This window comes from Lacerta agilis, chromosome 9 (assembly GCF_009819535.1).
Source record: "Lacerta agilis isolate rLacAgi1 chromosome 9, rLacAgi1.pri, whole genome shotgun sequence".
Classification (NCBI taxonomy): domain Eukaryota; kingdom Metazoa; phylum Chordata; class Lepidosauria; order Squamata; family Lacertidae; genus Lacerta; species Lacerta agilis.
The window spans coordinates 38,570,521-38,714,699 of NC_046320.1; the positions used below are offsets into that span (position 1 = coordinate 38,570,521).

General features: G+C 40.9%; 1 protein-coding gene and 1 long non-coding RNA gene across 7 annotated transcripts; one reads left to right on the plus strand and one right to left on the minus strand.

Moving 5' to 3' along the window:
• Positions 1 to 20,679: 20,679 nt before the first annotated feature.
• On the plus strand, positions 20,680 to 32,966 carry LOC117052683. 2 transcript variants are annotated; one of them, XR_004427308.1, is made up of 3 exons: positions 20,680 to 20,892; positions 24,307 to 24,423; positions 30,906 to 32,966. It is a non-coding gene; the product is annotated as an uncharacterized LOC117052683 (long non-coding RNA). The 2 variants fall into 2 exon arrangements; XR_004427309.1 differs by lacking the exons at positions 20,680 to 20,892; positions 24,307 to 24,423 and adding an exon at positions 28,456 to 28,549.
• On the minus strand, positions 31,497 to 106,046 carry HHIP (hedgehog interacting protein). 5 transcript variants are annotated; one of them, XM_033159719.1, is made up of 14 exons: positions 105,685 to 106,046; positions 94,006 to 94,198; positions 82,147 to 82,303; positions 80,334 to 80,535; positions 56,464 to 56,615; positions 54,743 to 54,916; positions 54,032 to 54,175; positions 52,772 to 52,893; positions 51,577 to 51,700; positions 50,222 to 50,352; positions 48,562 to 48,643; positions 35,764 to 35,912; positions 33,512 to 33,640; positions 31,497 to 31,870 (listed from the first exon to the last, which is right to left on the minus strand). In XM_033159719.1, the coding sequence occupies exons 1-14, from the start codon at positions 105,955 to 105,957 to the stop codon at positions 31,746 to 31,748; spliced, it is 2,157 nt and encodes a 718-aa protein (XP_033015610.1). In that variant the 5' UTR covers positions 105,958 to 106,046; the 3' UTR covers positions 31,497 to 31,745. The 5 variants fall into 5 exon arrangements, with proteins under 5 accessions (XP_033015610.1, XP_033015611.1, XP_033015615.1 ...); XM_033159720.1 differs by having other exon boundaries at positions 31,631 to 31,870; positions 33,516 to 33,640; XM_033159724.1 differs by lacking the exon at positions 31,497 to 31,870 and adding an exon at positions 31,943 to 32,488 and having other exon boundaries at positions 33,516 to 33,640; positions 105,685 to 106,045.
• Positions 106,047 to 144,179: the final 38,133 nt, after the last annotated feature.

The window sequence follows — 144,179 nt, forward strand, 5'->3', positions numbered from 1 at the left end:
ATACACATCTCTCTAAGGCAGGGCTGGGGAACCTTTGGTCCTTCAGATGTTCTTGGGTTATAACACCCATCCGTTCCTGCTAGTGTGACTAAAAAGGTGAAGAACTTTGGAAGTTTGGGTCCAACACCATCTGTAGGGCCAAGGGTTTCCCATCCCTTCAGTAAGGTAACTATGACAAGGGTGTGTGTGTTGCTTAAATTTTGCTAGAGTCATTTCGATCTACATAAAACTTTAAATTACAAACCAGTGTTGTGTTCCTTGTACAGTTGTGTTATTGGAAGTTGTGAAGCAAGCTTCAGTATCCTGAACATTTAAAATTATAGTTACTGCCATCTTTCCTTTCTGCCACAGGAGTCCAGCCCATAAAATAAAGCATTTTCAGACAAATGTTGCATTGTTGGAAGAGCTCAAATGGCCATGAAACTCCACTTTACCACAAAGCAGGAGTCTTCATACAACAATTGTGCAACCCTGCCTAGATATTTTGTGCAGTTGATGTTAGGCACTATTTTTCCTGGCTGAGGTTAAAGACACCACATACAGCTCCAGAGGACTATGAAGTCCTAATTCTAGGAATTATCAGTGTATGCTAAGTGAGTATAACTTACTTTTGGATACTACATTGACTTACTATATTCTTTGACCTATATATTATTATCCCCGAATTTATTAGCAAATAATTAACTTTGGTACGTGTTTGGTATATGCTCTGTTTATATTCCACCAATTGTGGGAAACGGGGGTAGGATTGTGTCTCCTTTTAGCACCATTTTATTAAGTATCCTTTGCATTGGCAGCAAGACCAATTTAAATATTTAGATGTCTGGATTTCCAGACACATACAGTTAATGCTACAGGAGAATCTGGATCTGATTGCCTCATTCAGTTCAGATTTAGGCAGGTGCCAAACCCAGATTCTATTGAGATGAATGTGCTTTGTCATTTGATTGAGGGTATCCTTTGTCTTCTACTCAGTATTCCTTTCTAGTCTGGAATACTAGAGAGGTGATTGTTTTATTTTGTTCTTCAAGACTTTTGGTTTAGGACAGACTTCCCTAAAGTATTGATGAGGATTCTTTCTTCCACATTTTGCCATGTGCCTTGTCTCCTTTCCACAGTTACTTAAGAACACGGGTGAGAAACCTTTTTCTCTGTTGAGGTCTGTCCTCTGTTTTGGGCCACATGCTGGTGCTGGGGAGGCAGAAGGTGATGGGTAGTGCCACCTTCTCCTCCCGCTTTCTCTTTCCCCAGCAAGCTGCCACAGGTAGAGCAGATTGCTCTTGCCAGAGATCTGAACTGATTGTTTTTAGAGGGCTTCTCAGGTTGAAGGCCACTCTGAGACCACCCCTACTTTGGAACATGTATGTGAACACTAGGTCCTATTATGTATCTAATCAGTGGACATCTCATCTCAGGTTTCCACCTTAGAAAATCGCATGCCATTTGAACTGATTAAAACATCATTTTGACTCTGGCTCAGTGTAACAAAAATGTTTGTGAAGACCTCAAAGGCTTTCTGATTGTGTGGATTCTTTAGGATGAAATAAAGAGTTGGCATATTTGTTTTCCCCATTAAAATATTTATCCATTTCCAGAGGACCAGTCTTAAAAACTCCATAGAGCAGGGATGTTCAAACAAACCAGGATCTCAGAAAATCCAGAGTGCCAGATATTTAAGATTAGGCTTTAATCTGCATTAGGAACCTGTGCTGGTAAATCCTGGACTTCAGTGCTTTGCTCACATTTGGCCAAGGCAGCCCAAATGTATATGAAATGGCCTATTCAGCTATATATTGGTAGCTATGATGCTGGGGTTATTTCTTAATCAGGGTTTTGTACAGCGAACATTGAAATAAGTATGTTTTCATTTAGGGGGCACACAGAGAAGAACTAATGTATCAAATAAGATGAATCTCAAGTATTTGTATTATGCATCTAGAACACAGTCCCTAAAGTTTGAATTAGTTGGCAACATCAGTGACAAGGCAGCTATTTCAAATGGTAACAGGTCCAGATGGAATAATAATGCATGAAATGCTGAATATTAGGCATATTTCGGCAGCTACAGTCCCATGACTCCAGAACATAGCATACTGTGCTTATTTAAAAAACCGTACCTCTAATATAGCAATTAAAAATCCTTTGATTTGCACATCAGTTTGTTTTCAGTTTTTACAATATTGTGCAATATGATGCATCATCACTTGTAAATCCTTTTTTTAAAAGGAAATACTTGAGAGCTATAGATCACGCACTTCTTGGTGAACATGTATAATAGATTTAACAGAAATGCACTTGATCTCTTCACCTCTTCAGAGTAGATTAGGTGTCTTAGTAAATATGGCGTTAGGATCCTCCATTTTACAAAGTTGCTAATACACTAGGTTATTGAGGAAGCCAAGTACCTTCTACCACCCAAGTAGCATATTCATGGGAAAATAAAACAACTTTGGTCTTTTTATGCTGTCACAGTATATGTCCCTATTATTGCTAGCTTCCATTTGGAAATCCTTTCTTAATTCAGGGTGTTCCTCCCTTCACACTGAATGTGACAAAGCCAGAAGACAATAGAAGTTGATGCAGGTCTCTCTAATGTTATTTACATAGTTTTGTTCTTTCTTTACTCTTCCTCTCTTAACCACCACCACCAACACCCCAGCCGCTTTACTCTAAATTTATTGATTATTCATTTTAAAAATTAAAAAGAATGTTTATATTACAGTTAGGGTGGATTTGATTCAAATCAAATTGATTTAAATCACAATTTAAATCACTAGTCAGTAATACTTGATTTCAATCATTTTTTTACAGAAAGCCTCATTCTTGCTGGTATAATCTTAATGTTTACAACCAGATGAAGGTTTCATTTCTGGAATAATAAATTTTCAGAGTATTTTTTACAATCAAAAATTACTGATTTGGTTATACTATTAGAAATACCTAGACAGATAATTATGAAATTATTGTGAGGTTTAATCAGTTAACTGTTTATATTTGGACAACTTTTCTGCTGTACTTTATTGGAAGGAGAAAAATAAATAAACAATCATTTCTTTAATAACAATTTAAACTATTTAACTAAAACAATAACATTATAGCATATGTATCCATGTTTGTTAACTGATGTGGTTAGAGACTTTATTGTTTGGACAATGTCAGGCGAGCCCTGGGAAGAAGGGCCTGGAACCAATGAACTCTTATTAGTTGACTGGCAAGCACTTCAAGGACTTGCCAAGGACTTAAAGATCCCAGTTACTATTTCCACCACCACCGCCACACCTTTGGATTTGTTTCTACATTCAGGTGCCTATTCTGTACAGTTAAGTGTTAGTGCAGTTGTTGGAATCCAGTGGGATTGGGAAGAGGTTGCCAGCCCTGAAGTGCCTTCAGCGCTTGCCTCAAGTCTGAGTTGCACTGACGTGCACAATCATTACACAAAGGTCCCAAGACTTGTGGAGCATTCTGCTCATAAGGTTGTACTTTCATTTTTACTGCTTCACACTTAGCTACTTGTGCAGATCTATTCCACTCCAAACAATCTATTAGTTGAACCTCTTTGGAACTTAGCATTTAAGAGGTAAGGGGTTGATTCTGTGTATATAAATTTGCAAAGGAACAATGGGATTAAGGTTTTTACCTCAACTCTGTATGTTTATTTAATTACAGGTAGGTAGCCGTGTTGGTCTGCCATAGTCAAAACAAAATAAAATAAAAAATTCCTTCCAGTAGCACCTTAGAGACCAACTAAGTTTGTTCTTGGTATGAGCTTTTGTGTGCATGCACACTTCTTCAGATACACTGAAACGGAAGTCACCAGGCCCTTAAATATAGTGAGGGAGGGGTATTACTCAGAAGGGTGGTGGGAATGGGTGATCAGCAGTCGTCAACAGTCATCAACCGGTTTTCCACACCTATCAGCTGATCACCCATTCCCACCACCCTTCTGTTTTGTTTTGTTTTGTTTATTTAATAACATTTTTCCTGTGATTACAATTCAAAAAAGGGATTACAAAATAACTACAAAATTAAAAATAAGCTTGCATTCTATATCAAAAGGAATTAGCCAAAGTGAAAAAAGGAAAAAAATACAAGAATCCATTATCATACCTTTTTGACTATAGATTCAAATATAATAATATAACCATTATTATACACAACTCGCCAGACCCTACTTCAAGATTCTGTAAAACCACAATATGTTTTGATAAACCCCAAATCCATGTTTTAATTAAGACATGGCTGTGAATTTCTTGCAAGTTTATTGTGTTTTTCTTTACGTCTGATACAATGCGTTAACTTGGCCATTGAAGAAAGCTCTCACATTTCCTCACTCTATTAACAATTGGAATCATTGCTGATTTACACTTACTTAGTAGTAGTTTAATAAAAAGAAAGGGGCTTATATCCTTTTAAAAATGCTGTTGTACCTCAGTTTTCCAATTACTTTGCCGTGGTAGGTAAAAGTAAAGGTAAAGGTATCCCTGACCGTTAGGTCCAGTCGCGGATGACTCTGGGGTTGTGTGCTCATCTTGCTCTATAGGCCGAGGGAGCTGGAGTTTGACCGCAGACAGCTTCCGGGTCACATGGCCAGCATGACTAAGCCGCTTCTGGCGAACCAGAGCAGTGCACGGAAATGCCGTTTACCTTCCCGCTGGAGCGGTACCTATTTATCTACTTGCACTTTGACTTGCTTTCGAACTGCTATGTGGGCAGGAGCTGGGACCGAGCAACAGGAGCTCACCCCGTCGCGGGGATTCGAACCGCCAACCTTTTGATCAGCAAGCCCTAGGCTCTGTGGTTTAGACCACAGCGCCACCTGTGTTCCTCTTTGCCATGGTAGGGTTAGCCAAAGGGATTCTACCAGGCCAGGGGAACTGAACAAAACTGCTTCCCCATCCCTGGCCTAACGTCATTAGCACTTTGTAATCGGAGACTCCAGGAACACTGGCATTCGGCTGAGGATATTTTAAGTTCACTCCCATTTCCTCTTCCCTTTCGAAGCTGTTCATTAATTTCAGTTGCATTTTGGATGAAACGGAGTAAGTTCAACCATAAGCAAACAGAACCTCAAATAATGTGCTCTACCCTGGAAGATCTTTCACCTTTAATGCGATTTGTATCGGCAGAGCTTTTTTTGAAGCTCATAAACTTAAGACCAGGCACTTCCCTTAAGATTGCATAATATCTTCATTCTTAACTGTGCTTCTCAAATTACCCTCCCTTTGCACGTCATTTTTGTGTTTTTAAATGGTTATGTGAAAGAATTATATCACCTTTTGATCTAATGACCTCCAAGGCTGTGCTTACAATGCATTCAGATGATTAAACAAACTAGTACTGAGGCCTCTTCTTCTTCAGGCCAGTGGTAGAGACCAGAGTGTCCTTCTCTTCCCTTCTATCATCTCAGGGCAGTTAACAGCTGGAACTTTCTAGTCAGAAAGGAGGGGAAGCGGACTCTGCAGCTGCTCATTCTCTGGCCAATCTTTACACCTTGGTGGGATGATGGAGCAAAATGGCTTTGCAATGGCTTGGATTTATCAACAAAATTAAGCCAGCAGCATCACTGTGTTTTGTTATTTAAAATATTTTTTTTGTTCCTTGTGGGCAAGTCCAGGCACTTAGATTTTAATTGACCGCAATCTAATTTGGCAAGGTTTTTTCTCCCCACCCCACCCCACCCCTTTACCCCTTCAGCCTTAGCAAAATTTAGTCAAACAATCTCTTGACTGTAGTCCTGCATGAAAGCAATCACATTTCTGTACTTTTCCTATGACAAATTTATTTTTCCTATAAGCTTTCATTGGCTGGTGCAGCTGGCATGGGCTTGCTGACAATGAGCCAGGAGATCTTAGCTTAAAGGAAAACTCACAGCTCTCTCAGATACTGGCACAGAGCAGGGTAAACCCATCCCTGGGCATTAGCACTAACACTTGTTGGTATTACTGGCACGGCACCTATTGGTACATACACACCCTTGGGAGTAAGAAAAGGGACATGGATTGTGTAGGGCAGGTTGTTGGTTGGTTACTGGAGCATATGAGCAGGTACTATTTGTTTTTAGGAGATGAAATAATTTGCTTTGTAGATTGAAAGGTATGATTCAACAGAGGGAGGGAGGCACATGTGGATAAATTATAGCCTCATTTTATTAGGTGTTTATATCTGTGTAAAAGTGTATGACTGTTGAACATCTGCAACTTCTGATGCTACTGTCAATAGGACCCCTCCTTCTGAATCATAGGTTGGTCCAATAAAATAAAGTCAGTTAAGCAAGGCTTTAATAACCATCTGCCTTTCACAGTTGTGATATGATGTCTGAAGTAAATTTTAACTTTGACGGTAAGGGTTGGGGCACTTCTTTCTCTTTTTCTTAGCACTTGTGGTAAAATTCACACAATTGCTTAATTTGGTTGAATCAGTGTCCATTGAATATTCATTTGTTGAGTGCATGAAGGCTCAGATGCAGAGATAAAATGAACTGGAATTGACATGACATAGTATGAGAGTTTCATTTTTAATAAGTTGGAAATGGCAAGTTTTCGTGGTTAAGGTTTATTTTAAGGAAGGTGAAATGGGTGGGACTATTTTGTGTGGTCCTGCTCATATTTCTATTGGATAGATACAGGGCACATTCCACCAGAGGAAGACTTTGATTGACTTCCAAGTCTGACAAAATGGGAGTTTAATACATATATGCAGTAATTGTTTATTATTGAAGCCGAAAAACAAGCATAGTATTTAGACTAAAAACTATGAACTTGGCAAACTTGACAGAGCACAAGCTTACAATATAGATTAGTCTGAACATTTGCTCTTTGCACTTTTTTGTGGGGTGGGTGGGTGCAGGGAGAGATAATAACTTTAAAAAATCATACATAAGAAGTTTGGGGGGGGGGCTCACTAGCTACCGTAATTGATAGTGAAATATCAAAATCATGAGGGATCTTCCACCACAAAATTATGAGCATTTGTCATTTGGAAAGCTAAAATTAGGCTCCTGTATAAGTTGAAGGCACTGAAATGTATGAAAATGGGATATATTGAATTGTCTCGTGCATGACAGCCAATGGTCCACTAGAGAACCATAGAGGACAAATGCAATGATTTTGTAACATAATGTTGCACTGGATATATTTTGGCGCTATCCCTGTGGTATTCACTTGTTAAGGAAGTAACAGAGGAGCATTGAAATATGGACAAATTCACTATGTACTGCACCTACAAATATCCACTGAAATAAGAAATTTGCTTTTTTTTAAAGCAAAATATACAAGGGGAAAACCTGGAGTAGCTAGTTTTTCAGGTTAGGGAGGTGAATATGGTGCTTTGAAGCTAAATAAATTGAATTAATATGTGCCTGTTTGAACAAAACACAGGAAATTTTCTCAATCAGCAATTTGGGAAGAACCAATAAAAAACCTATTTACAAATTATTATTAAGGTTGGCCTGAAACTGCTGTTACAGTGCTTGAAGAAAATACCAATGTACAGTTAACAGCAAACTGAGCATGTGATCAAAATCTGACTAAATCCTAAATTTGCAAGGAGGTAAGCCCCCTGGTAAAAAAAGAACTATAAAAGGTGTTCATATTTCAAGCTTTGCTCAAGCAAGAAAGTCTTCTTGAGCTCTGGTGAGTTCCTGGAATCTTTGGTTGTCCTTTGGTCCTGGTTTGTCTTCCAGTCCTAATTCAGTTTGAGGCCCAATTTGGTAACCCCAATTAGGCCCCAATCTAGCCCAGAACAGTCCAGACCCAACTTAGACCCCAACCAACTGGGGCCTTTCACAGTCCTACCATTTAATTCCAGTTTTAAACCCTAATTAAACAGGTAGGTGAGAGGTGTGGTGAAGGAGTATCTCATCTCTATAATCTCTTCTCCCCCGACACACATATTTATTCTGGGTTTTAAACCCGTTGTTGTTGTTGTTCAGTCATTCAGTCGTGTCCGACTCTTCGTGACCCCATGGACCAGAGCACGCCAGGCACCCCTATCCTCCACTGCCTCCTGCAGTTTGGCAAAACTCATGCCAGTTGCTTCGAGAACACTGTCCAACTATCTCACCCTCTGTCGTCCCCTTCTCCTTGTGCCCTCCATCTTTCCCAACATCAGGGTCTTTTACAGGGAGTCTTCTCACGAGGTGGCCAAAGTACTTCAGGATCTGCCCTTCCAGTGAGCACTCAGGGCTGATTTCTTTAAGGATGGATAAGTTTGATCTATCCTATATATATCCTAACCCTATATATTGACTTTTTTGAGGCAATAATAATTATTACCTTCATCATTAACTATACTGAGTGATAACCAATGTTAGTCATATTCAGGACATATCCTTTCAAACAGTAATTGAGTGGATATATCCTGAGTATGACTTGGTTGAATATTACCCACTGTAAGGATAGAAGATTGATGTAGTTAAATGTAGGGCCAAATGTCTATTATCTTCTACTTTTCTTAAGTCATTATAAACTAGTCCCATTGATTTCTCAAGGACAGACCCCTATCAGACTTTTTAAAAAGTGGAGATTTTGAGTGGAGTTATATATCTATATATCTATATATCTATATATCTATATCTATATCTATATCTATATCTATCTATCTATCTATATACATACATACATACACACACACACACACACACACACACACTATTTGATTTGTTTATAAATGAAATTGTTAAAAATGTCATTTATTATTGATACTGTATCGCTTCAGGATGTTTTACAGGAAGTGATTCATAAGCATAGCTGTCAACTTTTCCTTTTATTGCAGGAAATTCCTTTATTCCAGGGCCGTTTCCCATTGCAAAAAAGGGAAAGTTGACAGCTATGGCTGTTTCCCAGTGCAAAAAAGGGAAGGTTGACAGCTCTGTTCATAAGTGGAAATATATAAATAAGTACTGTGGAGTTTGAGTATCAAAGGCTCCAGGTCCTGAGATAATGTACCACTCTTGTTGCCTAAAAATTCATTTGATGCTATGACAGAGCTGCAAAAATCAAGTTCATTCAGAAGTGTTTGATTGGGAAACCATCATGGAAGCCTCCATTTCCATTTCACTTGAATCCTACCAATTAACGACAAGAAAAGTCAGAATATGTATGAATTAAAGCAGTTATCTGAGTTTGTGGTAGTACACTTTGGCCCTCCAGATATTGCTGAACGACGACTTGCCTCATCCTTGGTCATTTGCCATTCTTGCTAGGGTTGATTGGAATTGTAGTTGCAGGGCCGGGTCGTCACAGTCATATTTCTTCAGACAACACATTAGACCTGGCTAATCTTTCCTCTTATAGGTTTATACTGGCGTGCTCCCATTTATTTCAGAGTGTTTTTTTAAATAAACTATACAGTGGTACCTTGGGTTACAAACACTTCGGGTTACAGACTCCGCTAACCCGGAAGTAGTACCTCGGGTTAAGAAATTTACCTCAGGATGAGAACAGAAATCATGCGGCAGCGGCACAGCAGCAGTGGGAGGCTCCATTAGCTAAAGTGGTACCTCAGGTTAAGAACAGTTTCAAGTTAAGAACGGACCTCCAGAACGAATCAAGTTCAAAACCCAGAGGTACCACTTTAATTAAATATATGTGAGCAGTCACATGTTGTATTTTCAAAGCAGCTCAATATTGGTAGTGACTAAATAAGGCTGGCTGGGTTCCACCCCCTCCAATTGTGTTATGTGTTTCGCCAGTGAGTACATTATTTAAATTAAGACAGCTTTGGTGAATACTTTAGTCCTTTTAAGAGTGTGTTGAAGGCACAGGTTATTGGTTGTTGTTGTTTTTTTCAAAATTAAGAATGCCTAGTGAAATTAATATTTTTACTAACCCCTATTTTTATAGCAGGCTCATAAAACTCAGTTGGCATCGCTTAATTTTTTTTTTTTAATTACCTTTTCACAAAGTTAAAAGGCAAAAGTTCACACATTAGTAGACAATACATATTTTATTTAAATATCCATGGATTTGTTATTTTAATATTTGATGTCCAGTTGCCCCATTGAGCTTTTCTCTGATTGCACACAAAGTGCAAAGTGTTCCATGACTGACTTTGCTGTAACATTGGTGAATTTTAAGATTAACAAGTCAGTATACTCTGTTTATGTATTTTGAACACACACATTGTCCCATTGCACAGTTTTATGAACATGGAAGGTTGAGGCTAAGCTTTTCCTTTCCGGTGTTGCATCTCACTAATGCTACTCTTTCACAGGAAAAAATGTGTGATTTTGTTGATAAATATTTGTTAAATGTGTTCATAGGCACTAGATTTTGCTTATGAGATTATTTGCACCTTTTTCATTGCAAAGAAACAGTTCACAGATGAAGAAATTGTACTTTATGGTGGCACGCAGCAATTTTTTCTAAAGGGGAGGCATATTCTCTTCCAGTGTTCTCTACATGGATTATTAGGAAAGCAAGTGCTTTGAAATAATCTAGCACATGTGCATTATTCTTGGATGTTGTTGGATTACAATTCCCATCATCCTGCTACCTACCTACCTACCACTGGTCCTGCTACCTAGGGATGATGGGAGTTGTAGTCCAACAACATTTGGGGACCAAAGGTTGAGAAAGGCTAGTCTAAATGTTAAGGCATAGTACACATGAGTAGCTTAACATACTAAACATGACACTATCATACTATATAAAAATATACATGCAGCATTAAAAGACATTATCCAGCATTACTCACCTTCCATATGTACCAGTTTACATTATATAACAACATAAATGCATTCCAATATAGATTTTTGTCTTTGTGTGTAAGTTTATGTGGTTATTACTTTTTAATGTTTGCCTCCATCACTTCTAGTTTATGCCAGAGGAGACATCAAATGTGCCATATACCCTGTTCCACAGTGTTCAGAAGGGCCCCCAACCCTCTGGAGAGGCACAGGGGGCTGCAAGGGGGAGGAGACTTTTCTTCTGTGAACTTTCTTAAGTGAATGTAACTTAAGATCCAAATAATTGTAGTGCAATATTTGAGGTGAAACTACTCAAACATTGCTGATCACTAATTATATATTTGAGGAATGACTCCCAAATGTGATCCTGTGAAATTTTCAGATCCTTAAATGTGAGAGCCAGCCAAAATGGTGTTTAATTTCCCTTACATAAGTTGGACTGCTTGTGAATGTTCTGTTTAGAGTTATACTTTTAAAGCAGCTGTGAACATTCTTTGACATTTCAGTTAAAGGCCACCTCTATATTTTAACATAGAATATTACAATATCAGTTTGTTTCAATTATAGCCCATGTTTTTTTCTAGTAAATTTAGATATGCTGTAGCTAGTGCTGTGTACAGTCCCCTCCCTATCCAATTCATTCCAACCCAAAACAGCTTTGACCAAGGATAATCCGAACCCAGCTCAAACCCTAGATCCAGTTTACAACCGGGAAAGAAAAACCCTTTGGAAATTCCATTGACTTGCATTAGGAAACCAAAATTTCCATAAATTTCTTTTTTCCATATAGGTGCATCAGATTTGAGTTAGTTACTTAGTCACTCATTAAAACCCTTTAGCCATATTTCCCTTTTATTCTTTCTATCCTCATTAATCTTTTGACCTGGTTGAAGCACAGGTTTGTCTTGTGGCAGTGCCCTGGAAATCTTCCCTTCTGGTACTCCTAGCTGTCACCAGAGACCCACATCCCAAGCTCCTTCTTACTTCCCTCAGCACTGCAGACAGGTTCTCTTGTCTCTTCACTGATTCAGCTATCCCCAGCAAGCCGTTCCAGCTGCCTCTGAAGTCTTCCTCCTCCTTGCCTTCTGGATGATTCCATGAACACCAAGCGTCAACTACTCCACCCCAACTTTCCTCTGCTGGACCAGCACCAAGCCACATAGAGGCTTCTTCTATAGGCCCCTTCTTCTGTAGGCCCCTCTAATCCAACCCCAGCCAACCACGCTGTCTAACTGAAACTTCTAAACCTGCACCCACCAATTGAAATCTACATAGCTTCTGCTCTTCTTTATATCACCAACCCTTCCTCACAGCTCTTAGTCAAGGTCCCTACGACAGTTAAACTAACTTTCACTAGTCCAGACAGAAATCTTTCCACATGAAATGCATTACCATGTACAATACAAATGTCAGAACACATTACACAATACTCATTAAAACTTAATTCAAATAAACAGGATTTCTTCACATATGGTGCTATAATTAATAATTGCAAAATGTAGGAGACAGCTTGTCTGGCTTTTTCAGAGACCGTTCTGGGCGTTGGATCGGCACAAATTGCTGTAAATGTATTCTGGTCCACCTGACTGTAGCAATTTGTAGCTGCCATGACCCAATGCAGATTCAGCCAAATTGATACAAATGGACCCAATTCGGTTTGGGATTCAGACAAATAAAACTGCATAGCTTTAGTTTTAGTTTCGTAATGTCCCTCTGAAGGATAGGTTGGCAGAAACTGATTGTCCTACAATCACTCAGCGAGCTTCATAGCTGAGTGGTGATTCCAACCTAGGTTTCTTTCCTTTGTTGAAACTCAACAACAACACCACAATGCTTCTTTCTAGGGATGCTGCTGTGTGAATTATGGAGGAACCACCTTTCCTAATGACTGATTCAATAAAGAAAAAGCTTGATGATGTGCCAGAGAACTGGGAGTGAACAATTTCAGAGTGCCTGGCCAGGTCACCCTGTTCTAAATGAAAAATTGTGAGTGATTGAAGCCAAGAAAACATCTAAAAAGATTTTACACACACACACACACGGGGGGGGGGGGTCATGGACTGGAAGCTCAGATCTAAACCTTATGTATAACCTGAAGGAAAAGCAAAACACAGTACTTGCCAACCAGCTGTATGGAGACATTTAATTATTATGGTTTTACAGTAGTTCAAAGAAGATGTAAATATGGTACATCACTATGGGCCATATATGACACCTTCTGGAATGGACACAATCTGCACATTACCCTCAGCTGTGCAAAAGTGTTAAGGCTACTGCAACATCCAGATTGAAGTCCATATTAAGAAGCGCACCCAAACTAAAATAATAATAATGTTGGACTTGATGGTACCCCTAACCTAGTCACTAATTTCTGGCAGCAATTCTTTATGGATAAACACAATAAAGAGATCCAATATACATGTCAGATTTCTTTCCATTGATCATAAATACTGTGAAAGTCATTGTTAAAGTGCATGCCATATACTACACAACAGAGGTGAGATGTGGGCTTTCGGCTGAACTTTGTGAAAAGTGAAAATCTGAGCTGGATTCCAGTTTCCACTATTTGGAGTGACACTAGATCCATCTCAGACTGCTCATTTCTTCTTGACAAATTTTTACACCGAAACAAAGAGAAAAAAGTTTGAACACATACATAACCAAACAAGAATCCATATGAATCAATCTGGCTAACCTGATCAAAAAACCCACTCCCATTCTCTCTCTCTCTCTCTCCCTCTCCTCTCACACGTAAAAAAAAAACCACTACAGCCAACCAAAGACAATCAACCACACCCTAGGCCACCCCCAACCTCTCTCACTCCCAAGGAAATATAACAAGCAAATAGTAAGACAACCCATACAAGTGACGCTGACACAAAACCCCACACATACACTAAGAAGAAGAAGAGAAGCATTGCCACCCCACTCTACCCCACTCACCATTCCCCCTCTTTCTCTTTCCCCTTGCAAGCAGCACTAATGTCTCACAACAAATGAAACTGATCTGTAGAAAACACAACTTGAAAAAAGACAATGCATGTATTTTTATAAACTAATTTTTAATAATAATAATAATAATAATAATAATAATAATAATAATAATATAATTTAAAAAATGCACTGCAGAACTTCCAACCACCAGCAGATGTTGGTGTTAGTTTAAATATTTTACAAAGGGTTTCTTAGACTATTACACTAATTCAAGCTTTGGCAGCTGCCAGCATGGTCACATTAAAAAAAAAAAACAGTTATTCAATGAAGGGCTTCTAAAAAGATATGCTACTACTGCCCTCCATTGTATTGTATCTTAAAGCAATTTCAGATAGTACAATCAGCAGCAAGGAAAGAAAACACAATTAACTAGCACTTTTACTCCTCATGTTTTTCCAAAGGTGAACCCAACTTTCAGGGCCAAATGTGATGTGGTATTTCTTTAAAACAGCAGCTCTGTAGGGAGCTAATCTGATTTGTGACTGTAGCATAGAGGGGATGGGGGGGCTTTAACCATTTGCAGTGCTGTGGTCCTGATCCACATTGCACCCCCTGCCCAGCAGAGCTGGCCCAATACATTTTGGCACTTGCGGCGAACTCACAAAATGGCGCTCTCCTGCCAGGGAAAAAAGGGTCTGCGAAGATCTGTGGCAGTAATTATTAATAATAATAATCCTTGAGATGAAGGTGAATCAATTAATAAAACCTTTTGCATGTTGAAATATTTTGATCCACTTGGGGGAGAAATATTCTGGTTGCTCATGTCTCTATTGTACTTCAGCATTTATGTATATCACGGACTTTTGGAAAATCTGTCTTTAAAAAGGTGTATTATTAGCTTTAGTATTCCACTCTCTGCCCTTAGAATGCAAAGAAAGCTCTTCAAAATTTGCTATAATTTCTCAGGTTATTTTTGTACCAGTTTCTCTAGCAGCTAACCAGGTTTGCTCAGTATGCTAACCAAATCCATCCTAGATGAATTCTGCTTCCCTAGAACTATTATTTAACTGGGGCTATGCTGCTGCAGGCATTTTACATTTACATTTTACATTTGCATTTTATGCAATATTCAGAGGTTAAATAATAAGTAAAGGAGTCCAGGGCAGACTGAGAGTGATATAAGTAGTGGCTCATGACAAGCATATATTAATCATTATTATGCATTGTTCTTTAAATGGGAGAAAAACGTTTAAGATTATTTTAGATTTGAAAAGATTGAGAAGGTAAGGGTGCAGGAGAGGCTGCCCGCTTTTATCTCTCTGCATTGCTTTGCAAACCGTAAGCACTCAGAAATAATAAATGATGTTGAGATTTCTATTTCAAATCTGTTTCATCTGCCTCTGGTTGTATTGACGTTTTTCTTCAGTATCTTCCCCCACTCCACCGCTGCAAACACCTGAAGGACGTTCAAGCCCCACACACCCATTTGTTAAAAGCATCGGCCTTAATTTCTTTGACAGAAGCTTTGTGAAATACAGCGTTTCTCCGAAACAGTTGGAAGAAGGCTTTCTCCGCCCCTTGTTTTGTACTTGGTGATAGCAACTGAGCTCGGCAGCCCTGAGCAGCGAGTCCCTCGGGCCCCAGCTCTCACTTGGAGGGAAGTTGACCGCTTTGACCCAATCCACATCTGATTCTCAGGTCTGGGGGTGTGGATTGGTATTAGCTTACAGCTCTGGGATGCCATTGTGTGAGTCAGCCTGCACCTTGCCCTCCCGCTAGTGCTATGAATAATAAACTGCAGGGAGAAGTGGCAAGCCAGTTAATGTGACTCTAGTGCAGGATGTTGCCTTCTCATTGCCGCCTCCTCCTCCTTCAGGATATCCAGAATCTGGTGTGGCTGAAAGCTAGGTACATCTGGAATGGGCTGGAGCAAAGAAGCAGAGTGGTAAATGAACAAAGAGGACCTACCCCTACCCCACCCTGGAGTAAAGAGGCTTAGGTCACCAGAGAGGAGGGCATATTGCTGTGGTGGGAAAGTGGGGCAGGGGAAACAGAATCAAATGTTTGTTTAAGGATTAGGAAGATCGGCCCAGCCCTTCTGCCTTGCCAGCATTTATGTGCAGCACAGTAGAACTTAACTGTAACCTCTCATTATCCTTCCATTATATATCGCATTAGGCTTTGGCAGTGAAGACAACCTAAGCCAGTGGCCTTCCTGATTTGTGGTTTCTACTTGGCTTACCTTACTCAGTTGAAATTTATTTTGTTTTGTTAATGGCCAATGACAGAGCAGGCCTCCAAGCAGAGCTGCTCTGGCTGAGAGTCAATATATAAACATGCTGTATTACTGTGGGTTCTGGAAAACACAGTCAAGCAAATCATTTAAAGCACATATTAGGTCTTGACAAAGGCGATAAGGGACATTTTCCTCTTTTTTATCCAGCCATTATTGCCTAGTAAGGCTTTGGTGTCTAGGGCATCCATGCTTCATGGTGCTGGAGTCCTCTGTCTCTGTGAGGTGGAGGATTAGTCCCCCCAACCCCTCAATATCCCTCCTGCTTTGGAGGTTGTTGATAGCCATATAGGATGATGAGGAAGAAGAGTGACATGCATTGCCCAGCATATTGGTGAGGATGGCAAACTGCATGTCTGCCACCCTCCTGAAGAGAGACAGAGGGTGATCAGCCCATCACTTCTGCTTTGCATGTAGATGGGCCCTTGCAGACTATGGAAAACCAGAGTCAGCCTGGGCTGCAGGAACCCAACAGCCTGTCCAGGACAAAGCACCACACCCACTGCTGTACCTGCACCCAGGAAGGACCACCTCCACTCCCACCAGCTAGCAGCAAGGACCATTATTGATGCTCTCAATTTATGTAAGGTATTTCATAGAATCATCTTATTAGCTTTATACCCTCCAAGGGGTTCAGTGTACATGGTCCCCTTCCATTATATCTTATAAAGTAAGTTATGCTTGGAGTGTCTAGCCCAAGGTCACCACATGAGCATTATAGCTGAGTGAGAATTTGAACCTGCATCTCCCCAGGTCTAGTTCAAACAATTTAACCACTATACCACATTGGCTCTCTAAGCCATTGCCTTGTATTGTTCCCATTGTTTATTGTCTGGATCAAAGCTTGGTTCGTATCCACTTTATTTATTTATTACACTTGCATCATCCTCCCTCTTTAGGCCTTTTCAAAGTCTGGTACTGTTGGTGACATCCTTCCAACCTGATCCTATTTCCACTTGTAGGAAAGGCCCATTGGGCTGCATCCAACAAAGTTATACTCTAGAGTTGGACCCATTGAAATTAATGGACCCAAGACAATTATGCCCCATTTCCCCATTAAAGTTCATATTCCGATTAGCAGCTGAATTTTATGCACAAACTGTTTACATTTATGTTTGGCAATAGACTTTCTGTTTTCCCTGAAAGGTTTCATAAGATGCTTCAGAGGTTTCTGCTGGTGAATGTTACTGTATAGCACAGGAGTGGGGAATATGTAGTCCTCCAGATCTTGCAGAACTACAGTTCCCATCATCTGTAACCATGGACACTATGTTGGCTGGGGTTGGTGGCAGTTGGAATCCAACATCTGGAAGGTCACAGGTTCCCCATCGGGCGGTCTTCAGGAACATGTGATAAGTTATACCTGAAAACTGGTGTGTGTGTGTGTGAGGAAATAATGCAGAGGTTCAGGAAAGGATACAGGGAAAGGGTAACCAACATCTGGAATCTGACTGGAAAGAAGGAAGAACTGAAAATGCAACTGGTAAAGGAAAACAGAATGCAGATTGCAACCAATTAGCAAAGATCAAAAGTTCCCGTGGAAAGATGCTGTGGTTGAAAGCAGCATAAAGTATTACAAAAGACAAACGTAGTTGTTTCTTCTTGGAAAGCTTTATTGGAGCTTCCTCTCACACTGAATATTTAGCTCATCTTGATATTTGGGCTGCAGCAAATCTACTGAAGTCAGAAGCATGGTTTCCAAGTGGCAGGGCAAAATAAATAGCAACTTGCATGGCTCTGCATTCAGAGCTCATATTAACATTTCACATACTTCTTTCCCAACCCACACAGCAAAAGGCTCGTCATTTCATTATTACTATCTTGTGTAATTTGCCACAACGTATCATTGGCTATATATGTTACACTGCATTGGCGCTCATAAATCATGTTATCATCACCTTTTCCGGTCACATGGAACCAATCATAACTGCCACTCTCCATTTCATGCAGAAGGCAAACTTCAAAGCAACCCTGGGACACCTCCAGCACCAGATTTTTCTGTCTCAATGCATGGACTGTAGCCCAACGCCTTCTCTTTTGGAGAAGCCTTGTGCCACCACTGAAAGCCCATCTGAGGAGGAGGCATTGTGAAATAACTGACATCTCCAGAAAGGCTTTGTGTCTGCCTTGCAATAAGTTGCAGGGGTGGGAAGGAGTCACACCAGCTTGGAAATGTAGGACTTTCCTGGCCATTTTACCAGGTTCTTTTCTCTTCCCTTTATTCTTCTCCCTAAGTCTTCCATTGGTCTTGTGGGCCACAACTGTGCAGCGGAAAAATCCTACAGGGAAACTTAAATGCAAACTAGAGCTGCTCGTTGAGTCGAGGTTTTTAGTTGATTAATCAATTTTCAGACAAATTATTCCATAAAACTTAAATAAATGTGTATGTTACCAACACCTCAAAACTGAATAAAAACAAAACACCATCTGGATATTTTCCTTTGCATTTCCTGCCTTAGTAACGGTCCAGAGTAAAACATAGTTTTAAAGACATAAAATATGCCCTTCAACAATTAAAACCTTCCCCTACCAACCTCTCACCTGTTCACTCACATTCTCTAGTGCTACAATGAAGATCTTGTACAATTAAACAATGCCGCTCATTCTTCAAGGCTAACCTTGTCCTCTTTTGGAAAATGGGGGAATAGAGTATCTCCCTGCAGGTGGGTAGCCAAAACTTGTGGTTTTGTCACAGGAGGAGCCATCAATCTAGAAACACCCTTAAATTCTCTAAATCATATGACAGCTGCTTGGATTACAAATGTAGGGATTGCTTTATTTGCTTGGTGTGTGTGTGTGTGTGTGTGTGTGTGTGAGAGAGAGAGAGAGAGAGAGAGAGAGAGAGCGATATTCCACTCATGCAACAGAACTTCCCTTTGCTTTCATCTCCAGACACCCCTATAAACATCGGCTCTGGAGAGTCCCCCAATCCTCTGGAACAGATTTTGAAGGTGTGTGGGGAGAAAGCAGAAGAGGGGAAATTCCATTGCACAAGTAGGTTGCATGAGTTGCATGAGTGGAACAGCTGCACTAGAATACAAAATTCCAAAATACTTTTGGAAGTATTTTCAACCCTGACAAAGTGCAACAACATCCATGTTACAATCTAATAATCACTACCCTCTGGAAACTTGCAGCATTGTATGACCATGAACCACTGGTGAGCCGCTTATTATTATTATTATTATTATTATTATTATTATTATTATTATTATTATTATTATTATTATTATTCCACTCATCTGACGGGGTTGCCCCATCCACTCTGGGCGGCTTCTAACAAATTATAAAAGCACAGTAAAACAGGGAATACTGATGTTCTGTTTGTTCTGCTATATGGTTAATACGACAGAATCACATAATGTCAGTGTTGGATGAAACTAATTTTCTATAATTCTGTTTGCACCATGCACATAACAGGCATGTATCAAGTTCTAAAAAAATAAAATAAAATGATGCAGAGCTGTTTTACTCATCAGTAATACATAAAAATGATCAAGTTGCTTTTGTTGCATCACTGACAAAGCAGCTGTCTACAAGGAGCGGATCTTTGAAGGGAACATCCTGACATTCTTCCTCGCTTCTGTTCTGCCTATTTGAAAAACTTGCTGTGGTTCACCCTTCTTGCTCCTCTTCATGCTCCAAGCGCATGCAGCGCAGCTGTTTCTACAGCTTCATCGCTTCTTAGGTGTTGTTGTTTAGCCGTTTCTCTTGCCTTCCTCAATGCCTCTTTCATTGAGACACAGAGAGATTGTCAGGAAGAGCAATATTGGAAAGCCATTATATGCGGTTTCTGCCAACAACTAGACCAAAAAAAAATGCTATAGTTCATTTGACTTATTCAGATGTTATCTGTATCCCATCCACAATGCTACTTAGCAATGTAGAGAGAGAATAATTACAGGGAGCGGAATTTTAGTTTTTAAAAAATTTAATTTGTTTGATTCTGTGAAGATAAGCCTTGATTCTGGATGGTAGGTTATTGACATTTGAGTTATCGTTATTATTATTATTATTATTAGTAGTAGTAGTAGTAGTAGTGTGTGTGTGTGTGTGTGTGTGTGTATGGTTTTTATGGACAGCATTTGTATTTTAAACTGGACTTTTATTGGGCAACTTGTTTGGCTTATTTGTGTATTGCAGTTTATCTGTGGGAATATCAGCATAAATTTGCAATTACCACATGGACAAAACATTGGATGAATTTAAAGTAGAGTTTAAAAAAGGATGTTGACAAGACTAGTTAAATTAAGCTGGGTGGAGGAGGCAGCTCTGCATGTTCAAATTTCACTTTGACAGGTCATCAGGAGGTGATTTTACATCAGTCTTATGAATGTAACCTCACATAAGTTCATTTGCTGTATGGGAAAAGGGAATCACTGCAGGAGGAGCAGGTGCACAAGGGGCTGATACTACTACTACCTGTGTGACATCCACTCTGCCTTCAGCCTCCCTTGTTGAGCAGGGAGGCCTGAAGGGAGTTTCCAAGTCCATTTGGTTGACTGCACTATCAGGTCCTAGGTGGGAAGAAGGATCATCTACCGGTAGTTCAACCTGCTGCAATGCAGGAATTTGCAGCTGTCCCATACAAGGATCAAACCTGCAACCTTGGTATTATCATGGGGGGAGCATTGGAACAGGCTGGTGCTCATCCCCATGTCTCATACACATGTTGTGATCCCTGTCATAGCTCACTGGTAGAGCACATTGTGATTCAACAGGGTTAGAGTGACATCAGGCATTACTATGTAAGGACAGGAGAAATGCCAACCAGGATCCATGAAATGGTGAATGCCAATCTTCATCAAGATCAGACGATTTTTCCTTGTCAAAAGTAACATGCAGAGTGACCCTCCTTTGTTGTAACTTTCTTGTAACTTGGATTTTACTGAATTAGTGCTTTTCAGTCCAACCCATACCATGTAAATAAGTCAGAAGAAAGTCCTGTTGAATTAAAGGGGGGCAGGGTTACTCTCAGGTAAGTGGAGGTAGGATTGCAGCCTCATCATTCCAATCTATTTTCACTCAAACAATAAAAACAGATGAATTGTTTATTGAGCATCCATCTTGATTTGCTTGCAGAAAAGTTGTAGCCTGCTCTTTCTTATTTGTTTATGTGGAAGTTATACAGCAAGGAGCATTCATTCCGATTTCATTGCAATTTGGATGATGGTTGTACATCTTTCCATGTTGTTGTTCCAGAGCAGTTTAATCCACTTTAATTGTGCAAATCTGAATTGCCATCATGTGATTGAATCCCTCCTGGAAAATACTGACATTCTGAAGGTGACCAACAACAACAAACAGCCAAACAGCAAGAGAGAGGTTAGGCTGAGATAGTGATCTGCCAAAAAGGCACCCAGGGAGCTTTTGTGGTTGTGAAGAACAAAGCCCGGGCTCCCTGCATTCAAATTTTAGCTCATTGAAATAATATTTAGAAGCACAGAGATGTCTGTGCATAAACCAACTTCCTAAAGAGATTTTAAGCATTAAGTATAATGCTGTTGGGTTCAATTCAAAGCCAGATAATGGCTTTGAAATGCAGAATATTCAGCAGTCAGATGCAAAAAGAGCCAACAGATGGAAAAATGAAATGTGCTCTCAATCTACTTGGGAAGTTTGACTTGTCTGTAGATGTAGATGTTGATGAGAGATCTCAGGATTAAGTTACCTTAAAGAAGTGAATGGGTGGTCTTAACAAAAATTAATATTTGAGATAAAAATCAAAGTGGAAGGGTACAGAGAGAGGGATAAATTGTTAACCTCTCTGTTTAGACAGGGATTCAGTTTCAGTAGAAACTCATTTTTTAAAAACATGACAGCTTTGGCTTTCTTAGCAGGGAAATAGTTTGTGGGCAGAGGTATGACAAACTTCCACAGCTGCTCAGAAAATGTTTTTTGGTTCACCTGAGGTTTTGCATTTAACTTGATGTGAAATGGTAAAGGACAGCTGTATGTATGCATGCATGCAAGGGGGAAATTGCTTTAAAAAAAAAAAGCTATTTAAAAAAAAACAACCAGAAGAGTAATAATGCAGTTTAGTTGTGAAACCCATTAAAAGATTTTCCAGAGGGATAGTCATGTTGGTCTGTTGCAGCAAAAAGTGCCAAGACCTTAACGTCCTAAGAAACCTATTATGGCATATGTTTTATGGACTACTGGAATCTCTACTTCATCAGATGTATGAAGTGCAATCTTCAGTTTGAGATCATATAAATTGTAAAAATGGGGAGGTTGGCATTAAATGGCAATGAAATGCATAAAAATACAGTCGGGTGATTCAATTAGATCTTGAACGCATGCAATATAAGCATAGTGGGAGTAATAGATGCTTAACAGAAATAGGACCTGAGTGCAAAAGCAATTCCAAGCAGCTGGTATTCAGAAGCATATTGCCTCCAACAGTGGAGGTAGAGCATAGTTGATTATAAACTGATTGTAATTTTTGTTTCTATGTTGCAGTTGTGCATTAAATGTATGGAAACTTGCAGTCAAACCTAACAATGCTAGTTAGTATATGAAGGGGTTAAGGACCACAGAGTTCTAAATTGCTAGAGGGTCACATCCCCCTCTTCTCCTGACTGTGAACCTTGGATTAAGTAAGTAAAGCATTTTTAATTTACTTCAGTGTGGCCTGTTTCATTGCATGTGAGTAGAAGGGGGCCAGCTGCCTCAAGCAGCTGGAATGGAATTAAAAGAAGGTTTAATAGTCTATTCCTATGCGTCTTGAATCTGCCTAACAATAGTATTTAAACTTCTACCAGGACTCTTTATGTGATAGCTCTGTGTTTTTAGAAACAGGCAACAACCATTTCCCCTTTGTTAGTTAACCCACACATGTGAGTCTGTAGAGGATTAAATATAATTAATATATATTCTTACCAATAGCCATCATAATGCATTAGCCCTCCTTTTTAGAATGATAATGAAAGGCAAAGTCCCAGTTATGATGGGACTGCATCACATCAGAATTCAGGTAGGAGACTGTATTCTAGAGCAGTGTTTTTCAACCACTGTTCCGCGGCACACTAGTGTGCCGCGAGATGTTGCCTGGTGTGCCGTGGGAAAAATTGAAAAATTACTTTATATATAGTCAATATAGGCACAGAGTTAATTTTTTTAATATTTTCTAATGGTGCTGTGCCTCGTGATTTTTTTCATGAAACAAGTGTGCCTTTGCCCAAAAAAGGTTGAAAAACACTGTTCTAGAGCTCATACAGTTACATGAGAGGGTTATATATTATACCTGCCTTGTATGCTTACATTAGTTCTAAGGATGGATTAACATGTTTATTTTACCAATGGTAACATTCCATTGTTTTGTTTGGGGTTTTTTTTTTTTTTTGCACTGGTTCCATTTCGTACATTCCATTGTTTTGTTTTGGGGTTTTTTTTTGCACTGGTTCCATTTCATACAATTTCCCCCCATCATGCTTCACCCATAGTCTGATGTGGCATAGTCCCACATTAACAGCCATGAGCCTTATACCACTTTAAAGACTAAAATTTATTATTTGCATTGACTTTTAAATTCCACGTGTCTTCCAAGAAGCTCAAGGCAGTGCCCAATTTTATTTTGGCACAAGTTTTTATGGACTGGAATCCACTCTAACACTCCTACAATATGATCATCAGTTTATACAGATCAGGCCTAAAACTTCTACACCAATCACTGCTATTTCCATTTTTAAGGCTGAGGAATTGAAATGGAGGAATTTGTCAAGGCAAAACAAAGCAGGCTTAAAGCCAACATCCTGCCAACTGGACCATACTAGCCTAATTGGAACAAAACATTGAAAGGGTTGCAAGATCCTTGGCAAAAGGAGGTATGACATTTCCCTTCTCCTTCCATCCAACTGAATTTTTCTGGAGTGATGTCCAGTTCCCAGTCCCCACCCAGGCAGCATTGCATGAGGTAGCCCCACCACTGGGTGCTGCTTGGAAGTCACTCATAACTACTTCACACCTGGCTATATTTCAAAGATTAATGAGCAGCATCTTGTCAGGTTTAATATATCACCCTGCTTAAGTTTACTTTGACGATGTAATCATAAATTCCCTGACTTGTGGACTACTCCTTCAGGATTTGCATGCAAATTCTAAGGAGAAAGGAGGGAAAATACAGAAAGGATCATAAAATAGAATAAGTGCCAGTTTGGAGAAAAGGAACTGTTATTTTTATTAATTTTCTTTTTTAATGTTGGGGTTTCTCTCCCAAGGATTACATGCAGACTAAACAGAGTTGAAGCCATAAAAATTAAAGACACCAGAAAACATAATAAAAATAAAATCCTTTTTAGGTATGAGGAAAATTTATACCCAATTATACCACCCAAGCAGAGCTGTTAATTAACCTAATGAGAAAATATGTTCCATTTCCATGCTCCAAAAGCATCTGATACTTCTCAAAGCAACATCTATTCATTATGCTGAAGACACATCCCAAAAATGGTACCTAGAAGCAAGTTCTCAGGCAAAACAGAGGACAGAAGAAAATTCCCTGTTAATGGTATGTGTAAAACACTAACAGGTAAAGCTAATCTCTTTGCAGCTATGGAAGCCTCCGTTTCATAGCATAGAACATAGGACTACTGAAGAAGCCTTTTCTGTTTATTTCTATGAAAAGCGATGGTGTAAGGTCAACGTGACTCCTCTGCATTGGACTATGTGCCGTGCCGTGTATGTTGTTGGAGCCCCCAAAGCAAATAGTTGATCTCACCCATACAACATTATTATTGATGCTAATTTGATGCTGGCTTTCAGATATATCTTCCTTGTAAAAAAACAAGGTGCAACATTTGAAATGAATGCGTGGAATATCCATGTATGGCGGTGTGATGAACCTATTAATCAAGAGGAAGAACCCATGGCTAGTGCTCTTGTAAAATTCACCATTGGACATACTGGTTAAGATTAACCAGTGGGACAATGCTTACATTGTGAGTCCTTAAGTTATCACAATGTGACAAGCTTCACATCATTCAAACAATGCCTTAGTCAATGCCTGGGATTGGCACTATGTGACCCTAGGTACTCTGATGCTACAGCAGATGGAAGGAATCTTCACCTTGGATCAATCTGGGAAATGGTAGAATATTGGCCTTGCATAAAGAACGTCCTGGGTACAATCCGCAGTATCTCTATGTAGGGCTGGGAATACACCCAATCCAAAACCCTGCTGCCAGTCCGTGTTGATACTGAGCTAGATAGACCAATGGTCCAGCTAAGTATAAGGCAACCTTTTCATAAAGCAAAGGAAATATGGAAGGAGGCAGGTGAGAGCCACACAAGGGAGAACTTACATCCATCACGTTACATTTTTCTAGATGGGTAGCTGTGTCTACAGCAGGATTAACATCAAAGAGTCTTCATCTTCATGGACCACCGTCAACTTCCTTAGCTGTCGCAGTCAGAGAAGATGCAGCTGCTGCACGGCAGTGATGCTGCCAATCATTTCCCGGAGATGGTGCTCCACTTTTCGTTGGTAGGCTGTGCCTTCAAGCAGGTTCCTCCTAACTTTTGGGTACTCACTCTCCTACCTCGCCTGCTTTAGGTGGCACTATTTAAATTTCCCCCAGGAGTGGGGCAGAGCTGCAGAGCCACCCATCTCTACTGGCATCCCTACAACATACCTGGGTGGTAATGGGGCAGGGTGGGTTGGCAAGGTTGGGGCTGTGCAGGTGAACTAGTGCACCCAAACCAGTGAAGCCTCCTCCTGGCTCATCCATGCAGCTCTAACCTGAACACCATCCTGTCCCATTTCTGTGCCATCCAGGTACATTACAGCAATGCTGGTATAAGAAGGGTTGTTCTTCAGCTCCGTCCTACCAGAGGGGACACTATGGAGGCTGACACAGGTCCTTCATGTTAGGTGCCCTGGAGTATTTAAAACTTGTAGGCACCATTTTTGGGGGGTGGGGTGGGGGAAAGCCCTGACAGCCGAAAGCCTTTGCCACATAACCTCACAAATATCATTCATACAATATACATGGTTCATCAAAGTAAGCAATGTTTTACAGACTTTAATTAGCAAATATATAAATATCAGTTTGAACAGTAAAGTGGAGACATTTAAAGCCAAAGAAACAGGAGAAGTAAGAGCGGCATGTTGATTCCTGAATCTTTAAGTTAGATACCCACCTCCAATTAGATCCCCTAAGTCAGTAGCTGTCATAACAGTACAATTGATGGGGCTAATGTTAGTGTTAGCTTGAGCTGGTGGCATATGCCCAGATATGGTTACAGTCCTCCTGGCCTTCCTTTTTTGCAGTCCTAAATGTATTTGAGCTGCTGGATCCCTGTAAACGTCAATGAAACTTCACTGGCACAAGTGCATTTGTGATCACAGCCAGGATAAGCAATTGGTGTTTTTGAATTGCAAGATGACACAGTTCATAAATAACTCTCAGGGTGGGTCTGACCTCACAGTAATCCACCAGCATTCAAGCAATGCATGAAGTCCCAATGTGCTGAACCAACATTTTCTCTCACTTTTGTAAATTTCAGACTTTATTGAATATAAATGTAACATGTTATACTTCTTTATTTTTTAAAACCCATTTCCTTTACTCTTGATCTCCTCCTGAGTAATGGAGCCATCAAAGCCTTCTGTGACCATTACAAACTGCAGCTGCAGCAATAATACTACGTTCCCTAGCAGGTGTACTCTCCACCCATTAGTTTGTAATATTGTGAGGAGGTGGGGTCCCAAATGCAAATCCTTTGATTCCAAGCTGGTCAGGTGATTCCACCCTTCCTGGCAATTGTTGATGAGCGTCCAGACAGCAAAACACCCGAAACACTACCATGAGACAGATTTTTTTAAAAATAAAAAAATCCTAAATACAATTCTACTGAAAAAGAAAAATATAACCCAGATGTTGTTTTGAGGTGTTGATGGAATGAAAGACTCATTATTCCAAATGGACACCATCCTGAAATCACATCCTGGCACGTCTCTCATTTCAATGAGATTACTTAAAGCCAGTGGCTTGCAGGATGGAGGCCAGCTGAGCATTCCCAGGACTTGAGGTAAAACCCATGTGTAAACTTTCTTCAAAACAAAAATGAAAGGTCAGGTGCATATTAATTACAAGACGTATAAATATGTCAGCAGGTTTTTGTAACTTCTTAATAAATCACCAAAGCAAGCAAAGCCAGCTCATGATGGCAGGACCATATGCTGAGTAATTAGGGCCTGAGCCTTATGGAGTTGTTTTTTACCCCCCTGTGCAACAGGGCCTATCAAATGTAACTTTTTTTTTTTTTTTGGTGCTCCCTCTGATATTATAATAACCAGGCGCAACTGGATGGAGGCAGAGGTGCACCTCTCTCCATCACCATGGTGGAAAAGCTGCAGCTGTTGTGCAGCTGCTATGGGCACAGCCAGGAAAAATAAAACACTGCAACAGAAGGGAAAGGCTTTGTACCAGCTCGAGCTCTTGCCTGCTTAGCTTAGCCTTATCTGTCGTGGGTAGCAGCAATTCAGGGTCACATGTAGAAACCTTCATGTTTGCCTGCTACCTGATCCTTTTAGCTGGAGGAGCCAGGGATTAAAGATGGGACCTTCTGTCTGCAGATCATGTGGTCCACCACTGAGCTACAGCTGAATATAGCAAAAGTTGGTTGCAATGTGCTTTCATTGAGTCAAGCAGCATGTGGGTTAATTACATTAAGGCTGCAATCCTGTACACACTTACCTAAGCGTCAATACCACTGAATTCAATAGGAATTACCTCTGAGTAGACATGCCTAGGCTGCTGCTGCTAAATCCCATTACACTGCTTTTTATTTTCTTGCATTTATATCCCACTTTTCTTCCAACATGGAACCCAAGGTGGTATACATGTTCCCAGGTAGTCTTCCATTTGAGCACTGACCAGGCCCAGATCTGCTTAGTTTGAGACATGGGACTAATAACAGGGCTTCAGTTGCAACCCTAGGCACATTTACTTAATTTCATCCTTCTCCTTCAAGAGTCATCCCCCCAACCAAAAAAATTCTAAATGTATTTTGTGGAGTGGGGAGGGATATAGCAGACATACTTGGAGAGATTAAAAAGTAGATGTTTTATTGTTATATAAGCAAGCAGACAATGTTTGAAAAGTTGAAGGAGAAATACAAATACGTAATATACTAAACTTCATTAACAATATGTAGGCTTTGTTGTGTAGCGTTGAAAACAAAGACTTCATCTATGGCTCCTTTCTTCCTTGTTCAAACACATGTCTCCCATGTTTTAGCTGATAACATTATGATGTCTATATACACTAGTGTGATAAAGATATGCTACATATAGAATGAGGATCTCTATAATCATGTGTGATCTGAAATCAGTGTTAGAGCTGCACTTATTTTAAAATAATGGAAAACTTTTAAATCGTAAAAATGCCACAAAAAGCCATCCCTTACTCCTTGTAAATGCAATCCTGCGAATTATCATGTTACAGGGAAGTTGTGCTGAGCAAGATCTGCAGGCTTGGTACATGAATGGACCTATGAACTCCACTGCTTGTTACTCCAGGGCCATGGGAACAGATATAGGATTACCTTCATTTGTTCAGACATCCTCCTATCTGGACTAGTCACATATCTCTGCATGTATCCTGTTGTATTGGTGCTTTGTTTTTAAAACAGTAAGAGTTACTCTTTGTTCTGCTTGACATATTAAATCATTAGGCTAGGAATGCTAAAGAGCTGAAACCAAGAAAAGCAGAGCCCTGTATTAGGGGGATGAAGAACATAAGAGGAGTCTGCTGGATCAGACCAATGGCCCATCTAGTTCAGCATCCTGTTTCCGCAGTGGCCAACCAGTTGCTTGTGGGAAATTACTAAGCAGGATTTGAGCACAATAGCACTCTCCTCTCCTGTGGTTTCCAGCAACTGGTATTCAGAAGCATTACTGCCTCCAAACATAAGAGAACCTCAACAATGCTGTTTCCTTAACATTCCACACAGATGATATTGTCTTGTGATAAGGAATGATGAGGAAACCCAAATTACTGCATTGTCTAGCTTATCACAAAGGGCAGAACCACTGCTCTCTGTCTGCCGTTATAGTTGAGAGTGGGGCAGGAATGGGTTTTGTTTTGCCCTTGTCTACATGATTTCCTCACTATGCAGTCAGGTACTAAAGGGCATAAGCACCAGAGAGGCGTAGAGTGAGACCCAGATAATTTATCCACCTAGCACAGGACTGGCATATTCAGACTTCAAGCGCGAAGTGTCCTGACATCATCCCATCCAGCATCAGTGTAGGCAGCTGAGCCCTGAAAATCCAGCATGTTGGGAACATAAGAGTTCAGCAGCCCTCTGCAGTTCTGCACACAGTTAATTATTTTGAGCAGTCATAGATAAAGGAAATAAATGGAAATAGAGTTGCCCATGTTTTACTTACCAGTCCTTAATTCTATGCTAATTCCATTGATAGCCTGGGCCTCTCTACATCCATAGATTTCCCTTACCTTTGACTGTACCAACTGATCACTGCACCTTCAGTGGTACAACTTCAGCCCTTAAGGCTGCAACCCTGTCCCCAATTATCTAGGAATATGGAACATGGTGTGGGATATAAATCCCAGACAACATACATAAACTTGTGGGGAGAGCAATAACCTATGCAGATTCAGAGGGCAGGATATGCCCCAAATTTCATACAGTTCCTTTAACATGGACTTTGTTGAGTGCCAGTCTGTGGCTTTTGGCCTAATCGTATGCCCTGGACATGCAACATAATAGTCAGCCGACGGAAGAAAATATACAGGCCTGCTATAACTAATTAGAGAATAGCTTAATGGTGGCACCTTAATATCACAAGAACTGTGACATTTCTGTCAAATATCCAGGCTCTCAAGAGTCATGTAATGACAAACCAGTGGGTCTACACACAAATATTAGCTTGTCACTAATTAATGGTTGCTATAGTTATTTATACATTATTAGTTAAATATTTTTTCATAAGAGCGTTCTTGTTTGCATTGTTCTTTAAAGGTGAGAGATGAAATTATTGAAATTCATTCAACCTCATAAGTAGATATACGCATATGCACTGGCGTATGCAGAGGTTTTTTTGCGCTTGAGAGCACTTTCTACCCCAAAATATCATTGCTGTGGAAACAGAGACAATATTTCAAAATAACCTCATTAGAATTGCAGACCAGGAGAGGCTGATGAAAGAAAAGCTTGAGCACAAGTACAAAAGTCATATGTTCTTCTTTGAGCCTATTAACTGATTTCCCCACCGACCTTAATTTTTACTGGGGGCAAAAGTTTCATTGTAAACTTCATTTTTAGGGTCGCATTGTGAGTTGCCATGGTGTGAGCTTAATTAGCAATGAAATTGTCACAGAAATAATTTACATATTTTTGCATGCCATTACTCAAGGTAATTACTATATTCTATTAAGCCTCTTTTTTAAAGCTTAAAGGGCAGTTTTTAGAAATAAGGCTTAAAGTCATCCACTGACCTCTTCAGTAATTGTGGTGCTTTTCATAAATATGCAGCTTAGTTTTTCAGTGAATTTACTTCCATCAGGGAGTTCTCATGCTATATTATACACTTGTAGGAGACGTTCACAGACACACATTCCTTTCCATATTACTCCAATTCAATATTTTAATTGTGTAGTTTGGGCTGCTTCAATTGCTACTCCAGTTCAATATTATAAAAGACGACTTTGTGTCATTGCCACTTGCACTGCAATTAGTTATTGCAAATTGGCAAGAGGTCTTTTTTTTTTTTTTGTATAATCACTGACAAAATAATGCCATGATTTCAGTTATTATACATCCCTGTGTTTTTTATGAACCAATGTGTGTGGTTGACATATTTACTCCAAGATTTTAACCTTCTATAAGAATGCAGCCTCGGGCCCTTGTTACCAGTTTACCTTCTATTGTTTAAATTGCTTGAAAAACATAGGAACCGAAGATGCTTGTCATAGATAAAGTTTTGCTAGCTATGAAAAAACCCTCTCTTTCTCCCTCACCCAGGTCTGCATGGAAATACCAGCTATTTGAATCATCTAAATGTGAGTGGCTTGTAAATGTTGCAGTAACTTCATTCTTACTCTGGCAAAGCTATGTGAACAGTGTAATGTTTAATAAAACAGCACAATTTGATAGATTTAGACAGCTGCCTCATTCTCTAGAAGTTCACATTTTGTTAATGCCACCCCCATGTTGAATAAGAGAAGATTAGAATGTAAGGTCAATGTACAAAAATGGTTGCCAGGACATTTTTTTTAATTGTAAAACTTTTTGTGATGTGATTCAGTAAAAAGACTATAGGGAGAAAGCAATGGAGACAAAGGGCTGCTATTAACCTACAGATGCAGGCTATTGCAGGGTTCATTGCGAGATTTGTCACACTGCTTAGCCAATGACGTGCTAGCATGACTGGAAGAGACCACCCTTTTCTGGGGTAAGAGGGTAATTTGGTCTCCATGCTCATTTAATCCTGAACCTTCTCTGAATAGAGTGTCAGTTGGGTCTACATTGTGCAAAATTATGCATGCACTTTTTAATGCTGCCCCATTGTTCACTAAGCACTCGACCAAGATTTCTCAACCAATTTCCATTTGTCAGGAGGTCACTTGAAACCCAAGAGGAATCATAGGTGGATGGCAAGTGCAGGCGCTGCTTCCTTCTGCTGTCTCTAAAACAGATGTTTGGACACGAACAGCTTACCTATTGCGTTTTGCTTACAAATTGCAGCAGTACTAAATTTTATGAAGAAATGGCTTGATTTCATTTAGTGACTGAAGAACTCACTCTTATAAATGCGTTCCCTCTCCTACAGATACCATTGTCAAGGAGGCTGGGAATGTTTGGTCAAAGTGTCAGGCTACATTGCTTAAAACATTGCACACTGTTGGTGTAGGAGGAACAGGTGTTTGATGAACTGTGGGACGAAGGGCACCCTTGCTCTTCCCTTCTTTCTGTGTGGGAAGACTTCTCTGCAAAAACAATAGCACAAAGAGAAATTGATATATACCGCAAGTATGAACACACAGACTACAGCACAAGTATTGCAGAAATAAGCATTTTAAATTCTGGGGGTGATCCTATAGTTCCAATATTAATCAATACTTTAACAATTCTGAATACAGCATGTACATCAAATTTATTGATACATTTACAAAGAGGAAACAGCATTATGTTAACTCTCCAAGAAACATTTACATTTTGAACCATATTTGGCAATAATCATATTTTTAATGATTTGTACAAGTGTCCTCTTAACACAGGCAAGACTTTAGCTAAAGTGAGCTCCCATCCAGTGAAGTTCCATTCAATGTGAATTCTGCAATAAATTCATATACCATATAAAAATGGGCCAGTCCTGATATAGTGGAAAGAACTCTATCAACGTTTGCAGCGACTGGTTGATTGGCTGCAGCTGTTCTCCGTCGATTACGAACAAAGGCTGACACAAGGATACCTTTCTACATTATGTCCACAACACATTAAAGAGTGTGTTTGCTCTTTCGCTCCCCGTCATTCCAATTAATTTGGAGAAAAATGTAACTTTAGTATTTGACAGGACATGGCAAAGCTGTTCATCTAGATGATGTCTATATTATAAAAAAATTAAAATAAAATAAAATAATATAAATATGTAACACAAACCCAGTGCCCATTGTTAAATAAGATATTCAGTAAAAAAACAAAAAAACAGACCTTCTACAATGACTGGTTTTAAAATATGCAGATATAATTTAATTATGAAGAACTTGAAACAGTGTGGAAATTAAGCTGCGATAGCCAGATTTTTGCATCTATGCCAGGTAAAGTAGTTAAGTGCATAACATTCTGTTACATTGATAGAAGTGTAGATTACAATCTTACAATGAATTGTCTATATAAGAATGCATTCAGGAGTTCCGAAACATTGTATTATAACGATGGGGTGGATTCACATGGTCATGTTTTTGATACGATAACTGCAATTTTAATGTCATAATTTGGTCATCTGAAGATTCCAGTGGATAATAGCTCTTACTACAATACCCTTTTCCCATCCTGTTCAGAGAACAGCTTTTAATGGAAGGGGGGGGGGATACCAATGTGTTTATTGTTACATGAATTTGATGGCAATTGGTCATTTGAATCCACCTGCCAAATATCTTAACCATGGTTAAAATCAAAATTTAATAATGGCCAACAGTTTCAAAACTCCTTTTCTGATTGCTATACTCAGATAGTTATACACAAAAAATGGTGGGATATCAAATAATTCATAGTGACACCATTGGAAATTATTTGTGGTAACAGTGGCATTTCTGTGTAAACTACTTCACATGAGGAAATATAATTTTGGAATTCCACTAGTTATGCAACCAGATGTTTGTGCGTGAATTGTACGTTTTTGCTTCTCTGAAAAGGTAAAAAGGCAGATCTACAAACCCAGTGGAACCACTGGAGTTTCAAAGCAGGATAAGAGTCTTTTTTTGGGGGGGGGGGTAGAAGAGAAGAGAAGATTTGAAAAACAAATGCCCATTGAAAATGTGGTATCCAAATAAGTCCCAGACACTATACAATGTAGCTGGTTAGATCCAGCAAATAGGATGTCATGTCTATGATCTGATCAAGAATACCTGCCCTTGTCACTCTTCGGATGTTTCTATCCACTTGCTCACATTGAAGACCAAGATATCCTTTTTTACACATGCATTTATTTGGTCGTATGCAGACACCCCCGTGTCGACAGGCTGGTTCACATTTTGCTGTAAGAAAAACACAAAAAAACTCTTATGTAGAGGCTTTCCTGAGAATCAGGAAAAAAATCCGTATGTACAAAATGGGAACTATTTCTCTATCATAATGACAGCAGTATGGATTTATTTAGTTATTTCCAAAAAATGAACCATTTGCTTTTGTCTGTTTCTCAGAATATAAAATAGGCCATGATACATTATGGGATGGGAAAAGAAACTTGGATAAAAATATAACAGAAATATGTAAAAGAATACCTTGCTCATGAAAGTATCTCTCTGATTTAGCAAGTCTACCACATTCTTATCAACTGTTATTCTGCATATGGTCTGCAATTGTCTTTTTCTTTGGTAAAGAAATTCCTTGAGCTGCAAGGAATTCTAATGATCCAGAGCTCCATTTTAAAATCAAGTTGTTGTTGTTGTTGTTGTTGTTAAAATATGGCTGTGAAATGTACAAATTAATCTAAAATTATATGTTTTATTTTGCTCCAACTCATTCAGAGTGAGCATTGGGAGGGTCCACAGAGACTCTTGGACAGGGTAAGTATTACATCAATAGACACTGTTCTAACTCATTAGGATCCCTTCCTGGAGTGCATTGCCCTTAGCTGGCCAGATGGCGGTGGTCAGAATGTCTCCTTTGAATAGAATGACCTTAGGAAGTTCCTTCTGGTCTTCGAACAGTATGGCGAGACAGATGTCCCTCAAGGACTCTATGGCTGCATGCAGGGGCGTCGCTGGGGAGGGGCGGTGGGGGCGGTACGCCCCCAGCGACAGGGTGAGCAGCGGCGGGTGGGGGTGACAAGCGGCGGCCCCTCCCGCCACTCCCACGCGCCGCTGCGCCCTCCGTCACCCCAGGAGCAGCAGCACCCGGATGGGGTGCTGCTGCCGCTTTTTTCGGCGGGGGGGGGTCGACCAGCGAGGGGGGGTGTCACGCTGGTCACCCCCTCATCGCTGGTCACCACCCCCCGCCGAAAAAAACCGCGGGGGGGGGGGGGGCCGGGAAAGGAAGCAGAGCAGGCGCGTTTAAGCGCCGCTCTGCTTCTTTTCCAGGCTTTCCGCCTGCTTTTTTTCAGCGGGGGGGGGCCGACCAGCGGGGGGGGGTCACGCTTGTCACCCCCTCCTCGCTGGTCACCCCCCCGCCGAAAAAAACCGCGGGGGGGCGGGGAAAGCCTGGAAAGGAAGCAGAGCAGGCGCGTTTAAGCGCCGCTCTGCTTCTTTTCCAGGCTTTCCGCCCGCTTTTTTTCGGCGGGGGGGGGGCCAACCAGCGGGGGGGGTCACGCTTGTCACCCCCTCCTCGCTGGTCACCCCCCGCCGAAAAAAACCGCGGGGGGGGGCGGGGAAAGCCTGGAAAGGAAGCAGAGCAGGCGCGTTTAAGCGCCGCTCTGCTTCTTTTCCAGGCTTTCCGCCCGCTTTTTTTCGGCGGGGGGGGGGCCGACCAGCGAGGGGGGGGTCACGCTTCTCACCCCCTCCTCGCTGGTCACCACCCCCTGCCGAAAAAAAGCCTCGGAAAGGGGGAAATCCCCCCTTTCTGCATACACGTGCGTCGTGACGTCATGATGACGTCACGACGCACGCGTCGTGCCCCTCCCCCAGGGGGGTGCCTCTGCGCTGCCGCCGCCCCCAGCAGCGCAGAGGCTAGCGACGCCACTGGCTGCATGCTTCAGAGGTTTTCTTGCCTCACTCATTCTCTCCATTTAACCTGTATGCCACTTCCATCTTCTCATCCCCAGGTCTATTTCCACAGCTTAGCTCCTCTTGTATGCACAGAGAAACTGACTGAAAGCATGGAGAAGCATTTGAAGGGTGGCAAATGAATGTTTATGTTTGGTGATAGTGTTAGTCCCCAGATGTGTGTCGTTTCATTCCAGTGGTCCCAAACACACTACATATGAGCAACATCCAGGATAGCTTTGGCACAGTTTATCAAATGCACACGTCATTTGATGAAAGCAAATTTCCTAGTCTCTTGCTCTTTGTGATTTCCCTTCCCTCCCACCCATTCATTGCTTGCTGATAGAAGCTTGAGTAAATGAGGAATTTAAAATATATGGATGTAAAAAAACACAACTTTTGTCAGAAGTTGATGGAAGCTTGCTATTTCCATGAATTATTGTGAACGGAATACTAACCAATTCTGCAGAACTCGCCTTCCCAGCCTTGATTACAGCAGCATTTTCCCGTGGGAGTGCAGTGCCCATTTCGACAATGCCTTGAGCATTCAGATGTCAATATCTGGGCAGGAAGAGCTGTTCTTTTGCATTCTTCTGGGACTAAAGGCCTGTAGAAAAATATACAGGCAACATATATATTTAAAAGTCAGGGTCAAAGAGAAATTGTTTACACATAGACTGGATTCATTTTTTTCCTCCAAAAGAAAGCTGTTTAAAATGGTCCATGCAACAGAGTTTCCAAAGTTGTGGAAAATTATATCTTGCATACGTTTTGAGAGTTTTTATGATGATGAAATCCACTGTTTTAGAACAATATGCTATTCAGCAATCATTATAGCCAGCAACAATATTTTCAAAGAAGCCTGGTCACACTGCTTTATAGTTTAATAGCTCCTCCTAAGTCCTCTTGGACATTCTGCTATCTTGGTAAAAACAGAACTTTTAAAAATTAATTTAGGTGCTAGTAAGAATGAAGTTGCCATCCGTTTTTAAAATCTCATTTCAAACACACCAGTATCAGCAGTTAATGATAATGGTGCCACTGATTTTTTGAACTTCTTACTAATATTTTTTAGCAGTGATGTGTAGGACTAAAATGGCATGCACATATTCTACCTACTTACCTGTGAATAGAACTACATTATTAATCATTAACTCATAGAGTTGGAAGGGGCCATGAGAATAATCTAGTCCAAACCCCTGTAATGCAGGAATTTTTTGCCCAACACAGGGGCTCGAACCCATGACCCACTATAGTTAGAGGGAGAACGAACAAAGTATGTGTAGGTGGAAGGGGGAAAGACCTGGGATTGAGGAACTAGAGTAATGAAGCAAGCACAGAACAGGAGAACCAGGAGGGACAACTGGACCTGGGGTCAGAACTGTACTTGAGGCAACTGGAAGTCACCTGTGTTTGCAAGCTAATAGACAATTTCACATAAGAACCAATAGTTTTGTACATGTTGCTTTTTCTTTCCCCCATGTTTGCTGTAGCTTAATCTTATTTTTAACATGTATTTTTGAACTTGTCTGATCTATCACTGCTTGGTTCAGATTTGTGGAAAGATAACAGCGGACTCTAGATTAAACAGAGTGGGAGGATCCCTGCTGGAGAAAGTTGGGAGCACATCAGAAAAAAATATCTCACAAAAATCCCCCCATAAGCTACCATCTATTCATATAGCCCAGAGGCCGAAACTGACACAGATTATTATAGATTTAACAATTCAGAATGTCTGTTGGCAATCATATATCCCAGTAGTGTGGCGGAATAAGGCCTGGTTCATCATGGGTTAACCTATCACTCCCATGTTAGGTAGGTGTTCCCTGGGAGGCGGAGCTACTGGGCATTCTAAAAGGAGGGGGAACAACCTGGAAAGGCAGTTGGGGGTTTGGCAGTTGGGTGTGGAGGTTTAGAAAGAGAAACTGCGAGGTTAGGCTTTGGGGAATGGGAGGAAAGGTCATTTACCATTGCTAACGGGATGCAGGAAAGATTGTAACTGAGCTGAATTATATAAGAAGATTTGTACCAGTACTGACTCAAGATATCCATGTTTTCAAGTTACCTTAATAAAGTTAAAAGTGTTTAAACGTTCGCTGACTGTGGCAGTGCGTCAGTACTTCTAGAGGTGTGGTTGAGGGGAAAAGCACGAGAGGTTTCCTTGAGGTAAAAGGGACGGGTGGCTTATTTACCTAACACACAGAGGACTGGGCAGGGAAGCCAAAGGTGCCACGCAGTTGCCAGAACGAAAGGGCAAGCTGCAGCAGTTTGGGAACCCAGGGCGGGAGATCCCAAGGTGGCAGGAGTTTCACTTTAAGAACGTAAAGCACTGAGGTACCCCAGAGACACTCCCATATAACCAATGAAGGATTCATCCTAGTGGACAGTGAAAGCTAGGGAGAGTCACGGTTGGGGAAGAATCGAAAAGGGTGAGGGAGTGGGATCCCTCACATTTATTTGGTGGCAGCGTCGTGATCCGTAAACAACACCCACACGCCTGTTTAGTTGAGAATCAGACAACTGTATTTTTTCTGTCAGAAAAATGGCTCACCTGAGGAAAGCTAGGGAAGCTAAGGGTGATGAGAGACCCGATGAGGCGGAAACCAGAGAAAACCCTAATGTAGAGTTAGAGATGATGAAAATGAAGTTAGAGATGGCCAGAATTGAAGCTGAAAAAGAGAAAAATAAATTGGAAGCTGAAAAAGAGAAAAATAAATTGGAAGCTGAAAAAGAGAAAAATAAATTGGAAGCTGAAAAAGAGAAAAATAAATTGGAAGCTGAAAAAGAGAAAAATAAATTGGAAGCTGAAAAAGAGAAAAATAAATTGGAAGCTGAAAAAGAGAAAAATAAATTAGAAGCTAAGAAAGAGAAGGAGCGTTTAGCTTCAGAAGAACGGGTACAATTAGCGAAGGTTGAGGAAGAAAAGGCTAAGATAGCTGCTGAGGAGAGAATGCAATCTGAAAGAATACAATTAGCCAAGGTTGAGGCAGAACGGGAGAGATTCGCTATGGAGAGAGAATTGCAGTTGGGAAGACTGAGGCTGGAGGAGATACGGCTAAGAGCAAAATTATCTCAGAGCCAAGATAGTAATGAAGTCACATTCTTTACGCCTTCACAGAAAAATAAACTGTGGCAAGCTGGGGAAGGAAAGGAAAGACAAGAACCCAATCCTGTCAGACAATCCGAGTCTGATAAGTCTCCTCAAAAGAAAATTACGTGCTTCTTTTGTGAAAGTGAGAGTCACATACAAAATAAATGCTCTCTAGTGGTCAAGGCACAAACTGCAGCTGCTGTTGCAAAGCCAGTAAAACTGTTACTTCAAACAGATACTAAAAACCTTCCGCAGACACCAGTCCAGGAGCCAACGTATAGTCAAACAGAGGCTTCTGCAAAAGTTATGCAGGTCTGGAGAGCTGAGGAAGAGGTTAATAAGGAATTTATGGAGACTGTCAGAGTAAATGGACAAGAGTTAGTGGGACTACAGGACTCTGAGTCGGAAGTTACTCTGATGAGACCTAGTTGTATTCCTAAGGAACAATATCTCTCAAACCAATCTTACAGCATAAAAGGTATATGGGGACCGGAGTTTGAGGTGCAGGTAGCAGAAGTGAATATTCAGTATCAAGATTTCAATGGCAAGTGGACAGTGGGTCTTTGGGATGATCTGGAGGTTCCTGTCCTGATAGGCAACGACCTAGCCAACCGGAGACCTCAAATACATGCTATCACAAGAGCGGAATCAAAAGCCCTTGTGGGTTCAAATCCTGCCATTAATGCACCAAACACAGAGCCTGTGAGAGAGGAAGTACTGATTACGCTACCAAATGCACAGGAATCTAGCACCCAGGTTTTAGTGGAACAGAGGGAAGATGAATCTTTGAGAGACTTGTGGGATGAGGTGCAGGGTCCTGACTCTGAAGTGACTTTAGAGAATCCCTGCCTGTTTACTGCAATAGAAGGGAGACGTCATAAAACAGCCAAAAGGAGAAAAGGTGCAGCCAAGTGGAAAATGAAAATAGCCAAAAGGAGAAAAGGTGCAGCCAAGTGGAAAATGAAAATAGCCAAAAGGAGAAAAGGTGCAGCCAAATGGAAAATGAAAAAAAAAAAAAAAAGTTGGTTTTGCCCCGGAAATACCGACTACAAGTTTTACAGCTGGCACTGGAGTCACCCATGGCTGCTTATCTAGGCATTAATAAAACCAGAGACAGAATAAAAGCGTGGTTTTATTGGCCCGGAATGGGAATGGAAAGGAACCCATTGGGAATGCGGACGTCTTAACCTATCTTCAGGATCTACAAAGTGATTTACAGGAACTTAAGGAACTATCATCCTGTAATTTAAAAAGAGCACAACAGAAAAGATGGTACGATGCACACGCCAGAGATCGGAATTTACAAACTGGTGACCAAGTCCTGGTGTTGAGGCCCAGACGACAGCGGAAGCTCGAGGTTTCCTGGGATGGACCCTTTAGAGTGATAGAAAAACTATCAGCGGTGAACTATCTAGTTGAGTTAAATGTTGAAGAGAGACGATGTAAAGTTTTTCATGTCAATATGTTGAAACCATATTTTGACAGAAACCAGGTAATATTGAAGGTTAATGGTCAAATTGGCATGAGGCAAGTATGGTATTTGGGACACATTTTAGGAAGTGGGGTCATCAGGCCTGACCACAGCAAGGTCAAAGCAATTAATGAATGGCCTAGACCTGTCACACACAAAAAAAACAACAACACAGGTTAGAGCGGGAGTGTTTAGCAATAGTGTGGTCGATTGGAAAACTAAAGCCTTACTTGTGGGGAAGAAAATTCACCCTGTGTACCGATCACTCTCCTTTGAGGTGGTTAAACCAAGTAAAAGGCACCAATAATAAATTAATTCGATGGAGTATGCCTTTGCAAGATTACAACTTTGACATTAAACATGTAAAAGGGAAGGATAATGTCATAGCTGATGCATTATCAAGATGTTTTAAGGACTGAATGCTAGAGTGAAAAAAAAAATAGAAAGATAGCAAATGGTATTCCAAATTAGAAATGTGTATAAGTGCCAAAGTAGTTGTTATGGTGGAAATAAGATACAGGAAAAAGTAAATTATTTGTTAAGTTATGTTGCAACATAGAAGTTGTGTACAAAAGGGAAGTACTATGTTGTGGGTTTTGATTAAGCTCCAATACATTGCTTCGGCATTGTTTAAAGTGTATAACTATGCCTATGCAATGACTTTGGGGGTGGGACGAATGTGGCGGAATAAGGCCTGGTTCATCATGGGTTAACCTATCACTCCCATGTTAGGTAGGTGTTCCCTGGGAGGCGGAGCTACTGGGCATTCTAAAAGGAGGGGGAACAACCTGGAAAGGCAGTTGGGGGTTTGGCAGTTGGGTGTGGAGGTTTAGAAAGAGAAACTGCGAGGTTAGGCTTTGGGGAATGGGAGGAAAGGTCATTTACCATTGCTAACGGGATGCAGGAAAGATTGTAACTGAGCTGAATTATATAAGAAGATTTGTACCAGTACTGACTCAAGATATCCATGTTTTCAAGTTACCTTAATAAAGTTAAAAGTGTTTAAACGTTCGCTGACTGTGGCAGTGCGTCAGTACTTCTAGAGGTGTGGTTGAGGGGAAAAGCACGAGAGGTTTCCTTGAGGTAAAAGGGACGGGTGGCTTATTTACCTAACACACAGAGGACTGGGCAGGGAAGCCAAAGGTGCCACGCAGTTGCCAGAACGAAAGGGCAAGCTGCAGCAGTTTGGGAACCCAGGGCGGGAGATCCCAAGGTGGCAGGAGTTTCACTTTAAGAACGTAAAGCACTGAGGTACCCCAGAGACACTCCCATATAACCAATGAAGGATTCATCCTAGTGGACAGTGAAAGCTAGGGAGAGTCACGGTTGGGGAAGAATCGAAAAGGGTGAGGGAGTGGGATCCCTCACAAGTAGCACACACACACATTAGGATTGCAGCTCCGTAATATACCGCAAAGAACATATAGAAGTAATCAAGTTTTCATGACTACCGTGTAATGAAATAAACTGAGCATCTTGTCTTATGATAGTGTCACACAATAATAAACCTTCACGTGCTGAAACTGCCTTGGAAGGTACTGAATTCTCCCTTGCTAGAGGGTTGTAAGCATAGTGTGGATGGCCAACTCTCAGGAATGTTCTGGTGGTGGACTTCCTTCATTGTCGCTGAGCTAGATGAATTGAGATCCCTTCCAGCTCTGTAATTCTATGCTACTATATGTATCCATGAGCTCCAGAAATGCATTTTTGGATACTTTGGGTCATGTTACACTTGTTTCATTTTTTTTTAATTGAAAGCATTTTGCCCCACATTCCAGCTAAAAAGAGTTCCCGAGCAGCACAGAGCAGCCCACAGCACAAGACAGCTCCTGCCCTCAGGCTTACTATCTAGAAGAAACAACATAAAAGGGGAAAGGGCAGGAGGAGGAAGGGGCTAAAAAACTTAGACACCAGCTCTTAAAGCTACAGTTCTTACAATGTCAAGTTGGGATAGAAACAGTTCAGGTAGACTGATGGAATGTGCATTACTAGGTGACAGATGTGAGAGGAGAAAGGAAGGGACACAGGCAGCTTGTCTTTCAGCACAGCCGATGGAATAGCCCTGCTTCCATTCTCTGCCTCTGCTGGAGCCTGATGGAATGGCTGCTGTGAGGTGACACTTGAAGGAAAGCCAAAGGCAGCTGGCCTCTCAGCAGAGCCAATAGAATGATAAGTGAAGTCAGAGTCATGGACAGGTCGGGTGAGCAAACCACTTCATGAGTTCCAGAGGCTTAAGCTGATCTTCATACTTAGAAGTCTCAATCATTGTGATTTGGCAGCCCTGTGTTCAACATAATCAGTCAATGTACATTACATACAATGGCGCATGTGTGTGCCTACATGCAGTTTCATGCTGACATGTACTTTTCTTCCTGAAAGCCCTGTCCATGGGATCTTTTTTTTCTTTTGGTCTCAATTCCAAGCCCAGAAGCAGTAAGCCGCAACATATGCTGATGACACACAGCTCTACTTCTCCTTTACATCTGCAGGTGTGGCAGCGGATGTGCTGGACCCTTGTCTTGCCTTGGTAATGGACTGGATGGGAGCCAACAAACTGAAGCTCAATCCAGAGAACACCGAGGCACTGTTAGTGTGCAGTTCTCTAGACTGCATGGATGAGAGGCTGCCTGCTCTTGACGGGATTACACCCCCTCTGAAGGAGTGGGTACATAGCTTGGGGGTAATTCCTGGATCCTTTGCTGTCACTTGAGGGTCAGCTTGTCTTAGTGGTGTGGAGTGTCTCCAATCAGCTTCAGCTGGTGGACCAGCTGTGCCCCTATCTGGACATGGATAGTCTAACTCCTGTCGCCTATGCTCTAGTAACCTCTAGGTTAGATTACTGCAATGCATTATACATAAGGCTGCCTTTGGAGATGGTTTGGAAACTTCAGCTGGTGCAGAATTTTGGGGCCAGTTTGCTCACTAGGGTAAGATGGTTTGAGCATATTACATCGATCCTGGCCTAACTTCTCTCCCCGTGTAAACCAACCCAGACCCTGCAATCATCATCTGAGTCATTTATTTGTGTGCCACCCCCCACAAGCAGTCTGGAGGGTGGCAACATGAGAACAGGCCTTTTCTGCAGTGGCTCCCCATTTGTGGAATGCTCTTCCCAGGGAGGCTCACCTGGTGCCCGCATTATATATCTTTAGGCACCAGGTGAAAACATTTCTCTATAAGCAGGTCTTTGGCTGATAACAGTCTATATGTCCTTTTAAATGTGTTTGTGGGAGAAGGATTCATCTTTTCTTGTTCTTACTTTTATTATGTATTTTGGGTTTTCATTTTGTATTTTTATGTTGTGAACCTCCGTCTGACCTGCAGATGAAGGGTGGTATACAAATAACAACAGGTTTACACAAGCATGCATGCAAATGCACACCCACCAGCAATGTCAAAGGCTATCTTTACAACAACAATTATAGATTTGAGGGGACCTTATGAAATTAACCCCATTCCTGTCAGTGGCAGAAATCCCACCTAAAATTGTCTTTATACAGGTGTGATGGAAGAGGAAATGGGAGCAAAGGAAAGAATAAAAACTTTTCTTCAGATGACAGCAATGCAAACATTTTCTAATTAATTTCTCCTTAGGCCCAATCACCAACAGAGGCTTCATCACTCTTGGTTTTAAAGAAAACCCTGAATATGTCGTCCCCCCCCCCCCAGTCTGTATTTGGTTAATCAGCTGCATAAAAATAATATTTAGCAGCTAATGCTTTTGTTTTGAATATACATGTAATGGTTTTTAATTTAATGGTATGTTTGCAATTACTGTATTTTATTTTATTTAAATGCAAACTGCCTTGTGAGGGCAGTGTACCCTAAAAGGCAGATTAAAAATTATTTAAATAAAACAAATAAGTAACTACTTTTCTAGCATAAACACAGCACCCCTTCAGGTATGATTTTTCAGTACATTTGCTTTCAGTGCTGGGAGGCATGCCAAGAGCTCATTACTTGATTTACTACAAGGGAATTATGTGGGGAGGAAGAAAAAGAGCCTTCCTTGCTTTCAGATTTTTAAACCCAGCAGCATATCAAATTTATTCTTATATGGTATACTTGTTCATGACCTCTAGTCTTTAAGAAATTCTGTCATATTTGAAAACTAGTCCCCAGCGGAGCCTGTATCAGTGTTAATAGCTGTGAGGTCAATGCAACTGCTAAACAGTTTGTATTACTGTCAGGGTGGTCATGAAAACAACACCTGCTGCATGAGGCCTTGGCAGCTGGGTCAACAGGCACTGTGGGAATTTATCAATTTAGGGGGCCACTTGCATAGCACTTTGACGGATGAATCGGGAAAGAAACTGGCTTACGGGGGTAAAGCTGCTCAATTATGTATTACATTCTTTACGGCAGCAGAGAAAGCAGCTCCGTGCATGCATCCGAAAACAGGCAAAATATAAACCAAAGAGGTATTTTTTGCCTTATAAAATGAAGTACACAAAGAGGTCCTTAATAGCCAATGTTAGAAAGGAAGGCTCTGTGTCTGGATTAAGATGTGACTTAAAAAAATGCTAACACCCCCCCATGCTCTGTGCATGGATTAAGATGTGACTTTAAAAAATACTAACACCCCCCCCCCATAACTGATGTTACAAAGTTTAAAGTCTTTGGGTTTACAAATTCAAAGAACGTTAATGTGCATGTTTCACCCACAAGGAAGGCAGCTGCACATACCGGTAGATAGGAAAATGAGCCAATTAAGTTATCATTCTAAATATACATATGTATTTTGAAGCACTCGTTCTGGGCTTCTACAACTGCGAATGACTTTAAGGATTAGGTAAATTTTGAATTCAAGGGAATCTCATGGTCCACTTGGGTGGATTCCCCGGTCAACCGCTGTTTGCTGACAGCTTTATGTTACATAGTTCCACAGTATTATTTAAAGGCAATCGGGCATAAGAAGATAATTGTGGAGAAGAGGTTTTCATTCTGCGTGTTTTACGGAATCATAGGATTGTAAAAGGGTCTGAAATCATCCTGAGGAACCACTACCTTAAAGTAGGGTTCCCCCATACACAAAGCCATATAGATTGCAGTTTTATGCTCTTTATTCTTAATTCATGTCTTCTACAGTAAAGTGCTCCTTACAAACAAAACAAAACAAAACAAAATTGAATGATGTTATTTGTGCCAGAAGTGTCTGTACAATGCATAGGAAAACTACTCCAAAAGTTCGAGAAAAGTGAGCTAAATGTCACTGACGCTCATTTATATAGGACAGGGTAAATAAAGCATTCTGCAGCAGTTCTTATCTCATTCCTCAAACATGTTCATCAGATTTGGCTGAAAGATCATTATTTGTCTTAAGGCTAGCCAGGTAAGATATATCTGAACCACCAGCAGCACAGTGTCATGTTTCTTTCCATTGCCCCGTGTTTGTTTGCACATTTTCCACATACGTACATGCTTCTGGCGCTCAGATTTGTTTCTTTGTGGGTTTCTTTTGCTTGTGACTATTTACAGCTTCATGTGTACCAATGCAACATTAAAAAAAAATCCCTCCAAAAGGGAAGGAGGGAAGCTGCAAGGTATTTGTTGTGCTCTCCCTGCAAAGAAATTCGGAGAAAAAATGGAGCAAGAAGCATGACAGGTAAATAAGGAAATGTTGCTTTTTAAAACTTTATAAAACATGGGAAATGCCCTCACTGTGGAAGAAGGTGGGAATGAATCGACAAACAGGAGCAAATTAAGCTTCAATTAAAAGAAGACAAAATAATGGAACAGGGTTATCGTTTCATGGCATCCCTATTTAAATATTGAAAAATCTGCCTGTGCCCTTGATCAGGGCTAATATTAAGAGAGCTCAAAAGACCAACAATATGTTGAAAAGATGGCTGAGGGGGATTGTAGGGACATGTGGGCTGCACTCCTTCCCCACAATCTGTGCATTTGGTTGGTGTCGAAAGGGGTTCTATACAAGAACTGTAGAGTTTCCTCACATAGTGCAGATGTGTGTGGCCACAGTGTGTGTCAGCAATGGTGGTCAGCCTGCTCTTTGCAGTTCTGCAACCCCCATCTGAGTTCTTCCAAAGCATGTGGACGGCACCTGAAACCCCCTTATTATGATGAAAGTTGTTCCTTGAAGTGTTGTTGCCTTACTTCAGGCAGCTTGGCAACGAAGACTTTCCTCATCTCTATGAAGCCTGAGCACAGATGCAGTATGACTAATGAAGTGTGGAAAACTTCTGCTATACAGGAAAAGCCAATAGCAATTAATTTTACGATATCTCAATGCTTCTTTTCAGGCAAACCTTACAAAGTGGTTTACATTAAAAAATAATAATAAATTAATAAATCAAGAATCATGAATATGTCTCTAGAATGAAGCAGTAGCAGCAAATTAGAGGGTGAGGAAACTTCTGGAAAGCCATATTTGTCCTCCTTTCAGGGCAAGATGGTTCATGAATAGCCCTGTGGTAGCAGTTGGGGGCAAGAGGGAGGAGTCACTTCTCCTGGAACACTAGGAGGTATGTGGTGGACAGCTCTCAAGGCTCCTCTCCTTTCTCTTCTCCCCGCAAGTGCAATGCAGTTGTAAAGGTGACAGAAGCAGTGTTCAGGGTTCAGTCTGTTGATTCTTTGAAGTGACGGATTGTGTATCATGTATATGAATTTCAGAAAATCATTTTATTGACTTTCATCCCTGGCCACTCTATCAAATGTGTGGCAGTTCATGGAGCGGACAATTCCAACTCAGTGGCCTCCAAAAGCGCATTGGGCCACTGACAGCCTCATACCATGGCCTAATATCACCTGAAAGGCTTGACTTTTGCTTGACTTGTATTTTAATTGTATTGTATACCGGTTAATTCCCCTGGGTCTGACAGCTTTTCTTGTTGTGAAAATGCTATCTTACCCACTTGAAGCTCAGTTAAGCAAAATAAGATCCAGTTTTTAAGATAAATGTCAGTTCTTAATGACTAGACATCTAGCAGGTCTGTTCTATTTATAACAGACTTTCTAGGAAGTAATGCTTGGTGTATTTAAAGGGTGTTGGGAAATGTTTTAATCCAGTAATCCTCTTCCACATGTACTTGGGATGTTGCGTGTACAGAAGAGCAGTTTTTCATGTTCTATCCCTATGGGATCCTGCTGCTTCCATCAAACAAGAGCAGAGCTACTGCTCTGTCTTCCACTTACAGAAACTGGTGTGGAATCCTACTGCAGAGAAGTAACAAGGGAATTCTGTGCAGACTGGCAGGGAAAGCCCACTGGTATATTTCCATCTGTACTAAGCATTGCACATACATGAGAGAACAGTACTAGGATGATGCTGTGCAAAGAGCCATGTGGCATTAGTTGTACAGAGCAGTTTTCTATGTGTGCCTTAGATCTAGGCATTTCATTCAAAAGCTGTACTGAATGTGAAATAATGATTTCAATGCAATTTTGCCCACATGCCAAAACACCCGTAAAAGAAATCTTGTGAAATCCTTTAGTGCTACTATCTTAACAAAATATTTCCTGGCTTTCCATTTTTTAAATCAGTTTCATTTCGAATGTATGCCAGAGTACATAGTGTCATTAGCACAGTGTATTTCCCCCCTCTTGTCTTATTCTAGCCAGATGCATTACCCTCTGCCACACATTAAATAGCTAACCAGGAACTCTGCATTGGGAGGTCTGGCCTTTCAGGTATGTCATTTTGAGACCACCCTAATCGCCGAGGCAACAGGAGCACAAAGCCAAGGTCAAACAAAGCAACCCCCTTGTAATTAGATACTAATAGTGGATTAAAGGTGTAAAATTCACCTAAATCCACACACCAACAGACTAAACAATCCAAATGAAGCCAGCAAGATTTGTTTTGCAAAAATACTTTTCCACCTAGAATTCATAAATAAAACAAATATAGTATGGTTGATTGACTGCAGTAACATCTGCTTCTTAATTAATAACATTTCAGTGGCAGATACATGACAAAGTAATGGAACTTTCCTATATGTTATTAATTTACTGTTAGGTTGTTCAAAATTCTGAAACACTTATGCCTCTCTGTCAAAGGAGAGCCCCCTTATTTCAGCTTCCCTGCCACTTTGCCATTTCCTGCACATCTCAATAGTCTACACGTCCAAGTGTAGGGTAGTCCGCCTCTACAGTACCTTCTCCATTTCCAATAAAAAAGCTGTTGTTTGTATTTTACTCATGAATTTGAAAGCTTATTCATTTGAATGACAAATCTGATTGAGCTTTAAAGAGTGGGTTTTCATGGGGAGGGCTCTGGAGAAAAAAAAAGGGTGGGTGGGCGGGCACTTGGACGGGGAGATTTAAAGTGCGGACTGTGCCTGGAAAGAACAGATGAAAGATATGTGTGGATAAGCCCTTTTAACTCTGCTTAGCTGTGTGACACTTGGCAGTGGTGTTTTTCTATTTTAAAAAAAGAAGAGGTACCAGAACTCACCAGAATACCTCTCTCGTTCTCTTATAATGGCAATGGTGCCCACCTGAGTGGTGCCGGAATGGAGTTCTGGTGAGTTCCGGCTGACGAGAAGGCCTCCTTGTGGCAGGTGAGCCGTTGCTGCTACTGGGAGGAAGAGGGGAGGGTGAGGGTAGCATGGTGCAAATGCACAGGGAGGGGTGCTGGATTGGTTCCACCTAAGTGTTTGCACAATGTCAACCTGACCACTGCCTCACCTCTAGGTAAACAGCACCAACTCACTCACTTATGAAAGCATCTCTTACCTTTTGGGGTCAACAATTTTGTAGAGCTTCCCATTGTGTGAGTGTGTCATGCTTTTACTGCTTGCTAAGATGTAGACCTCACCTGTTAAGAAAACACATACCATAAATGATTACCATAAAAAACTGAAAAGTTAATGTGCAATTTGTGGCTCTTTCTTTTTGTGCAGCAAGGATATTAAATAATTATTTAATTCTGCTTTACATTAGTATTTCCGGTTTCTTTGTTTCTTTGTTGTTGTTTTTTAAAGCGAACAGAACTGAGAAAGAACAACTTGGCTGATAAAGCCCCAAAGATTCACAGCAGGGCATGGAAACTGAACCCGGGACCCTCGGTCAAAGTCTACAGATCCGAAGATACGTTCTGTGCTTGAGTCTCAGTATCTGACCTCAGTCTCAGTCCTTATTGTGCATTTATGTGAATATATTTCTCCTAAAGCCCCTGGCACAAAAGAGGCATATAAACGTTGCTGGCATTTCTCTTTGCTTCTCTTTCTGTCACAGTGTGAAAAAGGACTAAGGGAGCAATCCTAACTAACCTCCTACAGTCTGCTGGGGCTTTATGGGGTGGTGGTGCCAAAGTTCTATCCAAAGCTTTGTGGCCGGGACAGAGGGTAGTGGGTAGGCAGATGGCTGTGCCAGCCTAGATCTGACTCAGCCTCACCATAAGAAAACTGTGTTTGGGATCTTTATGGTGGCTTCTGTTGCCAGGGTCCCTACTGGGAGCATTTCTGCCTGCCCACGTGTTTGCAGGTGGAAGAGGGAGTTTCACACCAGTAGTCAGTGGGAGACTGAAAGCATCAATGTGGTTTCATTTGCTCTTGTAGAATGAGCAGGGCAATTCGGGAAAACATTTAATAGAGTTTTGTTAGTTTGGAAAAATGAAGAATCAATCATTCTGCAGATATGATGCAATTGATATACCCAGTACACATTATGGAGATAGCTTGTCCATGTTCTGGAAACCTGTTTAGACTACTGCAATGCGTTGTAGGTGAGACTATCTCTGAAGACTGCTAAAAAAATGGTAAGTACTAGAAAACACAACCCATAGGTTACTAATGAGCTGTTATTGAGAATATATCTTGTCTGTGTTTATGCAGCTCCATTGGCTTTTGTTCTAGTACTATTCCAAGTGCTAGTGCTTACTTTTAAGGCTCTGCACAGATTAGGATGTGGATATCAGAAGGAAAGTCCACTTCCATCTTTGGAGCCCCTTCTTGAGCACCCACACTACCTGAAGTTTTTATTTATTTAAACACATTTATAAACTACTTAATATATATAAAATCTCTAATTGAGGCAAGAAGTGACAGGGCCTTCTTGGTATTGGCTCGTTTATGGTATTCTCTCTCTAGGAAGGCTCTCCTGGTGCCTACACTAAGGTATTTTGGGTCCCAGGGGAAGATTTTTAAAATTTCCCCAGGCTTTTAATATTTGAGTATCTTATTGCTACTTTTTAATCCTTGTGTTTTATTGTTTGTTTTCATTTTATTACATTTTAATAAAATATTTTCTTATTTCTTGTGAACCACCCTGATAATATATTGAATTGCAATAGAACTTTCTAAATGCACACATAGATAGATAGATAGTTAACACATATTGGCCAAGTTTTTCTTATAAATATAATAATATCCTAAAGAAGCTGTTTTTGTCTTACCTACTTCATCTTCACCAAATCCCAAGATATGTCCTGAAAAGAAACCTCTACATGAACCACTGTTGCCCAGACACAGTGGTTTCTCTTGCCACTGTTTGGTCACGGGGCTCTGTTGCAGTGTTAAAAAATTTCTGTAAACACAAATTTAAAAAGGGACAAAATGTTACACAATGTGCTTTACACCACTAAAATCTAGAACTATAATGAACCTATGTAAGATGGAGTCCTTTAAAATCTGAGCCATAAAGCCTACAATCCAGATTATACTTTGTGCCTCTGAGCACTGATAAATTCTCATGAAATATGAAACGGATTGACATAGCACAATGTTTTGATGAATCCAGACCTATTATGCTTTGGTCACTGAGAGCTACTTGAGGTGCTCTAAAAGGCTTTCCATGTGATTGGTGGCAGTGACGGAGCAAGCTGATCAGGTGCCTGGGGCGGTGCGTGTGACCTGCGCCCAGGGGCTGGGCCAGCCATGTGCAGGGATGGGGCCAGCCAAGACAGGACGCTCTGTGGGGCCTCCAAGGAGTCTGCCTCCTCCATCTCAGCCGCCCTATAGCTGGGGATGAGGAGGCGGGTGGACCAGGAGAGATGCATGGCTCGGGCATGCTACATGCCCCACGGTGAGTGCCGTCTGCCATTTTGTCACCCCCCTCAGTGGTGACACCTGGGGTGGACCGCCCCCACTGTAACCCCTTCCTTCGCCCCTGATTGGTAGGACTTTAGAGTCTGCCCTCTCTTGGGAACAACAACGGATCTATCACTTGCCAAAAGATGTGGAGCCCTCAAATATCCCACAGTACCTACACACAATGTATTTCACTCCTGGTACCATGTGTCCCTGAAGTCCCAGATTCAATGTAGTAATTTCAACCAGATATTTTCTAAAAAGCAAACACCCATACATGTGCAACATCCATTAACTGAACATAACCTTCCTTAACTGAACAAACAAACTGACAGGCTCGCTCTTAAGAAGCTGTTCATCTTAAACATACAGTAGCATATATCAGCATGGGATGTGTGCACAAAGGGGGCTGCAGACTAGGAGAGAGGAGAAAGCATGGAAATGGGGGTAATCTATGCACAAGGGACAGTTGAGATAAAGTAAGGGGGCAGGGAGAAAAAGAGGTGGTTGCAGAAAAGGCGGGAGGAGGAGGAATGGGAATGTAGGTGAAGATGAAAGCAGGGGCATGAAACAGTCTACAGCATCAGAGGAAATGGTGACTTCATAAATGGGTGAAAAGGGTGCTTAGTAGTTGCCATGTGTGGGAGGAAGAAGATGCAGGAGGTTACTATGAGGGTGGCTACATCTATACTGCTTTTGTGTGAGTTTTAAAGAAACTTACCCATTGCGGTCTGCAAATATATAACTTCCATAAAGTCTTTCAGACTGGCAGCCTCTGTATACAAATCCACCAACCAACGGCCCACTACTGAATGGCTTGAATTCCAAAAGTGAAGGCTCGCTTTCTAAAAAGGAACTACCATAGTGTTAGATTAAATGCAATTTCATTTGTTAAAGACACATTTTAATTCAAAGAGGAGAGTAAAAAAAGCAGGATATTTGTGTTTCAACAACCCCAGTGCTGCAAACCAGAAAATGCAAGGTAGAATTTAGGCTAAAATAAAATTACAGTTTCTTTAGTCAGCAACATTTGTCCAGCATTAGATCTTATGCAACACAATCCTATGCATGCTTTAATTTAATTTTCAGTCTTACTTTTTGCATTTCATTACCATTTGACTGCATATTGCATGACTTTTCTCTCTCTCCACTTCTCGCCTCAGATGAAGTGGATTCTAGTCTACAAAATCTTACATTTTCATTACTCGTTAAGATGCCACAAGATTCTTCCTTGTTTTCCCAAAATATATAATTTTTAATGATTGGCACACACATGGTTTTTGTTTGCTATACTCTAGCAAGCTAGAGACTACTGCACTTATTTTTTCTTAATTTTGGAAAATGAATTTGCATGGTAAGCTTTTAGGGTAAGTAAGACAATATTATGCAATCTGATAAATTATTCTTTTAAGCAAGGGACCACAGTACTTTACTCTAATTGCATTCTTCCCTGGGTGGTCATAATTTTGCATCACAAAATTGCTTTGTTTCATCTTCATTAGAATCATCCAGAATTCCACTGGAACTGTGGCTTAATAAATCCCTTTTCAAACCACATCACTCTTTAGTATGGCATTTATAAAATGCACCCACAAATATGTGCAATGGCTAAAGCTGAAATCTAGAAGAGGGCTTGTCATGCTCTCAAGTTCCACCGATTTCAACAGGTCGTAAGTGCTCATAACTCTGTTCTGGCTTGTAGATAATGCTGCAACATTTTAAAATCATGTATCTGTAACTATGAAACTAGAAATACTTTAATTTGAAAGGAGTGTCTAATGGTCAAAATATTTAAAAAATCTTCCTTTTGCTCCCTTTCACATATAACATATTAGATATGCCTGTAGGGCTGTACTCACTATCCTACACATTATTGGAAGGCTATTTAAATATACTGTACGTATTATAGGACTTACCATAATCTTTCCCCTTTATTATCTGAAGGATTCTTGCTGAGGACCTGTTCTTCCCATTGGAGTCTGAACAAAGTATTGTTAAATTAATATTTACATCAGTTGGGTGACGATCCACAGCACACCTGTTCAACAGCATGTTAAAAGAGAGATGAAACAGCAAACCTTCTGTCATTTACCATTTTGCTTCTATACCAGAATACAAAACAATGCTGAAATGCTGGTCCTCAAGTGCATGTAAATGACCATTCTTATAAGGTTTGTTTACTATGTGAGTTGAAAACCTTAGCCTGGAAGCTGAATACGGTCCTCTGGGCCTCTCTGTATGGTCCTCCAGACAACCTTTAGCCACCCCACCCCAGACCACAACTCGTTCTGGCTTCGCCCCAGCACTCCTTGAATGCTTTTGCCCAGCTAGAATGTGTCTTTGAGCTGTCATAATGTCTCTTGCTGGAAGGATGGAGCGGTGTGTGTGTGTGTGTGTGTGTGTGTGTGTGTGTGTAGCCGAAACAAATTCCAAGTATGTTGGAAAATGTACTTGGCCAATAATAAATTATTCCTATTCCTATTCCTAGTTGCAGAAATCTCTTGACTTTGGGGCTGGGCTATATGTTTTGTTGCAGCTGAGGTAGATAAAAGTCTCTAGTTGTGCTGATGCAGGTGTAGCATGGAGTTTCTTCTTTCTGTGCTCTTCCCAGTGGTCATTCCTCCTCTGGTCACTGCTGTGGATACACAACCTCACTGGTTGTCTCCAGGCACTGCAGTCGTTTGCAAGGGATTTTCAAACAGCAGGGTTGATGTTGCCAGCCTTCATGTCTCATTTGTAGACATCTTTCTAGTGAAGAGTTGGTCTTCTAACAGGCCTGGTGCCTGAAGCCAGCTCCCCATAGAGCATGTTCTTGTTGTGCTTAGATGTTTGGCTGGCAAAGTGATTTAAACTCTAATCTCCCTATGGCAATGCCAGTTCACCACAGGCTATTTGTTTAGTAGACTGGAATGTAATGTGCATACTAATACAGTATTTCAGAACGAACATATGGATCTTCTTTCACAGTTGTAAGACCTTGTTCCAAATAGACATTCCCATGAAGAATACATACACACACACACACACCTTTTTGGTTAAATTATTTTCTTGTCTTTTTCCTCCCTTTCCCTGTGGGCATGGATGAAGGATTGTCTCTGAATATTCAATTTTTAAAAGTGTGTTTTATCTCCTTGTTAGTTTATGCTCATGTTGAAAAAGAAATATAACCTACTTACCTGCCTGGATTGTGGAGTCCATGGGCAAAAATTTCAGGAGGCTGATTGGTGCTGTTAAAGTGTGGGTTGCTCCGTGGTATGGAATAAGGCACATGGCAGAAATCAGTATCTACATCCAGGCGTAACACAGAACCTGTAAAATCACTGAGAAAGTTGGAGGACAACACAATTGATTTTTAAAAGGATTTTTATTTGGCAGCATTCATTTAAATAGTAGTGCAATAAACACAGGAAATTTCCCAACGAAAGGGTAATCTCTGTGGGTTTAATGCAGCATACTGACTCTATGAGATAACGTAGCTCTAAATTGCCTCCACTTGTTAAGTCTCAATGACATGCTGCATGCACCTATGATTTTCACTGGACACATTTGCTCAAATGAGTTCCTCCATTTTGGAGGACTGGTACTTGTGCTTAGCTATATCGAGTGGGGAGCAGTATAAACAGAGCAGTACTGTATGGATAAAATACATTTCCCCCCATTAAGCATTAATGCTTCTATGGTGGTCTGCATCTTGCTATTCTAATCCATTCACTGAAGTGATATTGTATAAATCTAGTGAGTGAGGGGGATTGGCACATGTTTTCAATGATGAAGATTATATTACTGATCTATATTGGACATCTAAATGGTAGCATTATTTTAGAGGGTGTGGTGCTGAAAAGGAAACAATAAATAAGAAAGATTTTATCCATTAGTAAGTATTATACCTTAAACCGTCCATCTCCTCCATATCATCTATAGTGATCATCCCATCACCAAGGAATGTGTATAAAAATCCATCAGGGCCAAACAGCAACTGTCCTCCAAGGTGTTTTCTGTGTAGCTCTGCAACTTCTATAAAGCCTCTTGCTGTTCTCATATCAACCTGGTGTGGATTTTTCCTGTAGCACAGAAAAAGGATTGCAGAATTAATCCCAATAATATATTTCCATTAAAATAATGTTTAAAATGTTTCTTCTCTTCCCCAGAATCATCCTTGCATTAGTTCAGAATGGCAGGTACATATGGTTTTTGAAATAAAGGTTTGTCCTAGGTGCTCTTAAACATGGGTGAGGCATGATAGCTTCCACTCAATTGGCCTGGGGCCAATGTTTCCTTAGTGGACTGTGACTGGCCATCAAACACTGTGTGTGGGTTTTTTTTTGGTATTGTTTTGTTGCTTTGCTTGCCATGTGGCAAAGGTTTTGCATCCTGAATGTATCTCAGGTTTTTGTTGCTGATATTAAGAGACAACCAGTGTGGTATAATAGAGAAGGGTTAGGGAACCTGTGTCACCCCAGATGTTGGTTGTTATTGCTGAACGCTAGCAACGCTGCTTGTGCCTGATGTGAGTTGGAGTCCAAAAACATATGAACAGCTACAGGTTACTCCTCCCTGAGTTAGTCTTAGACTAGGGCTGGGGTGACTCAGTCATAAGATGACCATGGACCAGTCACTATTCTCTTAATAGGGTTGCTGTGAGGATAAATTTGGGGAAAATGTGTATGCCACTTCAAGGTCCTTGGAAAAAGGGTGGGATATACGGAAATAAATAAACAAATGTTATTTAGCACAGTTGTAGGTGGTGAGGACATAGATTGATAGTGGATTTTAAGGGATCGTTAGAGAGAAGTACAACTGAACCACTCTCCAAAGGGATCTCATTAAAGAGCATTCTGAGGCATACCAGTAACTAGTCAGTCACATGTAGTATGGCTGCCAACTCAGTTTGAGGCTAACATTCCTCATTCCTTCATGTCCAGGAAAAAAGGAAGTGGGTATGGTCAGTTTAAGCCATATTAAGACTTGAGAAACCACCATCAAGATGAATTTTGTTGCCCAAATGCCACTAATAAGCTAGATCAGAAGAGTAATAGGTTAGCATAGCATTGTCCTGCATGGAGTCAGACTTTGCTGCAGATTCCTCAGTCAATAGTCGACCTTCTTAATTCCAAAAATAGTGATGTGTCAGATCTTTCCAAAAGACTAGAATTTTGTATCATAGACAAAAAATGTGCATTACTATGTGTATTTTTTTGAAATTATTTGGGATATACATTTGAATAAATATTGGTTCAATTGATTATATTTCTATGCCGCTTTTCATTCAGGTAAATCCCAAAGTGGCTTACAAACAATAAATAACAATAACATGATAGAACATAATACAGCATTAATCATTATAGAATAAAGAGGATTTATTGAAGAGAGCAAGGCACTGCACTTTGCTGCTTGCCTGAGCAGTGTTTGATTGAAATCTGTCACGGATGTTTACTGACAGTATCCAGATGGATCCTATGTAAATGAGGGGCAACTTGTTTAAAAGCAAGGCATGCAAAAGCAGAATAGCTGGGTTTGGGGACTGACAGATTCCCAACATATGACAAAACTAAGCTGAAGTACACTGTATATGGGAACTTGCTGCTGAAGCTGATTACAAAATTCGTACCTCGACACGGTGTATTCTACAACCCTAAGAATATGGTCATGTGGCCCAATGGCCCATCGTTCTTGGTTGGTGGTATAGGACACATACAGCTTTCCATTTTTTTTGTAATTGGGATGGAATGCAAGGCTTAAGAGTCCTCTTTCATCTCCACCCTGCAGTCAAATGGGGAAAAAAAACAAAGAATTGCGAAGTTAATTATGTTCTTTATTGTGTTTAAGAGGGACCCCCCCTTAAAAAAAGTTTCTTTCTTTCTTGTGAGTAATCTTTGCCTGCCTTTCTTATTTTCTTCCTTCCTTTTCTAACTATGGCACAAAAAAGGATTATAAAACATTTCATCCGGTTTGGGGAATGGGGGGCAGGGGCGGTTGTTGCTCCTTGAGAGTTGGAAGAGAACAATTGTTTTGTGTAGCTATTGGTATACAAGCCTCCTCACTCCTTTTCTATGGAGAGATCTTTGGGAAGCCATGAAGACAAGTTTAAGTGCGGCAGAGAATTCTTTCCTGGATTACTAGGTTGCTTGTTATAAGCAGAAGGCAAATTAGGAAAAAGGTCTATAATCAGCAGTCACTTCAAATCCAAGTATCCAAGCCCTAAAACACAGTGCCAACTCCCACTGTCTTGGCAATATGTTTAGAAAACAGTTAAATTGCTTGTGTAATATGTAAACCTTTGTTTTACCCTGGAGGCAACTACATCACTTGTCACAACGATGGTGGTCTGTTCATCATTGCTAGCATACTGTAGGTAATAAGCAGCCTCCATTCTCACTGCATGAAAGCATCATTCTGTATGGGGGTCCATAGCGCAAAGGTTTTTATTATTTCAAAAAACAAAAATAGAAAATGCCCAAACATCTTTCTTTCATTATTTATGTATGCCACACAGATTAGTACTGTTATATGTTTAGCATCAATTTCATGTACTGTGACAATACAAATGCCAGCAAAAAAATGCAGCAAAAAAACAACAACCCCAAAAAGGAAGGGGTGGGAGGGGAAGGGAGGGGGATCGTTCAGAGCTCTGAAGTGCAGAATGCAAAAGAGCACCCTCCAAGCATACTAGCATCAATGCATTTTTGTACAGAAAATCTCTAATAAATAAGTATTGATACAAACAGAGATTCAAAAATACACAGAAAGGGGGTATGATCAGAAAAGAATTTCCTGAACACAATGAATATTTCACACGTAAGTTAAATATGCTATTGTTTATGAGGTGCTTCTTAGGATGTTTCACTCTAGTTATTCCTGCAGCATGATATACTTTAGGCTGCAATCCTATACTCTCTTACCAAGGAGTAAGTTCTATTGAAGTCAATGGGGTTTACCTCTGAGTAGGCATGTATAGGCATGCACCATAATGATTGTTATTGGTGAGCTTATTATTTCCTTTAGTGATCTTGATATATTGTTCATTTTCTTCTTCTTCTTTGCTACTTGTATTTAAAAAATAATTTTGAAATGGAGTTCCTTAATATGACAAATTATCCATGATAAAATATGATACAATGTACTTCTGTATGTGGAGACTGTGCTTGTATACCAAAACATTTATAATAGGACATGAAGACTTTGTATATGAATATTTTTACACTATTCTGTTTCAGGGTGCTTTTTCTTGTTTGCACACAGGACCAGAATGCAAGCTTTCGTTTTGGCAAACAAAACTGTACAATCTGCATAACTTGATATGAATTTTTATGCCCTTTAAAATATATATGGGTTAACTTATAGATTGCAGGTTGTGAAATTCAAGAAGAAAAGCTACAGCATGAAAACATTATTTTCACTAATGGCACAATCACATCAGTTCTTTACTCTTGAACTGGAGCTAGACTCTTGCCTCAAATAGACCCATTTAAATCAATGGGCTGAAACATGCCTTATCCTGGGCCAGATTGTGACCTCTGAGGTGAAATTCTGTTATTGCTGACTTAGCAATATCAATACATTTCAGAGTTTCTGCAACTTTGGGTTGGATCCAGACTTGGCTATGCATAGAATATGCCCACTGAAATCAATGGGGCTAAAGTTTATATAGACATAACTTTAAATCCCACTGATTTCAGTGGCTCTACTTTAGGCATAACCAACTTCAATCTGTTATATGCAACTGGGTGCAAAAATGGACTTAAAGGCAAACTTAATGCAAAGTTAAGCTCCTTCAGCTCCCATTGAAATCAAAGACAAGGGTCAAGATCAAGAAAACCCAGTAGGAACATGCAAGCCCTTTTTGCAAGTACCAGTGGGCCTTGGAACCCCTTGTTTCCTCCTCTGATTTCCCCCTCTTTATGTTAAATTAGAGGCTACCATCAGAGACCATTGTTGGACTTCCACTGGGTTTTGGTTGCTGGGTTTTTTTTGTTTTTGTTTTTTAGTAACATGGAGAGCTGTTTTCAGAAAGTCCCCACTGCATTCCCAGTATGGTTCTTTGGATCCCAGCAACAGTTAATTACGGTACATTGCACTTTCAATGGCCTCATAAGTGCTCATTCAATTAGCAGCATCTAGGATGAAAGGTTTGGTAAACCATCCACCCTCTTTCTAATTTCATAAACAAAAACAATCTGAAGCTGCTGCCAAGTTGCCATGATATGTTGATTTCAGTATCCTTATACGAAGTATAATGGAACGCCAGTTACCGGTATCTGAACTGTGATTATCCTGAACCTAATATCTGAGGTCACTTCCGTGTATTCCATTTGAACTCATATTTGCACATTATGTTTATACAATACATGCATTTCATTCATTCCTTGTGATCTCCAGCCCTGCCAATTTTCCCGAATGGCGTCATGAAGAGCTGCTATAGTCTGAAGATCTAATTTGCATTAAAGTGCATTAATGCCCAGTTTTAGCAACATTGGTTTAATGATGTTCTAGCAACATGGGATAATGATGGCTATTTAATAAGCTGATCATTTAAGAACCTTTTGACTTTAGCTTTTCATAACACTACTGTTTGAAAAAATACTGCCAATACCCAGGTGAATGTTTATAACTTTACTTTTCTATAGTGAAAATATCCACCTGCTATGAATGCAGTCTGCGTGTTCTCAACAGCCAATGCATTGAGAATATTTAAGCTGCAATTGCTTCATCATGTTCCCAACTCAAAATTCAACCTATATTTGCTATGCAACGGATAAGCATCTATTCTATGAATGTGACCTTTTGAGCCCACACCAAGCATGCTTCTTCACAACAAATTCAAGAGGAATTGGTTGTTGACACTTTGCAGCAAAGTTGCTTTTCAAGTGGTTGTGATCAAGTGGAAGAAGCTCAGTGTGCCGAGATTCACCCAGGGAGCCACTGTTTACATAACCAAGTGAGATCATCCGGAGGAGCACTGATAGTTATCCCCCGTGTTACAGACGCCCAAGTGACCTTAACCAGAAATCGGCCACTTAGTGTCGCCAGTCCCATGCTGTGAGACACACTTCCAGCAGAGATTCAGCAGGCAACCTCGCTTTTGAAATTCAAGTGAACCTTGAAGACAGGCTTATGTAGCTGTTTGAAATTTTCTTGAGTAGCTAGTCATTTTAAGAATTGTTTTGTACTGCTTTTAATTTTTATTTAATGCTTTTAAATTGATGTACACTGCCCTGATATTTTATGAGATAGCAGTATATAAACACTCTTATATAAAATGAATGAATGAATGAAAATGAAGCTGGAAGTCACTATGGCCCATAAAAAGTTGAAGCTGCCATGTCTTTTGGCACACATTGGTGCAGCATGAAAAATGCAGGTTGAGTTGCAAGTCTGGGATAAGAGCAACCTGGATGGATGCACAATGTACTTTTGTGCATAATGCCTTGTGGGATGCTACTCCAGAGGGTTCCCTGTCCTAATTTGGGGAGAGCGTTTTAGGGGCAAAGGGGGCTGTTGTTAGAAATGGGTGGGGAGAGAACTGAAAATTCTCTGACGCATGCTTGGAAATCGTATACAGAACTTTGCATCCTGGCCATTGTAAAGCCATCATATGGTCATTTTTACCACTTGTATGGATCCACTCGGCCCATATTTTCAGTAAACCTATTTGTGGCACCCTCAACCCTGCCATGTGGGGTCATCACCCTTGCAGATGACCGCAGTGCCTGGAGACAGACAGACAGGTTGTACAGTGGTACCCCAGGTTAAGAACTTAATTTGTTCAGGAGGTCCGTACTTAACCTGAAACTGTTCTTAACCTCAGGTACCACTTTAGCTAATGAGGCCTCCTGCTGCCGCCGCCACACAATTTCTGTTCTCATCTTGAAGCAAAGTTCTTAACCCGAGGTACTATTTCTGGGTTAGTGGAGTCTGTAACCTGAAGCGTCTGTAACCCAAGGTACCAGTGTATATCCATAGTAGTGAGCAGAAGAGAAACAACCACAGAGAGAAGAAACACCCTGGTGCATCTGCAGCAGCACAACCAGATGCCTTCATCTGCCTTTATCTACTCTACTCTACATCTGCCTGCAACACCTGTAAAATTTCCTGCAGCAGAAGTGTCATATCATGTTTTGTACAACCCAGTACAACCCAGTATTTTTCTGGGTAGCACCGGTTCTAGTATAAGGCTGTTCTATATATTTCTATGATCCAAGAGCAGGAAAACATGCCACAATGATTACTCTCCTGTTGTTATACACCCTCATATTTTGATGCAAGAAGGAAGGAAGGAAGGAAGGAAGAAGATACTGAAATGGTTGGGGGATTTTACCAACCACATATGACTAATGATGAGAATGCTGGGCTGGAGTAAGAAATACGTGATTTCTGACTCCTTGTTTCCATAAAGATTATTTTATGGTCTGTAGCTAATATAGTGGTCATGCAGCTAAAGGCATTATCTTCGCATCATTAGAATGAAACATAACACTGGAAATCCCTGACTTCATTGCTTGGGGTTTCATTGGTATCTGAGATTTTATATTTCCCATTGTAAATCTAAATAAGAACTTGTGCTGACCTTTATTAGAGCAAACATTAAACAATTTAGTAAGATTACTACTATGAAAGGGAACTATTAAAAATGTGTTTTGGACCACCAAGAAACAATCATAAATTTAAGGAAATATGAGGTTACGACCATGTGACTTCCCTTGCCGAGTTATGTAACAGATTGTTGTGACTTAAAGGTCATACTTTAAAAAAAATAATACACATTTTAAAGAGATTTATAAAATTTCTATTTATACAATGTTCATATCAACAATTTAAAAGGCCTAAGTTACTAGAATAACATATAAAGTTCAATTCCTATGACCCCCCCCCCCCTTTACAAAATACAGAATACTGGGCCAATAGTAAATTATATAATCTAGAGCTCTATTAAACGCATATCTTTTAATGGACAGGCAAATGGTTCATAATGCTCAAATTTTAGTTAATGCTGAGGAAATGCCAGTCTGCTTATATGCTGATTTTTAACACTGAGAATTGATATCTTTACTTCATTTACAGCCTACCCTAAATGTAAAGTTGAGAGTGGGGGGAAATAGAATAATAACTGAAATTAGTTGCACCAGCCCAGCGAAAGCAATATCTATGGTTTGCCCTTCTGTATATCTACTTCTTACACATGCAGCTATGATGAAAGGACTGGGAAGGACAACTAGGGCAGAACCACATAGGCTGGATCCATTGGGGGGCAGGGGCTTGGGCAAGCTGTCAAAACTCCAACTTGCTGCCTCCCAAGTTGTAATTCAGTAAGAAAACAACAACCCACCAATCCTCACCCCCTAAATGTCAAGAGACTTCATTCATCTCCAACAGCACATCTTGTTTGTCCCTTGGCTTAGATCACATCCTGCTTTCCATGACAAATCATTTAACTGTATATCAAAATTGAGTTACATGAAAGCTAATGGCAGGAATAACAGAGCTAGTGGTATCAACTGTATGTTTTGTATAAATAATCTTCACAACAAAGATAAGAGGGACAGAATTTTTAAGGCTGCTCCTTCCCTATATAACAGTTTACAATCTAGGAATGAATGAGAGCAAGGGAGAGAGCGAGCATTAATAAAAGTCAGCCACCATTATGATGTCACTCTAATTTCCCCTGAAATAAACTAGCAGGTACAAATAATATTTATAATAAGTGACATCATCAATGTATCTTTCCATTGCTCAGACCTTGTGTTATATAAAGCAGTGTTTCCTGTTTGTTGTAAAGAACACCTTCTGGGTGGAATGGATTCCATTAACAAAAATCTGTCTTATGTTAAGCCATCTTTGTTAAAACATACGTACACACACCAGACCAGGAATGATACAGATACAATGTAGCAATTTATAAAAACTTAATCATGTGTTACAAATTAAGGACTCCATCCTGTGTTAAAGTAATCCATAGCTACATAAAGAAAACAGAGTCCAGATAATATGAATAAAGCTCATTTCCTAGGAAATTCATCAACTCTAAACAAAAAAATTCCCATACACAATGCTTGATCACAGTTATGGGCCTAACTGCTAAATACTGATGTAACCAAACTTATTGGAGGTATGCTGTGGTGTACAATTTTTTAAATTATTTTTTAGAATCTGATAGAGAAGAAGTCATGATTGTTTTTTGAGAAAAGTCAAAGAGCCTGGTTTTTGTGGAACTGTTGAATCTGTACTGAAAAATTGGTATGCAATGTTTATGGTGTCCATTCATAAACATCTGTTTCCAGAAAATCTTGGTCATTTCAAGTAACATTGTAGGATGATGCCCAGTTCCCCAGGGAATGTCCATTCATGTGATTTCATTCAGAGTTTAATGCCAGTGTGAGGTGAATGCTGGAAAACAGCAATTCAATGTGAACAAAACTAATATAATCTGTGGGAATCCATGATGTCTGCCCAGAAGAAAATGAGTGTCTGGAAAGACTCTCAAAAGTTTCGTTAGTATGATTAAAATATACATGTGAATGAGGAATTTGCTTGTGGTTCAGGTCTTTTTTTTAATGGGAGGCAGAATGCAACCCCAGTTTATATCAGCACCAACATTTGCCTGGGTGCTTCTGAATGTGATGACTAGGAAGCCTTCGTCAATTTCAGCTACAAAGCAGATTCAGTAACAGCTAATTCTCTTTACTAATAATGCCAGTGCTTTTTTTTTTTTTTAAAAAAGAAATGTTTAGAGGTACTCTCATTTTGACTCAAGAAAACCACTATTTTATAGTTCAAATCGGGAAAAATAAATACAGTAAATGGACAAAAGTACAAAGATTCACAAAATGTTTAGGGGTATGCGTACCCCTGCGTCCCCCCAGAAAAAAAAGCACTGAATAATGCCCAGGAGAAAAAGTCCATTGCCTTCCCATGCACTATCCAAGATACAAGAGTGACAAGAGCTAGTGTGTAGCCAGGCTATCTGTATCTGGGAGAAGATATGGTACTTGGAGACAGTCACCACATCACCCTAAATAAATGTTGACTTAGTATGATCTGCTCTCCCCAACTGAACAGAACATTTGTCAGACCTGGTGAGGATTAGACCACAGAGGAGGTCGGAGGAGGTGGGTGTGGCAGTAGTTTGGAGTGGACAGAGAGAGCACAAGACCAATAAGCTGGGACAAACATCAAAGGTTTGGTGGCCAGAGATGGGTCCTTCAGGACACTGGACAGATCCATTTTTCAGGTCAAAGATGGCCAGTTCCCATTCAGATATTTTGGCTATTACAGAGGGCTAATGTGGTGAAGTGGTTATACTGCCTGACTTAGCTTGGGAATACCCTGGTTCGAATCCCTGCTTGGCCCCAGTGCTTACAATGCTTGAGGCCAGTTAGCATCACTTAGCTTAACCGAGGCTTGTTGTGAGGATAAATTTGGGAGGCAGGAATCATGTCCTATACTGGAAGCCCTCTTGGAAGTAGGCAGGGTTAACAAGAACAGCACTTTTGCTTGACCACAAGGCAAACATGTTACAAAGTACTAAACTTGGAAAATAACTTAATTTTAATAAAGGGGAAAGGAAGGGGAATAACAGTTTCTATAAATACAAACAACAATAGCTACTTTTTAAAATAGTAGGTGACATATATATATAACTAACTTAATTGTAACCAGGGGACTATGTCTGAAACTGCCTAAGCATTTGTTAAAAAGCAATATAATAACTTCCTCTATTTATAACTGCAGAAATACTCCTTCACATTTATTATGTTCTTAAAACTGATAGACCAAGGCCAGGGGAGGGGGGGGGAGGAAACTGAGCTGGCTCCAAAGAACGACGGGTTCCACAATTATATGACAAAAGGTTTACACAGTGCTCTAATTGGCAGGTTCTATAATAGTACTCACATTTCCACTGGTGCAAGAGATTACACAAGCATAAGAATATCATTTGAGATCCATTTAATTTGTTTCACACAGTGGGAAGCACTGCATCGATGAGTGGAACATACTTTCCACATGCAGAAGGGCACCTTTAGATATAACAGCACATGAAGATTATAGAAAATCTAATGTATGCCATAATGATTGAAGCAAACAATTTATTTATGCTATTTATTAAATTTCCATACTGCCATTCATTCGAGGGTCACAGGGCAGTCTACAATATAAAAACACAAAAATACATAACACTGTAACAAACAAAAGCGATAACGCTTCCCATATATTGTTTAATGTTTTTATTTATTATATTAAACCATTCCATTTGCCAGAAATACCAAAGTTTTCCCCCCCAGTCCCTTATGATTTATCTACATGCTGCCCTGATCTTCATTAAGTCATATGTAATGTATGGAAGTGAGAGCTGGACCATAAAGAAGACTGATCGCCAAAGAATTGATGCTTTTGAATTATGGTGCTGGAGGAGACTCTTGAGAGTCCCATGGACTGCAAAAAAGATCAAACTTATCCATCCTTAAAGAAATCAGCCCTGAGTGCTCACTGGAAAGGCAGATCCTGAAGTTGAGGCTCCAGTACTTTGGTCACCTCATGAGAAGAGAAGACTCCCTGGAAAAGACCCTGATGTTGGGAAGGATGGAGGGCACAAGGAGAAGGGGATGACAGAGGATGAGATGGTTGGACAGTGTTCTTGAAGTGACTAACATGAGTTTGGCCAAACTGCGGGAGGCAGTGGAGGATAGGGGTGCCTGGCGTGCTCTGGTCCATGGGGTCATGAAGAGTCGGACACGACTGAACGACTGAACAACAACAACATTCCACTGATTGTGAATATGTACCTCAGCTTGCTGTGTTCTAGCATGTATAATGTATAATGGCTGTGCTCTAGTCATTATACCAATCGTTAGTTATTTGACCCTTTCCCTTTTTTAAAATCCTCAAGTATTTAATTATACTTTCAACATTGCAAGCTAGTTCAACAACAGTACGATATTGCTGTTATGTTTTACTGTAAGTTTACTGCCTAATTATGAATTAAAATGGTTTTCCAGATACAATGTTTTGGGTCTTAATAGTCTCATCCACCTTGCTGTAACACCTTTTTATTTTATTCACATTCCCGAAATTTTCATACTTAAGTGGGTATCTTTAAGCAGCCTCTGTTCTGATCATATAGATTTTAATTTCCTAACTTTCCCCTTTAGGCTATTTCTGGTTTCCGTGTTATTAAAAAAATGAAGTTTCCTGTGAAATTATTGGTTTATGTTATGATCCCCATGGGAGGATGCCAAATTTAATTACATTATGGTCATTGCTACCAAGTGGCTGAACCACACATTTCCTGAATCGGACATGATTTTTGTCAAGAGCAATTTCTTTCCTTGAGTCTTCCAGAACTAGCTTATGAGCAATACATTTTTTGCTGCACATATCCCCAGAAGGAAAATAATTTTAGTGGATCAGACTAGTGGAAGAACACCACCTCCCCCATATTAACAAGCAACTTAGGGTTGATTTATACAAGTATTAGCCCATGACACATAGCAAATTCACAGCTGACCATGTACTGAAATGGTTAATGCCCCAAACTTGAATCTTCGCATCCAGGAATTGTCCTTTTTATATATTTTTTGCACCAACAAGCTTTACTCTTAAGCTTGATTGTTCCTTTTACATTGTAGGTACCCTGCCCAGGAACCATTTGGTGAAGTGGGAGTTATAAATAGAAATAATAAATAATAGGCCAAAGTCCAATAACAGACATGGCCTCAGTTGGCTGAAAAGCACTCAAGAAGAGAGGCTGAAGAGGTAAGTGGCAGGTGTGGGGCAGCAAATACTTATTCAATGAACTTAGTAAAGTTCAGATACTGGGAAACACAAGCTGTCCAGCTTTGTTACACTCTTCAAGGAGTAGTACTATTTAACAGAGACTTCACCCAGTTTTAAACTGCTTCTCAGGCTGCTTACTGGAAATGTAAATTCTTTGAAGAAAGCAGTATGGAACCTGTTTTCAGAGTTGGTTGTGGAATTCAAAAACTATTTATCTGATGGGAACCAGAGCTTTGCTATATGCACAATAGATCCCAGTTGCTAATCAAATAATTCTTTCTCTTTTCTATGAATAGCCATCCTTTTTTGTTTTTGTTTTTACAAAGAGAAGACTAAATGAATAAATCAGAAGGAGGTTTATACAGTAGGTTTCTTCATAGTTAATGAATAAATAAGAAATGCAATACATGGATAAATAAAATTTGAATTGTTGCAATATATGAAGTAGAATTTAGTTTAGATAACTGTAAATGTTACTCCATTCAGGTGATATTACTAAATGTTTAGGCTCTGCATTGCAAATTCATTAAATGGGCCCATTCTAGTTATGGAAAATGGAACACTTAGTGCTTTTATTGCTCCCTTAGCAGTTTGTCAAGAATAAATGCACTGACCAACATTTTGACTAAATTTGGGTGAAATAGCAAATGTGTGGGTTCCTAGAATGAAGATTGCAGCTGCAGCACTCATCCCCCAGTACTGCTGTAGCTCCAGACAAACCAAAAGCTGTAATAAAGCTTTGCTCTTGGAGGAGAAAAACCATGAGCCCAGGTTCTGATATAACGCTAAGCCCAACCGTAGCTTAGCTCCAGGTTGTGAGGCGATAACAGGAGTGGGGGTGGACTGCAACCATGATCTTCACTCCATGAACCCACACATTTGCTTGCTTGTGCTAAGTCACAGTTTGGCTTAGTGCTATGCTGAGCCTCTTTGTTACCATTTCTTTATTCTTTTCTTGTTCTGACTCACTTAATGCCTTGGGTTGATGATCTGCTCTGATGTCACAGTGGGCTTCTGATAGATACTCTTGCAGGTAAGTCAGCAAGGCCTTCAAGGTTCTCTTTGACATCAAAGGGCCTTTTGCAGATCCCAGCTGTCATAGCCTTTGATTGCCACTGCTTTAGTTTTTCTGAAGTCACAGAGGACTCTGCAAGTCTTGGGCCAGACAGAAGCAATAGAAAAGCCACCAATTATTAATTTGGAGGAACATGGTCAACTCTGAGCTAAATTATTTGGGGAATTCATGAATATGCTTATGGTATGGGCTTTCAAATGATGCCATAGGTCTGATAAGTCCAGTAGTTCTAGTCTATCCTTTAACCAGACTCAGAGATAAAACTCTGACTTGGTGCTAATAAGCTAGGATGTAATAGTTACCTATTTGCTCCAAGTCTATTTCATGCTTCTGCTTAAATGCAGGAATTATAAATTTTTGTGGAGCCTGTTGAACACTGGGACCAAATCCTGCACTCTTTATCCAAATGGAAAATATGGATTACCTTTGCTACACAAACCACGGAAAATCTTAAGTATTCACTATATATATATATATATATATATATATAGAGAGAGAGAGAGAGAGAGAGGACTTATTCACCATGAAAAGAAGTTGCATGAGTGGACTGCTTTGTAACAAAAGGTTAATGCTGCAAGCAGAAGTCCGTGTATCCCATTTTCCCAGACATTTGACCTGGTTCTTGAATATGTTTGTCTACTGGGCATAATTTTGTGCTGTTCCATAGTAAGTTTGTTAACAATCTTTTATTATTTTGTGTAATCTCTTGGGTGGCTTGTATTTGAAGTTTAAGGCTTGTTTACACACACTTTAAAGAGCTTAAGTTTATGAGAAAACAGATGCTAAAGAATGATTGTAGCAACACTAACCGTCTCTCCAAATGCATATTGCAGATAAAGTTTAGGGGCAAAAAATGAACCATAGAAGCTAATCAAATTAGATTTCTCTGAATTTGAACAAATCTAAAATATTTTTTCCTTACCAGTCCTTTAAAAGTGTCCAAGGTTTAGTCTGTGTGCCTAAATGCTATCTGAAATTGGACAGGATGTCCAGAAGATTATGGCTGTATCCTGAAAAATGCTTCACATGCACACACTATTAAAAATCATATCTCATATGTCACATCCTAATTGCTAAAGGGAAACCATGTACATATGCCACTATTATTATTATTTTTTCTAATATTTGCCAAAGAAGGAAGGAATACAGGAAACAATCTCATACAGAGTCAGACTATTAGTGCATTTAACTCAGCACCTATGCTGTCTGGGAGCAGCTCTCTGGGGCTTTAGAAAGGACTCTTAGCCCATTGTGGAGATGCCACAGGCTGAATGGATCTGGGAACTTTTGCATGCATGGCTCAACCAATGAGCAGGGGAGAAAGAAGAAAAAGCATTTCAGAGAATTAAGTGCTGTCCTTTAACAACAAGGTCACTGATTTTCCTTGTAGCAAGGAGTCTTTAATAAAATCTAATAGCACCTGTCACTGTACACTGTACATTGCCTAGAAGTACAATCTTCATCCTTAGGAAGAAATAATCTGGTCTTGTAGACTGGCTTGAGTTGCAGTGATGTAAGCTGCAGTGCTCCAGCGGAAGCTCAAATATTATACTTGGGAAGCAAGATGGAAGTGGCTAGCTCCATCACACGTCTTAAAAAAGTATTTGGCTAATGTAACTGCTTTGCTTTGCTTTCCATTCCTCCAATGCAGCAAACGGTCAAAGGATGCCACACAAGCTGAAGGAAGAGATCCTCCATTCTCTCTTCCACTGTTGAATGGAAAGTGTATGGCACTGTGTGCCATGAAGAGAACATAATAAGAGCCTTGTTGGATCAGGTCATCTAGTCCAGCATCCTGTTCTCACTGTGGCCAACCAGATGTCTATGGGAAGCCCACAAACAGGACCTGAGGTTTAGCAGTGGTACACGGAAAACCAATGGTATAAAGCACCAAAGGTAGCTCATGTGCCAATTTTTTATTTTTATATATTTAACGCACTTGCATCCAGCTTTCTTCCACACGGAAATCAAGACTGCAGACAGTTGGTCCCCAGATTGTCTTCCATCCAGACATTACCCACACTCAGAAATATGTTGCTTTGACAAGACAGCTGCATCATGTGCCTCCAGACAATGCTTTGGGACAGATTCTAAAACTCACCACATCCTATGAGTGACTACCTCAGGGCAGTGGTTCATAGCTTTTTCTGACTTAACTAAGGCTAGTCAATATGAACAATTGGGTGAGGGAATGCTTTAAAACTGACCGGAAATGGGTTCCTCTGTTGGTGAACCATTCACCTAAAGATGCTCATCACTCAGAACCTCTAATTTTAATCACACCAACCACCTAAATGTGACTTGTGATATGGTAAAAGTCCTAGGTTCTGAAAGGGGGAGTGGCCACACATGATCAGCTTTCCACATGGGACAATATTTGTTAAGTCAGATTTCATAAATAGGAGGAATTCCTTCTATCTGGCAAGATGGTAGTACCAACTATTTTGTTGACTGCACCTTCTAGTACTGACATCCAAAAAGCACATCATAGCTCTTTTCAGATATTCCCTCTGTGTAATTATAATTACACATCCATTTCCAGGCCCAGATCTTGCCTTCTTTCAAGGGGTGACATCTGGAAAAGGCTGGGAATACTGCATGATGAGCATTCTCAGCCAGGGGGAGACCATATCCTTTCTAGATGATCTCTTCAATGAATGGTTTGGGAAGGGGGAGGAAAGGGATGTGAAAGGCACAATGGTGGAACAACCCCATTCTGCCCCTCCAAGTGATTACAACTGCATGGAACAAAATGCCTGAAATAATTCCTGCGTGACACACACTGGGTTATAATAGGCCATCTGGACCACCTTTAGTATGACCATGGTTTGGTCTTCATCCCTTTCCTAGGTTCTCCTCCACCTTTTTCCAGATTTGCCATGAAAACTGCACATATTTTGATATTATTGTTGACTTCAGTGCCCCTTGTATCTCTTGCACAATATATGTCAATGGAAGTATACTAGCTGTATCCTCGTTTTGTCAGGACTTGGGAATTGCTTAGAGCAATTGCTGTTTGCTTCAGATAGTTGAAGCATAAAGCATACCATCACCATTGTGACTTTTGTGGGGCATAGCTGAAAACAAGCCAGCTGAAAGCCCACCAAAGTGCACAACATGTACATCAAGAAGAAACATTTCCCTATGATTATATCAAGTACAAAGGCCCATACAAGGAAAAGCAAACACATCTGTGCTTAGCACTATGATGGCTAGCACATTATAAATACCTAAGAAAGTAAATTCAGGGACCTGATCTTCCTAGATTAGATAAACCTCTGTGTTGTCATAACAGACCTCCCTGATGCTAAAACTATGAAATGTCTGAAGTAATTTGATCACTGAATGTTGGTGCTTCACTTGAAGAAGAAGAAAAACACCCACAGAAGTATAGTGCTCTTTTTCTGAAATTATCTACTTTATATATTATTTTATAACCTTGTCATATCATGTAGGCCAGCTCCTCATAAACATAACAAAAACTTGACAAGCAGATCTGGATTAGGCCAAAGGCATATCAAGTCCAGCATTCTGTCTCCCACAGTGGCTCCCAGAGAAGCTAACATACCCTTGCCTTTATTCCTTTTATGTCAAGGTCCCCCTTTGCTTTCAGAACTGCTGCCTTTATCTCAGGAAGAGCCCTGGTTCTTGCTTCCTGTTCAGAACATCAGTACAATAAAGCAGTGTTATTCAACCTTGGGATACCCAAGCTTGGGATACTTCCATACTATGGTAACATAATCAAACCATGTGTCTCTCTTCAGTTCACACCATTGGCTTGTGGGTGGGATGCCAGAGAAATGTTTCTCACAATACGATCCTTGTCATAAGAGGGGAAGCCTGACTTGCCTTTTTGGGCAGGGATCCCACATTCATTGTCATGCCTAGTTCAGACCACAGGTTATGGAAATGAAGTCCATAATCTTGAACAGAATTCAAGCAGAAGTTCAGTAGAAATTTGTATCATAAGGATTCCACTGACAACATGTTTACGCCTTGTAAGAGGTCTGTGGCACAGATATACTTAGTTTTCTGATTTGTGCATTGTGTGCTGCATAACACAGACAGGCTTGGCACACTTAATCATATGTCAAAATACGGTTTGAATAATGTGAATAACACATACATAGAATGGAAGATGACAAGATCCTCAAGGATGTGCTCTACAAGGAGCTGGCTTCAGGCACTAGGCCTGTTGGCAGACCAATTCTATGTTACAAAGTTGTCTGCAAACGTGACATGAAGGCTGGCAATATTAACCCCACCATATGGGAATTCCATGCAAACAAGTGCAGTGCCTGGAGACAGACAGTCAGGTTGTGTATTCACAGCAGTGACCAGAGGAGCAATGACTAGAGGAGCAATGCCCACTGGGAGGAGCGCACAGAGAAGAAACTCCATGGTGCACCTATAGTTGCGAAATCAGATGCCTTCATCTACCCCAGCTGCAATAAAACATGTCTCACCCGTATCGGTCTCTACAGGCACAGCAGGCACTGTGACTCTCCCAACAGTTTGACTTTATCCCCAAAGGTGCACTCTTCCACTGTCTGGCGTTTGTGGAGCTTTCAGGATGGGGCAGAGTGTTGGTGAGAATAGGGCTGCATGGCTGCACTTGTGAAGGCAACACAGAGATTCTGATAATACTTCAGTGTACCCACCACCCTGTCCCCATCAAGGTAAGCTGCAACCTCCTGGTGTAAGGAAGGGTTTGGCCTGTTTGTCCAATATAGAGAGCTGAAGGGCATTGCTGGCATTTGATGGCATTTCATTTCATTTGTCCTGATATCTGAGGACATCAGCTGGGGTGGAAAAGGGCGTATTCTTTTAAGAGGCTTCAAAGAAACACACTGGGGAAATGGTATAGTGAGATCTTTATGCCTTATGACCCTGATGTTTTGTTTTGTTTTATTCAATTATAAGCCCGTTCTTCACTGATAGCCTCAAGGCGTATTACATATAATAATATTTATTTATTTATTCAATTTATAACCTGCCCTTCCTACCAGAGGAGCCCAGGGCAGCAAACACGTCAATAGCAATACCATTAAAAACATTCCCCAAACAGTTATATTCTAAAAACCCTCACATTCCCTGTGTCAATAATTTTAGGGTTGCTAACAACAGTTTACCCATTAAATTCCTGGGTAAACAGGATTGTTTTTAAATTCCTCCTGAAAGCCAACAATGAAGGAGACAGATGAGGGTGAGGCATTCCTACAAAAGGGGAACCATCACTGAGAAGGCCCTTCCATTAGTCAATGTCAACCAGGCAGCCTCCAGTAACATAAGCATGAATTGAAACACCAAAAACGATATAAAACTGGATCCTAACCAATGTTAAATCAAAGCTTTCATCAAAACTAGAATGGAAACAGTAAAATCTAATACACAACTAGCATATCCTTAACAAAAAAACAACCAACCAACCAAATGAACTTCTTCAAAATGCTTGCACAGAGAGGCACGTCTTCAGTTGCCTATGGAATGGCATCAGCACTGATCCCAAATGTACCTCTGGTAGTAAGTCATTCCAGAGATGGGGTGCTGCCACAGAGAAAGCCCTTTCCCTTGCATTCACTCCCTGTACCTCAACTGTGGGTGGGACCATCAAGAAAGCCCCTCATAGAGATTTTAAGGCCAGGGCAGGTTGAAATATCAGAGGAGGTGCTCCTTCACATCATTTAGGCCCAAGTCATCTAGGGCTTTATAAGTTAACATCAATACCCTAAATTTGACTCAGAAGCTGGTCAAGAACCAGTGTGGTTCCTGGAAAACTAGCATTATAGGGGCCCACCTCCTGATACCAGTTAGCATCCTGACTGCTGCATTCTGCACAAGTTGTAGCTTCCAAATTATCTTCAAGGGTCACTCCACACAGAGTCTGTTATAGCAATCCAGTCGGGAGGTTACCAGAGCATAGGTAACTGTGGCTAGAGTTTCCTGTCTTTGTGCTTCCATTGCTTGTACTGACTTTTGACAAAGGACCTCAGGATGTGGCTATTCTCTCTCTCTCTCTCTCTCTCTCTCTCTCTCTCTCTCTCTCACACACACACACACACACACACACACAGTGTCAACCTCCTTTCTTTAATTACATTTTCTAAATAACATCTCATTTAGTTGGTTTTGAAAATTTCTAAATAGAAAATTCCTTTGCTTACAACAAATGACATGTCAGAAGAAGACTTTTTAAACACTTTTTAAAATTGTTGAATGCTCAAAAATGAGTTGTACACATAGTAAAATTGAAACACGAATTATCTAGCACTGTGTGTGGGATGCAGCTCTAATTCATACACTGCATGGAAAAGAAGCTGGCAGTCTTCACCCTACTGCACACATCTCCATAATAGCAGGGTATAAGGCATACAATTTCAAGGAACACCCACAATGAAAACTATATTTTCCAAATAGAGCCTTGTTTTGGAACAAGTTCAGTTAATTGACACCATGGGATTCCTCTTGAGGAAACACAGAGCATTAAAACTACACGTTCATGGAAAATGATAAAGTATCATCCTTATTCCTCATCTAGGTTCTTCTAACCTAGGACACTGGGCCCAAAATCAACAAACGCCATAATGTATTTAGTGTAAAACAGACTGCCCAAATATTACTGCAGTGTTCCACAACTGCAAGCAAAAGCTAATAGCTATCTTGTTCAGAGCTATAGGTCTCTATAGCACTTGGGTGCATTCCATATTTTTCATCTTATTCCAACAAAAATGGAAAAGGAAGTGAAGGATGCTGCAGTTCACATGTTCATCTGTTGTCAGGAATGGAAATCAGTGCAGCAAAAATGATCAGTATTCATTCACATCATCTCTCTCTCTCTATATATATATATAAGTCTGCAAATGGTGTGTAATTCATGGCTTTTAAAAACATTGCTTTGACATTTCCTTTACAATGAGATGAATGTAAGTTATCTAAATGGTTACGTAGCTTATGTAAGTTGCATAACTTACATTAAATAGGGAGGAGAATGGCATAGTATTTGGCAGAAACTAAACTACAGGGGAATGGAAACGCCGTTGATAGTGAAGAACACAGGTTGGGAAATTGCTGCCTTCCTACATCCCTGTTCAGAAAACACCAAGCTGTATTTAATCCTTACAAACTGTCAACAACACATCCTTCTTTACCAAACTATCAGCATGACCCATTTCCTTCTCTTTTAAGATCTAGTAACAGTGGTGCCACACCAGTGGGAGATATGGTTCATATGAAAGAAAAGAGAACATTCAAAACACTTTGTTCTGCTCCTCATCACAGTTCTGAAAGGGAGAGGATAAAAAAATGTTTTTCCTCTCCAATGCAGTGTTGGATAGAAGACTCTCATCCTACCTCTGCCCAGCAGTAGGGGCCAAAAGGATTGGAATCTGCTCTGCTGTAACTCTGCCTGTTTGCTTGAATATTTGAATGTAAGGGGAACATTTTGCTTTCTATTCAGGGCCACATTCTCTCAGGAGTAATTAGTCAGAGACTGCATGCAAGTGGTGAGCAGAGGCCAAAGTCAATGGTGGGCAGAGGCACTGCAGTTTTCTTTTCTTTCAGTCACCCTCTTTTCTCTTTCTCTCTCTGCCACTCCCTTCCCCCGATTTTCCCTCCTAGCATCCTGCATGGAATCCAGGTTCCCTGACCCACATATTGGGGTCCCTAAATAAATGCATTTATGATAAGAATTTAGGGCAAGTATTTTTCATTTATAGGGCCGCCATTCAACTCACTTGTGTTGCTTTCAGTAGTTTAAGCTTGCATAACCGTGCAAGATTGTGGCTACAAGGCTGTTCAGGGAAGGGTTCTCTTGCCAAGACACTCTTGTGATGTAAATCATAATATGGAAAGTGTTGGTGTCTAGATCTTCTTGTGAGGCAGAGAGAAGTACAGTAAAAATGTAGGGACAGCTTGGTTTACCTGTGTCTGACCTGAGCACATATCCCTTCAGATTCTACAAAGGCAAAAGTTTCTTAGCTCCCTCTGCATTTGGTATACTAGAAATAAAGAGCAGAAGCAGCCACACGAGCAAGTTAAGGAAAGCCAGATCTTGCAGAACAGGAATGGAGAACCTGTGGCCCTCAGGTTGATGAATTTCAACTCCCACCAGCCCCAGTAAGGATGGCCAGTGACCAGGGGTTATCATCATCATCATCATCATATTTATTTTTAAATTTATTACCCACCCTTCACTAGCAGGTCCCAGGGTGGGATACAACAGTTTAAAATTCGTAATTAAAAATAGAACAGAGTGCAGTCACAGTAACAGTGTGGGGCCCTGACACATCCCAGGTGTCAAAGACCAGGTTGTTGTTTCTTTACAATCAAGAGGCACATATATTTTGTGAAATAAATAAAAATAAAAATGAGGATGTGTGTCTTCAGCATTTATTGAAAGCTGTATAGTGAAGAAGCCAGACATACAACTTAGGGCCTGCCATGGAGAATACTCTCTCCTGAGCCACCCCAATGAACCTCTGAGGGAGATGGAAATGCCAAGAGGGCCCCCCTCTGCTGATCACAAAAGCTGGAGGGTCTGTAGGGAAGAAGATGGTATTTCAGATATTTGGGGTCTAAATCATTTAGCATGATTGCCTTGAATTGGACCCAAAAACAAACTGGCAGCCAATGCAGCTGTTGTATGAGAGTTGTAATTCAGCAACACCTGGAGGGCCACATGTTTGTCACCCTGTGTAGAAAGAGGGGTTTCTGAACCCCTTCACATAGAAACCATCTCTATAGTGACAATTTTGGTATATTAAATAGTGGCGTCACTGCACAAAAAAAGAAATCAGCTTGAGATGCTGCCCCATTTCACAGCCAGTGCACAAGTATGTCTATAGACAAATATGCTGATGCTCTTACAAATGTTGTAATGTTCAATACCAGAGATGGAGGGGAAACTGCTGCATAAAGTGTGACATGCACCTTATTTATCTCTTTATTTTCTTCATAGAAACTTCATAGAATCTATGAAAGCCTCAATAAGCAACAGAAACTGTTTGAAGTTTGTTGCTTTGGAAAGGAGCGCATACGCAAACGCCAGCGCTTGTTAAAAAAAGCGGTTGGCAGGCAATCGACTTAAGAACTCAATATGCAAAGCTGAAATACCTTTACGTATATCTGTAATACACTGTGATTGTGGCAAACTGTGAACTTTTGAAATTATTCCTAAAGGAATTATATAAGAATATTTTACTCCCGCCGCCCCACAACAAAAAAAATATATGGAAACACTGAAGTATGTATAGTTGGCCTCGGTGAGGGATTTGGCTGCGGAAAGAAACAAAGAAGCAGATGTGGTTCGAGATTTAGGGAAACTTTCTATTAAAATTTAAGCCATTGTGACAAGCAAAAACAGTTCGTAGCCTGGAGGGGAGCAGAAGGTGGCTGAGGTCAAGGAGTCTAGCTCATATATTCTTAAGAGCCTATCTTCAGTATCATTTCCCTGACATATGTTTTCTCTTTCACGGGGGTTCTTTCATTCTCTTCAGAGGCTTTGTGCTTTTATCATGTTGTTTTCATTAGATTTATTATTAAAACACTACTATCATTACTTAAATGGTTGATCTCAATACAATAGAACTTGGATACAATAGCTTTGTAAGTTTCAAAGGGACACATTTTGTTCCATACTCTGCTGCTCAAGCTGTCTAAAAGAAAAACAGGGGAAGTTTGTCTTATAGCAGCCTTTGCCAACCTGGTGCCCTCCAGAAGTTTTGGATTGCAGCTCCCATAGCTGTGCTGGCTGGGGATGATGAGAATTGTAGTCCAGAACAGCTGGAAGGCACCAGGTTGGTGAATACTGTCTTATAAGATCTGCAAAAGGACTATGTTATGACTCTATACCCTCATATAATTAAGTTACCAAAACAGTATATTGTTATTACTGTATTATTATTATAATTAATTAAAACTGCATACCGCTCCTCGTCCAAAGATCAAAGGGCAGTTCACAACATAAAAATACAAAATGAGAACACAAAATATGTAATAAAACACAAGGAAACCAATAACCCCCTCCCACAAACACATTTAAAAGACTATAGAATGTTAATCTCTTAGTAATCATTTAGATATTTCCTGAAAACTGTGTTATTCAGACAATGTGTCATCCTTTAAAAATATGTTATTGCTGTTGCTTTGAAATTAGTGGTTATTTTATTACAAAATAATAAAATACCAGTTTTAATAACAGAAATATTAAAATGTGAATTAAAAAGTACAAGGTTTTTTCTCAGACTTCTCAGTTCTTATCCACTGAAACTAGTAAAACCTTTCTTAGTCAATTTTGTCTGTTGACAGTTCTTTTTCCACAACAGTAGGGCTGTGGAAGCATTTTCTGTTATGATTAATCTAGGTTTGCTATACCATTCATACTAACAGAATAAGACATGCAACAGTATCTGTCTTTATAATATATATTTTCCCACATAGATGCACACTTGAAATTTATTCTGTGGGCATTTCTGTATTATTTCCTAATGGACAATTAGCACAGTCCTATACATGTCTACTCAGAAGTAAGTCCCACTGAGGTCAATAATGCTGGCTCCTAAGCAAGTGTGTGCCATAGGAATGGAGAACCTGTAGCCCTCCAGATGTTGTTGGACTCCAAATTCCATCATGCTTGACCACTTGGCCATGCTGGTTGGTGCTGATGGAAAATGAAGTCCAATAACACCTAGAGGACCACAGGTTCCCCCACCCTTGCAGACTAAAATACACTGAGAGCATTTTCCAGAGGTTCTTACATGCATGGTATCTGCACACCCATTTCAAGAAATTTCCTTGAAATAACTTTGCCCACCAAATCCCTAAACTCTATGAACTGCCATGATTTTTTTTTTAATTGGTGTGAAAATTACTGAAATGAAAAGGCAGGCAAAAGTAGTGCACATGGTAGACGAAAAGTCATTTCTCCCTAAAGTAGCTTTCACACCAAACTCCCAAACTTCTTTGGAAAAAGGTGGAAAATCAGACCATGGTACTTTAAGGGATACAAGGTACTTTAAGGGATACAAGGAAAATAAGCATACATGTTTTTGAATTGCAGAGTAATTCTTATTCACTCAGAAGTATGAGTTCAATAAGATTTAACTCCTAAGTAAGTGTTATAGAGTTGCAGCCTATGTATTTCCCACGAATGTTACAGTTGGAATTGTAATCAGCATGTTATTTTCATTTATTATAAGTGCCAACGTCAAGAACATGCTCAACTCTCACCTGTTAGGTCTAGTGACAACAGTACCATCCTATGTGTGTCTACTCAGAAATAATGAAACATACTTCCAAGTTAAATGTCCATAGGATTGCAACCTGAAATGATTTTGATATATTATGTGTGTTTCTTCCCTTGTGTGTTTTTTAAAAAAAGTTTTATGATTTTATTGTTTTTATTTTTGATGTTAGACACTTTGGTTGTTTCTTATGAGGTGAGTTAATACATACAGAAAATGGGACAAATTAATACCAGCTATGAAATATGTCAATATCCCTCACTGCCCAGAAAGACAGACCAACTGGATTTTTTTTAATAGGAAAGAGACATTCTCATTAGGTCATATGTAGTATGCGTTGTTACAAGATTTTGAATTGTACATAGCTAGATAATCACAGAAGATGAGAACAGATTCCTCTTCAGTAATGTAATTTTCTATACCAAGTCTCACCACAAAATTTAAATGCCATTTTGTGTACAAAGCAGTAATGCAATAAGGGAAACTTGCACCTCAAATGAGCAAAACAAAAAGGAGAAAAGCTTCTGGTGTTCAATGATGCAATACTTTTTATTTTAACTTGCTGCATTTAGGAGCAAGACACATTTCAGGAGGTTGAAAAGCTTGCAAGTTACTTAAAATCCAATCAATTCAAGAAGAAGAACAGAGCATAATAGTTGCATCTTATCATGCACCGAAAGGCCAAGGAAGAGCCATCCTCTCAAGCTGATGCAGTGAGAGCTCCCCCTTCTGTATTCAACAACGAGAATGGCTAGCCACATTAGGTGTCAAGAAACAAATATCTAAAGGATCAAAACTGTTTCCACAGAAATCAACTATAAAGAACCACACTCTTTAGTGGAATAATTTGAGACCTGGATTCAAATTATTTCACTATAGTGATAATATTATGCACACAATTATGTGATAAAGAACAAATATTTAAATAGAAAGGTTTAAGTTATAGGTGTCAATGGAGCCGAGCATTTTACTATATGAAACCTTATACTAAATCATGCCTTTTCCTCTTGCTGGTAGCAGCCTTCTAAGCATTCAGGGACAGGGATTTCTCCAATCCTGCCACATGAGCTCCCTTGCTAACTGGCAGTGCTAAAGACTGAACTCAGAACCGTAGACATACAAAGCATATGCTCTACCACTGTAACTATATTGCTGTTGAGCCTATTGAAATAGCTGGCCAATGTAAGTCTAAATGAATGAATCTCAAGCATCATGAATGTTCATTAGGTTGGAACTATGAAGAGAAAGAGGAGAGATGTCTCCTTTTAAAATATTTGCATACTATTTTATCTTTTAAAATCAAAGGTGGCAAAAGTTGAAGCTGTAGAAAAAGTAATGTAGTGAGTATATCAAAAAGCAAATAGGCAGGCAATGGTCAATAAAAAGAATTCTAACCTTTATTCCACTTTGAACAAGCTTGTGTATGTCCAGAAATGGCTCCTTGATTAAATCCCCTTCAGGTGTGAAAATCTTTACATATCCCTCTTTCTCCAGGATGAACAGGCGCTGTGATCCATCTCCACAATGTGTTGCTCCAACAGGCTGCCTCAGGCCACTCGCAACCTCATGGATGCAAAAGCAGTTGTGTTTATGCTTCCTTAAAAAAAAAGTAATAAAACACCATTTTTGTTATACCTAAAGATTACTGCCTCCCTATTTAAAATTTCCTGCAAGAAAAGCAATCTGCAAGAAATCAGAACGTGTGCTACAATAGTTAATGTCTTGCTCCTACTATTCACATGGTTAGCTGTATTCAGTAGGGCAAGGAAAGGCAATGTTTGGTATCACATATTTCAATCTGAAGGTGAGGTAGCTTTCAATCTGACAGGAAGTGACTGAGGGAGATGTAACAACATGCCTCAGCTGATGGCTGCCCATTCCCTTGTAAGCCAAATTGCTCACCAATAGTCCAGGACTGCTATGGGAGTTAACAAGAGGACTAAGGTCTCCTGATACCTGAGAATCTCTCTCAACTGTTTGGACACAGATACTACCTACAGGTAGGTGACATCACTCCAGGTGAAGGAAGGAGGTAGAGGACAGCTACCAGTGGGGGGGGGGGGTTGAATAGAGAGGCAGGAAGGGAGCATTCAGAGGTTTTGGTTGGAGATTTTGGCTGAAATTAACTAGAATTGGGGAGGGGAATTGCCACCTACTGAATGTGTGGCTTCTTTATATTTGTTGTGCTCTGCTTCTGTGTGGACAGATGCATAACTGACCCCTAATCTTACTTTAATGCAACATGTGATTAATTTCTAAACATATTCAAAATTAAATTAAAAACAGCACGCTATTTGAAAAAGGACTAGGACTAACTTTTGGAATTGTTACAATTAACAGTAATTATAAACAGAACAAAGCCCAATAGCTTGTAGAGATAATATATACTGTATAACAGAATGTATAATACATAACATATTATTAAATTTTATGCATTATAAAATACACTATATATTACAGGATAATATAATACACACCTACATAAATACTATTTACAGATTTCCCCCCCCCCCAGAATTGGAGGAATTAGGGGCAAATATACTTTTAACTGAATTTTAACCTTTTAAAAAAACGCACACACAAAGAATTAACCCAAGGGGTCAATTGACCACCATGGGTAGTATAGATGTTAGAATTAAAACTGAAAAAAGAAGAGAGGGACTGAAGCAAATTTATGAAAAATGAGACTTTCCTTTCAACTCCAAACTCATGCTGACCCTAATCTCTCTGTGTTCAAAACACAGGTTAAATTTCCCATTACCCTGGGATGAGTACTAAATACTGAACACATAAGAACCCTTCAGCCTGGGTGGGGGGGGGGAATATTTGCTGCACAAAACTTAAATGATGGAAACCCATTTTTGGTCATAAGTGGATAATGTAGAAGAAGGGCAAAACAACAACCAGGAGTGGTTAACTGATAAGAAATCAGAGAGGAAAATCAAATTACCAACAATTAAATTTAGATAACATTTCAGATAACACATCTGCAATGTATTTGACCCAGAATGAAGTCAATGAATCATTAGTAAAGTACGTATTACACAAGAATTCAATACATTATAAAGAATGGACTGCTAACAACAGCAAGAGAAGGCAACATCTGGATGACACAGCTGGGAAGCATAAGCATAGACTGACTCAACTCAATGTCAACTACAAAGATTTGTCAGATTTTTTAGGTTAAGCAGTATTTATCTTTATGAACCTGCTGATATCTTCTACTCTGCCATATTCGTCCATCTGGTCCAAATAGTTAGAAGCTGGTCCTCGAACTTGTTTTCTTGGAAAATCTGGAAAGCACAAGCCACCATCTTTTCTTGTATAATAGAAGCAAAAATCATCCGCTGTAGTTTGTAGGAAACCTTTAAAAGTGAAGGAAAAAATGTTTAGCTTATTAATGAATATTGATATTTTGTTCATAAATATACCAAGAGCCTTTGTATAGACTAAAAAGGAGAATTTTTAAAACATCCTTCTCGTCTTGCAAAAGACTCTCTTTAATATGGACAAATAAAAACAATCAAGTCTTCTTGTGGCTTATTATCAGACAGTTCAGCAGTACAAATGAATGATATCAAATACTTGAGAAATTAACAGAGAAATTAATGAATTGTATTTAAAGCTAGTCCTACTCAGACCTACTGAAATTAATGGGTCCAAGTTAGTCATGTCTATTAATTACAATGGGTCAACTCTGAGTATCAATAATCCAATGTTTCAATTTTAGGAATTACACCAATCAAAGAATCTACAAATCGGGTCCTCCATTAAAGGAGGGCACGTGTTGCGGTGAAGCCAGCAACCTGACCCAGTGTTGTGGGGATAATTGGAAAAGAAGGCGACAACCCCTGATAGGTCAGTCCCGTGTTGCTGGGGTGAAATCTAGCCAATGGGATGTCGTAAAATGCAGCAACGCAGGACCTATTTAAGCCCATGTGAGGCTGCTGAGCTTCCTCTTTGGTGCCTAATGCATCAGAACATGGACATCTGATCGTGGACCGCTGTCGCTCTGAGAGTCTTCTACCGATTCACGGTGATCAATTCTCCTTTATCTTCCTCAGTTTACCCTTTAGAGCCTAAATTTCTTTCTTCCCTGTTTTTTCCCTTATCCTCCTTGATATCACCCATGGTCGCTTGGGGTTTTACCCCCCACCCCGGGGCCTTTGGGCCTTATCGGCTGAGTTCTGCAGTACCTTCGGGATTATTACTGGGCGGTTTGGAAACAGTGGTGGTGCCCGTTAAATTCCCTTTGTTGGGTCCCATTGCCTTAGCTTGCCTGGGGATAGGTTTCCGGGAGCTCGACGGGGTTAGAGAGGGTGGTTCGAGCTCCATCTTGGGCCCTGTGTTCTTGCTGGGATTTGCTTGGCTTCGCTACCCAGGCAGCACTTTTGGCAGTGAAGCACCTATTTCCGAATTGTTTTATTGTCAAACCTGCTTAATTGGCGAACAGTTTTGCCATTTGGCGGGATAATGCAATTCTGAGAATTTGAAAAGATTTATTTCCCCTGGATATAATCCTAATAAAAGGGTCCTTTAGCAGGGTTCTGCCTAGCATTTAGCGCTTGGCTCCAGTAGTTGCATTAGCTTTCTCGAGTGAAGGAGACGGTTTTGAGCCATACGTCTTAGGCGCATAAGCCTGCCATAGAGCCAGAAATTCAGTACTGATTGGCGCTGGGCCTTGTTAGCTGTGCTGTGCATTTGGGCAGGAACGCCATTTTGAGTGGAGAGTGCCTCCTTCTTTAAGGCCCTGATGGCTGCCAGTTTGTTTTGGCGCAAATTGGAATTTCCAGGGGGCGCGATTTTTGTTGGTCTGCAATAATTTGTTTCTTTAAGTGGGGAATTTTGCATTTTGCCTTTGCCATGCCGGGTAAGCGTGTGCCTACGCAGGGGCAGCAGGGAGCGAGGGCAACTAGGAGCACTTCTCAGCCTCCTCATTCTTCTTCCCAGAGAATTATTCCTGTGGATATTTTGGATCGTATGTCCACGCTATTGGCTGGCGTGGGATCCGACCCGGCAGTAATTAGCAGGATTAATGCAGAACTGGATTTATTAACGCAGCGTCTTTCTGAGCAGTCCACTTCCCAGCCGGGCCCTTCTGCTGCTCCCCCCACTTTTGAAATACAAACCCAATCTGATACCAGCGAGGCTGGCGAGCCACTGGAACAGTCGGGGGTTTTATTTTCCCAGTTGCAGCAACAGCAGTCTGCTGCGGCAGTCCCAAGTGGCCGCGCAATGGTTGGGAGCGGGGGATCTGGTTTATTGCAGGTGGCACAGCAAGGGGCTTCGACCTCTCACGCAGTTCAGCAAGCAGCAAGTGGTGCCCCGATTCCTATTTCTCAGTCTGAGAGTAGGTCTTCTACTTCCCAGCAAGGTTCCTCGCTGTCTTCTGTTTCTCCTTCTGTGCAGGTCCGTTCACTGCCAGTAATGGAGGCAGTCAGTGTGCAGTCATCTAATGATGATCTGTTGACACCTGCACCCACCCCCACCCCCGCATGGAGGGAAGAAACGCAAGAGCGGCCATTCACGTCGCAAGGCGAAAAAGCACAAGAGTGCTAACTCCTCCTCCTCTACTGGTACGTCATCTGATTCAAGCGATGAGGAGGAGGATGCCCCCACTAGGCTTTGTTGGGGTCATGCGGAGGGGTGCATGGGTCTCCCCCGTTGGGCCTGGTTAACAAGGGCCAATACACATAGGGCCAAATACGGCCTTTCTTTGGAGTGTGTGAATGGTGTCCCAGTGAAGGATATTACAATCTCTACCAATTCAGCTAGAGATATAGTTCCTGGGGCTCATTTATCTTCCAAAATCAGGAATCGGATTGTGAATGGCAAATTTTTAGAAATGTATAAGTTGCTTCCCCCTAAGTAGGAATCCCAGATCAAGGATAAGGCGGCTGCCTTTCCCAAGAAAAAGGCTGGCAAGGCTAGCCTTTCATCCGAAGAATGGCTAGATGCCTTTCAAGTCTTTGCTGGGGTAATTTCTGCTGCATATCCCAAGAGAAGCCTTCATCTTTGGATGTATTTATCTGTGGTGCGTTTGGCTTATTCAATGGCTGGTGAAGCTGCAGCTGTTGCTTATGACAGACAATTCTGCATCAGGGCTTGTAGGGTGAATACAGCACGCTGGGATCGTAAAGATCTGGACGTCTGGGCTACTTATGTGGCCCCACACATCGAGGCAAAGTCCTCGGAGGTGGCAATAACCAAACCTGAAGCCAAGAAGGCTGCAAAAAGGATCTTTTATTGCTGGGAGTATAACGGGATCCTGCCAAAGACAGGTGTGCAAGTATTCTCATTCTTGCGAGAGGTGTGGGGGAAACCACTCAGCTGCATCTTGTGGTTTCAAGCGGCCATTTCATGCCTTCAAAAAAGGTGGAAAGCAGGAACCAAAATCCACCCCCCCAAACAAGGTGATAGTAAATGAGAGTCTTCTCTCTCTAGCATTTACTCGCATTCGGTAGTTCCCATTGAGGGATTGGTTAACAGGGTACCCTGATCGTGCGTCTGCCCAATTTATTTGAAAAGGGTTTTACGAAGGCTTTCGCATTCCAGTGGCGTTCCCTCCAAAGTCGGCGAAAGTGGAAAATCAGAAGTCCGTTAGAGAATTGCCTGAAGTGGCCAGGCACAAAATAGGAAAGGAACTGGCTTTGGGCAGGATTGTGGGTCCATTAGCAACCCCTCCTTTTCCTGATCTTCATTGATCTACTTGGGGTAGTGCCCAAGAAGGCCCCAGGTGAATTCAGGCTAATTCATAATTTGTCCATTGCCAACATGCCTGCAGCGATGGTGATCCAGCTGGGCGAAAACGAATTGCTGGAGGCTCCCGGCCTGAGCCTGTGGACCCGCATGCAAGAGGATCTGGAAGAGTTGGCAGCAACTATCCCTGGACTCAAAATATTTTGGTTGCAACTCTTGCAGAGGCACGAATGGAGAGGAAGTTGTGGCCAGGAGACGCGTCCAGAGCGTGGTGGCCAGGAAGTTCTTGTCTATGGGGGGGCCACTCATTTGCCACCCAAGCATTACTTATCGCAACACATCCCTTTACAGGCCGGACGGTGTCCATTTGTCTGTTTTGGGGAATGATTTATGGCTGACCTCCGTGTCAGCGGGGTTAAGGGATTGGTTACAGGAGTGAGTATTTGGCGGCGAGCGCTCACGCTCTGGGTGGCGGATAGGCTCTGGTTCAGGTGATAGGCATGGCACGTGATTTGGCCACGCCTATGGAAATGCAGAATATTCCGGTACAGGAACCCAGGGACTCAATGGTTTGTCAGTCCCCGAAAGGGGTCTGGCCAGTGACCGAGTCCCGGGGACATCAGAATGGCTGATTGGCGAACCTTCCAGCAGCTGTCCCTGGTGTTCATCCTTGTCTGTCCCACGAACGTGGCTCTGGGACAGGGCTGCCTGCACGGGTGCAGGGAGATAGTCGAACCAGAACCTATGCAACCACTCACTTGGTTGTAATCAATATAGTTGTGGCCTAAATTCTGCCAAAAACCAAACCAAATATTTGAGTCATGTGTGAATTTATTTTGGGAAAGGTTAAAGGTCTGAACACACAAACAGAAACTTTAAAATATTATTGCATGCAAACATCTTATATACTGTTGTTGTGTGTGTTTTTGGGGGTTTTTTTTAAACCAAGGGCAAACAGCAAGAGAATTTATGATACATTAAAACGTCATGGCATATGAATGCCTTAGCAATTCTTAAAGCCACTTAGATAACACCAATGAAGACAATAGAGCCTTTCACAGCAGCCACTAAAATCCATAACTATTGCTCTATGAAATAACATTCTCTTGTGAACACTTGCCATTTCTCCACTAGCTCCACCTTAAAATTCCAAGACACTCCACCAGTAGCTAAGAGAGAAGCAAAGCAGGTGTGCAGCCACAAAAATTACCAACTCTGGTCTAGTCACTATCTCATAGCCTAAAGTGCAATCCTAACCATGCCTGTAAGAAGTAAATCCTACTGAATTCAGTGGGGCTTACTGCCAAGTAGGTATGGTTAGGTTTGCAGCCTAATCTACCTCACTTTATTTTGAGGATAAAAGAGAGGGCAAGTATGCTACCCTAAAAACTTTGGTGGTAAAGTGGGTAAAATGTTTTTTTAAAAAATAAAAAAATAACCTGCTAAACATTTAGCTGAAACCATTTAATATGCATGGGTTTGTGTCAAACATTTGTTACAAGTTTATTTTTCTTGATTGGTGACTGCATATTTGCAGTGAAACACCATCTCATGAGTAAATAGATCAAGAAAGTATCTGATTAGAAGACATGCCAAAAACTCAGAATTAGAGTCAACAATGAATAAACCACACCATAGTGCTAATGTATTTACAACATAATTTACAGAAACAATTAATGGCAGGATATCCAATATCAAAACAACAATAAGGCACAGTCAGTGTGGTCCCATAATACTACTGACTGGCTGAGAAGGAGTTATACTTCTACCCAGTTTGCTGGATGATAACTTTATATGGATGCATTATGTTTCAGCTTTTCGGCCCATCTATGGTTTCTCATTTGCCATTCCTAGGAATCTAATCCAGGTGAATTTTCATTTTACCCAATAATACCTAGCTCAATCCCGCTGCACAACTCATATTTCCAACTACCTATGTGGAAATAGTTTGCCCCTTAATGTTCTCCTCTCTTAATACCTCCATTTCATTAGGAACATGTACTTAGGAAATGTATCTATATGGCCAATGAATTCTGTGTTTAAGGTGCTCCCTCTTGAGCAGCAGGTCATATCCTCCCCATACACATAAAATACATGGCTTTCCCTCATGAATACTTGCAACTGTACTTTGTTAATGGTGCTGGGAATTGTAGTTCTGAAACTACAGTTCCCAGGATTCTTTGTGGGAAGCCATGTGTATATTTGTATATATGGTGTGGATGTGACCTCACAGACAGAAATGGAGGCGAATTGTCTACCTCCTGCTTATCCATCTGTTTCTATAGATTCCCCTTGTCTATCTCAGGGTCCATCCAGTGTCACAGGAAGTCACAAAGCCCCTTAGCCAGTGTGGCGCAGTGATTAGAGTGTTAGACTAGGACCTGGGCAAGACCAGGGTTCAAATCCCCTGGGGTGACTTTGGGCCAGTCAATATTTAATAGCCTAACTTCCCTCACAGGGTTGTTGTGAGATAAAAATGGAGCTGGGAACTATGCATGCCTCCTTGAACTTCTTGGAGGAAAGTTGGCATAAAAATACAATAATAAAAAAGCAAAGCCTACTGCCTTTTCAAGATCTTGACTCCCTCATTCTTATACTTCTGCTTTTCCTACTCTTTCTGCTCACAATCCCTCTAGCATCACAAAACAGATCAGCCAAGCACAGACAAAGACTCTTCCTATTACCCTGTTCTACTGTTACATTAAGGGAGTTCATCCAGTAATTGCTAGAGACTTCACCAAGACACCACTTCCAGCACTAAAGTCCCCTAATGCTTGATAGATAAGGATGTTTAGGCTTCACTCACTGATACGGATATCCAAATATTTGAGGTACTTCATCACAGATAGAACCATGAAAATGTGATACACACAAAGTCCAAGGCACCCTGTCTGAAAGGTGGCCATGTTTATGCCTCTTATCCCAGAGGCACAATACAACATCTACTCTTCTTCATAAGAAAAACAAACACGATAATAGACAGCAAACCAAGCCACAGCTCAGATGAAACATGAGGATTTGGATACACTAAAACCAGTCTTGAAATGAAATTGACAGAGGGTGGCATCCAATGAAGTGTGTCTGCTAGTGTAAGGACTTTGGACAATGCAGTTGAACTTCTGCTCCCTCTCCTCTCCCAGTATGCTCCCTAAATCTGCTATGGGTTTACCCATAACCCTCTAGAGCAGATCTGGGGAGGGCACAGGGGCACATGGGGAAAGGAGTGGAAAGGAAGTTCATTGTGCAAACAGAAATACTAGAAAAAGTACTTAGTTATGCACTACTCAGAGTTTCCAAAGGCATTCAGGAATGTATATTCACTTGCGGAATGCAAGTAGTACTCTGCAATACTAAGGTAAGCTTATAATTGGAACTGTGATGAACTCCATCTCCTCTCACTGGATTCTTAATTTTTTTCCTACTGCCACTGGGCAGTGATGCATTCCCATAAGTGCTTGTCAACAATTTTTACTTTTATCCTTATTTTCTAGCTCAACTAGAAAAGAAGGTTTTAAATGTGTATAGGGAATATAAGAACAAGCTATATTCCCTTGATTCACCCACATTTAAAAAAATACCTACATTTAAAAATGGGAATGTTAACATAACTTTATAGGTAACAAAAACAAATATACAAAACTAAAATGGCGTTCCTACCCCTCTTCCAAGTAATTTTCCACTGAAAACTGAATCTGAACCTGAGTTACAAGGACTTTTTTTTTTTACCTTTTCTGGTGATATGCATTTTTATGACAAATATTTGTTTGTGACTGCTAGGATCAGTTGTGGGGTGCTTTGATCCTTTTACTCTAATTCAGTGTCCTTTATATGCCTATTTATTCCTGGTTAATATTTCTAAGTTATTCTCAAAGCCTGCCATGATTTTGTGACATTTTGGTTGGTCCTGTTACCCAATTATGAAGTTTGGATTTTCTTCTTCTCATGCGCCAACACAGCTACATTTGCTTTTTGAGATATAACAGGCTGCTGTAGAATTTCCTTTTGTTTCCCATTCTCAAGAAAAGCAATACAGTAAATGTCAGCTGAATAAAGCCAGGTACTAAAAAAATTCTTTATACATATTTATTATGTATTCAGCTATTAGGAAGCAACACCAAAGAGTCCTGTGGCAGCTTAAAGGTGAACAGGCATAAGCTTTTGCTCACTAGAGATTTTAGGTTGCAATCCTAACCTTACATGGGAAAAAGCCCCAGGAATTCAATAGGACTTACTTGTGAGTAGACATGGTTAGGTTTGCTGCCTTAAGGCAATGGAAGTTTATGTTATAATCAATTTGTTACTCTTGTTGTTTTTGCTGAAGAAGACTACTCCTCTGGCAATTATTACAGATCTTAGAAAGAGATGCAAAGATCAAATAAACTGAAATCTATATGTGTTTTCTGTTAATAATTGCTCCCCTCCCTGCTTTTAATATCACAGAACTATAGAATTGAGCCATCAGTTATTTGTCCCAGAAACAGAAACCAAACCTCAGCACACCACTTTCAGGAACCACTGAATGATCACTCTGCCAAACAAATCAGTTAACTTGGTTGGACATGGGTGTATTTTTTTATTTATTTATTGTCCTTGTGGCCCACTTTCAGAACAAGTCTTTATAATGATTATTAGCATCTGATTGATGTAGGAAAAATCCTACTCTAGCTGATGCTACAGCATGTAAGCCATTTCCTCCAAAGCCCAGTGCTTAAAAGTTATGTTTTCATCTGGTTATCTTTCAAGGCAACCTGGGTGGTCACAAAAAGCACTTGACATCTTGATGCACTTCAGCAGTTTTACATATACACAAGCTCTGTAGGAAAATAAATTTGTCATTCGTCACCACATATGTTGATCTAGGGAGTGAGGCTCTTTCGACTCCAGCTCCTGTGCAGCTCAGATCGCCCTCTCTCCACTTCCTTTAGCATTTAGCATCATATTCTTTTCATAGCGTGAAAGAAAATTTCCCTCAAAAACAATGACTTTTGTACACACACACACACACACACACACACACACAATGTTAACGTTTAGCAGGATGCGCTTCTCATATGTGATAATTATTATTTTTATTTAAATAGCATTTAAAAGAAAAAGAAATTCTTCTTAGTGGCCTCCAGCATGAGCCAAACATTTAATCTAATCTGTTATCGCTGCTCAGCAGGCAGTCTTGGCAACTCTGATCTATTCTGCTTTGCTTTGGGGAATGCAATAAAGAGCAAAGAACAGCTGGTTTAGGAAAGTCTTAGAAACGTCTCTGTAGTTTACAAAGACAATAATAATATTTTCATATTTGAATGAGTTTAGATACTTGTTAAACCACACCAAAGGGGAAAATCAAGCCTTTTCAAAATGTTTTCTCAAGTCAAAGAACACTACAAAAATGTTCTGCATCCCTGAGAGTTAAAAGAAATCAAGAACACTGTACACAAATATTTTTTTGAAAAGCCTTTCCCCCCCAAAAGTGCTTCACATTAGCCTACACCTTGTTTTAACTCTTATCATTTATCCAGCTTTTTTTTTAAAGCTGCACAAATTTCATAAATAATTATTATGCAACTTAAGGTGTGATAGAGTTGCACCCGCTAATTTCTTCTATGCTTCACATTACAGTGATTGCATTCAGATGAAATACCAAACCATGGCTTGGCTATACATAGATGGGCAGAGCTAAGAAGAGTCAAAAATCAAGCCTGAGCTATCCTCCCTCGTGTGCTAAGGATTTTAAAGTTGATTTCCTGTTTGCCAACAAACCATAGTTTCCCATTGTGTCCAAGTGCAGTGAACTATGGTTTGCTCAAACGACAGTTTGCTCTTAAACCAAGATCCCAAACCACAGTTTGATCCTAGTTTAAGAGCAAACTATGATTTGAGCAAAATATATTCATTGCTTTTGGATCTAAGAGGAAGTCACTCTAGAATCCTCAGAGGAAGGATGGAACACAAGGCTGAGACTCAGCTCTACACAGTTCTGTTTGTGCACATTAATGCCAAACCATGGCATTAAGAGTCTTACTACCTCAACTTTATTATGTAACAACACAATTTACAATTTTAAGGTAAACATGGAAAGAGATAATGCAAGGAAAAACAGCTTTGTAATTATATAGTCACAACTTTATATTTCAAAAGGTGATACAATATCAGAGAGAAGGACACAGTTCATTTTGTGGATAGAGATAGACAGAAACATTTTAAAAAGCAACAAGTAGTGTCTGTGGTCCAGGCAAATTAATTTAAATGGAAGGCATTTAAGCACTGTGGAACAATCACAGTGGGAATTAAAAGTGTCTGTCTTTGCCTGCACTGTGCTCATAATCCTTTGCTAGGGGACAGTAGCAGATATGCAAAGTAAAAAAAAAGCAGAATAATTTATGATAATTAGGTTAAAGTTGGAGCAGCTGGAGGATAAGACACCCCCTGCAAAACATTTTGATAGTACAGAGAAAGGTGGTAGTAGACTACAGGAACAATCCAAAGAAGGTTGAGTGTTCCTAAAACCCACTGGTGTCAAATGACTTAAGCACAATGTAAATTTATCTGGATTGTGTCCCATGTATGGTCACCATAGATCTCATGGCCTAGATTCTCTTCTCTATTACATAATACATTAAGAATAACATTTACTATGCTGTGGTCTCGGGTGTTTATCAAACGCCACTATTTTGCCCAATGTGTTTAGCAACACCATGGAACTGGTCCAAATCCTACAAATATGTTGAAGGTTTGCTTTAGTCCTCTAGATATGTTTAACTTACATTACTACAAAATCAGCTTTCTTAAAAGGACAATAAACTTTTTAAAAAATGAAGTAGACATCTCATGTATTCTTCTGAGTCCATATTTGTATTTCAAAATTTCAAGTGAACATTCCTTGTCTTTCTGAGGCATCAGGCATTTTGGGGCTCCTCGCTGATGATTTAACACCCACTATTCCACCTGAGGCTGCCTGTGACCTCTGATTTGGCCCTTTTAGCACAGTGCTTCAAAGAGGACAGGACATCAACTTCCTTTATTGCTACCTGGCACTCTTCTGTTTCTTTGCTTGCCTTTCCTTTGATCCTCTATTTGGACTGAGGGGTTTTCCCTGGTCTTCCATTTCTCCCTATGGCTGGGATTACTTTCCTCTGTGACTTTGTTTGAAACATTGCTGAAAACCCAACCTTTTTTTCTTGGTCTTCCTCCCTTACTGCTTTTCTGGGTGTTTTTGTTTGTTTGTTTTTGTTTTTACAATTTTTTAATATGCGATAATAATATTAAACTTACACCAACAGTTTCTCCCATATACCATTTCCATATTTTGCATATTTTTTCTATGTCTCCTTCCCCAATGTCTTGTCAATATTTAGGCTGAATGTCTTTGGGCAGCTTTCAATTGCAACTAAATGCTTAGTTTATTTTAAGTGCTATACAAAATAATAAATATTGTAATGATGATGATGATAACTCCACTTTGAATCCAAATTATAGGGTTGAATCGAAAGAACCATGAATAAAAAATTAAAACCCCCACTAATGCTGTTTTGTAAACAGTGCTGTAGTTGGTTAGGTTCGATAGCAGTTCCCATTCTTCTGCTTGTGCACAAGAATATAGGAAGATGTCTTATAATGAGTCAGATCTCTGGCCCATTCAGCTCAGTACGGTCTGCACTAAGTAGTGACAGCTCCTCAGGGTTTCAGTCAGGAGTCTTTCCCAGATCTACCAGGAGATGCCAGAGATTGAACCTGGGACCTTTTGCATGCAAAACATTAAGCAGTGGTCCTTTTATAGTATTTGCAGAAGCAGGAGAACAGTTTCAGATTTAGTTCCACTTTTCTGACACACAACACTCCAGCGAAAGGTATAAAACAGGCCTCTTCTCCATGAGAGATCCTCAGAAGAGAAATAATAATGCACATTCTGAGGCTATTCATTTGCACACAGGTGTGATGCTTCAAGCCAGAAACAAGTTGTCAGTTAGGTGCTGGTCTCTGCCTTCTCTGGGAACACCCACTGGGAGCTCTCCCAGGTCCTGCAGAGCCTGTGTTCAATCCTGATTTACCAGAGTTTGCTCTCTGGACCTGTTGCCTAGATCCTGTTGCCTTGAGACTAAGCAACTGGATAAAGGGCAGTGCCCAGGAGTTATGGCTTAGTGTCCCATGGGGAGAACAGGACAAAGTGTACATTATGCCAAGTTAACATAATGAATTTTAAGAAAAGAAACACTTAACTGTAGATGATCTGATTATCTAGATCAAATTGTAAGACCCCTGAGCAGTATTTTCCAAATAAAACACATTAGGATACACATAGGATGCTTTGCACAATGTGTTAGCAATAAAAGGTATACACAATTATAATACATTACTATTTACAATGTTGATTTACCTGGTATGTGACCTCTGCAAGTGTAATAGAATTCTTTACAATAATCCTTGCACAGGAAAGGAAGGACTAGTTCTCTTCCCAATGCCTCCTTCTCAGTTGAGTGGAACAGATTCTGAGCATTCGGCGAACAGTGTGCACATTTGATTTCCTGCAGCATCTTCACACATTCTGTGTTGTTGGTAACAGAAAAGATCTGCAAGCCACAAACCAGAGACATATAAGCTTTCCTGCCTTCTGCAAACAGGCCTGTGAACTAATGCAAATATTTGATGCCAGTTTAAGCAGGGCAGTTATACAGGAATACATGTAAAAGCAGCAATGTCATGGGCAAACACACATAGGTCTAAGCAACTGAGCCCACATAATTCACCAGTATTTTTAGCATGAGACTGTGCAGTTTTTCTGCAGCTCTGAAAGCCAATCGGTTTAGTCAAAAGCCAACTCATTGCCAGCTCTAGAACGGGATTGCTTAATTATCACTGGCCACATATCATCTTATGAAGTTGATCTACAGCACAGTAGAAACCACATTCATCAACAAAAATATGAGTATTTTTGCTTTTAACATTTGGAACACTATCTGAATGAATGCACAATGTATAATGAACAGTCACTGAAACTTTTCATAATCAAATTCATAGTTGAATAGAAATAGAGAACCTCAGGCTTAATGACTAAACCTTCCCTTTTGCCAGCAACACATCCATAGAACTGGCCACATCCTGCTTTGGTTTTCATTCCAATCTGATCAACGTGGGGATACTAAACAGAGAAGCTCATGAAGGTGGTGGTGGTAGCTGGCTACTGCATTTTTGGTAGGTACAACTGCTGTTGGTTTATATGGTTTAGATTGTTTGACATAGTGATGTCACCAAATCTCCTATTTCCTGTCTTGTCAGTATGAAACTTGGGGGCTCATAATGCTTCAAATATGGAAACATAATTTTTCTCCAGTTTGCTTTTCAATACAAACTGGTGAACAATTTAGTTTATTTTCACCTTTCCATGGTCATCTAAATCCTCTTTCCCATAATTCCCTCTCCCATGCATGACAGTCCACTGTGATATACTTACATGACACACTCCAAACCAGGGATGGTCAACAGGAAGCCCTCAGTCTATGTTAAGATATATTAATCTAGTCAAAAGTTTTTTTTATATAAAAGTGGATTGTAAAATTTTTTATATATAAATGCAGTTGCATTTGAAAGGAAAACTTATCAAAAGGTCTTTCTTTATGTGTGTGTGAGAGAGTGTGCATAAATGTGATTCCAGACTTTAATGTTCCAACACTCTTTGGATTTTGTATGTGCCATAACAGGGAAATCCTTCCTCCTACATGACACCAACTTTATTAAATGACCCCATCCCTCATAAGAGAGATTTTCTGCCTGTAGGCAACTATCTGGAGAATATTATGGCTCCCCCAAGAATATAGAAATTGACCAGTAAACTATTTTGCATTGAAAAGCCCTACAGTAAAAAAGCAACTGCATTTATATATATAAAAAATCACATGACAATATTTCACTCCTTGCATGTTCGCATTTATTTGTTACTTATTACCTGAAAGTCAAATGTAATATTTATTTCAGCATGCATATGGATGTCTCTTTATATTTTTTCAGATTTTTTAAAAATATAATATGGATAATGTCCCAGCCACATTCTGCATTCTGGGAGATTTTACAACCTAGAATCAATTTGATATTCAACACTTAACAATGTTATTCAGACCATGGAGTATGTGGGATATGTGGTGTTTCAGTCTCTGTAACGTCATACTGAGCAGTTCTTTTGGAAAGAGTACAGTAATTTTTCGCTACATTGCTCCATTCATTCTGCTTGAATTAAACATTTTCTATGCCAAATCCAGCTCTATTACTTAATTCAATTTGGAGTCAGCCCATAATTAGTATATATTGTATCATGGCTCTTCTGAGACACCACAGTACTGCAAAAAAAGTTTGGAGTCATCACATTTATTGGCTTGGTGGCAATCACATAAAACTTGGAGTCAAATTAGATCAGAGAGAGTGTTTCATCGTGCTAAGTGATCTGTCAGTGGTTTCATTACACTTGTGTCAGTGAAATGCACTCAATTCACTGGAACCGTATTAGCAAAAAACCCACCTAAATTTAACCATATGACATTTTAAACCACTTGCAAGCATATTTTTCAAGATAGCCTGCACTTGTGACGCACTGACAATTCAGAAAATTGTACAGTACTCTCCTTTAGCTCTATTATACACTGTTAATTGTTTAAATCCCCAGTGTGGCAACTGTCTCAGCACTAGATTTTGGCATCTCAAAGCAAAGATGGCCCTTCATCCTTAAGGTCATAAAGGGTATGTCCAAATGGAAGCTTTCTGCACCTCCAATTCAGCAGCACAGTACACAACTTCTTTTCCTGGGACAAATGACTGCTACATCTTCCATGGAGGTGGAGGTGGCACCACTGCCGATGGAGGAACTGGAAGTGATGGAAGCACCACAGATAAGGGATAAAGAGCATGATGAGGAGAAGGTAGCACTGAGTTGTTGGCAACTGCCTGAATGCATCACCTGATGTCACCAGGCCTGAAAAGAAGCCGCAGCTTGGAAAAAGGAAGCTGAAACTGTCTGAGTCTAGCAAGAAGCCATAACCAGGAGAAAGACACATAGTATGCTGAGATGAAGGGGTACAGATTTTTTAATGTTAGTTTGACCAGAGAAAAGAAAAATGCTTCAGACTAGGCCAGGCAAAAGAAGTCCACAAATAAAACTCAAAAGATGGACAACTTATTACTCATTAATTGAGAGATTGCCTTATCCCTTATATACCATGTAGATCATTGCAGTCTGTGGAAGAGATTCTCTTTCAAGTTCCAACGATCTTAGAAGCCTTTTCCACAGTAAGTCAGAACAGGTTTTTTTTGTGTGGCTCCCCTATTCTGTGGAACAGTGTTCCTCTCAAGAGGAGGCACTCATTATCTGCATTTGGAGACAACTGAATTTGTTTATCCAACAAACTTTCCCAGCTTGGATGAAAATGCCTCTGCCATGGGTCTCTACTTATGTAGATATAAACTTTTAGATTTATATCCAGTTATTTACTGTGTTGTTTTTGGCTGTATTTTATTGCGTTTTGTACATCATGTTAGGATGTGTATGTATGTGTAGAATATGATTAATAAATTATAAAATTAACATTACACATAGTTTCCTGATGGGCTGTGCACAGCTCAAGTTTTACCAAGAGGTAACTGCTGTGTTTTCTTCTAGGCAGCTGCAAGCTTTAAGCAGCTGTTGGAGGTAATTCACTAGAATATTCAAGCTCTGAGCTAATTCTCATGGAACTCCCCTCCTAGGGTAATTCTAACAGCCTCCCTTCTGATTTCTGCAGACAAGTAAAAACACTGTTGTTTTAAAAACAACAAAGAGCATTGTGGTACCTTAGAGGCTAACAAATTTATTATGGCATAAACGTTTGTGGATTACAGTCCACTTTATCAGGTGCATGAATTTACAGGTATATACATACACAGGGAGAGGATACTGTAAACAGGGAAATGAAATGCAGAAAAAGAATACAGACAGTGATAATTACATAATGAAGAGTGGTAATTCACAAAGCAGTTGTTAATAACACAGACATCCTAACTTGGTAAGACAATTACCACATACAATGCATTAAAATATTTTGCTTCAAAGGAAATCTGATCAATTTGATGAAGTGGGAATATGAAGTAGCCCATGGAATATTGTGCTGTAACAGATCTGTTAGTCGTTAAGGTGCCACAATAAATAGCATTGACAATTAAATTGTTCACTGCAGTACCCCTCATAGGAAGGACCATGGGGTTAAACAACATCCCCAAGCACCACTCTCTGAAGATGACCACCCACATGGGATTGAAACCACTGTAAAGTGGTACCACCCACTTCCAAATCAGACAAATGCTCCAGAAGGATACTATGGTCAATGGTATCAAAAGTCTCTGGGAGATCAAGGAAAATCAATAGCATCATACTCTGCCTGCCTCTCAACATACAGGGCAACCAAGGCAGTTTTCATGCTAAAGCCAGGCCTAAACTCCAATTGAAATGGATCCAGACAATCAGTCTCATCCAATAGAGCCTGGATCTGGTTAGCAGCAACTTACTCAAAGTTGCTCAAGAAGGGGACATTAGCAATCTGTCAATAGTTGTTTAAATTCTCTGAATCCTGGGAGCATTTCTTAAGTCTAATGTCTTCCTTTAAGCAGTTTGGGATAACTCCCTCCTATACAGAGATGTTAATCACCTCCCTGGTTGAGCTAGCCATCCACTCTTTACTAGTTTTCATTAGCCATGAAGGGCAAGGGTCAAGAGCAAATGTGATCACCTATGCAGATCCAACAATTTTGTCCATATTCTCAAGCCATATCAACTTAACGAAACAGGACAAGATAGCGTTCTGGATATCTGTTGAGAGTCACCTGCTGCAGAGAAAGGCATGGTGGATACAAGGGACAGGAACATGGGTGGCGCTGTGGTCTAAACCATGAAGCCTCTTGGGCTTGCTGATCATAATGTTGGTAGTTTGAATCCACGTGGCGGGATGAGCTCCTGCTTTGTCCCAGCTCCTGCCAACCTAGCAGTTTGAAAGCATACCACAGCAAGTAGATAAATAGGTACTGCTGTGGCAGGAAGGTAAACAGTGTTTCTGTGTGCTCTGGCAATTGTCACGGTGTTCTGTGACCCGGAAAGCTGGCTCCCTTGGCCTGAAAGTGGAGAAGAGCGCCACACCCCATGTTGAATTTGACTGGATTTAACCATGCAAGGATACTTTACCTTTACCTTACTTGGATACAAGGGATTTTATCCCCAAAATGCTTTACAAAAGTCACAATGTGTCACATTGGTTAATCCACCTCCCTTGGACCAAGTATAAAAGGCTCCATACTACCCAAAAAGCTCTGTTGTGCAGCATAGTGAGGATGCAATGGAGGCAGCAAAGTGCTTCTTCATTATATTCACTGCTATTGAAGAGACTCAATAATGAACACTCACTAGCGTTCAGTTGCATTCATCTGAATTTTTCTTCTACGTGTACTCAAGCTGTTTGGGTGCTCAAGGGCAACCATAGTCCACATCATCTACCTAGTCCACAGGTTAACCAGTATTTTGACAGCAGTATCTCCCAGAGTAGCCTGGAAACCAATTGGATCCATCAACCTCCAAAAGGCAGTCGATTCTAATAGGTCTCCAGCTGCTGAAGAGGGAGAAAGCAGCTGAATACCTAAATCTGAACAGGAAATTATAAGACCATGACAAGCAACTGAAGTTAAAATCCCCCACTTCCAGATCACCCTCTTCCCAGCTGGTGGACCAGATCCAGAGTGTGGTCTGCCATATGCATTAAGCTGATAGCACCCCATGGTTATTATTGTGACCATAGAAGTTCTGAGGCATCCAAGATTTAGTGGCCTCAGCACAAATGTTGAAGTCCCCTAGAATCAACAGCCCAGGCGTGTGTGTGTGTGTGTGTGTGGAACAACACTACCTCCAAGACCACTTCTGTTAGCTCAGGCAGAAAGACTGCTGGGCAGCAAGCTGGATGGTAAACTAGCAGAATCCCTAATCTGTTCCAATTGCCCAATAAAAGGCACAGTCACACTAGATTCCCACTCAAGAAAACAGGAAGCCTGGAGAGAGAGAGATCCAATTTCTACTGTTACAGCAACCCCTCTTCCCTGACCCCCATGTTTGCCCTGACACTGTACCAAGTAGGCTACTCAGGTAGGGAAAGCTGGGTAAGATGAGTTAAACTCTGCTCAGCCGTGCAAGTACTGGTAATACAAGGCAGGTCAGCTTCACCATTCACAAATTGTGAATGAGGGAGATTTTATTTAAAACTGACCTGGTACTTAATAACAGCATCTGAGGGCTGGCTGATAACAACAACCACAATTACTCTGGCAAGAGAAGAAGCTGGCACAGCCACCAACTCTCTGTGTCAAGTCCCCCTTATTTGGCATGGCCCTTCTCTCACACCATACTTTGTCATTGCAGCTGGGGCCTACTGAGCTCTCCCCAACTGATCCTACTGTAGACACATATAAAAAATCATCAACCCAAGACTCAAAAGAAAAATAAGACCCCAGACTGTGCTTTTAAATTTTAACTGGGCAAAACAGCCAATCTCACAGAATAAAAGGCCCACATAAAGCCCCTCATTCAGTAGATTAACATCTACTGGTGGTGGCCCTTGCCCTTGAGTCCTCCCCAAAGTGGTGCCACCCACATCTGCCCAGCTCTTGCACCCCAGCTCCCAGAACTCAAGCCCAGGCAGGGCTGCCACCCAAAGCAGCAAGGGGTGGACTTCCCCACAGCTGACAGTGGAAGGCCAGCATTGTTGGGCATGAGAGAGAGGAGAAGCAGAGCTGCTCCAGAGCAGGGGTTGGGCAAGGAATGCCCACAAGCAACTTGGTAGTTGCAGCTGCTGCGTCCTGCAAAAATTCAGACTACTGTATTGCACATGAAATGAACAAAAGCTGACTAGGGTGTATTTTTGGTGTCCTCTTTTTAAATATCTCTCATTACATTACTTTCTTCCCTTTTACTACAGTGTTTAAGGCTCTTGGGACACAGGGGTTCCTTCCTCACAGGCCTTTGAGCTGCTAAGCTGCCCCTGTTTGCCTCCTCCAAAAGCACAGGAAGCAGCTCTGTAGTGGGCACCCCTGGAATTTGACACTCCAGATTTGCCTAGTTTGCCTTTATGGTTGGATTGGCCCTATGAAATAAGCATTAAGGTCACATTCACACCGGGGCTTCCCTCACTTATGGTGGTGTGCACGCACACACACACACAGCATCAAAGGTGTGCCCAGAGAAACAGGCCTAATGGGGTGTGAGGAAGTCTCTATGTGAACATGCCCTACTTGATCTTGTCTCTGTGTGGTATGTTATTTCATACTGCTCTCATATTGCAGACTTAGCCTACTTTGCTATATATGAGTTCTGGTACACAGGAAATAGGCTTATACCAGCTCAGCTTTATGCCAGCCCAATACTGCCTACTCTTGAGTGGCAAGCTACATTTAGCCTGAGGCCCTTCACATAATCTGTTACCTTATTCTTTTGACTAGGACCTTCTGCATGCCAAGCAGGTGTTCTACCACTGAGCTATGATTCCTTCTCAGATTACAGATCAGATACCTGAGATGCTGTTAACTGATGATGTCAGGGACTGGGACTTTCTGCATGCATCAGTTCCTACATACCCTGTTTCACTCACTGGCAAATCTGTCATGGGCATGGCAAATGTGGATTAATCTGAATAAATGTACCCCTCACCCCAAATGTAAAATGTATATTTAAGAATGAGCATACATTAAAAAAAAACAGATTTGTTATACTCAAATTAGTTTGCTGTTTCCAAAAGCCATATGTAGAACCATGAAATTATAGTGGCTTAAGCTTGCACTATGCTTACTAATTATTATACCTACTGACTGATTCATAACATATGTTAACTCATCCTTTAATCTCTACCCAGGAAGCTGAAGCCAAGAGAAGACAGGTGAGATAAATATGCAGGGACTTGTAGTTTACAAAGCTGGGTTGGCACTATTAAGCTAAAGGTGAAAGGGAACAGACATATAGGAGCATAATTTCTTCTGATTTTACAAAAGAATCTGGCCAACACAACTTGTACCATTTCACATGGGTGCAAGGAGGCAAGTCAGCAGAAAAATCATAGCATTCAGTTCTGATGTTAATATGAAGCAGTATTTGGTATACAAGTACAGGTAATTATTCCTCCGAACAGAATGCTTTCAATATGGTTCAGCTGCTAGTTTCAGCATATGCTTCATTTGGTACTATAGTACTGGATTATGTCATTAAGGAGTTCAGTTTCAATTTTAGGACAATATGTAAATACATCATTGTACCAAGGCAGCTGTTACAGGGACCCCAAGATGAGTTATTTGTTTAGTTGGATGTGTTCAACAATAGCTTTTGTTAAAGAAAGAGCCAGAGCAAACAAATGATTGTAAAAGGGCACACTTGAAAACAATTACTTTTCACCCATTCCCTGACAGCCTTGGCTGTGAAACCAAGGTAGAGAAGATCACTCTGTTTGACAGCCTGTAAGCAAACTTAAAAAAAAATGCACAAAACTTTAATATGTCATTATTTGCTTATGAATTTAGAGAATCAAATGGTAAATGGAGAATAATCCAAAGCACCAGAAAGTAGGGATAAAATGTCAATGACATCATGCAAATAAAACAAAACAAAATAGAGATGATAAAGGGAGACTGTAATTTCATGTGTCTGTGCATTTTCTCTTGCAGCTTTGCATTACTTAAGAGGCTGGCAGCATTTCATTAGAAATACAGATCAATAATTGGATCATTAAATTGCCAGAGGGTTGACAAATATAGTCTTAAACCAAGAGGCTTTTTGTAATTAGAAATGACTGCTGAGTGTGCTTCATCACTTTTAAAAACTGCTGAAACATTTATTTCTTATCACCCTTACCCTTGTCTGTGGGTGGGGTGTATCATAAGTGCAGTGTCACAGCACAGCCATAGGGACGTACTTCCTGGAGCATTTCCAGAGCACCCTGTTTAGACTCTGCTATCACTAAATCTATTAGATGCATTTTGCATGAAAAGTCATCCATTATGCGTCATGTGAATCAGAAGTGGCAAACTTTCCAAAGCACACTTACCTGAGAGTAAATCCCATTGAAATCAATGGGATTTGATTCTGAGTAAGCATGAATAGGATTGCACTGCACAGGAAAATGGGAAAATGCATATTTCTGTCCATCTGGTACACAGACGTGCAAAAATGTTTATTGCCAAGTTTTGTTTAAATGAATGATATGAGATCTATGGATATGATATAGACTGAAATGATGGGTTGAGATGTACATTAAATTATGTCCTTCCAGTTAAAAGTGTTTTTAGATGTCACCAGCCACAAAAGAAAGAGTGCTAAGAAATCAAGTTCCGTAACTGGGTAGAAATGCAACTATCTCACCTTTAATCCACCACAGAAAGCTTATTTATTACAGGGAGAATTCAGAGAGTCCATCCAGCAGATGCTGCTGCTCATTTCTAAATGTTAGTAACAGGATAAACTAAGGACACCCCCTCCCCGCTTCTCTGGCATTTGTGGGTTTCAGTTAGAGACTTTAGGAGGTTATCTGAATGTAGTTAGTGTGTAGTTTAATGTGATTACCACACAGGAGCTTTGCTGACACTACCTCTGGCCAAACATGCGGAGAAAATATCCAACCAAACTCCTGCTGCATCTGGTAAGAATAGAGTTTCCTTTGCTGAAATCCCTGCAGCAAAGACAGCTCTCGCTCATCTGGGAACAGAGGCGATAGGACAAATGCTCTCTCAAAAGGCATGAGCATTTGGACAGAGCTGGGGACTGAAGGAGAATGATGTTCTCCAGTTTCACCCATTAGCGAACCAACCAACAAATACAATGGTGTTGTTGTTATTCTTTTGCCATAAGCAACAGGACTCTGTGTGTGGGCAGCAGTTTAGTGGGGAGGAGGATAAGTCGACCCCTTTTTGTCCTATTGATTTTTTCCCTATTTGCATGACTTGAGCAAATTAAATGATGCAATATGGCTTTTTGTTACAAAACAAAGTGAGAGATACCACCCAGACACATATGTTGATTCGTAGAAGCTGTTTACATGAGAATGGAGTGAAATCTACCGTGAACTGAGCATAAAAATTCGATTCAGGCTGGGTATTTTTTTTATTATGCTTGGGCCAGAAAGACTGAAACACAAGTTTTCCAAGACGCTCTCAGACCTTGACAACTGCAGTGTTGTAACGGAGGAATTCTTAATTAAACCTAAAAGCTGGAAGGGGGAGCAGGGGAAAAGAGGGGGCAGTGAGAAAGACACCTGATTGTTTATTTCACGTGCAGTGATTCTCAATGACATTTATTCATCAGGTTTCCCTCCCTAGATCCAGCATTACACATTGCCCTTCTGATCGAAACAATACCCTGAAAAACTTAGAGAACACCAACACGCTGGAACGCAGAAGAACAGCAGACCCCTGAACAGGCGCCCTTCTTATTTCAGGATGCCTAGGATTTTTCATTTATCCTCAGAATGCCATCAAGTCTAATGACGTTAAAACTGTCATGCTGCAAAAAAGCAAATTCTCTCTCTCTCTCTTTCTCTTTCCACACACACAGTCCAGTAGATACCCTCCTTTTATCCCGTTTGAGAAAGATCCATTTGCAACCTCTCCAGTTTGTCGAGGAACAACTTCAGGGAATCCTCTCTCCCCCCCTCCCCTTTTCTCTCTCCAGAGAAAGGGACCGACCTAATCCGTGGAAGAGCTCGTAAAAAGTTTGCAACGTCCTGGCATCATCTGCTCTCCCAATCACCATCTGCTACCCGAAGTTTCCTGACCAAACATGTGGGAGAGAATCGTACACACTTTTCTACCCTCAGAAAAAATAAACGGGGAAACCACCGCCACCTTAATTTACAGTCCCATGGCTGCCAGGGAGCGTTGACTGACTCCAAGAAAACCCTCCAGACTTTATTGGCAGCATTTCTACCCCCCCCCCCCATCCCGTCCCATGTCTCATCCAGACCGGGACGAAAGTCTACCTGTTTTCCAACTCAGTTTTTTTCTGCTCTCTTCTAGATGGGACCACCTGACAATTGGGGCTTCCAGGGACTGCAGCATCCCTTCATTATACAATACTGTAGTACACTTTCCCAATTTTACCCCCCCCCCCATAAATTGTTATCCTAGATTGTTAACCTGAGGTCAAGGTTTGGCTTTTTTTTTGTACAAACTAATTATATGCCCCGCGTCCAGATTTTGACATCTCCAATCTCTGAAGACTCCAATCTCAGTGACCAACCAAAACCTTGTAACAAGTTTTCCAAGGACTGTTGTGCTTGAAGGACAACAGAAACCTGTAGGAACCAATACACACACACACACACACACACACACACGAGAGACACACCATGCTCCTGAAATTAGCACCCCATCCTAGAAGAGACGGAAAGGAAACAAGGGCACAACAGTATCAAAGGTGCCAGTATCCAAGAGGAACAGCAGCGCTATCTTTCTTACACGTTTATGCTCAAAACTACGTCAAAGTATACTTAATGGGGCTTACAGTGCGAGCCGATTGAAGTTCACTTGCAAGAAAGTTCAATGGAGTTTATTCCCGGGCAAAAGTCTGTTTGGGATTGCAGCCCTCTCTCCTTTGCTAAGCCTGAGTTTGGGATAACATGTGGGTTGATGAAGAAGATCTGAGCCACTCCAGAGTTTCATGGGCTCCTCGGCCAACAGAAATCAGTCCAGGTGAAGATGTCTACCTATCCGCCCCCCCTTCTCCTCTACTGCTTCGTGCATCTGATGAAGCACCCAAGCTCAGGCCACCTTTGACACCTCCCCAGAGCTGCTGGCCTTCTCACCTAACTGGCCTTCTCACCACCTTTGCAAGCCTAGGCTACTGAAGAGGAGAGAGGCAGACAGATACAGGTCCACCTCTCCTTGGTTCTCCCCAAGGAGTTTCCTTCCACCCGCCCAGATCACGAGGAGAACCCCCGTCTTACAGATCCAAAATCATCCTCCTGCTGCTGCTCAGGTGAGCCCCGGAGTGTGCAGCCCTCCCACCCGCCGCCGCGCGCCTTACCTTGTTCTCCACGTGCAGCGAGCCCTGGCTGTCCGCCCTGGGGCAGCAGGAGAGGCGAGGGTAGAAGCCCCGGCACACGAGCTCCCCTCCGAGGGGCGGCTCCAGCAGCATCAGCCTCCTGTCTCGCTTCTTGAGGCGCCTGGGGGGGCTGCCGTTCAGGCACCTTCTCCTCTTGGCCCCCCCGCTCTCCCCAAAGCGGGCCTCCCCCTCGAAGAAGCAGAGGACCACGGCCACCAAGAGCAGCTTGAGCGGGAGCATCTTCAGAGCGACCATGCCTCCGCGAGCTTCACTGGCAAATCCCAAGGCAAATCCAAGAGCGAGAGCTTTCCCTGTTGTGTGTGTGGGGGAAACCCCTCAGATCCGGGGGTGGAGTGGGGGGGGGGGAGAGAAAGAGACAGAGAGGATGGGGGGGGGCTCCAAGGAGGGCTGCAGGGGGGGGAGCGAGTGATGTCTGAGGGACCAAAAAAAAGAGGGGGGGAGCGCACGTCGCGTGTGGTTTAAGGGGGGGGGCGAGGGAAAGGTGCCGCGCAGTTTGCGCGGAGAAGTTTGCGTGAGGGCGGCCGCCTGTTTAGTTGACGCGGCTGAGGCGTCGAAATTGCCGGCGCAAAGGGCTCCCGCGTTGGCGCGCGAAAGAGAAGACGACGAGGAGGTGGTGGTGGTCGTGGCGGTGGCAGCAGCAGCAGCAGCAAGTCCCTTCTGCTCGTTCCATAGAAAGGCGGCAGCAATTCAGCGAGGACAGCCTGGCTGGGGTGATGCCTCCTCTGCTGCTGCCGGCGGGAGCTGGAGCTCACTAGGGCTCTCATGTTTCGCTCCCTCTTTTCTTCTTATTTTTAAGCAGCGCGCGGGGAGGTGCTGCCACCGCGCGCCCCTTCACGTCACCGAAAAGAGGGACTAGCGGGGAGAAGAACGAGAGAGCGTGCGTGCGTGTGTGGCCGTGCGCGCGGGGGGGGGGGAGGAGAGGGGAAGCGGACGGTCACGGGGCGCGAGCGGCGGGGAAGGCGCGCGCGCGCGCGCGCACGGACGAGGCGACTGGCGGCCCGGCTGGCTGACTGGTTGGCGCGCTCGCGCGCGCTGGGGCGAAATACCTAAGGGAGCAGAGAGAGAGAGAGAGAGAGTGGCGGGATTGGGGGGGGGGGACGTAAGCAGCAGCTACCGTTGTCTGAGAGGAAGGTCCGGCAGCGACAATGGCAGCAGCCGCGGTGAGGAGGGTCAGGAAAGAGGCGAGTGAGGAAACTTGAGGGAATAGCCAGCCCGTGGCCCCAGGGGCCCTTCTTGAGCAGGACTCAAGAATAGAAGCACCCCCCCCCCCACCTCCTCAAAAGATTTGTGCATTGCAAGGGGTTGGATTAGACGACCCTCTTGGCCTGGTCCAACTCTGCAATGCCTGCAGACCTCCTGTGCTTTCAATTAATTCAATATAGTGTGAGGTAGCCCACTTGGCCGCTCTGCAGAACTGGCACGGTTACAGGTGCCGCATAATACTCCTCCTGCATTTGCAAGATCTTTTCATGTGGCAGCAGCTACACTTTGCAAATCCCTGCTGGTTAGCATCAGGCAGGCGCCTTCTCCATAGGCCTGCTCTATTTTATTTTATTTTTAAATTGGCACCTGCTAAGAACATTTTTGCTGAGGCAGGTCTATCGGATCTCGATGTGTAGTTGTTGAGGCATCTTTACTGTTAATTTTAATATTAACAGTAATAATGTGGTTTTAATATTTCCTGTAAACACTGCTCAAGTAGTGTATAAATTTTGTTAAACAAATTAATTAATTAATTAAGTCCTCTCCTGGGAGCCCTCACCTGCAGAGATTTGGTGAATGGCTGCTAGAGAGAGAAAAAACTCTGGGGTTGTGTCTGTCTTTCTCTCTTTGCTCCTAATAATAATAATAATAAAAATAATGGATCTCCTTCCCAAAGGAGTTCCACCTACTGCCTCTCCAGCTATTCTTTAGGCACCAGGCCAAGTCTATCCTATTTATTTGATTTGCTCCATATGGTTTTGCATCCCCAATGGATGTTGTTTTTAACACTACTAGGGTGTTCTTTTCTGTTTTCTTTGCTTGTTTTTTAATTATGTGATTGTATATAATGATGCATGTCTTTGATCTTTAATTGTTCATTGCCTTGGATATCAACAATAGGAGATCCATAATTTTCAAATAAGTAAATAATGTTTTTGTACACATTTTATAGCCTTTCTTTACCCCGTGAGGTGGAAGGGGCCATAGCACCCAGAAACTGGCTCCACGGAAGCAGTGCAGTTACCGTGTTTCTCCTAAAATAAGACATAGCCATAAAATAAGCCATAGCAGGATTTCTATGCATTTGTGAAATATATGCCGTTCCCTGAAAATAAGCCATACCCCGAAAATAAGCCATAGTGACGCAACACCTCCCATTAAAACAGCCTGGAGAGGCGTGGCTATGCAGCGTACCTTCCCCGCCGCTCGCGCCCCGTGACCGTCCGCTTCCCCTCTCCCCCCCCCCCCCGCGCAAGGCCATGCACGCTCTCTCGTTCTTCTCCCTGCTAGTCCCTCTTTTCGGTGACGTGAAGGGGCGCGCGGTGGCAGCACCTCCCCGTGCGCTGCTTAAAAATAAGGTTAAAATAAGACATCCCCTGAAAATAAGCCATACTGTGTTTTGTTGAGGGGAAAAAATAATAAGACGGTGTCTTATTTTAGGAGAAACACGGTAGCTAGCAGCCTCGTGCCCTCTGCTGCTCAAGAGTTCACAGAAACAAACAAACAAAAATAGTGCACTTTTTAAAGTAGTGGTTCAAACTAGTGCAGTTTTTAATGGTTCAGTCCACTATCGATGAAAACCTGTTCCTTGATCTTAGGAACCATTATCCTCAAAATTTGGTTAAGATATTTTAAGAGATGTCCACACCCACTGCAAACAGAAAAACAACTTTCCAAAATACACTTTGTTTTGTATATGTTATTAACATGTCCTAAAGCAGGGGCATAGCAAGGGGGGGGGGCGTAGGGGGCAGTCCGCCCCACGTTCCATAATGGAGGGGGTGACAAATTATCAAGGAACAATTACTGCTCTACTAGGGCAGTTCATAAAAAAACTTTTTTTTAAATGCCTGCTCCAAAGGTCTTATCTTACTACACTAGGGATTATATAGCTATATATGAAATTTCATGCATATCGGTTAATATCTTGACCCTCCTCCACCCAAATAGCTGTTTACTTGGCTGTTTTCCTATGTCATGAAGGCTGAAATTTCAGTTCAGTGGAGCACTTACTGTTCCCAACCCATACCCTGTGGAAAGCCATCTAATTAAACTTTAATTTGATTTTGAGATGTTTTTAGGAGGTAATCTAATTATTGTTTGATTTTATACCAATGTTATGTATCTGATGTTAGCCACCCTGAGCCCGACTTTGGCCGGGGAGGGTGGGATATAAATAAAAGTTTTTTATTGTTATTACTTGTTATTATTCATTTGTAAGAAAATATGAAATAACGGAAAACCATTTGGGGGGGGAATCAATGGGGGGGGGTTGACAAGAAATTTTCTGCACCGGGTACCACCTGACCTTCCTATGCCTCTGCAAAGTCATCTTGAAGGTTGCATTCTGTGATCTTCTTGATGGCACTGGCTCCTTGGAAGTTGTGACAGGTTCAGTAGAACAAGTATGTACAGGAATGTATACATACCTGTGCATGCATGTATATGCATGGTCTTAATTCTTTATATCTTTATCTGTCCATGCAGCTTCTGTACACTGGGGAAAAGGCACCACTGGTTTTACAGATGAGAAGGAACAGAGGGATCTCTTTTTTCTTTGGTTTAATGTAAAATAGGCTACAAAACTGATTATTCTTTCTCATTTCATGAGTTTTCCTGATGTTAACTGGATGCTTCTATGATATACATATGTACTACTAGATGAGTGGAAGGATCAGAGCTCACTAGGTGGGTTCCATAAATCTTCCCTTTGCAACATGTGCTATCAGTTTAAGGCTGGTGCTGTGGAAACTGTGAGGCTGACACAAACAGAGCTTTTCAAATTTGCAAATCAAATGCATTCGTTTCCTTTTGGCAACAGCTAGAAATTGCACCATGTGGATCTGTGAAATTTGTTGAGCTCAAGGCTCACTCTGAATGTTATTGCCAGCAACATCTTGTGCTTTGCAACATCCTGAGATGTTAAGAAAGAAAAAGGTAATGCAGGAGTACATAAAAACCTTATCAGCCGCACACCTCCCAGTTTAACTAAGTGAAAAGGAAGCAGTAAAATATAAGGCACATTGAAACTGAAATGTGGTCTGTGTAACTTGTGCAGGGCTAGCCCAGTAGCTGGATGACTAATGGACAGATAAAAATTATTTCCTTTCCCTTTAGTGTCATGCTAAAATAAGTATTTATCAGGGTTTATGAGCAGCTGTGCCTGCAACCTCATTGCATCCAGTTCATAAACATAATTCTTACATCAGATGTACATGAGGATAAAACATGGATTGTTTATTCTCAACTGAAAAGGAAGTATCAATCATATTGTAAAGTCTTCCTATTTGTGTTCTGTGGCCTAGTTGAACAAAAACTTCCCTTTTTAATACAAAATGTTCTGTCTCCATAGTTCCTGCCACCAAATTGGTCCATTGTGTGTTCTAAGGGTTCACAATATTTGCACCCTGTCTTCTGAGTTATGGTCTCCTTGTCAATAATTTATTTATTATTGTTGGCATGCTATGACAGGGTGCCAAATTAGTCTGGATTCTCTGCTTCATTGTGGCAAAGTGGGTAAATTGGAAGGTGGTGGTTTTTGCTCTCCATTGAGTCAGTCAGTGGAGTTTGACTTACTCCATAACTTGCCAGTGTTGGAAGTAGGATCTGAGGAAGCACAGGACCTGACAACTTCCTGTCATGGTCCCATTTCCATGTGGCTTGGGTCGTCCCTTCACTGGTGAAGTTGTATCAGCAATACAAATATGCCAACCTGGATTTGTGCTGATGTATCTGCAAAATTATGCTTACAGATCTTTACTGGTGGAGTGTGCACATCTTGAAGTGGGACTGCTGTATACTAATACCCCCATCTCATCCTGCAGCCGGCATATCTCAAGAATGGGGTTGCATCAGTGTCTGACAGGTGCTAAGTCACCAAAGTTTATCCGCTGACATTAAACCTCTTAAATATATTCTGAGAAGAAATACTCACCTTCCTGGATGTGCTACAAATACTACAGATGTTAGTGTCACGGCTGTTTCTAGGTAAATATGTGAATTAATATTTTAGATTGTAATTTTTTTTTTAAATATTTGTTCTAAGAAAAAATGTAAGCAGGTTGATGCAGTCACTTAGATCAAATTCAGATGCCAATTTGTTCAGGAATTTCGGATATGAGAATAAAACTACTTTATCCCTAAAGAATTCTACCAAAGGCACATCAAGCCCTTGTGAACTCTGACTGAACTTATGGCAGAACCAACCATATTTCAAAATAATAATAGTAAATAAATACATAGCCCAAGATGTGAGAAGGGTTTACAGATGTTGAAACCATTTGCTCTAGGCTCTTTCTGATTAATATATATATACATATGTACTTTACTACACAGGTGTTGCTTCCCTTCTACAAAAGTAGATTGAAAATGGGATCCAATATAGCATATACTAGTCAATCCTGATATATTCAAGGCCCCAGTACTAATGGAAAAGAAACAGAAATTGAACTGAAGTTTGTCTCTTTAAGAAAAACACCTCAACTTAGGCCTTTTAAGCATCTGCCTGTTTTGCTTTTGCTTTAAATATTATTATTTTTTTAAAGTTAATTTATGAATTGTTTCATACAAGGCATCCCAAAGAAATTTAGGCACCTTTCAACAATTTTTACTTAAGAATTATTTGTGAAGTAATACTGCTTTAAAAACTAAAGTTCTAAGTACCATTAACTAAATTCATATTTGAGGTATCCTCTCAATTTTTGCCGTAGTTTCTAGACAAAGGCAAAATACCAAATTTTACATTTTTAATGAAGCATGTACTTTGTTGAAATCTGCCCCTCCCGGGGGGCAGATATCAATGGGAGGTGGGGTACATTTCAACAATAGAAAAAAATCTACTAATTTCATATATTTTACCAAAATAAACTTCATTCACAAAATAATACTAGTTATTATTATATAACTGCAGTGATTCCCGGATTGCTGTAAGGTTCTCAGTTAGTTGCTCATGAGTAAGCAGCCAGAACTCCGCTGTTTCCTTTAAAGATTTTATTGTGCAAACTATGTACAGTGCAGAGCTAAAAAGTTCATGTCTGTATCAAGCGGTGTCAGAATCTGGGAATGGCCCCTTCCGGTTCTGACCCCAACAAAAGAGTTTCGGAATACGAAAACCTCACCTTCCATCCTTTCTTTTCACCCCACGACATCTGTGGGGTGACGGAAATTGCGTTCCCCCTGTATCGCCCTTGGGACTGTGGGAGTGCTGGGACTCTCTTGCATCCCCAGAGCCTCTACTCCCTTTCCCCTGTGAACTCTCCCCCTCCTCGCTGGACGTCTCGCCGCTCCTCTCGCTACCAGAAGAGGAGTTGCTGGCAAGGTAGGACTGGGGCTCTCTGTAGCATCCAGAGAGCCCTTCCACCACCTTGCGCTGCAGTGGGGACAATTCCCTGACATAATCTGAAAGAGCCAAAATAATGGGGCTAAGCATTTTAATTATTAGGATCTTAATATTAAAATACATGTCTTAAACTGTATGAAAAGTAACATCTTAAACTTTTCAAATCTCCTAAATTTATACTTTATTTTTTTAATTCAAAAACAAATAATAAATTGTCTTGAATATTTTAAGTGATTATTAAAATTTTAAGAGGAAAAAAGATTTTATTGATGCTTCTAATGAGTTCTTTGTTTATAAATTCTATTTAAAGCAACAGTAGGCCTAACAAAACGAAGTTGAGTGTTTTAAATGTAACAACCCTGATTAGGCCTAATAGTCCTACTATAGACTGTTATAGGCCTAGGCTTATCATGCTTCATGTAGCCATAAACTGCAGCCTAAAATTATCCTGAAACTTTTTAATCCAAGCTAGGTGTTGATCTAAAAAATTACAAGTCAATTTTCATAATTACTTAACTGAAAAATGGTAAGGGGCACCTTTCAACACTGTTGAAATGTACCCCCCTAAGCTCTGTTGAAATCTGCCCCTGGTGCAGCCATTTTGGTTAAAGTATTGTCAACCATTTTAGAAAAATACTTGTGACTTATTGATAGTGTATTTAGAAGCATAATTAAATAAACTATTAGGTGAATAAATACAATTTACGTGATTAAAAGATTACTGGTTGATTAACTGTTTCAAAATCAAAGTTTCCTTTTCACTTTTGGGGTGTTAGAACTTGATCCACTGAGTAACACAACAGTTGTAAAAAGAAATGGCTGAAAACTAAATGTCAGCAGTTACTCATACTAAAAGCTTATTGGCTGGCATATTGGCCAATCATTGTGCAGTATTAGAAGTCAGATATTCCAGTTGTTGAAAGGTGTCCCATGTTGAAATGTACCCCCCTCTCCCCTACATTATAAAACAGATAGAAGACTTATAACCCAGGTAACAATCTTCCCAGCGCAACCAGTTTGCACTATTAAACTTTCCATTAAATTATGTTATTAATTAATACACTTGGTATTACTGAGAATATTCAGTGCATTGCATCTCTGTTTCTTGTGCCTATGGCTCCCAAATCTACTGTAGCTCACAAGGTTTTCCAATTAATAGTGTATGATGGCTGAACTATATTAATATCTCTGAAATTGCTGTCTTTGGAGATTTAATAATATCCTCCATCCTCTCATCTAGCCTGTTTATGAAAATCACTAGGCAGTTTGTTGGCCCAAGACTAATTGTAGTACCATATCTACTGTACAATGGACCACACATTGCAAGTTTTAGCAGTCGCAGCAACATAACTGATCACAAGCCTTCACTCCTTTTCAACTAGGATGGTAATTTTGCCTACTTTTGTAACCCACAACCACTTTCACCCACTGTTGTAACAAGTAGTTAAAATTGGTTTTAATTACTTCTTTAGTGCTGGTGTCAGTCTTATGAGAAATCAGGTGTGAGGGAGATGCTGATCAGATTTGAAGAATAATTCCTGGTATTTTTCAGCAAGAAATTCCCGTGCACCTTTTTTAACATACACATTGCGGCCCAGGAATAAATCTAGTGCAAATCATGGAAACAGTCCACTCTTACCCCCTTCTATATATTGTTTATTTCACCATGTATTAATGAACTGTAACCCAGGCTGTGTTCCAGCCTGCTTAGTGCCTTTCCCATAGCCAATATTTTTCTCTCTCAAGCTCTGTTAAGTATTGTGCTTTAAACTCATACTACATTAGCATAATTTATGTCATGACAGATCCATAAAACAACATTTTCCAGATTACTGAACACATAGCTTCATATAACCCTGTCTGTGCCAATTATGAGTTCATCTACTAACAGTTTTGGACTTTAAAAAATTCAAACAGGGATGAACTGAACAACCGGCCTTCTTTTGTCTTATTCATGTCAAAGAGCACTTCCTGTTTTTGGCAACTTTGGCCACTTGTGAACACATTCATGTTGTGTCCATGCCAGCAATGTTAAGTAATGACTGTGCTAAATTTTGTTCTTTATTTGCATGTCCCTCATATTTTGGAGGGTGGGGGACACACCTTAAACTCAAGCATTCTTAGTCTTGACTTTTATAAACAAAGGGATTTGTCTTTTGGGCACTAGGTGGCAACAATATCAATTATCTTGCTCAAGTTAGGGTGCAATCTAACCTCACTTTTTGCTGGGCTCTGTGTGTCTTGTCTGTGTGGATTGGGTGGCAGTATTCCACCACTCAGAGCTGGTCCACCTATGATGCAGGATGGGGCAGCTGACTAAGGTGGCAGAACCCAAAGAGGTGGCACTCCTGTGGGTACCTACTCACCTTCACTGCTGGCAGTGAAGTGGCAGCAGCTTCTGGTAAGATCTCGCAAAAATCTTGTGAGATTTTACAAGAGCTCTGTGAGATCTTTCCAGAACCTGCCAACGTTGCTGCTTTTTGGGCACTGCCATGTGACCTAGGTAAAGGAAGCATCAGTGGTGTGTGTGTAGAGCTTTTGTGGGATGGGGTGGGGAGGCACCTTCCTGTTTTGCCTCAGGCGGTGATACAGGATGGGCCACCTCTCCACCCATCCTTCCCAATCTCGAGCTGTGGTGTTACACTGTGGCAAATATTGTCACCTCTGCATCTTTTTTGCACCCATTTTGACTGGTTCCAGGTATTTTAAATGTCCTCAAGAAAATTCATCAGCATGTTAGCGCAAATTTCTCCTGATTTACACATTTTTGGATGCAATTTTGCCTAATACACAAAATTTTGCAAAGCAATTGTCCCTAATATAATTTCCTTTTTATATGTTCTTTTCACTAATATATGCTTTTCTATGCACACATATTGTAGTATATGTATTTTTTATGCACATTCCTTGACTGGAGAACTGTACACTATTGCAAAATTTGGAGAAGTATAAATTTTGAAGGATGGCTGTGTTTCAGTTCTCAGGTCCCCCCCCCCCCCTGAAAGTGTGATTTAGGGAGGTTCATTTTTAAATGTCAACTGAATCAGATTTCTCATTAATCCCTAATCATTCCCTGAATATCATCTGACTAAGGATAGCAATCAGTTTACAACTTGACAGTTGCCCAGTAGCTGTAGCAACACATTTTATAAAGTTACTACAGGGTCAAAACATGACAACTGCAACTCTTCCTTGAAAGTAAAGAAAATATATTTATTAAGGCCAATAGCTCAGCAGCAAGCATAAGTACCAGAAGTCAAAATTCCAAGGAACATGAGCAAGGCAAGAGGTTTGTAACTGAATGGAAGGTACAAAGATGTCCCAACAGTTGTACACAACCATCCTTCAACAGGATGAGATCACTTACAAAACTCTCCCCCCCCCCAGTTCCTCTGCACATGCACATGCATGCACCATCTTAGGGAGTGGAGTATAGCTAAAGATGTTGTCTGGTTATCAGCAAGAAGACTATATTCTACCCCTCTGCCTCCAGCTTTGTCACCACCTCATCCTGTGGTTGGTTGAAGGATCTTCCCTTTCTCTGGTTTCTCTGGTTTTCCCTCTGGTTGGTTGAAGGATCTTCCCTTTCCTGCTGAGGTGTTGCACTCCATAGAAGGGGTGTTGGGGAGAGCTAACAGGTCTGCTTTCTCTCTGATATCTAGAGTCACAAGGGGAGGGCCTCTGTCCTTCAGCCCTTCCAGTCCCCACATCTGGACCTGTTCCTTCCTCCTCATTCTTTTGTATCTGGGGCTGTCAAACCATGCCAGATCCTGATGGAGCTGAGGGGTAAATGACAGTTACAGTGTTGTCTACTGAAACATTTAATTTTAACTGGGGTTTTTTTTTTGGTGTATTTTTATTAGTTTTAGGAATTCCTATCCCACTTTTCGCATTTTCCTCAGGGTGGTTAACAACATTGTTTTGTTCATTAAAAACAATATAAATATGCTTTGTTCATGGAATATAACAAAATGTGTAATTTATGATTTATGCAAATACTCTCCCCGAGTTATATAACCGTACTGCCTAGTTTGCAGACTGGTAACATTGTTGTTTACTTCATGGAATAAGCAAAGTATTTCCTGAATTAGGCAGAACATTTCATCACTGGCATAATGAATCGGTCAATTGCATAAATTATTACGCAGAAACTTCGTTTCATTAATGAATCAACTGTCATCATTGGCTATTTTGAATTAGGCAGAAGCGTTTCCAATTTTCATTTAATTACACTGGGGATTTGCACAATTGATGGATTAGATGTGGTTGCCCATTTTTCATGAGCAAAACAATATTTGCTTATCTGACAAATGAGGCAATTTCAAAAATCTAGCATAACCCAAAAACAATATTGTTAGATTTTTTTTTCCAATCAGAAAGGGAAGGGGGGGGGAACTAAACAGGAAGAGAATGAAGAGTTAAGACACCCATGTAAATCCATTTTGCAATAAATACACTACCTGTCATTAGCATAACTATCGCTGCGGATTGTGACCCTCTCTCCAATAACACATCCCAAGCGTTTGACATGTCTGCCCACAATTTCTACCTCTCCATCAGCCCTGTAGACAAATGCAATTTCACCATCCATACAGCATATTTGTGTGCAACCACACACATTCAGGTTTGGAGGAAACTCTGGTCTCACAAAAATGTTGGTATTTGTCAAATTAGTGTGCCTTTGCGAAAATAATCATTTTTTACTGTAACCCAAATGCTCCATGACTAGGAAAATCCATTCCACATGCTCCATGTTAAGTCCTAGCTTCAGCTGCAAGGAACCTTACTGTGAGGGATATGGGAAAGGTCAGTGCTGCATTCCTCTTTTAAACTGCTCAAAATGGTATCCTCATACCACACAGGAGAATGGGTGTAGCCAACATAAACCGTTTTCTAACCACAGTGCATAAGGATTTAATTATAATAAATTGCACCAATAATTTTTCTTGCTAATGAACAAAATACTTCCATAACCTCAAGAGACGCACACAAGCTCTGTGTGCAAATTATTATCCACTTAATTCATATAATGTAAAGAGAGAGATTTCACATTCATGTGCATTTGGGTCACAATCCAGAAAAAAAATTAGGCAACTGAACGTTCATGTCTAAACATGCGATCTGATACATGTTTACTCAGAAATGTTCCATTGTGTTCAATGGAGTTTCTTCCCTATTAATTGCGGCAGCTAGACTGGTGACTGGGAGTGGCCGCCGGGACCACATAACACCGGTCCTGAGAGATCTGCATTGGCTCCCAGTACGTTTCCGAGCACAATTCAAAGTGTTGGTGTTGACCTTTAAAGCCCTAAACGGCCTCGGTCCCGTATACCTGAAGGAGCGTCTCCACCCCCATCATTCAGCCCGGACACTGAGATCCAGCGCCGAGGGCCTTCTGGCGGTTCCCTCACTGCGAGAAGCAAAACTACAGGGAACCAGGCAGAGGGCCTTCTCGGTAGTGGCGCCCGCCCTGTGGAACGCCCTCCCGTCAGAAGTCAAGGGAATAAACAACTACCTGACATTCAGAAAACACCTAAAGGCAGCCCTGTTTAGGGAAGTTTTTAATTTGTGACTCTGTATTGTATTTTGATATTTGTTGGAGGCCGCCCAGAGTGGCTGGGGAGACCCGGCCAGATGGGCGGGGTATAAATAATAAATTATTATTATTATTATTATTATAATTGAAAAGAATTGCAGACTAAGCCACATTGATTTCAATGGGATGTTGCCATATTTATCTTCTGTTGGCTTTCACATTTGTTCTTCTGTAGTGTCATTAGACTTCCACTGGACCCTGCAAGTGAAGAGATGTAACATCTTTAGAAAAATAGGGCCAATTTGGAAGGTTCTTGCTTACAGTCCAAATGTACCTTTCCTCTGCAGGCGCTGAGCTCTGAAAAAAAAATGGTTCTGCAAATTTGCAAAAGTTGGCTGAGGATGATGCCGATAGCCTGGCATCCTTGAGTCCATAAAGAAGACTTGCTCCACTTTTTATAGCACTTTTTTTTTTTTTAAAAAAAGGTTTCATTTATTTTTAATATAAGGTACAAATACATGTGACGCTCCCCCCCCCCCCCCCCGCTCACCTGCCCACAAAAGGCTGCCAGCTGACAGAAGCATGTAAGGAAGAGAAAATCTCATGGCTGATGGAGCATTCCATGTGCTGGCATGCACACCTGTCATCTGGCAAAACCAGGAAGAAGTCAGGCTTAGGCTGTGACTCAGAAACTGACTTCAGGTACTTTTTTCATATTATATCTGTCTTCACGCCCAACAGAGTACAGTGCTTGTAGACTGTAGTTCTGTATGCAATCTTATTGTATTGTTAATTGTCATAACAAACAAAAAAAGTTTGAAAGATAACAGTCAATGTTCTAAAAGAAAGCGATGGCGATGGTATCCAAAACCAGAATAATGAGTCACCATTTTGGCCCTAGGAACTTTAAGTTATTGATTCCTAAATTATGCTGTACAGTGTATTTTATAGTAATGGGGAGTGGGGACCAGTCTATGAAAGGAACAAACAGGTGGTAAAGAATGTGAGTCATCTTAATTTGTATGTCCTTGACATATTTTCTCCCTTTGTTCAGTCTTGAGAAAACTTTAAAGTATTAAACTTCACTTGATTTTTTTTATTTAAAAACTGCGTAGAATTAAAACCAGATTTTATTGACTAGCAGCAGACTGTGAATCACTGACGCATAGACTTAATGGCCCGCCTGAGACCAGAGAAAGTTTTTTAAATGTTGAAATTGGCTAAAATAATTTAAAATTTGTAAGGGTGGTGAAAAATCCTTGGCTAATGATGTACTTTTTTGGGTACCCATTTAATATAAGTTTCTTGGTGTACTTGTTAACAGCATGTTCAGTCTCTTTAATTTCTCATCTAGTAGAACTGTTTGCATTTTTTTTAACACTGACCTTAAATGAAACCAATATAATAACACCATACAACTCAAAATATCTAGTAAGTGTTATTGCTTTTTTTCAAAACACACCAATGAACTTCCACAAGACTCTGTTGAACCTAAATAAAATGGCTTTGTGGCTTGAGGTGCGAAAATAACACCATAGTTAGTTGTCATAAGTTACACAGGCTATGCAAGTCTTATGTTGCTTGGTTGGAAAGCTCATACTGACACAAATCCCATTATAGAGTGTGCAGAGGTTGCCATATATGGAGCGGTGGCTGGTGCTAGGGTACAGGCAGAGAAATTTTCTGAGTTTTACTGTGACCTGTGGTAGCACAGTTCCAACTCATTCTGGGACTCTGGCAGTGAGTCAGTTGAGTTGGGTGGTGGGTCCTTCACGGGTTGCAGAGACAGCTAGCTTCCTCTGGTTTCTTTAAGGACACCTAGTAGGCTCAAGTGAGGATGGAGCAGCTGATTTAATTCCTCATGGGATAAAACTGGCTTCTGTATCTCATGAGGGTTTGGATTCAACCGAAGAAAATAACAAATGTGGCTGAGAAACAGAAGTGACAGGCACAAGAGCCAAGGGAAGGGAGCTAGCTGCAGCATCCATGGGGTCAGAGCAAGTTTGGAAAGGAGACACGTGGAGCTGTCCAGTGAGCACTAAGCCCACGAGACTGAATCTTGGAACAGTGTGATGATCTGCAAAATGTCCAGTTATAGAAAAGAAACTTCCTGATGGGCGTTCACTGTAACACCAAGGCTGATTACCTTAATGACAAGGCTTCATGGAAGGGAACACTGAATGCTAATAAATTCAAGTATCAAGTTGTTACAAAACAGATCAATAGCCTCCTGCTGCAAAGTGGCAAGGAGGTTGTGAGGGGTTCTGGCAAAGCAGATATTACAGCAAAGTAACTGAGATTTCCCTCATGGAGAAAGGTGGTAACATTTCCCAAGATATGCAAGTTTAGGCTTAGTCTAATTACCAGTAGAATATATTTGCTGGAATAAGCCTTTAGGACCAAATAAGGGTTTGCGTTTGCATGAGATATTGCAAGGGTTCTGAGGACAAATGAACCTTGCACCTACGTATGTTGCTGTCCATGTGACTGTTCAACTCCATGCATAGCTGCTGCTATGAGATACTATCCTTAAACTAGCATTACCTTCTCTGTTACTTTGCAATGACATCACATTCATTGCCCAGAGCAAAGCCAAAAGAGAAACATGATGCTAGGGCCCTTGCAGAGTTCCAGATGAACCAAGCTTCTTGGTAGCAGCAGGTTGCCTCTGGATTGCATCTTACCAATTTAGAGCGGTGCACCAGAACAGAAATAGCCTGGCCTCAATGATCTATGTCCTGTAACATCCAGAAGTAGATTACTGTGATGTTATATGCGGGGCTGTTTCTGAAGATGGTTTTGTAATGGAAATCAGCCCAAAATACATCTGGAAGAGAACTAAGTTCACATTATACTTGTGTACCACCAAATGCACTGGAACTCAGTTCATTTCTAGGCTCATCTTAGTGTTGTTTTTGACAGATCTTCATGACTTGGGACCAGGACACCTGAATCATAGAATCATAGAATAATAGAGTTGGAAGAGACCACAAGGGCCATCCAGTCCAACCGCCCTGCCAAGCAGGAAACACCATCAAAGCATTCCTGACAGATGGCTGTCAAGCCTCTGCTTAAAGACCTCCAAAGAAGGAGACTCCACCACACTCCTTGGCAGCAAATTCCACTGTCAAACAGCTCTTACTGTCAGGAAGTTCTTCCTAATGTTTAGGCGGAATCTTCTTTCTTGTAGTTTGAATCCATTGCCCCGTGTCTACTTCTCTGGAGCAGCAGAAAACAAACTTTCTCCCTCCTCTATATGACATCATTTTATATATTTGAACATGGCTATCATATCACCCCTTAACCTTCTCTTCTCCAGGCTAAACATAGCCAGCTCCCTAAGCCGTTCCTCATAAGGCATCGTTTCCAGGCCTTTGACCATTTTGGTTGCCTTCCTCTGGACACGTTCCAGCTTGTCAGTATCCTTCTTGAACTGTGGTGCCCAGAACTGCACACAGTATTCGAGGTGAGGTCTGACCAGAGCGGAATACAGTGGTACTATTACTTCCCTTGATCTAGATGCTATACTCCTATTGATGCAGCCCAGAATTGCATTGGCTTTTTTAGCTGCTGCATCACACTGTTGACTCATCTCAAGTTTATGGTCTACCAAGACTCCTAGATCCTTTTCACATGTACTGCTCTCAAGCCAGGTGTCACCCATCCTGTATTTGTGCCTTTCATTTTTTTTGCCCAAGTGTAGTACTTTACATTTCTCCCTGTTAAAATTCATCTTGTTTGCTTTGACCTAGTTCTCTAATCTGTTAAGGTCATTTTGAAGTGTGATCCTGTCCTCTGGGGTATTAGCCACCCCTCCCAATTTGGTGTTATCTGCAAACTTGATCAGGATGCCCTCAAGCCCATCATCCAAGTCATTTATAAAGATGTTGAATAAGACTGGGCCCAAGACAGAACCCTGAAGGACTCCTTGTCTTCATATGTGCCCACCCACACCCTGGGATTTTTAGTGGAGGACTTTCTTTAGGTTCCTGCACCATGTGAAATGTAGTGGAGGGTGGCAAGGGAAAGGATCTACTTTGTGGTGTATCCAACTATGGAAAACTCTTTACAGGGAGACTTGCATGGTACCAAAGTTGATGTCATTTTGATAATAAGCCAAGGCTTTCCTCCTCCTCCTCCTCCTCCTCCTCCTCCTCCTCCTCCTCCTCTTCCCCAGGGTTCTTAATCCTCCACACATTTATATTGCTTTGTGTTTGTTTCTATCTGCTGACAACTTTTCACTACTCTTTTATGTTAAACATTTTTTACTCTGTTTTATTGTAATTTTGACTTGTTGAATACTGTCCTGGAGCTTGTTGAGGGGTGCGGTATGAACCTGTTAAGTCAGTCTTTGCCAACCTGGCACCCTCCAGATGTCTTAGACTACTAGTCTCATCTTCCCTAGCCACTACATGGCAAAGGCTGCCTTAAATAAACCAATAAATAAAAGCCCCATTCCATCTGGAAAAGCTCTGTTGGATGAGACCATGCAGATGCAATGAGATGCAACATCATTGCTTCAGATGGTTCTAAGACACGTTACGACAGATTTGTACCAAGTTTTGCTCCACTTATGTTCAAGCCACCATAACAACTATATCATATCCTGCACTCGTTCATGAAAACCAAGGGAATACCAGGAGTTTGGTAGCTTAGGAAAGGATGTGTAATCACCACTGTGTCCGGCACCTGCATCAGGTCCTTATTCCATGAAAGGACTAGGGCTAACATTAGTCAACTAATCCCCTAGGGTTGCCTGATTCAGATTTTTTACATTAATAACAGAGTAGAGACAAACTAGAGATGCAGCAGAATATTTTATAGCACTTGTATTATTTGCTGACATGGATACTCTCAGACTTCAGATTCTTCAGAAAAGTTTTAAAAGGCAGGGTGGAGATTGAGATTGAGAAAACCCTTGATCAAGAGAACCTTTGTTCAGTTGATTTTGGGAAATAGTATTAAAGAAATGGAAGTGAATGATTTCTTAATCTCTATAACATATTGTGTCAGACTTAACTCTGTGACAGAGAGAACTTCATAGTGGCATTTACATTTTGATTGAAAAAAATCCACATTATTTTTCCTACAGAGATCTGCAATAACAATTGAGATGGGAGGTATTTCCTTGAGATTAATGGCTGGTTAAGAGGAGTTGATGGCCCAAGGCTCAACTGGGGGCCATTAAACACAGCCGGTCATTATTCTGCAGGAAATGCTCCAGGCTGAAGTCATTACAACTATTATAAAATGGAAATGAAACAAGCCATAAGTTTGTGGATTATTATTATTTTGCAATAAAGCCATTTCTATTAGTATTAACAGGACATTTATAGGGATGTCTACTTTGTATTACAGAAACTCAATTGCTTGAATTAGCATCCATATTCCGTTTATTTTGTGACATTTTATAGTTATAGGATTCTTTATATTTGTATTAAAGTTGGGATCACATTCACTATTGTATCTGTTTTGTTTTTAAGCAAAATAGTCTTTAAAACTAGGCCCAAGTAAGAAATCCAGATTTACTGACTCAAAATTTCCAGGGAGGTCTAGCTTTAGGACCAGATTTTAACTTTCATGAACCCCCCCCCCCCATGCTTATTTTATAATGGTAGTGTTTCAATACTGTCTACATTAAAATATCAATATATATGTGTGTGTAGTCTAAATACCGTTTTTCTTATGCACCTGGTTACTAATTTTTCCATTTTGGATGGGGAAGCTCATTGGATTCAAATGAATTGGCATTTAAAGGTGAATCTATCAAATTTCTACTTTCCAAATCAGCCACCCTTCCAAATTCACACTTATCCAAATTTTGTGAAGCAGTTCTCCAACCAGTGTTTACAAAAAATGTACTGGATTAGGTAAAAGTGTGCAAAAACATAAATACCGTATATACCCGAGTATAAGCCGACCCAAATATAAACCGAGGCACCTAATTTTCCTACAAAAACCTGGGAAAGCTTATTGACTCAAGTATAAGCCGATTCACCTTTGCCGCTGTGGAGGAGGAGGAGGAACGCGCAGCCCGAAAGCAGCCCTTTGGGCTGCTCCTTCCTCTTCCTCCTTTGCCAAGTTTGCATTTATGCGAGCAGTTCAGGAATGGAACAAGCTGCCTGGGGAGAGTAAAGAACCGCTGTTCTTGTACGCTTCTTAAGGAATGGTTGACTGGGGAGAGCAGGTGGCAGCATGAGCGGAGAGAAAGGGCTTCTTTCTCGCCGCTCCCACCGCTCGCCTCACTCAAGTATAAGCCGAGGGCAGCTTTTTCAGCACAAAAAATGTGCTGAAAAACTAGGCTTATACTCAAGTATATAGGTACATTAGTGGAAAATAACATACAAAGATGCACTCTATTAGGAGAAAATACTTGCAGAATTGTGTACATTGGTCAAAATTACATAAATATGTGTTTATTAGGGGAAATCTACTCTAAAACGCTGAAGAATTTTCATGAGGTTTTCTTTTTATAAAAAAATTGCAGATTGCTGCAGAAATGTGGGCAGCCGGATTTAAGATTGGAAAAATGAGAACCTGAGGGGACCAAATTGGACAGTTCCTTCTATTGCTACTCCCAGATATGATTAATCCCTTCTGAGATCAGTAGAGATGAGATCAGTTTGATCAGGTCTTGTACTAATAAAATCAAAAGGTGGTTTAGAGCCTTTTGTTGTTTGAAAACAGAGGATTCATTAAGTTGCAAAAGTGCCTGGAGATTGTATTTTGGCAAGCGCAAAGCTTCTAGAAAACAGAGCTAGACGACAACAATAGCTTTAGCAAGTGCCATATTTTCTGCTCATTTCAATTTCTTCAAACATTTCTAAATTTAGCACAAAAATTGAATTTAAATGTTTGAATTTAGTCTGACTAAACTTTTCAAAGATGAGTGCATGATATAATTTGGGTCAAAACCATTTGCATCCAGAAATCCCGAACCCAGAAAATTAGCACAGAGCATCTGCAGGGCACCAGCTTGGACATGGCTGCCTTACATCCATTAAGTGTTGGTTGCTTCTTTGATTTGGGGGAGTGCTCAACCAACCGTTTATGTAAAACAATTTCAATTCTTTTAACCATACTTTGTATATCACATTTAATAAATTTGGTTCTGTACAGTGCACGAATCAGCTATAACGTTAAGCATAGTTGCACATGTCTCCGCCTTGTAGAAAATGTGATCTGATGAGGTTATGTTTTATTGTAATTTCCATAAAAGAATACGTGGGGCGGTGGCTCCTAGCTGCTATGTTGGGAGCTTTATATAAAATGTGCAATGAGTACTTGCTAATTAAATAAAATGAATTATCCCATTTAGCTAAATCTCTTAAGCCTTTATCAATGATGACTGGAAATCCAGCACATAAAATATGTAAACATCTAATAAAAGCTGAAGCACATCATGAATACATGGCAGTAAAAGTCCAGAGAGCCATAGAATAAATTACTTACGTTCACTTTAGGTGTTCTGGAAACATAGCATCATTTTTCCAGTTTTGACTCATATCAAGACCACCCTGAAGAACAGCTTAATTGAACCAAATCCCCAAAGACTCTGTATTTATCATTTAGTTTATAAGTTTGGCAGCTAACTAGACATAACAAAATATGCAAATTAAATTACATCTGACGATTACACAAAAGCTCACGCTGTTTGCACCACAGAATAGCAGTGTTTTTAATTTGGTAGTAACAGCCAAACCTAGGGGTGGCAGGGGAGAGGAAGAAAACTTTAAAATAATTGACAAAAAAATGTCATGCTTATCCAAGTTTGACCCAAATCACAACTGATCCTTACATGCCTGTCTAGTGAAATAGTTTGTGAGAGACTTAAATGTGCATGAGAGGATAATGATGTGCATCCTTTAGATTTAGGAGCTACCAAGGGCAAAGGGTTTTGGGGAGTCATGTATAGCAATGTTTTCTAATAATGCTCAGTATAGTCAGCAGTGCATCAATACGACAGAGGTTTTAGGGCAGAGGCCAAGAACCTGTGGTCCTTCAGATGTTGGATTCCAGCTCCCATTATCCCTGACCACTGACTATGCTAACTAGGATGGGGGATGGAGAAATATATGTAGGGCCACAGGTTCCCCATTCCTGTCTTTGGGAAATAATGGAAAGGTCTAAATACACAAACACCTCTTGGTCTTGCCCAGAATTTTCAAATAAAGTAATGCTGCAGTTAAACACATACACATCATTGGAGATATAGCAGTCCTGGAAGAAACAGCAAAGTTGCTCCACTGTTTGCTGTTCACAAATTCTGTTGGTAATGTGTGTGCATGAGTGCACATACAATTGAGGAGAAAATTGTGGCTTCCCAGTTTTTGCCGTATTGACCCCAATAAAAGTCTAGAGAGTGAGGAAATTAATGTTCTTTACTGGCCAATGGACTCTACTGCAATCCACCATCAATATTCTTGTAGGATGCTTGGCATCTGATTCTTTCATTACTTTATTACTTTATCCTTTTGTTTATCTTGATGAACAACCCCTTTAGGATTGAATAAAACTGCTTAAATCTTTCTGTTGGATATGCAGCCACAGTGTGTAGCAGGAGAAGCATCCATTGCATATTGAACTTCCCTGGCAGTGTATCTGTTTTGCAGGGAGAATTTGCAGCCTTTATATACTCTGATGTACTATGACATATAGATTAACAGTGTGAATATGGCTCTAGTCATAGACAGGAAGTTGAGTGGTTATTGCACTTAACAAAAGCAGCACAGTCTCTGAGCCAAACCCGAAGAGTACAATGCCAGCATTTGACAAGCCAAATAAATAATGCAGGATTAGACTGGAAGCCTGGAACCAAAGAACTAGCTGATACGTTCAAATCTACGTGTGATATTCAGTCTTTCCACATCCTCCCTTTTTTATTAGCTACTTCATGTTTCAGCCTCCTGTCTCCTGCTCTTTCTTATGAGCCTCCTTTTCTTTCATTTACTTTCCCCTTTGGTCCGCACTTCTCAGTCTGTTGCCTACACTATATGTTTTCTTCAGCTACCTGTCTTCCAGCTTTCCCACCTCCCAGGATCTCTTTCCAGTCCTCTGCCTCCCCACAAAAGTTACCCACACCATACATTTAAAGCACATTGCTCCCCCACAAAGAATCCTGGAAACTGAGTGTCTTGCGCCCTGTGATCTCAACTGGCATGGGGCTAGAGTGGCAGTTGTTGTCAGGTGATATCATGGACTGGTTTGACACAGAGGAATGGTGGGAGGAACCAGCTGGGGAACCACTAAGGGAAGAAGGCTCAGAGCCCAGAGAGTAGTGGTGGGACAATGATGAGTGGTCAGAGGGAGAAGAGAAAGACTGGGAGGAGGAGGTGTCTGAAGCTGAAGAGGTTAAGAATGCTTAGCCTGTGGCCGAGAGAAGCCCAGTCTCAGAGCAAAAGCTGGAGAGGAGGGAAGCCAAGCCACAGAGATAAGTCAGGCAGAGTCATTGGTGTCTCCCCCTCCTGCTGTGATAAGCTCCCCCAATTTTCCCAGAACCAGAAGAGGCATGAAAAGGGCAGAGGAGAGGTTGGCTGCATGAAGGTGCAGTCACCACATTGGAACTCTAGTGCTCTACTGCAGCCAGGGGTGGTGTGTCCAATTTCACCACTCTGCCCTGCTGCTGCTCCTGCTGCTCCTGCCACCACTGTGTCTGCCACCACCTGCTCTGCCACCGCTGTGTACTCTGCCCTATCTGCCACTGATGGAGAAGTGCTACCGCCATTGGAACCAATTTCAAGTGAGATTGTGCCAATTTTGGGTTAGATCTCATAAAAAATGGACACAATCTCACCCAAAATTGGCACCACTGGAAGATGCGGTGGGGCGGGCAGGGAGCCCACGGGAGTGCCACTTTGGGGACTTCTGCTGACCAAGGCAGTGGATTCACCCTGCCCCCATGTCTGTGCTGCCCCTGACTAGAGCTAAGCAAGACAGGGATACACAAAAGTCACTTTGGGTGGGGGGAACATCTGGCATATCCTGTATGCATGCCTGTGCTTGGAATGCTCATGAGCCTTCCATGTCATCACAGCAGCCCAGCCACTCAGTGCTAGAGGCTTAATGGCCACAAATATAATGCAGTGTTAAAGAAATAGTATGGTGCAGGATACAGGACTGTATAATATCCTAACTATAGCTTGGAGGCGGCATCAAGAGCAGTAGTTATGAGTCATAATATATACACCTGACATAACAGCAATATACACACGACTTGATGAAATCCAGAGAACATTCCTAAGCATTCCTGTTACTATAACTACAGGTGCATGCTAGCAGAACACATGTTTATGGCAAATAATGCAGCTTTAGGGAAAGTGCCTTAGCGGAAAATATAACAGCTTGGAAAAAGAGGAAGCTGAACTGAATAGACAGTCCATTTTGTTCAAGTCTTAATCCTTCATTTCGAGTTTGTAGGATAGGGTTCTTCTGGATAGTTTAAACCAGGGGTGGGAAGCCTGTAGCCCTCCAGATGTAGTTGAACACTTAACTTTCATTAGCCCCAGCCATGATGATGTAAACATCACGCAGTAACAATCTGTAATCCCCACCTGCCTGCCTTCTTACTTACAGCCAGTTCAATGGGTGGCTCTGGCTGTCAGCTTTCCTCCTCCTAAGTCTCAAGGTTACCCTTGTGGAACTTGGAAGGTTGGGGATGGGGACAAAACTAGAATCAACTGGCTCTCCCTGTCATTGGCTGTGGCTCCACCTATCCTTGGTGCACATTCACGCCATACATTTAAATCACCAAGTAATTACTGGAGCTAAAGTTTCTTAAGAGTACCACAAGTTGTTTCAAGACCCCTGTTCCCCTCCCAGAGCTACAATATTCAGAGTGGCTTTACTATCCCTCTTCACAGGGAATTCTGGAAATTGTAGCTCTGTGAGGGGAGAGTAGGGGTCTCCTAACAACTCTCAGCAACTTTAAGAAACCACAACTCCCAGAATTATTTGGGGGAAGCCATCCATGTTCAAAGTGGTATCATAGCCCTTTAAATGTATGGTGTGAATGTGGCCTTTGTCTTCCTGCCCTTCTGGTTTCAATGGTCATCATCGGTCTCTGCTGCCAGCCCTCTGTGTTATGACAATTCTTTTGGTAACAGCATCTATGGAGCAAAAGCAGATGGGCAGAACACTTTGATCTTAAGGTACTTTGGTGCACACTCTTAGGTCCACTCTTAGCAGAAAAGGGAATCAAGAGCCTGATGTGGGGGGTGTAGTCTAGTTAAGGAAGAAGATATTTATTAAAACCCAGCACATCTTAAATTTCCATCTCATTTCTTCACTGTCCTATTCAGGTAGGTCATGGGCTGCCCATGGATGAGGAAAAGGCAGGGTGGTAGCAGCAACACAACAGCAGTTACTACCAGTACTGCAGAGAGCTAGCTCAGCTTTCATTGCTAATGAAGCAGTTTTCATTTTCCATTGTTGTTTAGCAAAGAAAATAAAGTCCCAAATTAGAATTTTGGTTTTAGAAAGTAGAATGGGGTAATACCCTTCAGCTGGTTCTTTGTTAACATTCTGTTTCTTGTTACCTTGTTGGGCAGTAAATAAACGGAAAAACCCCAAATTAATTATTTCAGTGTCTTTAATATACCGATTTGCCTTCAAGCTACAGTCTTGGAAAATTCTAATTATAAAGCAATTTGGTTTGTTTATAACATGCTTTTGATTTTAATTTTACTGTATTCTACTGTTGGAAAATCCTTTTGACATCTGGTTTGGGGAAATCCTAGCAGCCAGCTTGTGTGTTATAATAGTACGCCTTGTTTTAGAGACAAGAAAAAGCTGAGCTCCAACTTAACGGTGAGATTTTTAAAAACAAACCACATTACCGTAACTTTGTTACCAATTATATCGGCCTCAGATTCACTGAACTGCAGCCCTGCAGCTACTTTTCAGTGGTAACTTTTTTCCCTTTTTTTTTACTTTCAGTGTGTTGATAGAAAGAAGAGGAAATTGGTGCTTTGGATGTGCACTTGCAGCTTGGGTAAGAGGCATCATGCACCCCCTCAAACCACAGTCTTTTTGCACGGTAAATGCATATCTCAACTTCCTCCTGTAAACCAATTAAAAACGATAAACCAAGTAAAGTGATTATGTTAATCTCAACACAAAACAACCTGTAGCTGCATGGGTCTTGAGATTGTGTTTATATATATATTTTTATGGTTGATGTTTTGCTGCAGGATGTTTTATGAGAAGTGATTCACAAATGGAATAGATATTTTTAAATAAATAAATAAATTCAACATATAACAACATCATACAGATAAATAATGAAATACCCCACCCTAATCCAGAAGCTGGTGTTCACGCAAGGCGTACAAAATAACAACCAAATAACTTAAGTTCTTATCCCAAAATACAATTTCTACAGAAGGCAATAAACAATTCAAGTTAACAAAAAAAGTTTTATGATGTGAACAAATGAAAAGGATAAATATAGAAATGTATGTACAGTATTAGTCTTATCAGTTATAGGTAACGTAGCTAAAATTAGGGCTAACGCCGAAAGCTAATGACTGGTACCTGAGTAAGGCTGATGTTTGCTGTTTGTATCAGAAGATCATATGACAACAATTCATCAATAGCAACAATATTAGAGAGTTAAAGATATTGCCACAGCTGCTTCATAGAGTGCAATGCTACCTAAGATGGTTTTGATGTGTCCAGGAAATGGATGCCAGCTTCACTTCTTAAATGTGCCCCAACACATTTAGAAGATTTAGGGGGAGGTGTACTGAACCATGGAAAAGGAATTAGATTTCTTAATTTTCTTTCCTGTGCTCCCATTTTTGGTACAAACTTTTGCACACATTATTGCGACATAGTTATATCACAATTTTGCACTGCATATTTTTAGTTATATGCCTTCCAGCTGCATTTTATGTATTGCAATCTTAAGCTTGATCTTGCATTTTTAAAGTTGTTCTTCACAGGCTTGTGATTGATGTGAAAGGCGGTATAGGTGAAAGGCAGCATAGAAATGTCTAAGTAAATAAATCTGCCAGGAGACAAATCTCCTTGTTCTTGTTTCTAGGCCTTTGGAGAAATCATGGAGGAGTAGATTTGTGCTAGGTTCTAGTTAGCTCTGTTTTCACGCAAACATATAGGAGTATAAACCAAACATATATGATGTTGAAACATTTTCGGTAAATCACTGTATGCCATATTCCGAGGATGTACGAAGAACTTCCAGGTTTGGATGGAAGTCGCTGCTGTACTATGGGATGATTACTCTTGCTTTCTGCTTTGAATTTGGGGAGGGGGCATAGCTCAGTGGTAGAGCATCTGCACCTTGGATGCAGAAGGTCCCAAGTTCAATGTATGGCATCCTATCTGAAACCCTAGAGAGCTGATGCTGCTCAGTACAGACAATGACTATTGAGCTAGATGGACCAATAGTCTCACTCAGTATCAGATAGTTTCCTACATTAGAGTGATGGACCCAGGAAACCAGGGTTCAAATCCCCACTCAGTCACATTCTGTGACCTTAGGCCAGCTACAGTCTCTCAACCTAACCTACCTCTTAGGATGCTTGTGGATAAAATGGGGAGAGAGGAGAACTATGTACACTCTCTCAAGCTCATCGGAGGAAATATGGGATATAAATGTATAAATACATACAATAAATATAATCCTGATGATATAAAGCAGCAACCATCAATGCCAGACTCTAAAGATCAATATGGCAAACATTTGGGTGCTGTCCAGTGTTAGCCACACTCAGAGTAATGCAAAGGCCTAGCAACTTAAGTCCATTGATTCCAACGAGTCTACTCCGACTATGACTTAGCTGAATATTGTCCTTTACATTTTTACATTTAATGAATTAACCATTTGGAAAATGACATCAAAGATCTTAACAAAAATATAGTTATTGTAAATCAATGATGTTGATATCTATCTATCTATCTATCTATCTATCTATCTATCTATCTATCTTAGAAGGATAGGTCAACCTTGTCTGCAACCAACAATTCAAACAGCAAAATCTCTAGCAACACCTCCATAATTTAGTAATGAAGAAATCGCCTCTGTGGAACAGAGCGTGCAGGAACAAGTTGCTTCAGAGCCATAGAGCAAAGGAACGTTTCCTCAGCATAGTTTCCATAAAATAGTGGTTAGAATTGTGCAGCTGTATTCCTGATGTACTGTAAGCAGCTGCCTTCGGAACCTTTTCTCCACTTGCCAATCCCACCACACGTTCCAAGGGAGAAATGAAACAATATCCCCCCTTCATATGTTGTGTCAGTTTAGTATGTGAATCGAAGACCTCACAAGAACACCTAAGGAGTGGTAATAAGAAGCATGTCAGGTGTCAAATCCTGCCATTTCTTGAACAAAGGGGCAGTAGCTCAGGGATGGAGCACATGGTTTTGGTGCAGAAGATCCCAGGTTCTATCCCTTGCATCTCCAGGTAGGGCTGGGAATGACCTCTGTCTGAAACCCTAGAGAGTCATTGCTTATCAGTGGTCTGATATGGTATAAGGCAGCTTAGAACATATATGAAACAACAGGAGCAGAACAAGCAAAGGAAAAGTAGGTGATGCAGCCTCCCTGCCCATTGTGAATTCAATTTCCTGCTTTTGGAAAAAGCAGAATGTCTGAAGTGCTTTAAAAGTGTGCGACAATTTAGCACTTGTATCTTCTGCCCAGAAGCATCTTTGTCATGAACTGACAGGGAGAAGGAAGATGGATCAGTGGTCTGAGCTGGTATGGGTTAAAGTAAGGCAGCTTTGTATGAGAAAGTGTCAGTCTGCAGCTGGAGGTCCTCACAGAAGGGGTGCATGGCTAGTGTAAGTCCTTTACAGAAGTGTCATGCTGAACAGCAGGAGGCATAGGCATGACACGGAAGATGTTGGAGCTCAGGGGCAGAACACATGCTTTGCATGTTGAAAGCCCCAGATTCAATCCCCAGCATCTCCAGTCAGAAAGATATTGGGGGGCAGAACAGGGAAAGGCTTCTGCCTGACATCCTGGAGAATCACAGTTGTCAGAATAGACAAGGCTGATTTAGATGGGCCAAAAGTCTGACTTGGTATAAGACAATTTCCAATACGCATGGGAAGAGTTTTTCAGAATTGGAGCCTGTCTTGTGTGATTTCTGATACAGTGTGAAAAAGGGAATGGAAACGAGGCCCAAGATTTCATCTCCGTAGAAGTCAGAATGGAGAAACTGTTCAGGGATGTTTCATTCTAGTGAAAATATTGCCTTTGTAATGTTGCCAGTTTTCTCTTTCATGAATCAGTTCTTTGCTCATCTGTGGTTGTTTTCTTCTCCATCCTTTCCCTCTTCCTCTTTGATTATTCAGACCAAAATAGTCCCCAGCAGCGGCCATTGCCCCATTTTTGCTGAGGCAGCTATCCATTATGCAGGAACACTTTAGGAACAGCATTAGTCAGGGATACTATATTTTCTTCTCTGTACAGGGACTCCCTCTTATTCCAGAACTTTATAGATCAAGGTCTGCTATCTGCAATGGGAGACACAAAGTCTCATAAAGATGTGAGTAATGTCAGGTCTACTTAGGTCCTCATTCTCCAGTCCATCCTGCCAACCAGGAACCATTGAGGTTTGGGAGCATTTCAGACTTGTTAAGTTTCTATGTATGAATATTTGAAGTCTGTCCCTTGAAGAAACGATAACAGTGAAACGGGGATAATGCAAGCTAGCCGCCCGTCGGAAAACAGACGTGGACGCCTAAGAAAATTCTCTTGGGGGCTTTGCATCCAGTGCCCCCCAGCCCCAAAGTCGAAGCCGAGTTAATAGGCAACCGCGGATGAGGCAGTGTGTTCCCCATAGCCCTGGGAAGATTTGGGAGGCTGGTTACTCCCATCTCAGCCCCCAATTACCCCGTGAGAATTGGAGCGATGGAATTTTCAGCCATCATCCGTGGTGCCCCAACTGGAAGCATCTATCTACTTGCACTTTGACGTGCTTTTGAACTGCTAGGTGGGCAGGAGCTGGGACTGAACAACGGGAGCTCACCCCGTCACGGGGATTCGAACCGCCGACCTTCTGATTGGCAAGCCCTAGGCTCAGTGGTTTAGACTACAGCACCACCCACGTCCCTAAACATAACATAGGAGAGTGCAAAAAGTTGGCATGGCCAAGCAGTTGCTGGAGGAAAAATGGGTCAGTTAAGTCCAGTGAAACTTGGAACCAGGGACATGCTTGCTGCTGAACTGCAGTCCAATGAATGTGATCTGCAAGCACAAACATATTTTTATTCCTAGATGTCCACTACAGAGAATGCAAGGCTTGTTGTGGAAAGGGATGTGGACCCACAGGCAGCACCAAGATGCTCCTACACCATGTAGCTTTTCCCAGACTGGTTCCCTTCAGGGGTTTTGGACTGCAGTTCCCATCATCCATGACTATTGGCCATGCTGACTGGGTATGACAAGAATTGGAGTCCTACAACATCTGGAGGGCACCAGGTTGTGAAAGGCTGTCACACATGCACTACTGAACAGGTCTGCCAGCAGACAGCATTCACTGAGTAATTATTTCTTGGAGCAGGGTGGGGTGTTTTTTCCTTGCTGCTTCCTAACAGGTGATTGGTGCCGTTAGAGACAGTATTGGGTGCACTCCTTCTTCTGCTTTGGGTCAAATAGCTTTGAACTGCCAACATCATCTTCAGTGTCTTGAGGAACAAAGTTGCTAAGAAATGTGCAAGGAAAACTTCCAGTTCTTGGGACTGAAAATATCATTCCAAAAAATCCAGACAAGTTTCTGTTTGTGGGTGGTAGGATGGAAGCTCAATTACACTGGCTTTCCACCCCGCAAACAGTTCCATGACATCCTTTACTCTCTCTGCTCTTTCGTTCTTGGCTTTGTACATTAGGACAACCTTCCCTTGGCTGAAAAAATGTGTAGCCTGTGTATACTGAAAATGGCCTCATAGGGTTTTCCCACCCTATACGCCTCACTGTAAATTTGAATCACAGACATAAGGGTGGTGTTGCAAAGCCTGTATCAATTAAGAATCGCTCTACATGAGCTAAGCATAAGGAATCACAGAGCTTGCCTCTTTTTTTCCATGGAAGACATGCAATGCAAACTTTGCATAGATCTAATTCATGTGAAAAGCCCAAAGACAATGTTATTTCAGCTCCTCTGTTAATATCTGTAACTCCCTCCCTTTATAAGTTCTGTAACTACTTATGAATTTATAAGTTCATTTGTAACTACTACTACTACAATATTTTCTCAGGCGAGAACAGCTCAGGGTAATTTGTGCATTAAGCTGCCCTGGGTTTTGGCAGCTTGGAGATGCATGAAATAACATGATCACACCAAAACTCTGAGCTCACAAAAATAAGGAACAGGTCCAAGTTCCCAATGATTTATAACCTGAATTAGGTATCAACTCCCTTTCCATGTGTGCTTGTGAATGAAGGGTCAATGCAAGGTGAAGTTCTAGGTTGTTGAAATACAGACAAGTGCAACTGAACTTGTGAGTGTATCTTAAACATTTTACTTTATTTTTAAAAATTCTTTTCACAGTCTTTTTTTTAAAAAAAACTTTTAATTAAAAGCAGAACTTGCACATTTGTCAAAACATATACACAAATTCTGCACGATATTTATAACAAGGCGAAAACATTGAGAGGGTGGATATACTCTTGATAGTTATCATTCCAAAACATAAAGAACAAAGACATAAATCAGTTTGGTTGGTGATCTTGTATTTTCCCACAGTATGACAAGTTAGTCAGTATTAAGATGGACCAAATTTTGTATAAAAAAATTCTGTTATTTAGGAGGCAGAGTATAACATAATGAATAAAATCTCAGGATTTGGACTGGGGGTGTGTGGTTTTGAGTTCCAGGTAAATGCACTGTGAAGGAGCAGCTGAGTAATTCGATTAAGGGCCCTGCATAATGCTACTGTAAACAGTTTTTAAATTGTGGGAAATCTAAGTGATTTGCCGCTAAAACAAAACAAAAAATCTGATACTGCAGGAACATGAGGTGAAGATCTTATAAAATTAATATTGGACATGTTTCTCCTTCTTCACAGCCAGCACAGCAACCTTTTGTTCGTGTCAATGACAGTAAAGCCACTTTGCTTATATTTCAGAGGATATGGCTGGAAATTAGTAAAGAAAACACAATGAAGAATGCCCATTTAACCATTTTGATCTGTTATCAATATCAAATGAAATTAGACACTCCCAAACTACAATATGCTTCCTGTGTTTCTCATGTATAACCAGCCATACAAGTTTTTATAGCCTGGAAAAAGCACTTAATTTTGCATATTGTCAAAATCACCCCAAATATCAAAAGGCATGTTTGTATACTACACTGCATCGCTGCTATTCATGATACATGGGCAGAAACCAAATATGAAAGGAAATGTTGCATTAAGGTGATTGAAGGCAAATAGTGTAAAGGGGTGACACTTGATGAGGAGTGGCACCACCCTGGTGGCCCAGCTGCTCATGTGTCGATGTAGATGTGCAAGGTATAGGTTTTGCCAGCTCAGATCTCCATGGACACAGGGTTGGTGTCAGCAGTATCAGATGTAGGGTGGAGAGGGTGGTTCCCCCACACTGGGCACCAAGCTGCGGGGGTGCCACATTGAGAAGATCCATAATAGAGAAGATCCATTTGGGGGTGCCAAATTTTGGCTTCACTCAGGGCATGGTATTACAAAAGATTACCAAAGTCGGCCCCTGGGTGTCAGAATTCTGGGGACTTTGGCACAGTCTGGCTAACGGGCCCTCTGCTGCCAATGGTTGCCAGCCCCTCCCTTTTGGGATGGCAGAACCTCTTCGCCCTGGCCCCCTATTCTTCTTCTGTATCTTTTCTGCTGAAATTGTGGGGACAGGTCTGGTATCTTCTTCACACCCTCCCTCAGCACCTGGCCTCTGAGAAAGGGCTAGGAGGGTCGTTCTCAGAGTGAGGTGTTTTGCGGGAGGTGGCTCCACCAGTTTGCTGTGGTTGCTAGAAAAGCTTAAACTGAATTTTAAATTCCTTGCCATGTTGCCGAGAATGCCAGGCTCTGAAAAGAAAGATGTATTTGACTTCTTCAGAGCCCAGACTAGTGGTGAGCGAGTGGGTAGTAGGCTAAGGGGCCCTCCTGAGTCCTGGGTCTCTCGGCCAGGGCCCCACCCAGTAAATCACCTGCATGGTCACTTGGGGGTGCAGGAAATGGGACCAGCAGCAGAGTTCTGCTCTGCTCCACAGTAACTGTGTGGTACCCACTTTGCATGAATAGAATAAAGTTTATTGTGAGGACTAAGCCTTTACACATATATCTACATAATAATGTTAAAATTTATTACATGTAGCCACAAAAATGGCTTCGTCATATAAAAAGGTACAATATAGACAGATTATGGAGACAAAAAAGGGACCTTATCCTTGTCAACCCAAAATCTTTCCCTGGCTTTCATAGCCTTTCTCACCGCATGAGAAATCTGAGGATTGGCATCAGCGAATAAAATTTTTACATGATCTTCAGGGTTGCTTACTGAGTTGGGTATAGTTTGCAGAATCCCACCTTTAAAGAGGACAATAAAAGAAGTAATGTATAAGGTCCTCTTTAGTTCTCATGGAGCAAGGGCATGATTTATGCATGAAAGGAGCTAAATAAATATATATTTTTCTTGTGAAAGCAAATCACATACTGTATGGATAATACATATTTCCTTTCCCCAACTGGTGTTTAGCTTCACACATACGTAAACGCGAAAATGAAAAATAAAAAATGTAAACATAAGAATACAACCACCCTCATAATGTAAACTCTCTCCCTCCAGCTCCCCTGAAATTCTTGTAGTAATCAAAGTACAAATTGTGCAGCATTTTATCTCTCTTATGTTTTTATCTCTTGAAAGAAGCTCTGCACTTTGGAAACCAAAATGACTTCATGTCATGGTATGGCTCAGATTTTGTCATCAAATAATTGATTAGGTTAATCAGTGAAAAACATTTTGGTAGGCTGAAAATTTGTGTCCTATTAATCAGTTATCAGGTTAACACTCCATTATGAGCAAGGGGAGGCATCTCTTCTGGGATGATGCAGCAAAGTTGGAGAACCTGTGGCTTTCCAGATGTTGTTGGACTCCAATACTCGTCATCGTTGTCCAACTGGCCATGCTGGCTGGAGCTGATGGGAGTTGGAGTACAACAACAATATGTGGAGAGCTACAGGTATTCCATCGCTTATTTTAAAAAACAGAGAGATCGTTTCTCTTTACAGCCCCCCCCCACTAACAGATTAATCAACTAAAAGTCATATGATTGATCAACTAAGATTTCTTTACAAATTCCCCCCTCTTTTTAGCAAACTGGTGCTAAATATTTGCTGAGTCATAAGTCTGTTTTATGCTCCCATGTCTGAGGCACATGATTTCCCATGATCTCGCTTGCCTCTCCATCACTGTGCTCTCCTTTTCGCCATATTCCCCTCTTACCCTAGTTAGATGTTTGCATATTCTGAAGTTAGGAAAATAGACTAGTAACCGTCTGTTTCTGCCATGAATGCCACTCAGTGAACCAGCCACTAGGTCATGCTCAAGTGCAATGCAATCTTGTTTTCCCTTACACAGAAATCTTGTTTCACCTCCACAATGCTTTCAGTTTTTGCCAGTCTGGCACTTAATATGAAAATACAAGCAACAAATCAAGCTTAATTAATAGCCTTTCGCTATTGAAGTTGACAAACTGAAGCTAGGGGAGCATTAGCTAGGTTTACTCATTCGGCCAGCTTTTATGGATTGCCCAGTCCTATGAATCAGCTTCAGTTGCCTGCTGGGCTGTAGAAAGCTGTAGGCAGCAAACAGAGTAGACATCCCGCATGCACAGAATGAGCAGCCCACCCAGTTCTTTCAGGTGTTGCCTGTAAGATCAGATTCTTAGATTTTTCAAAGTTTTTCAATGTGGCATCTGTGAGGATACTTTTTCTTCTGTCATGAGTTCCTCTAGTAAGTTATCTGGCTGTTACAAGCCCTTGCAGTGAGAAATTTATAGAAGTTAGAGAGCTACTGCAGAGTGAATCACAAAGTAATTCTAAGGTCCTATCTGCACCATGCATCTATTTTTTGAAAAAAAATTTTTTTATTTATTTGCATTTCAAATGCAATTCAATATTGTTATGTCTTTTATTACTTTCAAAGATGCAAAATTAGTGGACACGTGCAGCATACATCTAAAGCACTCTTATCAGTGCTATTTTTTTCTAGAAAAAGAGGTGCTGGAACTCACGATGAATACCTTCCTTGTTCTCTTCAAATGGCAATGGTGCCCACCTGAGGTGTAGGAACAGCGTTTCAGGGACTTCTGGCCGAAAAAAGTCATATTATACCACTTTAACAGACGTGGCTATCCCCAGAGAATGTTGGGAAGTTTGTTAAGAGTGCTGAGAGTTGTTAGGAGGCCCCTATTTCCATCACAGAGCTATAATCCCAAGAGTTTTCTGGGAAGAGGGTTTGATTGTTAAAACCATTTTGGGAACAGTTTGGATTTGAATTTGATATCCCGCTTTTCACTACCCGAAGGAGTCTCAAAGCGGCTAACATTCTCCTTTCCCTTCCTCCCCCACAACAAACAGTAGCTCTGTGAGAGGAATAGGGGTTTCCTAAGTGCTCCCCACATCCTTAACAAACTACAGTTCCCAGCATTGTTTGGGGGGGGGGATATGAGACTGCTTGTAAGTGCAGATGGGGCCTAAGTCACATCATCATAGTGGATCATAATGACCAAGGTCATAATCACTGTGATTGTGATGACTAGGGCTGATGGGAGCAGCACCAAGGAGGGCACCAAGTTGGACCCCTGGACTGCGAGACAGTGACTTCATGGTCAAGTGGACATCTGAAACAGGGTCTCTAACCACTGCACAACATTATATTATGTTCATATCCCAACTAATGACAGGAAAGTAACAACAAAAGGCAAGGCAAGACTATGTGAATCCAGTGAGTATTCCACATTTGGGATTTGCTTCCATATTGGAATTGGGTGTAGGATGTCTTGAGCAGGTGTCCTGTTATAGCCTGGGCCAAAATAAATAATAGAGCAGCACTGTGGACTTGGGATATAAAAAGGTCTTGGGTTTTTTGTTGTTGTTGTTGCATCCCGTACTCATCGCATGCAGCATTGTTTCCATTCGGCTGCAGGTCATCTTCTGTCCAGAACTACATTATTTGTGTCACCGTCAACTGTGGTGATATTTTGTAGCTTAGATAATTAATTATGTAAATTATATCACCATTATGTCATTGCTCTCCATTCCTTTCAATGCAAATGTAATGCAATGCAAACGGAAACAAGGGGAGTATAGTCAATTACATATTGTCTACAAAATGAAAGCAACAGTCACAGTGAATACTGAACATATTCGCAGGATTGAATTCTGTTCCAGACATAAGGAAAAATAAGCAAACACTGGCAATTTCTACTCCTGTTTGCATTTTTGTCAGAATTCTGCAACATCCACACTGTGGACATAGTTGTCTATTTGTACTGTGAGTATCATTTTCATATATGAAATTTTACAATGGAACCCTCTTACAGGTTATTCCATTATCAATTTGTCCTCTCCTCAGTCTTCCATCTCCTCCCCCCATAGACACACAGTGTTCTGTGGCTACTCCTGAGCATGTACAGCCATATATTTGTATGCATATATGATCCACATATACATATAATTTATTAAATTTTAAATATAAACAACTTGAACACTTAACCCTCCCTTCATGTTACATCATTGAAAGAAAATACAAAGAACAAAGACCAGCTCATTGTGTCCACAGTCAAATACTGTACATGCTTGTGGCGATCATGCTCTGCTCTGCTAACAAAGTGAATAAACTTATACCAAATGAATTTAAAATTATATTTCTTTTTCTGTTCATGAGCAACTCTTAATTTTTGTGGTAACTTTTCAAGCAAAGCTATCTGTCATAGCCACATGCACACTCTTCATTGGCCTTTATGTGTGGGGTGTAGGCATACATTTAACACACACACACTTTTGCAACTCTTGATACCTCCCTCTTTTTCCTCCAGACACGCTCATTTTATCTCTAACCATGATGATGCACGCCATCTGAACTCACTATTAGAGGGCCTGATGATTCCAGTTTTCAAATTTATTTTCTCCTTCCTTGCTCTTCCATATCCACCTTTGGTTAATTACTGCTAAAACCTCCAAGCAAGAAACTATTGTGTTATAGCTATCATAACAACATCCAGGTTTGCTAAATTAAATCTACATTTGCAGCATTTGAGTGTCATACAATAGGTCCTTTAGAAATAACAAATACACACAGAGGTCATTTAAAGAAACACCCACCCACATTAGGTTATGAATAAAACAGCTTACTCTAAATGTTTTTGGCAAAGAACAGGGGTGGGGAAGCTGGTCCTGAAAATACCATTAACGTTAATTATTTTAAAATCAACACTGTACTCCAGTTTCAGGCTTACATCCAGTTTCAGCTGTGTATCTCAGATAACCCAGCTCACAAACACAAATGGCCCGTCTAAAATGTCTTTTCCCCACATCGTTGCTCTTTCCATTTAAGTTTTTTTAATAGGTGAAGGAAACACAGATCCAGGGGGGTGGGGGGAAGCCCACTAAGGAATTTTATTTATTATGATTGGAAGGCTGAGGTTGGCCCTGTAAGGATCACTTTATATTTTATTTTGATTGGTGAGATGGGAGGAGGAGATATTTGTCCTGCCAACCACAATTCTTAAATGCTTCTCTTGCGCTTGGGAGCCATGACCTTTTGCAACAGACAGAATGCCACAATACAAAGTGTTAATGCCTGGTGGGATTTTATTTTTATAGGAACCAAACGAGTCACTAATTTTCTTTTGCTGTCAGATTTCTTCCTTTGTTGGCCTAACATTGCAAAAGCACAGTTGTATCCCACACCATGCTTTGCACATAACTGGCTGCTTATTTCTTTCTACAGCCTTTCCTTCCCCTTTGAGATTGGGGAACAGCTCGATTTATTAGGAACCTATTTGGAAGTGCTCCTTAGGGAGCACCTCAGTTCATTGCAAGGCTGCCTCCTTTCATTTTATTATTTATTTATTTATTTATAACCCCCCCCCCTTTCCTTCAAGAAAGTGAAGGCAACGTACATGGCTCCTCGTTCCTCATTTTTATCCTCTCTACATTTTTGTGAGGTCAGTTAGGTTAAGAGGTAGTGACTGGCCAAAGGTTTTCCAGTGAGCTTCTGGGCTGAGCTTCTTAAACCCAAGTCTTTCCATTCCTAATATGACATTCTAACACAGAAATAGCCAGTTGCTTTTGGGCCCTAACTCCCATCAGCCCCTGCCAGCATAGTCAGTGACCAGCATAGTCAATGACTAAGCATGATGGAAATTGTAGTCCAACAACTGGAGGGCACCACGTTGACTATCCATGCTCTAACAAATACATTAGTTCTTTTATCAAAGGTTATTGCAGAATAGTGGACTTAAAAAGCAATGGCCTTCTCCTTATTTGGGTAGTATTTTTATACTTGTGTATTTGTTTGGTCTCCTTAACCTTCTGTACGAGAGCCATTCTGATGATCCAGCAGAGCTTAAAAAATAGCATTATTTATTTACTTATTACATTTATATTCTGCCTTTTCTCTAATGAACTCAAGGCAGCATACATGGTTCTATCCCCTCACCTTTATCCTCGTGACAACCCTGTGAGATAAGTTACAATGACCGTCAGTGGCTGGAACAAAGTCAGCCAGTGAGCATTGTGTGTTGAGTAGGGAACTGAACCTTGGTCTCCCTGTCCTAGTCCAACACTATGACCACCATGCCACAATCACACACTGTATATACATCAATTACCTTCCCCTTCAACAGTGACTTAGCAGTCTATACTAATGCTCAATCAAAGGTGTTACAGAACCTCAAATTCAGATGTAGCCTAGTTTGAGAGGGGAAGAGATCTTAGACCCCTATGAGCAAGAAGACTCTGTGACATGCCTCGGCTCTGGAACTAGTGACTTTGACCACCCAAGTGGGCAGCCTGAATCTGTCAATGAGTAAGCAAACTGAATGCCCTGAGGCTTCTTTCATCCTGTGTGATCCCTCACTTACTATGACAGATGATGACACGCCCAAAGGCTATTGAGTAGAGTAGGAATTCCAGGCCAGGCCCATTCAGTTCATTCCATTCTCCATGGAGGTGTGGGGCTTAGGCTGTCACCAAGGACAGCACCAGGACATGAAGCCCCTGTTTGTTGGTTTATTATTTTTATTTACATACTGTCCTTCATCCCACATAATCCCAGGGCAGTGCACACGACAGAATAAAAACAATTTGCTTGCAAAATGTCAGTATGTAACATTAAACCACTAAATAGCAAATGGCAAAATACAGTACCTCTATTCATGGCATCCTTGATCATTCATAGACCTCTTTGAAATGCCTAAGGAGAAAAGATGGGCTTTAAGATGTCATCTATTAAACATCAGTGAGGGACACAGCCTTATTTCTAGAGGAAGGAAATTCCACAAGTAGGGGATCACCACAGAGAAGGCTCTATTCCATACACCCCAATAAGAGGCAACACTCATTGATGGGATTGTGAGAAGCGATCTGCAAGGAAGGCCCAGGTCCTGAGTTGGCAGATATGTGGACAGGTGCTCTTGCATGTAGTTGAGTCCTTAGTGTGTAACTAACATTTTGGGCCCACTAGCAAATAGGCAGATGGTGCATTTCTAGCTAGATCAGTGTAATATAATTCGTTTTTGCTGCACTGTTCAGAGTTTTGAACAGTCTTCAAGAGTAGCCCCATGTCTGGCACATTACGGAAATCTGATCAGGAGATCACTAGGGCATGGATCACTGTTTGTTTCTTCATTTTGTTGAAGCAGCTTTTCTGCTGCCTTGAAGCTTCCCGTGGTCTTCCAAATCCTGATTCTAGCCTTTGTCAACCAAATGCCCTCCATCCTGCCATCTGTCCCCAGTGCCCAACAACAGTGTGTCCAGTTGGAACCTGTCATTGGTTGCTCACTTGTTCATACCCCACTGAACCCAACTTTTGTTGAGTATCGGATGGTGTGTTAGGTCAAATCTATCTATATGGTTAGGGAATGGGAAGAGAGGTTGGTTCATTGCATGGCCATAATGGCATTGCGACTTGCAGGATGTGCAAGGCTCCAATGAATTCAGCAGATCCTAGGATCATTGGAACCAGAGCCAATCCAACATCTATGTAGCATCAGCTGACGGTGTAGGTGATGTGTCCCCTTTCAAATGTGCTGCAGTGCTGCTGCAAATAAGAGTGGAGAAGAGGGGATCCCTGTGTCCTATGGACTTTTTATGTCTACAGAGTTCAGAGGACTGTGCTGACCTAAGCTCAGAATATGGAATAGGTTTTGAAGAATGTTT

Excerpts from the sequence above, each read along its gene's own strand:
- HHIP (XM_033159719.1), bottom strand. The coding sequence starts at position 105,957 with ATGGTCGCTCTGAAGATGCTCCCGCTCAAGCTGCTCTTGGTGGCCGTG. Across the intron at positions 80,536-82,146 it reads AGAGTAGAAGATATCAGCAG|GAAGCATAAACACAACTGCT; the intron begins GTTCATAAAGAT and ends TTTTTTTTTAAG. Across the intron at positions 54,176-54,742 it reads GAGGAGATGGACGGTTTAAG|TGATTTTACAGGTTCTGTGT; the intron begins GTATAATACTTA and ends CAACTTTCTCAG.